The 144179-nt window shown below is 39.3% G+C and overlaps 1 long non-coding RNA gene across 1 annotated transcript; it reads left to right on the plus strand.

Annotated features, from left to right (window-relative positions):
* Nucleotides 1–25421: 25421 nt before the first annotated feature.
* LOC132598161 (uncharacterized) lies at nucleotides 25422–87608 on the plus strand. Its single transcript, XR_009565933.1, has 7 exons — nucleotides 25422–25822; nucleotides 75081–75185; nucleotides 81003–81129; nucleotides 83169–83264; nucleotides 84673–84712; nucleotides 86366–86675; nucleotides 87152–87608. It is a non-coding gene; the product is annotated as an uncharacterized lncRNA (long non-coding RNA).
* Nucleotides 87609–144179: the final 56571 nt, after the last annotated feature.

A 144179-nucleotide genomic window follows, 5' to 3' on the forward strand; every position in this document is an offset into this window, starting at 1 on the left:
ACGGGTTTGCGCCCCGATCCGGGAAGATCCCACATGCCGCAGAGCGTCTGGGCCCGTGAGCCATGGCCGCCGAGCCTGCGCGTCCAGAGCCTGTGCTGCACAACCGGAGAGACCACAACAGTGAGAGGCCCGTGTACCAAAAAAAAAAAAAAAAAAATTTAACTTCAGGAATTCTCCAAGTATTTAATAACATTATGTAGATTGTGGGATACAATATGCAGTGTTTACCAAACTTATTAATAGTCAAATTCTTTTTTGAAAGGAACAAGTGCTGTTTGGAACACATAGCATGTTGCTAGATTTATCGACCTAAAATATTTACCTTCATAAACTTATGAATTAAAAAATTTAGTAAATTCAAAATAGTATAAAACGTCCTTAGCCCAATAAAGGGTTTCTATTTAACAGCAGCAATAAGAAATAACATCCTAAATAAGGAAGTGTCTGAAGCACTTCCCTTAAAATCAGGACTGAAAAACTCATTCACACCATTCAGTTCAACACTGTACAGGATGTCTGAGCCAGCGAAGTAAGACAGAAAGAGGACATTTAGGTCATAAGGATAAGAAAGGAGGAAATAACATTTTATCATTTACAGATGATACACTAATCATGGAAAACCAAAAGAATCTCCATATAAATCATTAAGAGGCATTTTACAGAAAAACAAATACATGAGTAGGTGTTCAGCTAAAAGTAATCGAGAAATGCAAACCTAAAGTGCTTTAAGGGATCATTTTATGCAAATTTCATGGGTAAAAATTAAGAAAGCTGACAACATCAAATGTTTGAGAGACAAGATTTCTTGTATCTTATATCTTTCTGATGGGAGTCACCCCCCAGAGTCACCATCACCCCCCCCACACACATACATACATACTTCAGATGCCAGTGGCAAGCCTAGGATGTCACCTGTTCTAAATTTTAGACAAAGGAACAATCAGTTTGTGAGGAATTGACAGGACAAACAAACTTGGGTTTTGGGTGCCCTATTAGTCAAGAATCTAGACAGAGTTTTGGCTTGGGGTAGGAAATGAAAGAGGTAACAAGCTTTGTTTATACAGGCTTCTAAGCCTGAATTCCCTATCTCTGGCATTTTTCTACTTTCAATAGACAGAAGGGTCTTGCATTAGCCATTTCTTAAGAAACTTTAATTCAAAATAATTAATATGGTATTGAAGCACATTTTAGGGGGACATACCCTGGGCCCCCCAAATATGCACAAGAATATACAAAATCATAATGCCCAATGAGTATGAGTAAAGTGTGATTCTATATTTGGAATATTATGCAACAATCAATATTTTTTTAAAGCTATAGGTGTATGCAATAGTATGGAGAAATATTAGCATTGCAATATTGAGTAAAAAGTTAAGTCCCAGAAGATTACAAATAGCCTAACATTGTTTTTATAAACATTAAAATACCTAAACAGTATGCTTTTTGGGATACGTATATATGTGATAAAACATGAGAAGAAAAAGCAAAGAAAGGTTTAAAGATAGCAGTTACCTCAGACAGAAATGTGCGGAAAGATGGTATAGGGACAGCCACAAAGAATGTCATAAACAAAGGATTACCATTAATCCAATTCTATTCAGCTGTGTTTAAAATGAACAAACAAAAGTCAGGAATTGTAAATTAAATGGTAGAGGGTGGGAAGGGATTCTTGGGCTTCTGGCTTGAGCAACTGAGTGAATGATCATGCCATTTACTGAAATGGAAGAACAACATTTCATCTTGAGTTTTTCAGGGAAGAAAAGTAATTTTCCCTCAACCCTTCTGAGTTCTTAACTGAGGCCCCTGTAATAAAAGATGTATTAACAGGAGAAAGAGAAAACAAACAAGAGAAAAACAAACAGAAATTTCATAACATGTGTACCTCATGTATACATGGAAGATACCCAGGGAAAATTGTGTAACTCCCCAGGAGGGCTTAGAATGCAGGGTTAAATACCATCTTAATAAGGAAAGCAAAGAGGGGTTTTAGGCCTCTTAGGAGAGAGTCAGTGATTTTTAGGGCCTTTAGAAGAATAGATGGAAGGTGCAATAGTTTGTGACAAAGTTTGGCTGTGGTGTCAACTTCTAGTCTCCTCTTCTGTGACTGGTCAATCTTCACTGTTGATGAAACACATGCGGAGGGATTTAATACAGTTGAACTGCTTTTGGAGGTTCTGTCTTTAGACAGATAAGGGGGGTTCAGAGAAAGCCACTCCCTGAATTCCCTGTTTTCCAAGTACCTACAGCTCAAATAACCAATATACCCAAGTGGCATATTTTGGGATGGCATATTCCGTTGACTTTCAAGTTGAATGTAAAACATCAGTGTGTAGAGGTCAGAAACCACTGTGGGATCAGGGCTCACTTGAACACAGAGGACATGGGGGAGCAGCTGCTGCTGCCCAGACCCTTATTACTTTCTGTGGCTGACCCCACAGCTAGACTACATGTCCCAGCCAGCCTTGCGGCTGGATAATAATCACATGACTAAAGTTCTAGCCAGTGTAGTTTGAGAGGACATGATATGGCTCCTCTGCATCTTTTCCCTTCCTGAGGTCCCAGAGGTGGTATAACTGTAAAATGGAAAAAAAAAAATGTCTTGTAATCACTTTAAAGAGCAAAGCCACCGACAAATTGTGCCTGCCTTGAATAGTTATGTGATCAAAAAATAAACTTGTGTGTTTGAACTAGTTTATATTTTTAGATATATATTATATAAATCTCATACATAATTATATAATATAAATTTGTATATCAATATATTAGTACACATATTAGTATAAATATCTAAATATTTAACACATAATATCTATGTGTTAAAGCAGTTCAGTCTACACCACTGAATACAGGAATTAGCATTTTCAAGTCCAGTACTGCTTTACCAAAAACTGACAAAATATGTAGCAATGAAGAACTGATTGGGCCCACAACAGGTAGCTCAGAAGTAGGTTTCACAATCTTGAAAGATGGAGGCATGTCAGGTAGAACTGTCACCTACGATCACTTGGAAGGAAGATCAAGGGCATACTGAGCCTGTTGCTCTGGAAGCAGCAGATGGAATGTGTTAGAATGCCAGTACTTACTGGTTGTTTCTTGCTGCTTATAGCAAGTAATTACAAGCAAAAGTTTGCAAGCAGAAATTAAAGAATTTACAGGGCCGAAAAAGCCAATTTCTTGTAGATTGCAAAGAACAGGAGACAATTTAAAGAAGGCCTATTAAAACAGCTCAGTTTAAAAAAAAAAAAGGAACTCAGCCTTGTAGCAAAGATAAAGGTTGTTATATATCTACCCAAGACTTTTATTTCAGATAACCTCAAGGTAAGTGCCATTAATTTAAGAGAAAGAGGCTTGGGGACAAAGAAGAAAAGAAATATGGAGGATGCATCTAGGCAAAAGCTTAGGACATTGTTGCTGCCATCTAGAACTCCCTAGACGCAAATACATCAAAAGTTTTTAAAAGAATTGCATTGCCAGTGAAAGCACAAGCCTAGCCTAAAGATGCCTTTAACTGCTCAAGTCATAAAACATCCCAAGGGTTCAAAACTTGCACCAGCAGCAAGCAGGCTACACAAGCTCCATATAGGCACCTACGTGCACTTAAGATATGGCCAGGAGAGAAACAGGCAAGGAAGAGCATCCCAGAGGGTGTTCTTCCCAGAGAGCAGAAGGAGGATATGACGATTCTAGTCGCAGAGCTTCCTTCACTGCCAGGGGTCTTCAGTGCCTGTTCCCGAGATCCCATCATGGCAGTGGACCAGACTGATGACTGTTTTCTATCCTTCTCTTTTTAAATGGAAGTTTTTATTGTGATCATCCTAATGATCCACTAATGCACATTGGGTGTGTCTAGAGTTTCTCAACCATGGGTGACTTTATACCCCAGGATGTTCCTGAAATGAACCAGGGTCATTTGCCTGATGCACAGCAAGCCAAACGCTGAGATGCTGAGCTTTGCAGCAGAGAAAGAGTTTATTCACCAGGCAGCCAAACGAGGAGATGGGAGATCAAGACTCAGATCTACCTCCCTGAAGGCAAGGGGCTTGGGAATATTTATGGGATAAAGAAGCAGGATGGTCTTAAGTGTGGGGACAGGTGATTGGAGGTAGGGAAAAGGTAAGGAAATTGGTGTTCTGTGCAGGTGTACCTGAGTTACATGCTTCTTCATGGGATGCATGTTCAAAAATGGAGGTGTTTTGCATTATCTGAGGGTGGAGTTTTTGGCCCTGTGACATCAAAACGTCATTCATCAGACACCTGTGCAGGCTTAGTTTAGTGTCAGTGGTCCAAACCAGTCTTAGCTGGCTCAAACTAGACAAGAGCTGGCTCCAAGTCGCTGAAAAACAATTTAAGCCCTCATTACTATAGCTACCCATATGTTGAAGGCAATGTCTGTAGAGGTGCTTAAGGAGTCTTGTGATATATTACCTGAGATACCTGAGGCTTGGAGGGTTTGCAGTTAAAGAAAGAGAAAAAAGAAAAGAAACAAAATAACTAAGGTAAGTTTAATCAGTGAGGGCAGTTTACAAGCTAAGGAGTTTTAACAAGCTGTTCCCTTATCTACCTTTCTGTAAAACAGGGTCAAGAAATTCTGCTAGTAACCATCCTCTGTTAACCACATGGGGTAGAGTTTCAAGGGGACATTTGGCAACATCTGGAGACAAGTTTTGGAGTCACAACTGGTTGGGGGTGGTGTGTGACTGGCATCAGTGGGTAGAAGCCAAGTATGGTGCTAAACACCACACAGGGCATCCCCTATATAAAGAACAGCCAAACCTTTTGCCTCCTTGAATTTTTGTTTGTTTGTTTGTTTTTATGCCGTACACGGGCCTCTCACCGCTGCGGCCCCTCCCACTGCGGAGCACAGGCTCCGGACGCGCAGGCCCAGCGGCCAGTGGCTCACGGGCTCAGCCGCTCCGTGGCATGCGAGATCCTCCCAGACTGGGGCACGAACCCGCATCCCCTGCACTGGCCGGCGGACTCTCAACCACTGCACCACCAGGGAAGCCCCTCCTTGAATTTTACCTTTTGGATTTAGATGAGGTCGTATGGCTAATTTCTACCCCGTGAAGCAATAGTGATGTGTGCTGTTTATTGGCTGGTGATTTCAAAGCGAGGAGGTGGGTCTCCTGCTACCCTGGCTATATAGACATAACTCTAAATGATGATGGAGCCACAAAATGAAAAGGACCTGGGCATTTCATTCACACCCCCTGACCAGAAACACTACCTTAGAATGAGCAATGATATATTCAGTGTCTATTTACTGTAGTAGTCCTGCCTACCTTAAATAAGGTGGTACTTTAGAGACCGTATTTTAAATAAGATATCATGAGAAGGTCTAAGATATCATTGGCTCTCATTAGCCACTTTTTCGCTATTCATTTGAGTGTATCTTTTATTCAAATAAATGTTGCATGTACTCAGAACTGTAAAAAGTCTCTCTACATGCACAAGAAGAAAACAGCATTGCCCGACTTTAAGGGGCCCTCAGGCTGCTGGGGGAGTAAGATGCTTCAAAGAACAGCCAACAGCGTGGGATAGAGAGTTCAGGGAACACTTGCCTTTGAATGCCGTTGGTTTGTCCCCACAGCTTCTATACCCAACGATAATTATAAACTTAAATGCCAGCCATAACTTCTGCATACTAAACACAACCATTTCCTCCCTCATCCCACATCTGTGAAAGAAGGGGACATTCCATGAAATAATAAAGAAGAGAAAATCAGAGGAGACAATCTACTGCTTCCTTAGGGAGGACCTATCCAGAGGCAGTCTCTTTTGGAAGCTCTTCCTTCTGACCTAAAGCAATGGGCATAGGGAGCCAGGCTGGCTCCTCACAAAGGAACCGTCATGGGCTGAAGTTCCAAAGAAGACATGATTATTTCCGAACTCTCACATACTCCGAATGTGAGTCTCCCAGAGTAACTAGGATATAGTTAGGAGAATACACAAGGCACAGCCGCTCGGTTTAGCCAATAATCAGTGAAACAACAGCAACAGAGCAGAAGCAGAAAACCGGTATGGATGTTTTCCAGTTTTTAAGAAGTCCCATTTACTAGGCACTTAAAGTGAGCTAAGCCATCCGCTCAGTGCTTTTTATACATCGTATTTAAACCCCAACGCCATTATTATCTAGTAGTCACTTCATTTTACAAAACAGGAAAATTGAGGCTCAGAAAAGGAAAATGTTAGGTCCAAAGTCATACCCCCAGCATAAGGTGAAGCTGGGAGTCAAAGAGATCTCTGTGAGTCCAGAAATATTTTGACCATGTGGTCAGGCACTGGTGATTTGGAACTTGTCCTTGAATAGAGGTCATTAGGCAGAAAGCACAGCATCGTGGAGGGAAGACAGCGGCTGCTAAGACTTGATCAGAATCTTTCCCTGTGAGCTTTTACTGTGTAACAAACTACTTTGATACTTAGTGACTTAAAAATATTTTTATTAATTTTTAGTTTGCTCAGCTTCTTGTGGGAAAGAAAATCAGGAAGGGCTCAGGTGGTCAGTTTGAATCTGAACCATGTGGCATCAGCTGCTGGCTGGGGCTGGAGGACCCACACCCAAGGTCTCTTCATCTACACAGCTGGCATCTGCTCCTTGGCCTCTCTCTCTCACCACATTGCATTTCCACACTAGCTTAGGGCTCTCACGGCAGAGAACCTCAGGGTAGACACAAATCTTACAAGATTGCTGGCTTCCAACAGGGAGACATATGAGGCTGCCAGGACAGCTAAGGGCTATGCTCACAAAAAGCACAGCATCACTTCCACCATATCTATTATAAAAGCAGTACAGAAGCTGCCTGGATTCAAGGAGGTGGAGGAATAAATCCTACCTCTTGATGCAGGAGTGTCCAGGTCACACTGCAGGGGAGTATAAGAAATGGGAGATAATGTGGCCACCATCTTTGTCAAACACAACCACCCCACAGAGAGACACTCTTCAGAGGCAGTGCGGCAGGATGCATAGGAAACAGACAGCACAGGAAGATTATCAGACTAAAAATGAAGCTTTTCCCAGCCAAAGACACCTTCCATCCAACAGTACCAGCACAATGCCCAAATAACCAGACACGGAGGAAGAGATAGAATGAGGAACGTTTAAAACAAGTAGGAGTGGTTCTTAAAGTTAAGAAGATATGTACTTCACAAAGTGGGCTTGAGTGAAGTCATCTGAATGCACTGAATGGTTATATTAGCACCCACACGCCAAACCCTATTTTAGGTGCTGGGGTTACAAAGATTATACAACACGATTCCTGACTTCAAGAAGTTCAAAGTCCCAAGAATGCGTTATGACCCCTTTTAATCAACATTTTCTGTTTGTCACCTAGTCAAGGCTGAAATTGTGGCAATAGAGAAAGAGGAAGCAAAAAAGAGTGAGCTCAAAGAGCATTTTTGCCTCCATCTGGATTCGGAGGAGTATTGTGATTCTTTGCTGAATTGAGGTCACTTATTAAATATGAATCCCACCTGAACTAAACATAACTTAAGCATATATATTTGCAAACTCAGGGGTGAGCAACACCTGGTGTTTACTGACTCTTCCTGTCCCTCGTACATCAGGGCACCGTGTCCTCCTGAGGCCACATGTGGCTTTAATATCCTTATTGTATTAATACTGTATTCCAGGCAGCCACTACCAATCTATCCAGTTACCACACAAGAGGTGACCTGCTCACCATCATGTTGGAGGGAAGGATTTCTCAGTTAATGCTTTTGAGTCCAGCCTTCCGAGTGGACAACTGAACACATCTAAAGACAATTTGTCAATCAGTTAGCATATTAGTCCTCATGGTAAATCACCTAGGGATCTTTGAGAAATGCCACTGTTACCTGCACCACAGACCAGACCAAGTAAATACAAATCTCTAAGGGAAAGATATATATAGTTTGCTTGTTTAAGTTCTGGAGATGACAATATGCAGCTATGGTTGTGACCGCGTTGTGCCTAAACAAGAAAGGCATCTTTGGATGTGTGGTACAAAGACAGTAATTATATAGCAGGCTCCCAAAGAAGAACATTTACTGACTAAGACATTGTCAGACAGCTGGGTTTTATTCCCAGTAGGTTTAAACTTCCAACTGATATCCAGATGTAGTATATTTCATATTTGTTTCTATGTTTATATGCTGGTAAAATCTCAGAATTAATCAATACATTACAATCACAATTTTTGGTGTGTTCTTGATAATATTGATTTTTCATTTTACGTTAAGCAAACTAGGGCAGCAAGGAATTTTTAAAGTGTAAGAATAATGGAGAAAGGAGTATATGATTGTTTTGTTTCTCCTCTGGCTTACTTGAAATATTGACAGTATTAGAAAAAGTCGCTGAAACAAAAAAACACTAGTGGTAATAAAAATGCCCCCATTAGAAAGGAGTTTATCACATCAAAATTAATGATTTTCAGCCAGTCACAATGCCACTCTTTGTTTGTCAAGTTAACTCAATTTCAATTTAACTGAGCCAGTCTATCATCCGAATCAGAGTTACAGACAGAGATGAATTAAGGCGATTCAAAGGATGCGTATACTGTGTGCCCAGGATAAAAATTAATCCTGGGGAATGTTTTTATTTCTTCATATTCTCTCTCTCGTGCTTCTCTATTCTCTCTCTCTACCTCTCTGTCTCTGTCTCTGTCTCCTGCTTCTTTAATAATTATCTTCCTTGCAATGATGATGCTTCTTTAATAATTATCTTAATTGCAATGATGATGCTTCTTTAATAATTATCTTAATTGCAATGATGATGGTATCATCAAATTTATTTTATTCAATGGCTGCAATATTCATTTTTTTTGTCTCCCTTTGTAAAAGGGAGAGTGATACCATAGTTTCAAGGGAACTATTATGCGATCTCAATTCCACCTAATGTTACACGCCTTTCTTCTGCCTTGTGAAATCTGTGGCTATTATAACAGATATAGTGTCTGTAATTCTTTATGATATTACCAGTTTTAAGTCAGTATGCAAAAGTGGTTCCATATCTCCTTTTTGTGTGTGTGAGAAGAGTAAAACTAGGCTAAAGGATTCACACGAAGCTCAACTTGGCATTAATTGGGATATTGATTCAGCAATCACTTCCTGAAAGCATAGACATCAAGGTACCCTTTCAGGCCATACGGATGCAAAGATGAATAAGACATGATTCCTGTACTGAAGAGCAATTCCAGTGCAATGTGGTAAGTCTAACAACATTCACCCTGATAAGGGCTGTGGAAGTCAAAGAATAGCAAGACTGACTAGCTGTTGAAGACTCCTCTCTCCCCACTTCCCAGTAAGTTGCACCAAGATCTGGCTGTGAGGCCATTTCCTGTACCTCTGAGTACACTTGCACTCATGTCTTATCTCCTCAACCAGACAGTAAGCGTCTTGAGAACAGTGTAGTTTCTTCCTGTAACTTTAATAAATTTTGGAGCCTTCATGTGGGTCACTCTCCATATAGAACTGCCCTTGAGAAACTCTTAGTAGTCTAAGGGCAAAAAATAATTGAAAAGAAATTGCATTCTTTATTGAATCTTTCCAAGACCATCATAGGGGACCCATTCATCACCCACAGCAATAGCTTTTCACATCTCTCTTCCTTATCTCCCAGTGATATCACATCGCACCACTGTTTTAGTGCCAAAAATACTCTCCCTCCTAATTTATTCTCTCTGTGCTTTCTTTCTTGTCTTTCTCTCCTCCGTCTTTTCCTCTGTTTTTCATTATATAGATTTCCTTCGTTTTCTTCCTATTTCTTATCTTTCTCTGGTTTTCTTTGGGCTTTGAGCAGCAAAACTTCACTTTCTCTCCTGACTCTGATTTTGTCTCCCTCTTTCTCTGTCTAGTGTCCTTATTCTGTTTAATAAAATTTCAGGGAAGTGGGCAGGCAAGTGTAGAAGAGATTACAGAGAGAAAGCCTGTAAATGCTTACCCTTTGGTCAAACAAATGAATTTCCATTTCGTCTCTGACACCTAAAAGCTCAGGACAGTACTTCTCAAAATCAGATCACCTAAATCAGTATTACCAGAAGAGCTAGTTAAAATTATAGATTCCCCAGATCTGTTGGTTTGAAATCCCATCTAAGCCCTATTGATTCAATGTCTCTGGGGGAGGAGCCTAGCAATCAGCATTTTAATAAGCATACAGTGGGGATTTTAAACAATTTGAAAATCTCTGTGATAGGAATATGAAGGAGTAGGGAGATGATTTAGGGATGGAGTTTTCAGGGAAGTCTGCATAGAAGACGTGGATGGACCTAGAGACTGTCATACAGAGTGAGGTAAGTCAGAAGAGAAAAACAAATATCATATATTAACACACATATGTGGAATCTAGAAAATGGTACAGATGAACCATTTTGCGAGGCAGAAATAGAGACACAGATGTGGAGAACAAACGTATGGACACCAAGAGGGGAAAGGGGGAGGGGTGGGATGAATTGCGAGATTAGGATTGACATATATACACTAATATGTATTAAATGGATAACTATGAGCTTCCCTGGTAGTGCAGTGATTAAGAATCCGCCTGCCAATTCAGGGGACATGGGTTCGAGCCCTGGTCTGGGAAGATGCAACATGCCACAGAGCAGCTAAGCCCATGTGCCACAACTAATGAGCCTGCGCTCTAGACCCCATGAGCCGCAACTACTGAGCCCACGTGCCACAACTACTGAAGCCTGCTGGTGCTCCAGAACAAGAGAAGCCACCACAATAAGAAGCCTATGCACCGCAACGAAGAGTAGCCCCCGCTCGCTGCACTTGAGAAAGCCCAAGTGCAGCAACGAAGACCCAGCGCAGCCAAAAATAAATAAATAAATAATTTAAAAAAATAAAATAAAATAGATAACTGATGAGAACCTGCTGTATAGCACAGGGAACTCCACTTCACTGTACACAACATTGTAAAACAACTATACCCCAATAAACACAACATTGTAAAACAACTATACCCCAATAAAAATTTTAAAAAAAAGAGAAGATAATGCTTTTGAGACAAGTCTGCCTAGGATTTAGATAAGTGAAAGATACAATGGAGGTGCAAATGTATTCCAGCAAATTATACAAAGCGGAGAGGAATGTGATGTAGTTAGAAAACAATGTAAGATATGCAAGGAGTGAGTGTGGTGTGTGTGTGTGTGTGTGTGTGTGTGTGTGTGTGTGTTTCAGAGCCAAATAGACCAACAGATTCCCTGTGACTAGAGAAATCTTTATGGCATCCTAAGTGTCCAGTGTCTTTCACACCCTGAATGTTTATCTTCAACTTTCCCACACTAATATGTTAAAAATTCTTCTTATTGATTACATTAAAATGATTCTTGTTTCTGGTCTCTTTGTCTTGCTAATGGTCTCTAAAATCTTTGCTGATAGTTTCCCATATATAGTGAATGACTAAAATTCTAGTTTAATAATCACCATCAATATTTCCATTTATCCAGATTCTGTGATAAGCTTAGGTAAGAATGTGAACAACAGTTGACTCTAACTCATGTTCTGCCAATATAAAGACCATTTAGCTAAATGACCCTTCTTGCTGGAACCAGCTCTAAAAATATGAGGTATTTTAAAAGATATTATAGCAGTGTATGATTTTCTGAGACTCAAAAGCGTTTAAGAAGATGGCCTTGGTGTCATACAGACCATACTATCTTGAGCCCCAGCTGTGTGACCTTAGCTAAAACTCAATTTCTCTAAGCCTTAGATTCCTCTTCTGTCAAATTGGGATGAGAATAGTAACTACATCAAAATGTCATGAAGATTAAAGGTTATTAGGTGTAAAGCACTTGTCACAGTCTAGCATTCAACAAGTGACAGTTATCATGGTTTAGCCCATTGTCTGTGTGTTAATGTATTAATTTACATTACAATAATTAATGTATTGAAGTGTTAGGGTTCATGTGTTTGTAGGGGTTTAGGGTGGGTTTTAGTAGGGTAGTCTTTGGAATCAGGCTGTTTGATTTCAAAATCCTACAGTCTTCACCAGTACCAACTGAGTGGACTGAAGCAGGTCACTTACCTTCTTTCTTCCTCAATAGCTAAAGGAACTAGTAATAGCACCTTTTTCACAAGGTTGTTGTAAGGATTTAATTAGATAATCCATAGAGTACATTTAGGATAATGCCTTAATAATTGTTAGCTATGATTATTATCCTCATGTAAACAAATGTTTAGATGGTGTACCATCATCCCTTGGTATCCGTGGGGGACTGGTTCCAGGACCCGGCCTGATACCAAAATCCTATGGTGCTCAAGTCCCATAGTCATCCCTCAGTATCCACTGATCTGGAACCCAAAGATACGGAGGGCCGGTCGTACTTTATATTTTGCATTAAATCCTGATGAGGAAAGGGTCAAAGTATAAATTTAAAACTTGCAGAACATGACTTGTATACAAATACAGAATGATTATATGGCAAATATGTATTAATGCATTAATAAGGGAACTAGTAAGATGGTAAAGTTGGTCCCATGATCATGTAAGGAAATGAATATTTATTTCGAGGTATTAAAAAAATCATTGTTAGACTGGGATTGCTAGGAAAAGTGGTTAGTGACCTACAGGACAATAAAACTATAACCTTTGGAGTCATCGTGTTACCACAGAGAAATCTACAAGTAAGTTCATAGTGTTTGCATGTAATTAATTAGTAAATAGCAAAGTCAAACACAGGTATGTTTTCCTAAAGAATGAGATAGTTCTTGGGTGGAACTGTTAAACAACTGAAGTAACGTGACTATCAGTGGACATATTATATACACTTTTGCCTTATTTCTAAGTTTTTAATTTTTTTTCTTAACAAATTTAAAGTGTAGTTACAGTGGTAACTAGGCTATAAACAGGTTGAAGGAGAAAGCTTATCTTCTATATTTTGAGTATTCCTTGAGGTATATATCCAATAACATTAGTTAAATATCTATAATGGCTTTCCATGCTAGGTGCTGAGCATAGGGAGATAGTATAGAAAAAGTCTCTGCTCTTGAAAGGTTCATAGGTCAGTGGATATACTCAATACATTCTTGTTGATTGTTGAACAAGATGCATACAATATTTATCAAAGTATTTAAGCGATTAGATTCTGGCTGCCTGAATTGGAACACTGTATGGCTGTGTAGCCTTGGCAAGTGTCTTACCCCTTCTGAGCTTCAGTTGCTTCAATTGTAAAAGAAACATAGTAATAATAATATACTCACAAAATATGTAAGATTATTAAATGAGTTAACACTTAGAAAAGAGCCCGGCACAGAGTAAGTGTACAATAAGTGTTAGCTAACATTATTATTACTACAATACACTATTGCAAACTGCTTAACGGGATTTCAAAGATGAAACACGGACCTAGAGATTACCATACCGAGTGAAGTAAGTCAGACAGAGAAAGACAAACATTATATGATATCACTTATAAGTGGAATCTAAAAAATATTACAGATGAACTTATTTAAAAAACAGAAATGGACTCACAGACTTAGAAAACAAACTTATGGCTACCAAATTGGGAAGGGGGGGGAATTGGGAGTAGGGGGTTAACAGATGCACACTACCATATATAAACTAGGATTTACTGTATAGCATGGGGAACTGTATTCAATATCTTATAATAACCTATAATGGAACAGAATGTAAAAAAAGAATATAGCTATATACATATATATATAACCAAATCACTTTGCTGTAGTTGTACATCTGAAACTAACGCAATATTGTAAATCAACTACACTTCAATAAAAAAAATACGAAACTTGCCTAATCCTAGAATCTTAACAAACAATAACACAATGCCTAGCCAATGGAAAGTACTCAATATTTAGTGGATGGATGAATAGATGAATGAATGAATGAATATTGAAATTTTTGTAATGCCTACAAATAAAATGACCCATTTCTCCTTACTTTCATATGACAACAGTTTTCCAATATATGCAATAGTTGAAACTTCACCACAACCATTCTGTATTTCTTCAGCCATAACCAGTAGGTTAAACACAACTAGCTTACCCATAGACCTAGCATCTTATGACTTGCAAAAAATTATTGAAAATTGAGTTCCAAACAAATTACTGAGCTGAGGCTTAATTATAAGAAGTAGAGATACCGAGTAAAATTGTTCCTTAAATGTTGTTTACTTTTCAGCCCATTGTTTATAACCTTCTTATCCTTCTTCCAATTATCAGCAGAAACCACATTCCCTCAAACAATCCATTTGACTTTCAAACTACAGAAGCTTGAATCTGCAGAACTTATGTTGCTCTAAAAGGGAGTGTGTTCTATTATAAATGCATCCTAAAGAGTTGAAAACATTCTTTGAATCTGGGTCTTTTTTCTCCCTGCTAAGTTTGTTAAACTCCTGAATTGTCCCGCAAAGGCTGAATACACCAGATGAAAGAACCACTGCTTTTCAGTTAGAAGACACTAGAACTTGATCTGCAGGAGGAAGAGTTCACATCTTTGGCATTTAGGATTTTTCCCATGGTAGCCACACCAAAGTGCCTGAATCCAGGTTTCTGATCTGAACACTATAATGGGAAAGAGACTGTATTTATTTCTATCATCTCCTACCTAAATGATACCCTTTCTTATTGCCACTAGATCTTAAAACCTCCATTATTGTGTATAGTACACTAATTTTGTGATTACTGACTTACATGTTTAGTTCTTTTAGGGGACAGTGAGATTCTAGACTATTAAATCCTGCTTGCTTTCGTAACCCCAGTTGTTCAAGTGGTGCCCAGCACACATTAGGCATTTAATAAATGTTTACTATGCACACATAACTTCATTTTCCCCTACTGTCTAGTTCATATCATCTAACTTCCAGTATTAATCTCTGCTCTGCCTTATGAACTCAGGTCTGATCTACCCACCTCCAGATTGGTCCAAGGCTATTTTTCATGCCTGCATATCTCCTTCTTTCCCTTGTGACTTATTTGAAAGCTTTTTACCCTTTAAACGTTTGTTTAAGCCTCACTTCACCTGACACAATCCATCCTTCCTCTGATCTCCCTAAGTGTTTACAGTGATACCACACTTGAGTCCCACCATGAGCCGCCTTGTACTGCCCTTTAATTGTTCCACATGTGCTGATTATATGCCCAGTCATGATGTCTTCTTTTCTTTTGTGTGCTCCATGAGGCCCAGTGCTATGCACAGAATAAGAGCTCAAAAAAATATTTTTTTTCAAATTGAGCTTGCTCACATCTCATAAAGCAATCTCTTCCAGCAATTGCAGTTGAAAGTGCTTTCTGTAAAATTGAATTCTTAGGCATAAAGATGCCTGGAATATTTGATCATGACAATAAAGCCAGTAATAGATTCCTTTCACTTTCAAATCTTAAAAAACTAGTAACCAATTCAAAAAATTTAACTCATGGCTCAATTATAAAACAAAACTAAGAATACTGCTTTTTAAAAAATCTGTTCCCCTGCCCTTTTCCTCCTACCCAGGGTTATCTCATTGCTAAGGTTTACTTAATGCAAAAGTTAGTCTGTTTGTTTTCCTTTTCTTCAAATTTTTTAATTTAGAAGAATACTGTTTAGAATCTATTTGAAAGACATAAAATCACATTGCTATGCTTTTCAAAGAGAGAGAAAATTGACTGATAGATCCCTTGTCTCTTCTGAAAGCTTCCTTATTTCCCGTCTAATTCATTTATGTAATCACCACCTTCCTTTTCTTCCTGACTTTTTTCTCTCTCTATTCTGGCCCCGTCTCTCTCTGATGTTTGAGGAACATAGTTCTTTTCTAAAGTCTTACCTTCCTTGGAGCAAACCTAACCCCAGTGAGAGATTTTTGACCCACAAAGGCTGAATGTATATAAATAAATGAATAAGAATAAAAGAAAGTAAAAGGAGAGAAAAAAAGACTAACCTACTTGGAACAGCTGTTAACTGATGTCTTCCTGCAGGTTTTTTTAGACCCCCCCCAATTGATATGAAAGCCACTACACATCAGAAACTAAAGGAGAGCATATAACTTGATCCCATTAGCAGCGTATGAGGACTCCAAGCCACAGCTATAAAATAGCAGACGTCTTCCAGTAATATGCATGTCTGGATCACAGTGTATACCACCTGTGGCCCCCCTGCAATGTAAATAGAAATATAAAATCACCACCACTTTACTATTTTCAAATAAAGTAAAAAACGAGCCTTGTAGCATTTATTTATTTATTTATTTTTGGCTGTGTTGGGTCTTCATTGCTGCGCGCGGACTTTCTCTAGTTGTGGCGAGTGGGAGCTACTCTTTGTTGCAGGGCACGGGCTTCTCATTGCAGTGGCTTCTCTTGTTGTGGAGCACAGGCTCTAGGCACGCGGGCTTCAGTAACTGTGGCTCACAGGCTCAGTAGTTGTGGCTCGCGGGCTCTGGAGCACAGGCTCTGTAGTTGTGGTGCACGGGCTTAGTTGCTCCACGACATATGGGATCTTCCCAGACCAGGGCTCGAACTCATGTCCCCTGCATTAGCAGGCAGATTCTTAATCACTGCGCCACCAGGGAAGTCCAAGCATTGTAAGCATTTAAATATTAACTCACAAATGCATGGTCATGTCTAAATGAGAATAAACACTTCAAAGGCAGACCTCTGCTGGTTGCTGCTACTAAAGTTGTGATAATGTTAATACCTGATTTGATTTATACAGCATCTCTTTTTCAGAAAGCTCAAGGGCATGCACACTTTGATATATCTCACTGAACCTCACCATGTCTATGCTGAAAAATTTCACAGTTACCATAACAAAAATACCTCAGCTGTAAAACATTGATCTCTAATCTAGAGGTGAATATCTTCTCTTAGACACTAACAGGGTGGCAAAAAAATGGCCAGAACTACAGATTGGTAGAGGTGAAAAAAATAACTCATTATGTTATTAATGTCATGATTTACATTTTAATATTATAAATCTATTATCAAATTTTTGTGGATACAGTTTATTTTAATAATTTGTCTTTTAATTTTTACAGTAAAATTAAAAGTGATATACAAACCACCTTTACAGTATTACTGTTGTGGGGTTTTTTTTTGTATTTGTCCATATATTTACCTTTACCAATGAGTTTTATACTATCGTATGCTTTCATGTTGTTGTTTCATGCCATTTGTTTCAACTTGAAGGACTCACTTTATCTACATTTAAAAACAAGAAAGCTCTCAAATAAACAACCTATCTTTAAAACTCAAGGAACTAGAAAAAGAAGAACAAATTAAGTCCAAAGTTAGTGGAGGAAGGAAACAATAAAAATCACAGAAGAAAGAAATGAAATAGACTATAAAAGCAATATGAAAAAAAAATCACTGAAACAAAGAGTTGGCTTTTTGGAAAAATAAATAAAATTGACAAACCTTTAGTTATACTAACTAAAAAAAAGAAGACTCAAATAAAATTTAAAAATGAAAAAGGAAACATTACAACTGATGCCACAGAAATAAAAAGGTTCATAAGGGACTACTATGAACTACTGTATGCCAACAAATTAGGTAACCTAGAAAAATGGATAAATTCCTAGAAATACACAACTTACAAAGACTGAATCATGAAGAAATAGAAAACTGAACACACCAATAACAAATAGGAATATTGAATCAGTAATCAAAAGTCTCCTAACAACAACAGCAACAATCTGAGGACCAGATGGTTCCACTGGTGAATTCTGCCGAACATTTAAAGAAGAATTAACACCAATCCTTCTCAGACTCAAACTCATTTTACTAGGTCAGCATTACCCTCATACCAAAGCCAATAAGGACACTCTAAGAAAATAAAATTATAGACCATTACAGACAAATATCCTTGATGAACATAGATGCAACTGTTCTCAAACAAAATACTAGCAAACCAAATTCAACAGAACATTAAAAGAATATACACCATAATCAAGTGGGATTTATTTCTAGGATGCAGGGATTGTTCAACTTATGCAAATTGGTAAATGCCGTCTATTATATTAACATAATGAAGGATAAAAATTATATGATCATCTCAATGGATGCAGAAAAAAGCATTTGACTAATTCAACACACTTTTATAATAAAAACACTCAACAAACTAGACATAGATGGAATTTAACTTGACTTAATAAAGGCCATATAAAACAAGCCCACAACTAGCAACACTCTCAATGGTAAAATACTGAAGACTTTTCCTCTAAGATCTGGAGCAAATCATGGATACCCACCACTGCTACTTCTATTCAACATAGTGCACTGGAACTCCTAACCAGAGTAATTAGGCAAAAACAAGAAATAAAAGGCAGCCAAATCAGAAGGGAAGAAATAAATTTATCTCTATTTGCAGGTAACACAATTTTATACATGGAGAACCCTAAATTCTCCACACACACACACACACACACACACCTGTTAGAGCTAATAAACAAATTCAGTAAAGTTGCAGGATACAAAATTAACATACAAACATCAGTTTCATGTCTATGCAATAACACACTATCCAAAGAGGAAATGAAGAAAACAATTCTATTTATAATAGTCTCAAAAAGAATGAAATACATAGGAATAAATTTAACCAAGGAGGTAAAAGATCTGTATGCTGAAAACTATAAAACATTGATAAAAGAAATTAAAGAAAACATGAATAAATGAGAATACATCACACATTCATGGATTGGAATAATTAATATTATTAAAATGTCCATGCTACCCAAAGTGATTTAAAGATTCAATACTATCCAAACCAAAATCCTACTGGCATTATTCACAGGCATATAAACAATAATCCTAAAATTCATATAGTACCACAGAAGACCACAAAAGGACAAATTAAATCTTGAGAAGCAAAGGCAGAGCTGGGGCCATCACACTTCTTGATTTCAAAATATATTTCAAAGCTACAGTAATGAAAACAGTATGGTACAGGCATAAACACAGACATATAGTCCAATGGAACAGAATAGAGAGCCCAAAAATAAATCCACATATATATGGTGAATTGATCTTCCACAAGGGTGTCAAGAATACACAATGGGGAAGGGATAGTCTCTTTGATAAATGGTGTTGGGAAAACTAGATAATTGTATGCAAAGGAATGAAACTGGACCCCTATCTTACTCATAGACAAAATTAAAATCAAAATAGATTAGACTTAAATGTAAGACCTGATACTATAAAACTTATAGATGAAAACATAGGAAGAGAGTTTCTTGACATTGGTCTTACTAATGATTTCTTGCATATGACACCAAAAGCACAGGTAACAATAGCAAAACCAGAGAAGTGTTACTACATCAAACTTCAAAGCTTCTGCACAGCAAAGGAAACAATGAAAATTAAAAGGCAACCTACAAAATGGGAGAAAATAGTCACAAACCATGTATCTGTTAAGGGGCTAATATCCAAAATATACAAGAAATTCCTACAACTCAAAAGCAAAAAACCCCAAAAATCTCAATTAGAAAATGGGCAAAGGACTTGAATAGACATTTGTCCAAAGAAGACATGAAAATGGGCAACCAGTATATGAAAAGGTGCTCAATATCCCAGTCATCAGGGAAATGCAAATCAAAACCACAATGAGATATCACCTCACCTGTTAAGATGGTTATTACAAAAAAATAAATAAAACATATTGGTGAGGATGTGGAGAAATTGGAACCCTTGCAGTTTTGAAAGTAAAATGTTGCAGCCACTTTGGAAAACTGTATGGGGATTCCTCAAAAAATTAGAAATAGGACTACCAAATATGATCCAGCAATCCCATTTCTGGGTGTACATCCAAAATAATTGAAATCAAAACCTCAAAGAGATATCTGCACTACCATAGTTATTATACCATTTTTCACAAGAGCCAAGGTATGTATGCAATCCACATGTCCATTGACAGATGAATGGATAAGGAAAGTGTGGTATATTCATACAATGGAATATTATTCAAACTTAAAAAAGAAATATATCCTGCCACTTGTAACTGCATGGATAAACCAGGAGGACATTATATTAAGTGAAATAAGCCAGTCACAGAAGGACAAATATTACATGATTCCACTTAGGTATCTAAAGTAGGCAAACTCATAGAAGGAAAAATAGAATGGCAGTTGCCAGTAGCTGGGAGGAAGGGGAAAGGAGGTGTTGTTGTTCAATGGGTATAAAGTTTCAGTTATGCAAGATGAATAAGTTCTAGAAATCTGCTGTATGACATACTGCCTATAGTTAACAATACTGCATTGAGCACCTAAACATTTGTTAAGAGAGTAGATCTCATGCTAAGTCTTCTTAACATACACACACACACACACACACACACACACACACACACAACCAAAAACAAAGAGACACAAGGAAAATTTTGGAGGTGATGGATATATCTATTACCCTGATTGTGGTGATGATTTTGTGGGTGTATGCATATGTCCAAACACATCAAATTGTATACATTAAATATGTACATTTTTTGTATTAATTATAACCTCAATAGAGCAGTTTTAGAAATAATGAAAATATTTTTTTTTTCACAAAGGACCTCACAAGTTATGTGGCTGGTTGTGTTGGAATCGTATTCATTTTCTCACTCTCTCTAGCTGAATGGACAAAGTACTTCATATTTTTCAACTTCATCTCCTCATGTGTGAAGTGGTAATAGTGATAGCTCACTATATTTCTGGGAAGATTCAGTGAGATAATGTATGCAAAGCAGTTACCAATGCAAAGCACTTATTTGTGCCTGACACATGCTAAGCTTGCAATGAAGCCTGGCCTTTGTCATTATTATTTCTAGTTATGCAGGGTGCTGAGGCATGGGAGAATGCCACCAGCTATCTTGAATGTCAGGCAGGCAGATCCCATCTATACTTACAGCTGCATTATTCCCCAGTCAAGGAATTTTGGCAGCAGTATATAGAATATATGATCTAGGCCATAAGGCAAATCCCTCTTGCTCTATGAAATCTTTTCTCACAGCCCTCTGGATGCATAAAATATGTCGTAAGCCTTCCTCCTCTACTTCCCAGTAGCACCGGTACCCACACTCTGAACGAGGAGAGCCCTCAACCATCAGTGCTTCTCTGGTTTGTCACCCATCTCCGCCAGCTTTAAAAAGTATCACAGATGCATCTCTTATCTTTGAACTTAGAACTCGCTGTGCTCTGGTTTGGAGCTGGGGTAAGAAACTTCCTCTCCAAAGACTTACTTTTAGAAACTTATGTTTCTATTTTTAATTGGAAGACAAATTTGCACCATGTTCTCTGAAAAACTCTGGTTGCCTTTATTATGACCTGTCTTTGCCTTCACCTTGGGCTCATTTCCAAAGTCAAAGGCAGCATGGGCAATCCTAGCACTAGTCTTCACTTCCTTTCCCAAATCCCCCAAGGTATACGTTCTCCTTTTTCTTGTGTGGGCTGGAGCTCATGGGACTGTTGCCTAGCTGCAAGGGACCCTAGTAATACAGGGACACCTCTAAAATATTTGAAACATAATAAGAAAATTCAACTCTTTGACTTGAGAAAAGATTGCTCAGCAGGCAATATGAAAGGATGGTGGGAATATTGAAAAGAGACAGGCAGTAAGTTAGGGGAGAAATACCAAAATAAAAAGTAAAATGATGCAGGATATTATTATTTCAGCTTTGCCCTAGCTTCATATGACAACTCTCAAAAAAGAATACTAATGTAAGACAATGGAAGTAGGTGAAGAACTTCAAATTTTCTGTATTTCTTTGTGGAATGGTTGCAAAAGGAAAATTACTTTTGATTATATAGTTCTGTCAGAATCTACTTTCTTATCTGGGGGTTGATACTTACACCACATTCAAAGTCTGGCAGCACGAGGATTTATGAAACTGGCATAAAAGAATAAAGGTGTTTAGATATAATCTCCTAAGGCAACAGGGAATTTTGTCAGATACAGGCACCCTGACTACATAGTGGGCTCCATACTGGAATTTGGGGCTGGGAGGCCATTAGAAACAACAATATATTACAAGTCGAAGTAAAATTGAATTACTGTGCTATGAGCTAAACAAATCTTCCTCTTACCCATCATATCTCTTGGCTCTGTGACAATTTAAAGACGAAAGGTGATTTCTTTTGATGCGATAAGTTTATGTCAAAAGTTGTGTCAAACTAAGTATGCAGAAAATAGTTTAAATACTATCGTGACTTTACTTTCCTAACACTGGGGGTTGAAGAACACAATATAATTTAGAACACTTTCTACAATTTCACTTAACCTTTGAGTCTGTCTGCATATTAAGGTCTGATCATGTTCTACTTAGCTGGATGCCTTGGATTGGGATAGGAACTACACCACTGACTCTGATTCACAATAGTCTCCAGCTTACCCTGCAATCTTGGGACTCGCCCACCTTCATAATTATATGAACCAATTCCTTATAATAAATCTCTTGCTGTATATGCACATCCTAGTGGTTCTGTTTCTCTGACGAATCCTGACTAATTACCCCTTCCTTTGGATAATATAATGGAACAAGTTGTCTAAGCAAGAGGCACAATTCCTAACATCCTGACTTGGAACTGCTTGGGGCAAGAACTTGAACATTTCTTTGGTAAAAGAACTTATTAATCCTTTACTTCAGGTTGACATAATTTTTCTTTAGGAAAAAAAACAAAAAGAACAAAACTGTCAAAGCTCCATGCTCTGTAAGAAAAGGAGTCTCATATTGCCCTGTGGTCATCTGTTGAGAAGAAAACCAGCCCTTTGTAGATTATTAGAAGGACATGTGTAGCCATCAGCAGAATGTATCCCGGTTAGTAAGGGAATACAAAGACCATACAACTTTTTGTTTTCTGTTGCTTGCCTCCTATTTACAAAGGAAACTTAGAAATATCCTCTGTGAGACAATGTATAGTGTGTGTGTGTGTGTGTGTGTGTGTGTGGAGGGGGAGGGTGGGGGGTCTATGTATATTATATGCACATATTTGCCCAATCTCTTTCTTGCTTTTTCATGAACCTCAGTTTCTGACCCTATGCCTTAAATATCTTGATACCTGTATTTGTTAATCAATATTTTTTAGTTCTTCTCCAAAATCTGTGTTGAGGTCTCATAATCAGAAATTGCCCACCCCCGCCCAGAGTTTTATAAAATAGTGTTTCTTTATTTCCAGAGCAAGAATCTTAAAACCTACGTTCTAGTATATTTCCTCAAAAAGATGCACAATCAGACCCAAGAGGAGATCCCCCAAAGAGGAAGAAAGGACGGTGTAAGTTTCTCTGCTCTAACCCCGAAGCCTACTACAACGTTAACCATCCTCCCTCTAACTATCACTCACAGGACCTCGGCAAACACACACACAGTGGTAGTGCAACCTCTCAGCAGATTTCTGTGAATGAACAAGCTGAGTTCCTAAAGGTCAGCCTTTAAATGGAGAGTATCGTTAAGTTAGAAGACACAGAGGACCTGACCAAATTAACATACCCCTAAACCTGCCTTGTAACTGGAAAGCTAGAGAATTCTGAGCAAGCGCTCTTCCCCTCAACCGTCCTGGATCCTTGCTGGCACTGTGATGCAGGCAGAAGGAGCCCTGCAGTGGGAGACAGAGGCCTGGACTCCAGTCCCAATCCTCCTGTAATCTTAAACTAAAGAACAAACCAAAGTAGAGATTTTAAAAATTTGTAGCACGTTCCTTCTTTTAAATGAAGGCTCACACCAAAATTCAGAATATAAAATAGATAAAGGTGGCAGTCACTGAAGGATTACCCACAGGCCTCATGACAATTCCCCCAAATAATTAATGCACATTTTGTAAACCAACGTTCTTGATTTAGAAATGTCCCCGATCTAGCTGCAAAGCCTTTTCATATAATACAGACTCCTGGGCTCTATTCCAGATCATCTGACTCAGAGTCTCAGAGAACTATACTTTCCACAAGCCCCTGGGTAATTTTTAAGGTACCCAGCTGGCTGACGTGAATCAGTATTTGAAACTACGACAGTAGAATCTCTCAAATATTCTTTCAAGTGCTCAAAACAACAACAACCAAATAAATGACATACGATTCCCTCTCCACAGTACCAGAGTATTTTTATTAGCTTCACGTTACCATATTGAAAACAGATGGCTTGTAAATCGTGCCATCATTCCACCTGGGCCAGACGTGCTTCTGTGATAACAGGCAAATAATGAATTATTTGCAAGAATTTTCCATCCCTAACGTAAAAGCTTCTTGCTTCTACCATGAGAAATTTTTTGCTGATTCTTTCAAATGATGTTATCTCTCCTGAGAGAGTAAAATGCATCTCACAAATAAATACAGATGTACCTACTGAGTCCTAATCCAGGGATGGTTACCAGGGTACTGAGAGTTCATTCCGGGGAAACACTGAAACCAAAAAATTTCACAGTGCCAACATTCCAAAAAAGGAAATAACACATGTAAAGAAAGTGGTATGATTCCTTGTATGTAATAAGCATTCAATGAATTTTAGCTCCTATGAGTTTTACTGTTTATTGTCATTATATTAACAGAAATAGGTTAAGACACTTTCAGGTTGTCTAGGTCTGGCAAATTGTTTAGACAAGGAAGATTTGTGTGTATGTAATATACGTTTCATAAAATTATCACTCAAAATTTGCTTTAACTACCTCTGATAAAAGGAGAGGGACATGTTTGGACTCTACAGTAGTTCTCTATTTTTAGCATGTATCAGGATCACCTGGAAGGCTTGTTAAAAGGCAGATTGCTGGGCTCCCCCTAGACTTTCTGATTCAGTAAGTCCTAGAAATGGCCTGAGAATTTGCATTCCTAACTAGTTCCCCTGCGATGCCGTTGCTGCTGGTGCAGGAGTGCCCCTCGAGGAGCACTGCACTAATGTAGGCTTCATACTCCGTGATGCTTAGAGGAATGTCCTTTGTGCCCACGGCCAAAGGCTATGATTGGGGAGGAATTGGCCTTACAATCTTCAGTTATGTGTAACAGCTCCATTCTGAGCTGAAACTGGTTAATCAAAAACATATCCAAATGCCCCAGGTCTTTATGACATGCGGTGTAATGACCAGATTATTTTCTGTTACAAAATTGACAAGTACAACTCACACTTCTTGATGCAGTAATTTATTGGCTTAAGTAATTGGGAAATCCACGCACAGGTGGATGTAAGGCACGGCAGCACCGTGTGTTCCGAGTTTCCACTCTCTTCATCTCTTGGTTCTGTTTGTCGGCCCTCCTCTATGCGGGCTGACATCAGTGTCTCCTGCCACAGACAGCTCTTTCTTCAAGAGGCAGAAGAGAAGGAATCTCACAGCTCATGATCCACCAGGAAGAGAGATGCACTGTCTCCCCGTATCCTTCAATGAAATCACATAGAAGATCCATGTTGGCCATACTGGAAACACACACCCACATTTTGGACCAATCACTGAACAGAGGGAACAGGCACCAGGATTGGCCAGCCCTTGGTCACATGCCCATACAGTGGTTGGGAAAAGATAGAACGCTTTGAGTGGTGGTCGCAGCAGAAGCGAGTGTGTAGGGGCAGTTGGTACCACAACAGGAAAACAAAGTATTTAACAAAGACTTTGTGTTGAAAATGGAGACTAAATACCTGGAATGGAGACAAGAGAACAGTATAAATGCTGAAGACAAGGAGCTGAGACCAGAAGAGAAGTCAGCTCCAGTGCCAGTGATGTCAGAACTGTGTAAGATCCCTGCCCTGGCACCCTCTGACAAACTCTTCCCAGGAAACGTTCTTTCCGTTTGATGATTCCATGTTCCTGTTACCGTGGGGCCTCCTCTAGCCTGGAATTCTGCATCCTGCTGCTGTCATCCCAGAACTAATTAACTCGTAAGCTTTCATCACATACTGAATACTCAGTATATTTATTGAGGAAATCAATGAAGAGCGAAAAAAAAGAAGGAACCAACAACTTGAATTTGGGTAAGTCAAGTGAGGTTTCTGAGCTCTTTTTTTTTTTTTTTTCACCTTTAAAAAAAAGGAATATATTTTCTGGTTATTCTTAAGAGTAGTTTTGAGAATTAAACATAATATGTGCCTCTGAAAATTGACAGTAAAAACAGATGTAAGGTGTTGTTCTTAATGATGTTGTGCAAGATTTGTTGGTGGCCTGCATATCAAGACATCTCTTAATATTGCAAAGTAAAAAGCCAGCAATATTGCCTGATTTAGCTCTCCAAAACAACTCAAATGTTAGAATGGTCATTTATTTCTTCACCTAACCAGGGCTTCTGAGCTCTGGCAGTGTATACAAATGACATGGGGAGCTTTGTAACATTTTGCTACCTAGCTCAACCCAGAGGTTTTGCTTAAAATAATGCAGGTTGGAGGGCTAGGCATATGTATGGTTTTAATTTCCCCAGGTGATTCTTATGTGCAGCCAGGGTTAAGAAGCACAGACCGCAACACGTGATTGCCTCATTGGTACCTAAGTGCTTCTATCTGCTTGCTTCTTGAAAATAGGCCTCTCACTTGATTTCAGGTGAGGGTTTTTTGTTGGGTTTTTTTTTTTGCGGTACGCGGGCCTCTCACAGCCGTGGCCTCTCCCGCCGCGGAGCACAGGCTCCGGACGCGCAGGCCCAGTGGCCACGGCCCACGGGCCCGGCCGCTCCGCGGCACGCGGAATCCTCCCGGACCGGGGCACGAACCCGCGTCCCCCGCATCGTCAGGCGGACTCCCAACCACTGCGCCACCAGGGAAGCCCTTCAGGTGAGTTTTTAAACCTCAGGTGCGGTACACGAAATTGTCATTTCCCTTCAGTCAGCATCCTCCCCTTCAAGAGTATGACAGGCCAGTTTTGCAACAGCCTCTGAAGCAGAAATTCTCTTCCAAATGTGCCTTTCTTGCAGGGATCTGACCAATATAAAAATAAAACAATTTAACCCTGTAGCTAAATTGATGACATTCACGAGAGATGAAATTTTTGTCTATGAGCTTTGCAGTTATTAAAATTTACTCCTGTTTCTAAATACTTAAGAGATTAAAAGAATGAGGCACAGAGGCCAATTTAACTTAATCCTGAAACCTTGTAATCCGAGTACCAATTACAGATGTAGTCTCAATTTATCATATATTCTTTGCGGAAGGTTACTGGGTTGGGGTAGGGATAGACAAACCATTCCTTTTGCTGCATCCGATTAAAATATTATTTACTGCCTACTGTGTTCCTGGCAAAGTGTTGTTGTTTGTTTTAGTGGGAAAGAGGGAAGGTAAACAAATATGGAAACAAAGAAAAGTACTCCAGCTTTGTGCTCTCACGGGAACGTTGCAAGGTCTGCTTTTCTAGGATAGGGTTTCTCAGCTGCAACAATTTTGTAGACAATTAATGTTAATAACCACCATAACAGTAATGAATAATATTAATTTGAGGTATGCTATCGCTGTGTACCAAGCACTGCTTCAGGATTGGGAATATACGATTCTATTTAATTCTCACAACTCAGAGTCGAGATGATTCACTCATGGTCGTACTGGTAGTAACTGACAGCCCGGATTCAATTCCAGGTCTTCCTTCCTCTGGAATAATGGGCTGTAGAGTGTGCCCTTTCTTAACGTGTTTTGAGAAAGTTGGAGTTCTGAGAGGTAGGGTGTGCCTGAGGCATAGAGGTAACTGTGGATTTCAGTGTGTTTTAACATTGAGGCACGAGGGTCCTGATCTTACATAACAACCCTGGGATGAAAGCCCATGTGTTCCAGCTCCCAGCCCAGTGCTGCCGCCTCAGCTCCCCAAGAGCATTCTAGTATCAAAGTCCCAGTATGTCAGGGCTGGGCTTGGCACTGTCCATAAAGTGGGCACCACTGTTCCAGAGGAGTATAGCCCAATAAATGAATCCCAGAAAGTCTTCCCCACTAGGAATTTATGTTTTACCAAATTAGCAGTTTTTAATTGGTAGGCAGATTTCTGGGGGTCCTTACAGAACAAAAGGAACAGCAATTGTGAATGGGCCTTGGGAATGTTTTAAAATTCCACATGAAGTTTTGCTTATGAAAGAAGATTTCACTGAGAAGCAATTTGGACACAGGTCACCTCCTATACCACCAGCACTCTTGGCACACAAGCCCTTTGTTTGTTCCTCTAGTGCACCAAGGTTCCTCCTACCCCTGGGTCTTGGCATATGCCATCACTCTTGCCAGAAGTGTTCAACTCCCCAACTTCCTGCTCCCCTACAACCCTCAGAAAGAAAACTACATCATGCCAACAAAGTCATCAAATCTCTTTTCAAATGTCACTTACTCAGGAAACCCTCCTGACTTCTCTGAGGAGGCCAAATCCCCCTACTGTTAATTCATAGTCTCCATTAATTCATTTGGGGGAACATACGTATATTTTTTAATTAACTTATTTATTTATTTATTTTTGGTTGCATTGGGTCTTCATTGCTGTGCACGGGCTTTCTTTTTAGTTGCGGCGAGCGGGGGGGCCCCTCTTCGTTGTGGTGTGCGGGCTTCTCATTGCAGTGGCTTCTCTTGTTGCGGAGCGCGGGCTCCAGGTGCCCGGGCTTCAGTAGTTGTGGCACGTGGGCTCAGTAGTTGTGGCTCACGGGCTCTAGAGCACAGCCTCAGTAGTTGTAGCGCACGGGCTTAGTTGCTCTGCGGCATGTGGGATCTTCTGGGACCAGGGCTCGAACCCATGTCCCCTGCATTGGCAGGCGGATTCTTAACCACTGCGCCACCTGGGAAGCCCCGGAACATGTATTTTTCAGTTCCTTCTTTAGGAAGGAATTAGGCACAGTTCTTTGCATCAGGAACACACGAAATGTTACAAACAAGGTCTCTGCTCTTAACAAAGGATAATTTTTTCGATTGTGCTGTTACCGAAAGTGGGGTCCAGCTGCTCGCTGCTCTGAAGCCAATAAAGAGGCAAGGTTGGTGGGAAGGAAAGTAAGTTTGCTTTATTTCGGAGGCTGGCAACCTGAGCGGGGTGGGGGCAGACTCCTGTCCAAAGCTGACTCCCCTCCCGCCCCACACCCCTCACCCCCAACAATCAGGGGGCTAGAGTTTTATAGACGGAGGGAAGGGGCTATATGCGGAAACAGCACAGTCAGCTCTGACAGTCGTCTTGAAATTGGTCATGCCATGGTCTTATCCGTGTCATCCTGATTGTTTTGAGTACAGTTAATCTTTAGTTCCAGGGTCACTTTGTTCCCACTTCTTTGAGGCCAGTTCTCAGAATGGTGGCAGTTTATGGCATGGCTACAGTCTGGTCATCATGTAGTTAACTTCTTCCACATGGTGGTGGTTTCAGCATCTACAAGACAGCTCACAGGATATGGCTCAGCATATTATCTATAGCCCTTGAGGAGGAACTAGAGGTCCTTGACTTTGCTTAATGGCTAAACTATTATTGTTTGTCCTGTTTGACTGCTTTCCTTTGCTTCTGCATTTTCTCACTTCTCTGATTAAACTTATGCTTTGGCTGAAGTTTTTCTACAAACAAAAGACAAGCAAGGGAGATTGGGATTTACATATACACACTACTATATATAAAATAGATAATAAGAACCTACTACATAGCACAGGGAACGCAATACTCTGTAATGACCTATATGGGGAAAATATCTAAAAAAAAGAGTGGATGTATATATATAACTGTTTCACTTTGCTGTACAGCAGAGACTAACACAACATTTTAAATCAACTACACTCCAATGAGCATTAGGAAATAAAAAGGCAGGCGGAGGACATGGGTGGGGGGAAGGACCGTAGGGTCCTGCTCCGGTTCAGTGCTAGGCTGAATAATGTGTAATTAGTCATTCTAAACACAAAAGAACTCATCACTTCTTGTGGTTACACTAATATTAAATGAGACTAATAAAATAAAATAAATTAGGGTAACATGTTGGAGCACTGTTTTCTTCATTTAGGTGGAGTCATAGGAAAAGCTTCTCTGAGGAAGTAATGGCTGATTGGAAGTAATGGCTGATTGAGAGCCAAAACATGAGAAGTCAGCAATGGGAAGAACTGGAGTGAGAGCATCCCAGGAAGGGAAGAGCAGGTGCAAAGGCCCTGACATGGGAGTAAAGGTGCTACAACTGAGGCAGAGAAAGAAGGTGCAGCCACTAGAAATAGAGCATGGAAATATGGGAGGCTGTGTGTGAAGGTTGAGCCAGATGACTTGTTTACTGGAAATGGAAGAAATCATGGTCTTATTCTGGGAGTGGTAGAAAGTCATTGGAAAGTCTTAAATAAGGGGATGATTTGACATTATGAATATTTTAAGAAGTCATTGGCGGCTGAGAGCATTGTTTCAAGGGCAACAGACAGTAAGAGCAGTTAGGAAGTAGTTTCATTCTAGTTTTTAATCAAGTTAAGAGATAATGACGCCAGTTGGAATGGTAACAGTATACATGAAGGGAAGCACTGGGAATTGGGATATAATTTGGAAGCTGAATCAGTAGAACTTCCTAATGGCTTAAAATGATGTGAAAGTGTAGAAGAAAAGAATCGAAATTCTTTGGTTTTTGGCTTGAGCATAGGCAGTGCCAATCATCTAAGATGGGGAATTCTGGAGAAGAAGTAGATGGGGAAGTAGGCATCTTGGGAATCAGTAGTTCTATTTTATGTTTTAGGTGCATGTTAGATAGTCAGGTGGCATTGTCAAGTGGACAGTTGAGCCCTGAGATAGACAGCAGTCATGATGAGTGAAATTAACTTGGATGTCAGCCTACTGATGACATTATGGCCCTGAGGTCTGATGAGTTCACTTAGGAAGAGAACAATGAATCCTGAGTTCTAAGACTGAACCCTAGAGCACTCCAAAGTTAAAAGTTGAGCAGAGAACCAGCAAATGAGACAGAAAATAACCAGTGAGGTAGGAAGAGAAAGAAAGAAACAAACCAAAACCAGAAAGTATAGTGTCCTTGAAGCTATATCAATGAAAATACCTTAAAGATTAAGAGAAACATCTGTAACTTTTATTGCAGACGCCTTAAATGAGGATTCGCTGTTTTGCAGATGAGAAAAATGTCCTTTGACAATGAATCAAATGTTTGAGCCTCAGGGAGGGAGTCTACCTAAGGGCCCTAAAAGGGGATGAGTAATACGACAATAAGTTTTTTTGAGTTTGAAGGATAAATAAATGCTTGAATGATAAATGATTATTTTCCTTAGAGATTGGTCAGCCCGGAGTAATGGACCCTGCATGCAGGAAAAAGATCTCTGGGCAGAGATTCTGCACATCACAGAGAGATGAAGCTGAAAGGGCTCATACGTACAGACCCAAAGAGCAAACATTCCATGGTAGTTGGTCCAGACCTTTTCATCTTTGCTTAAAACCTCTGCCACCTACTACTAACTACTCCAGCTTTGACTGCCCTCTGCCTTACGCTATGAATCATATCCATGTGACTCTTACCTGGGAATTATAATGTCTGTCTGTGTGTGTGTGTGTGTATAAAATATATATGTATATCTAATATGTGTGTATTACATGTATATGTATAATATATATACAAACATATTTTATACATATATCTTACTTGGAAATTATATACATGTATATATAATATATAATATCCTATCTATATACAATATATATAACATGTGTACACATTTTATATATATCTTACTAGAAAATTATATATGTGTATACATATAATATATCCTATTTATATATAATATATGCTATATATAAGTGTGTGTGTTTGTGTGGGATATAGCTGTTTTTCCTCACCTGATCAACCTATCTATAATAGTAATGATAATAATGATCTAAGTCCTCAATTATTAAGCCTACACTGTATCAGGCTTTGTTGGAAAATTCACAGACCATGAGGTCTTTCTGGCAAATAGTAGAGAAATTACTGAGTTATACAGATAATTGAATAAGTTTGCATAACTAGTATAATTCTCTCCAGAATTAATATTCCTCTTCCATAATAAGTTTCTTTCAGAATCAGTCATCCGAATAACTCTCAGTACTCTGCTTTGTTTTATCCCCACAGACTTAGCTCATCTCTTATTACTTCTAGATACCTACATAAAAATAAGTTATAAAGCTTTTCTTTCTTTTTTTCCAGAAATTTACTATACGTCAAGAGACTGGCAAAGATAATTTATAAACCATTCTCAGTGTTGGTTGCTCTTTTTCCTTTTCACACTGTCAATTTTCACTATCCAGATAAGCATTATACATGAAGATGAGAGTGTTAAAAATGAGGCTGCTGGGGCTTCCCTGGTGGCGCAGTGGTTGAGAATCCGCCTGCCGATGCAGGGGACACGGGTTTGTGCCCCGGTCGGGGAAGATCCCACATGCCGCAGAGAGGTTGGGCCTGTGAGCCATGGCCGCTGGGCCTGCGCGTCCGGAGCCTGTGCTCCGCAGCGGAAGAGACCACAGCAGTGAGAGGCCCGCGTACCACAAAAAAAAAAAAAAAAGTACCACCAAAAAAAAAAAAAAAAAAAATGAGGCTGCTTCAGAATTGTTACCCAATATTTGCATGAGTAATCGTACTGCTCCCATCAGTATAATTTGATCTTGGGGCACTAAAACCATTCCCAGTAATGAGTAGATGTAAAATACCACCCCTAAATGTTGGCTGATTTTAAAGGAAATAATTACATGATACTTTTTTAAGAATATGGTAAGGATTTTTTAATATATCTAAGTGTCTTGAAAATTACTTAACTGGTCTTTAGTTTACTCCATACTTGGTAAGTAAAACCATATCAGAAAAGAAGATACCTTGTCAGTTGTTTTCTATTTGAAAATAATGTTCTCTCCAAGTATAACTAGATTAAACTTTTCTGAGCAGAAAAATAAATTCACAAGGGCTTTTTCTGAGGTTCTCTTCATTTTGACAGTTATATGAAATGCTATGGAAATCAGACCTTTTGGGGGGCAAAATTAAAAACTCAAAGTGGATTAACCCAAAAGGGGAACTGAAATACTCAAGGTTGGTTTGTTTTGGGCCTGGATGAAACTTGGGGCCTTCTTCACATCTCTGAGCTTCTCTTCTATGTAATCTTCCATCTCAAGTACCCTTTTCCCATACAGTGGCATTTCTACTAAATTCCATAATCCCAGTGGAAACAATGCCCCTCTTTTCTCAAACTTGCAACAAATTCCTGGCATTGCTTTTGTTCCAACAGATTTGGGCCATTTCATGGTGGTCAGGAAGTTGAAACTTTCTGATGGACCAAGCTATTACAATGTACAAACCACCTAATATAAATTAATAATAGAGAAGGATAGTTTCCCAAAAGAAAAGGGGAACTTTATTTTAAAAAATCAGGGATTGTTGGTTTGGGGTAGGACCTTTTTTTTTGCGTGGTTGAGCAAATATTTGTAGTGTATAAATATATTCATTTCATTTTTCTTTGGGAAACACAGGAAAGTATATCAGCTTGATCCTCATGTCTGCCTTGACAGGCTCTGGAATTGGGGTGCTTGGTGTTACTCTGAATACAGTCATTGAAGGCAGCAAGGCAGAGTAGTTAAGATCCCTGCTGCAGTCAGACAGGCTCTGGCTAGCTGTGTGACCTTGGACAAATCACTTAACTTCTCTGAACCTCAGGATTCTTGCCTGTACAGGAAGATAAGGGCAGTATCTACCACAAAGTGCTGCTCTGAGGTTTACAGGACCTAGCAGATGTATTTACACCAGTGCCTGGCATAGACTCATGCTGAGAAAAATGCTGAGTGTATTATTATCATGAAGACCCTTTGAATTAAACTGTAGTAAAAAATTAAATCACAAACCTGACCTAACATGTAGCCACCGAAGGGAGACCCAATCTGCAGGGCAAGGCCTCTGAGATGAGCTCCACCCAACCTGGGGAGTAGGACTGTTTTTTTAAATGACAGATTTCTACCAGAAAACCAAGAAAAAAATCTCTCTCATTACCTGTCTTTGTGGACAAATTATGTCGGACATCCAGGATATAGTGCACATTCAGTGATTATGTTGTATTTGCTTCATTGAAGTGACTTCAATTCTAAATGCTTCTCTCTATAGGTCATACACTCTCCTTCTGAAATTTTCATTTCCTGATTTAAACACAGCTTTACAAAGAAAAAACATAGATGCCATGCTTTTATTTACAAACCAAGATTCTACTTGTTTTCTGAGATCTGACTTTCCTCAAGTTTTATCTTTTTTTTTAAGCTTATAGTTGATTACCAAAAAGGTATATTACATAGAACTTCAATTTTAAATAATAAGAAATTCAATTTTAAATAATAAGAACTTTCAATTTTAAATAATAACAAAGGTATTGATTCCATATATGAAAACTAGAATTTAGAATTGGTGAGGAAATCCCACAGTAGTTGTGTGGTAAGCATTTTCTAAGGACTCATGGAAACTTGCTAAAATGAACATATGGTTAAGCATCTTAAAAAAAAACTATAAAATGCTAAAAGTAAATTTTTATTATTGTCTTCTTTTAAGTAAATTTATTTATTTATTTTTGGCTGTGTTGGGTCTTCATTGCTGCGTGCCAGCTTTCTCTAGTTGGGGCGAGCATGGGCTACTCTTCGTTATGGTGCATGGGGTTCGCACTGCGGAGGCTTCTTTTGCTGCGGAGCATGAGTTCTAGGCGTGTGGGCTTCAGTAGTTGTGGCACGTGGGCTCTAGAGTGCAGGCTCAGTAGTTGTGGCGCACGGGCTTAGTTGCTGCGGGGCATGTGGGATCTTCCGGGACCAGGGTTCGAACCCGTGTCCCCTGCATTGGCAGGTGGATTCTTAACCACTGTGCCACCAGGGAATTCCCTTTATTATTGTCTTAAAAGCCAAGAATATCAAGTGAATGTTAGGAATTATTCTGTGAGGCTGGATTTTTTTCTCCAGCTTTATTGAGATATAATTGATATGTAGCACTATATAAGTTTAATGTATATCATAATGATTTGACTTACATATACTGTGAAGTAAATTTACCACAGTAACTCCTGTTAATATTTATTATCTCATCTAGATACAAAAAAAAATTTTTTTTTCCTTGTGATGAGAACTCTTAGGCTCTGCTCTCAACTACTTTCAATTATACCGTACTGTAGTATTAACTATAGCCATCATGTTGTACGTTACATCCCTAGTATTTATTTGTCTTATAACTAGAAGTTTGTACCTTCTGACCACCTCCATCCAGTTCCTCTTTACCTGCACCCCACCTCTAGTAACCACAAATCTGATATCTTTTATTATGAGTTTAGCAACGTCCACGTTTATCTCAAATGGCAAGATTTCATCTTTTTATAGCTGAGTAGTATTTCACTGTGTGTGTGTGTGTGTGTATATATATATATATATATATACCACAACTCGTTTATCCATTTGTGTGGTGATAGATACTTTGTTTCTATGTCTTCACCATTGTAAATAATGCTGCTACAAACATGGGGGTACAGATACTTTCAACATAGTATTTTGTTTTCTTCAGATATATTCCCAGAAGTGGAATTGCTGGATCTATTTTTAATTTTTTGAGGGACATTCATACTGTTTTCCATAGTGGCTGCACCAGTACACAGTCACACCAACAGTGCACAGGGGTTTCCTTTTCTACACATCCTCGCCACAATTTATGTCTTGTCTTTTTGATGATAGCCATTCCAACAGGCATGAAGTGATTATTCATTGTGGTTTTGATTTACATTTCTCTAATGAGAGTGGTTTGAGCATTTTTTCATGTACTTGTTGGTCATTTGTGTATCTTCTTTGGAATTATGTCTTTTCAGGGCTTTTGTCCATTTTAAAAACTGGATTATTTCTTGGTTTGCTCTTGAGTGGTAAAAGTTCCATGTATGTTCTGGATATTAACCCCTTATCAGACATATGGTTTGCAAATATGTTTTCCCATTCCATAGCTTGGCTTTTCATTTTGTTGATCGTATATTTTGCTGTGCGGAGCATTTTAGTTTGTTGTAGCCCCACTTGTTTATTTCTGATTTTGTTGCTTATGGTTTAGGTGTTATATCCAAAAAATCATTGCCAAGACCCATATCAGTAAATTTTTCTTAGGTTTTCTTCTAGGAGTTTTATGGTTTCTGGTGTTACATTTAATTCTTTAATCCATTTTGAATTATTTTTTGTGAGTAGTATAAGAGTCCAGTTTCATTGTTTTACATGTGAATATCCAGTTTTCCCAGCACATGAAGAGACTGTCTTTTCCTTAATGAATATTCTTGGCTCCCTTGTCAAATATTAGTTGACTTGATATGTATGGATTTACTTCTCAGCTCTTGATTCTTTTCCATTGGCCTATGTGTCTCTTTTTATGCCAATATTGGTTTGATTACTATAGCTTTATAGTAGAGTTTGAAATCAGGAAGTGTGATGTCTCCTACTTTGGTTTTCTTTCTCCAGATTGTTTTGGTTATTTGGGAGTCTTTGACGATTCCATATAAATTTTAGATTTATTTTTCCTACTTCCATGAAAACAAAAATGCCGTTGGAATCTTGATAGGGTTGCACTGATATATAGATGGCTTTGAGCAGTATGAACATATTAACAACATTAATTTTTCCAATCCATAAACATGGATATATTTCCATTTATTTGTATTTTCTTCAGTTCCTTTCATCAGTGTTTTATAGTTTTCAGTGTAGCTATTTCACCTCCTTGGTTAAATTTATTCCTAAGTATTTTATTATTTTTGATGCTATTGTAAATGAGATTGTTTTCCTTATTTATTTTTCAGATAATTTGTTGTTTGTGTATAGAAATGCTACTGACTTGTATGTTAATTTTGTATCCTGCAACTTTACTGAATTTGTTGATTATTTCCTATATATAAAATTATGTCATCTGCAAATTGGGAGAGTTTTTTTACTTCTTCCTTTCCAATTCTAATGCCTTTTGTTTCTTATTACTATCTGATTGTTCTAGCTAGGACTTCTAGTACTATGTTGAATAGCCCTGGTGAGAGTGGACATCTTGTCTTATTCCCAGTCTTAGAGGAAAACTTTCAACCCTTTCACCATTGAGTGTGATGTTAGTTTTGTGCTTGTCACATATGTCCTTTGTTGTGTTGAAGTATGTTCCATCTGTACCTAGTTTGTTAAGAGTTTTTATCATGAACAGATGTTGAATTTTCTCAAATGTATGTTATTCATCTATTAAGATTATATGAAGTTCCCTTTCTTTTCATTTGATCAGAGTCTTAAGGGAGTACATTCACAATTCAAAAATGTTAATCCACACAGTATCCTCTGGGATGCCAAGACTTATGGGATGAGAGAGCCCACGCTCACCAATCTGCTTGTTTGGATTTGGTGGGTAAGATTCAGAGGACTTTAGCTTCCTGTCATCCCTGGAGTTTCCAATTCTCATGGGGCATTTTTTACGTTTAGATCTCCTGCAATTTTCTTTTGATGAAAGGCAATTGCATATCCATGTTCAAAGGGGTGACGAGGTGAAACAATTTCTGGGTGAAGAATTAAACGCTTGAAATCATTGAGTGATTTCATTTAGACACAGGACTTTCCCTGTCTTGCAGGGAGGGAGGGCAGGCACTAGGAAAGAGGGCTCTAATTGAGTTGATGAAAGCTACCAAGTTCTGAATTTCTCTTTAAAAAATAAATATTATTATGACAAACTTTCCAAGATGGAAATGATTCGGAGAGGCATGTTTCCCCTTTGATGAAATGTATTCATTCAAGGTTGTTTTGCTAAATAAACTAATCAATAAAATTTGTGGCAATCTATTTTAAAAAGACAACAGTTCCTAAAGTTTTACATGGCCATTCTGCATTTTCATATATCCCTAGAGGCTTAGTTATTGTAATAATGTGTATGACATTCTGCATTTGCCTTTTTTTGCTTAACATATTTTTCATGTTTCAACCCAGTCTTTCTAATTAACATTTTTAAATCTTCCTGGCTGTTATAGACATTTCAGTGAGTATCTTTCTACCTATATATTTTTGTTTTGAAATCATGCTTAAAGTTCCTGGGAGTAGGTTGTCTGTACCAATGAGACCAAATACGATTAGGGTTGTGACTCTGTAAAATTATATTGTCTTCCAAAAGTGCCAGGTGATTCACTCTCCTGGTCACAGAGCAGGAATGCAAGGATTTCAACGCAAGGTTGAACCACAGGGTGTTAAGGATAGCATGTAGCCTGGCAGATGGGTTTCAACCCTTCAAGGATAGCTAGTATGTATGGAGGTTCCTCAGCTTGAAGCGAAACAAAGGAATAGCAACTCTCATCTCGCTATATAGTAGGGATCAAACTTCAAATGCCCTCACAGTTCTTGGAGGGAGTGCAAATTAATCAAGCAAGGTGCCCAGGGAGCCTGTAGGAAACGATAGGAACCGTACATAAATGGAGTGTGCATGCCCCATCAACCCCGTCCATCCCCATCTAAAGAGTCATCTCCACTCAGCTCCAGCTGAAATGTCCCAATTTCAAAATGCTGGCCACTAGTTCAGATTTACTATGTATAAAGCAAACTGACACTTAGCGGACAAAATGGAGGAAGGGAGGGAGGGAGGGAGGAAGGAAGGAAGGAAATGAAATGAACAGTTGATTTGAAACCTCCGCATACAGACTTTACTGCCATCATCTTTTCTCTGTGGAAGCGAGGCAAGTCACAATGAGAAGATGCCTTGTAAAACTGTTGACTGGAATTGGTACTGATATTAAAAAAATACAAAATGAAAGCACTAAGCAACCAGCAACATCTAAAAGAAATGTCTTTCGCAATGATACACAGTACGCGTACATGAAAAGCAGAATTAGGTGCTGGGCTTTAGCAGGTGTAATTATATAGCATGATAAAGCAAGGCACAAAAGGATTTGAACCACTCTTTCCAAATTACAAAGCTATAAAGCATTCAGCAAACAGTAAAAAAAAAAAAAAAAAAAAAAATATGCTTTACTTTAATTTGCGTACCCTTTTTTCCCCCAGAACAAAATGCTTAGGGTGTGCAGTGCTTTTAGGAGTTGCACAATGACTGCTGTTCCGCACCACTCATTTTCCAACTGATTTAATTTCTTCAATAAGATCAGCTACACAGGGTAGTGAGACGCCCTAGCTAGTGTGTCTTTTCTTCAGATTTGCCTTTGTGACATGAGAAAATGTAAGTGACAGCAAGGAGGGAGAAAAACCTCTAAATCAGGGTAAGATATTGACAAGAATAAGAGAATTCAACCCTCCAAGAGTGAATCTCTCCTCCTCATTTCTCAGTGTCCTATAGAGTTTATTCTGACATGTTTTAGGGGAAGGCAGGGGTTATCCCATAGGCATGACCACTTGAAGTTGTCTGCAGTCATCTGCTATCAAACAAGGTAAGTAGAGTGAGAGGAAAATTAAAGAATATCTGGAGGAATAAGAGACAGGAGGGTTATAAAGGCCATAAAAGAAGGCCTTCTGCCATCAAGACAAAAACCCAGAGGTATTCGTTATTGGGAAATATTTTCAAGCGAAGAATGTAAGCAAAAAGGACAACTAAAGTTGTGTAAATTGCCTTTTACTAGGATAATGAAAGCCCAGGGACTGGCAGGAATGACTAAATCCACAAATTTAAGTTCATTATTCCTTGTCTTCAGTGCCAGTATTTCACCAGATTCAACCAGTTCACAGGGCTCTCATTAAGAATGTGGGGATTTTAAGTGAGATACAAGGGCAAACATCCAGGTAATTCAAGCTAAGTTACTCTTGAACTTAAAATAGCCTTATAGATGTATTGATCCTTAGGTGTGTTCTTCCAAAAAGTTACTGTAATTAAATTCCTCCATCACTAATGTTTTCTAAGCCTGGCTGAGTTGTAATAAATAATCCTTTACAAGGCCCTTTTACTCAGATCAAACGGTCCCCCTCCTCTTCTTCCCTTGTTTGCTTGATCTGAAAATCTGGTCCCATGACATAAAATGCTACGTCAAATTGCATATCCCGTCTATATCTCTTCTTCAGTGCCTAGCCCTGTGAATTCACAGATAAGCCATATAATAGAGATGACTAGTCTGCTCTGGAGATATTTATCATCTGGTAGAGGGATGGTATGATCATCATCACATACATTGATTAGACAGTTACTCTTGGCCAGGCATTGCAAAAAGTCTTGATTGGCATGCATCACCTCAGTTAATAATTATAGCAACTGAATGCATTAAGGGCTAATTCCTAATTTGAAGATGGACACACTAAGGGTAAGAGATATGAAGTCTTGTTTTTAAGGTTGTTTAACAATCAAGTGACAGATCCAGGACAAGATCTCAGGCCTGACTCCAAAGTCGAGACTCTTAGTCACTGCTTAAGAATATAAACGGTGAGGAGGGGGGAGACAATAGTGATGATAGCCAATGTTTATTTAGCATTATTTATGTTTCAGGCAAAGTGCAAGGAACTTGACATAGATTATAATCTTGTTCCATTAGAATAACCACCCTGTGAGGTCAGTACTGTTCTCAGCCCAAATTATTAGATGATGAACACCAAGACATAAAGAAATTATGTCTTATGAAAGGTCATTCAATATGTTCTCCTTGAGCACAGTATGTCCCTCTACTACCTCAGAACTGGTGTTTCTAAGTTTCACCTGGAAGGTAGCATATCCATCTTTGGCTTCTGAGGAATGAAGGGAATATTAAGAAATTATATAGCAAAACACAAAGGATAGCCCTGCTTGCTTGGACAAATAGGAGGAAATAACCAAATAAAAATAAACAAATTAGGGGAAAAAAGTACTGACTACTTCCACTAACACCTTTGCAGAATTCCTTGGGGTCTGTCATAGCCATTTAATTGTTCAGTCAAAGAGCTAGACCTATTTTGGATCCCCTGAGAGCATCAGGCCAAAAGTGTGCTTGAGAGCGTTTAATATCAAGGGGCCAGGTCCCAAGTACATTCAGGTAATGTCTTAGGAGTTTTAGGATCCCCACAGCAAGGAGAATACCTTGCAAATACCGTACTTAGTAAATACTTGTTTATTTCAGTTTTTGATGCTTAGGAATCAAGTGGTTAACAATTGGTTTCCAGTTATTAAAAGTATTCTCTCATATACACTGAGGCATATTTTGTATTAGAGAAAAATAATAGCAAGCCCATGCTCACATTTGATTCGTAAGAACAATGGTCCTAGTATTACTCTTTTACCATCACATTACTGTGAAACTTATTTGAGAGCTATTAAAGAATGGGGACATGTTTTTTTTTTTAATGTGATTTAAAAGGAAGGGTAAGTTTATCATTATTGTTTATTTATTTGGCAAACATTACTGAGAGCCAATTATATGTTAGGACTTGGCTAAAATTGCTGAGGGAGACAAAGATGTATAAAGATATGTAAGTCATTCCATCAGTACAATGTTAGTTGCAAAATTCACCATGTGGAGGATAAGTATCTTGTATCATCTACAATTTGTTATCTACTTCATGCTCTTCATTTGCAAAAACAATTAATGATTCTGTTAGCAAGTGTGTAAACCATGGCTATTAAATATGTAAAAATCCATTTCACTACTTTCCTTTTGCTAATAAAATAAATCTTCTCTATTAATAAACTTCTATACCCAAATGTAGTTTATAGATGAATTGCACTTAGACATGAAAAACATGCCCTGAGTGTGCAGTGCTAGAAATGATATAGGTATCTAGAAATGAGACACTAGAAAAATTAGTCACAGTCCTTTGGATCTAATTGCCTGTGGTCTTCATGGAAGCGTTTATTAAAGAATTAAAAGTACGTTTTTTTCAGGACTTCTGTTACAAAAATGGTAGCTTTACTATACCCTTAGAAATTATATCTGCAATTATATTACTTAATATTTCCTTTCAATACATTTTCTCTATGAGATGTTTGCACTCATTCAGATACTGACTATAAAAGCAAAATGAAATGTGGAGTTTAAGTTATGACAAAAAAAAATTTTAAACCTTATTGCCAGACAGGAAGAAGTGGCAGTTTTATATTCTCATTGCCTTCTCTAAATAACTGCCCAATCTTCTACTTCACACTGGCAATATAGGTAATGAGTATAAATCCCTTATATACTTGTAAAGCACTTGGATTTTTATTTGCAGTAGTAAGGCAGGTGAGGTACCCTGGACAAACCAACTGAAATTGGAGGATAATTTTTCTTTTACTTTATTGAGGTATAACATACAATCATTAAAGCACATAAAATGCACTAATCCTAAGTGTACAGATAGGTGAGTTTTTAATCCCTGTGTAACCACCACCCAGATCAAGATATGGAACGTTTCCAGAACCCCACAAAGTTCCTTCATGGCCCTCCTTAGTCGATAACCAACCCCATAGCCCCTCCGAAATCAGAATAACTACTACTATGGCTTCTCTTAACACCGATTGTTTTTGCCTGCTCTTGGATGTCATACAAGTGCAATTATGCAATATGTACCCTTTGTGACCAGTGTTTTTTTCCACTGAACAAATGTGAAATTACTCTTTGTTGCTGTGTGTATTTGGGTGTTGTGTATAGTTAATTCCTTTTCATTGTTATAGTGTGTTATATTGTATGGATATAACACAGTGTATTTCTCCACTCCTCTGGTGATAGATATTTGGGTTGTTTCCAGTTCTGGAGTAGTACGTGGATCAAATATTTTAATAAAACCTTTAAAAGGTATCAACAAACTGAAACAAAGTAAAGAATATTCGAAAGATCAAAAACTAAGTAAAAAGAGAGACTGAAGTTGGCTTTAAACTTGAGGGTCTTTACTGAACTTGGTAAACCTGAGGTTCAGGTGTCACAGCCTCTCAGGTTACACAGGACAGAACAAGCCCCATGTTAGTAGCTAGAGAAAAGGAGGGTCCAAAAGGAATCTTCTTTATTAAGCTAGAATCCTCATTTGGGGGTAAAGGAGAAGTCAACTTAGCTCTGCAGGGGGCTGCAAAGAAAACTGCCCATCTTAAAATGAACTACAAAGTATAGGAGATAAAGAAATTCACTCTGAAATTTTATATACCCAACTTAGACCAATGTGAATTTGAAGCCCAGTTTTTCCTTCTTGCTTGTTGCTAGAAACCTCAAGCCTAAAACTTTAACATTCTCCTAGGCTATTGGTGATACCCAGGTACTTGGATGAAACAAATTCAAATTCTTTCTGAGAGAATTCACTTTCAACTGAGGCTTCAAAAATTCTCCTAAAGTTTAGAAAAAAATCATATAACAGGAAATATGTCACTAGAGGAAGAACCAGGAGAAATAGACCAATATATTAAAATTATAAAATAGAGATGAAAATACAGAAAATGATGAATATGCTGAATGAAATAAGAAATTGAAAATAAGAGTCAGTATAAGAGACCTCAAAAAGTTTAAGAAATTTTTGAGAAAAAAAGAACCTAACAGAATTTACAGTAATAGAAAATGTCATAATTAAAAAGAGGACAAAATACTTGAAATATATAAATTACATTTCATCAGAGTTACAAAAGGAGAGGAGATAAAGAATGATGAAAAGACAATATTAGAGGAGATTGTAGAAATAATTTTTCAGAATAAACAAAAGACAATTTATTGATTCTATAATGCCAACAAAAGGAAAGAAAAAAATACTACACAGAATCATATCTGTATACATCGTATTGAATAGGCAGAACACAGAGACAAAGAGCAACACCTCATTCAGTTAGATTTCAATGAGTGACAGTTGAACTGGCAGCTGATATCTCTAAAGCAACAGAGGAAGCCAGGAGTGTAATAATGTCTTCAGAATGTTTAGAGTACTTAGCCTAACGTAGAATGGTATGTTCATCAAAATATATCTTTTATTTATTTAGATATAATTGGCATGTAATATTATTTTCAGGTATACAACATAATGATTTGATATTTGTTTATATTGTGGAATGATCACCACAATAAATCTAGTTAACATCTATCAACATCTATAGTTACAATTTTTTTTTTTTTTTTGGCGGTACGTGGGCCTCTCACTGTTGTGGCCTCTCCCGTTGCGGAGCACAGGCTCCGGACGCGCAGGCTCAGCAGCCATGACTCATGGGCCCAGCCGCTCCGCGGCATGTGGGATCTTCCCGGACTGGGGCACGAACCGGTGTCCCCTGCATCGGCAGGCGGACTCTCAACCACTGCGCCACCAGGGAGGCCCAACATTTTTTATTTTTAATAGATGTTTATTTTACTCCTCTTCACTCTTGTTGCTTTTGAAGACCTGCAAAAATTGCACCCAAAGAAATTAGTCTTAAAGGGGATACAATAGGAGCAAGAAGAAAACATGTACTGATATTCTTTAGATTCCAGTTAGTTAAAATACCTTATTAACTCAAGCTTAATACATTAACCTGTATTTCAATGATTTTTCAAGAATAGATGGTGCAGTGAAACTGACTGTTTTTTTAATTTTATTTATTTTGTTTCACAGCAGGTTCTTATTAGTCATCGGTTTTTTACATATTAGTGTATATATGTCAATCCCAGTGTCCCAATTCATCCCACCATCACCACCTCCGCCCCGCACCTTCACTTTGTAAAAGTTTAAGCGCAGGCCTAAACAGTTGTTGCCAGTGTTACTAGGTTTTAAACCCATCTCTTATGCTTGTTAAAATGTTTGGATTCTTATGCATTGCACCCCACCTTGAGAGTTTATTTGGGAGGTCTAGGATAAATAGGTATCAGCATTTTTAACAAGTACCTCAGGTGATGATCCTGGTATAGGGAATTTATGGACCACAGTTTGATCAACTGATTAAACTATGTGTAAGCCATTTATGGACCAGAATCAGGAGAGAAGTAACACTGATCTTCAGTAACTCTTATATAATATCACAAAACATCTAGTAGCCGAATACGAAGGCTACTGGAAATTTAAGAATATTTGGATTTAAGGTTGTAACAAGCTGATGTTTCTCCCCAGATCTCATGAAAATCACAGTTGTTTTATCCGAAAGTAAGTGACTCATTTCTCAGTACTTGTTAAATCTTCGCGATATATTTACTTTTCTAGTCACTAGGAGATCAAAAAAAAAAAAAAAAAAAAAAGAAACCAAAGCTCTTTGATGGGTTTCTAAGACTGTGCTTTATAGAGCTTTATCTGCTGCTGGGAAAGATGTGATCACTTATCTATTCCACAGATATTCTCATGCATACAACCAATGATTTTTCAAGGAACTTGTAGTCAATTTAGAGTAGGTTTTACTTTGACTTTTGCTTCTGTGATTCCCGACTATTTTCTTACTGTTCAATTTCCTACTGAGTCTTCCCACAGGGTTGTTGAATGATACTCCATGGTGACCCCTACAGCTTCAAAGTAGTCCTAGTAGAAACCCCACAATTGGGTGAGATAAATACATACCCAATAAGCCTGCATAAAGATGATGGGCATGCATGCTTCCAGACAGAATGGCCACAGAGCAGGTGTGGAAAATAGGTTTCACTTCCGAGTTAATTCCCGTTGATCAGTATCGGCTCCCTTCAGCATTGTATCATGACAGATCATGGCGGGTAGTTTCCAGGGAAGATTTCCACCTGAAGAATGGAAACTAAGTGAGAAACAAGATACTACTTACTGTTAGTTATATTGTTACTAAAGCTCAGGTCACATGCAGGCATCACAAAAAGCTGGATTGGGATTACCCAGTTTAGTACAAGTGGTAAATAGCTTCTGTTTCTTCCTCTATTTCCTATCTTGATATCCGGAAATATTACAACTTCCTGAGTGGCCAAAAATACAGGAATCAAAATCAGTGTCTGATAGGCATGTAGGTTTGGGTATGTAGGTTGCTATTCTACTGCCTGGATGGGAAAATAGGAGTACTTGCTTTTGCCTTGTACAGTAGGACCCTGTTCGCTAATACAGGTAGTTATATCTAACTATTATTTTCTCCTCCTCAAGTGGAGTGAGAGAAGGGAAGTACAGTGAGAGAAGTCAATGAAGGGACAGAAACATTCTCAGATGAGGAAGACAGGATTGAGGAATCTTCTGATGTAAACATGTATCTTTTTAATCGATAGAAAAACATATTTTATTTTTTCAATGTATCCATCCTTCAAGACATAACTTAAATATTTTCCCCCTATGGAACGCTTACTGATTCTTTTATTTAGGCATGATCTTGTGATTTTCACTTCAGTAAAACATTAATGCACTGTGTATATCTCTCTTAACAGGTGATTATTACTCTGCACTCTGGATGTTGATTTTAATCAATTTCTTTCCCATCATGTGTTCATAGATGTATATTTATAGCAAGTACTACGTGATTATCACACTAAGTATAGGACCCCATAAGCAAATAAGTAAATGACATATCCGCCTGCCACCCCTACCGTAAACTCACATTCCATTGGGGAATAAGGACTACAAATTGATAGCCACAGTGAGAAGCTGAATGTCACAGCTAATTCACAACTAGATTCGGAGTTTGAGTTTTGCTGTCAGGGGAGGCTTGATTGTTTGATGTTTGGGTCTTGGCTATAAGGAGATGACACATTTTTTGTGAGGTTTGTGGTGTTGTATTTTGCTTTTTAATTAAGTTACAATGTCAGCATCCTCCTTTGGTAATTACGGTCTCTATTATTTTGAATTTGTCTTTAACACTGAAGCTCTTATTAAACTATTTTTCTCTTTATTTGCTCTCTCTTCTAGAAAATGGGTCAGCAAACTACACAATGGGCTGGTAGCCTATTTTTCCATTGGAAAAATTCTATTGGCATATACCACACCCATCATTTTATACATTGTCTTTGGCTGCTTTTGCATTGTAATGGCAGTGTTGAGAAGTTGTGACAGAGGTCATATGACCAACCCACAAGCCTAACATTTTTAATATCTTGCCGTTTAAGAAAAAGTTTGCTGACCCCTGCTCTAGAACAAGGGGTCTGTGAGGGCAGGGACTACATCTTGGTCAATTTTTGTAATCTTAGTACCAGGCACAGAGATCAGGGAATCTTGACCTGAGATCTACCATATGTTCATTTTCCAGAGATGCAGTAACTTCCAAGAACTGCCTGCTAAGTTGCCTATGCACATTTATGTTTATTAGGAAAAGATTTCTAACTTCTTCATATTCTCAAAGGGGAATCCCAGTATGGCCAAATAAGTGCCTATCAGACCAACCCTCCCATAGACAACAACTGTAAACTATGGCCACAATACAAAAAATGAGTTCCTAAAGGCACTAAGAGTGAACAAAAAGAAACAGATTCTAGAAAGGAATCAAAACTTGCAAGAAGGGAGTAGCACTCAATAAGTTTTCTCTTACTCTCTTTTAAACTAAGGGCAGTTCACATTTAGGGTCACGGAGGATGCCTAAAACTGTGATTGAAAACCCATGACATTTCTTGCCTAAAAAACTAGAGGACAGAGTTTGGGACATTCACAATCTCCGGAAAGATTTTTTGGGTAGACGTTATGAAAAGGAGAGAGACAGAGGAATCAGCAAATTCTCTATCCAAATCTCTGGCTGTCCCCCCAACCATACATGTGTGGAAGAGACACCAAACAACCCAGATTAGGGTAGAAGAACTAAGATTAGTTTTCAGTTGTCCAAGAGACAGAGTTTGTACTTTGAGTCCAGCCAAGTTAATTACTTGCTAAAGTAACTCCTCTTCTGAGGAGTATAGCAGAGTCCAGAAACTCCAACACATAACACACAGAATATCCATGATATAATTCAAAATTACTCAACATACAAAAAAACAGGAATGTATGACAAATACTCAACATAAGACAAGCAACAGGAAAAAAACCCATATTATCTAAACATTAAAGTCTGAAGACAATGACTTTAAAGTCACTATTATTACTGCTCAGTGAGTCAAAGGAAAATATGCCCATAATGAATCAAAAGCTGGGAAATCATAGTGGAGAAAGATGATTAAAAAGAACAAAATGGGAATTCTAGAACTGAGAAATACAGTATTGCCAATGAATATATGGTTCTTTCCTCAAAATTAAATTACATTGCCTACTGGTTCACTGTGTATTTGACTTGAGAAACTTGAGTTTGTTGTTCTCTGAAAAAGGAATGTGTCTTAATAGAAGGAAACAGGAGTGAAATTTTTTACCTATAAGAAAGCAACCAGTTGTTGCCTAAATAACTTGACTTGGAACAAATTACCTCTCTATACCTTATTTTCTTTAGCTGAAAATGGGGATAATAATGCTATTTCAATGTAATATAATGTTCTAAGCACAATTGTAATTGTTCAAAAACTTTGGCTGTGGTAATGATTTTTAATTGGATTCTTAATGTACCTGTCTTTAAAACAGGAGCATCAAGGGAGGATGACATATTCTGGCTGGGTTTGGGGAGCTCACTGAGAGAAAAAGAGGCCAGCACCAGATAAAGTAACCTAAAGAGAGATTTCCAAAAGCAAAGAGTCTAAGACTTAGCTCATAATCCTTTGTAGATTTTGTCCACTGCTAATTAGCTTTTGACACCTGTGTTTCTCCACTCAATTTAATGTGAATAGTCTTTGTCAAATGATTCTACTAAAGTATCTTGTTAACCTTAAAATAATGGTGAAATGATTAATTTCCAGGTGCTGACTTGAATAACATTAATCTTAATGAAATCATTTGGTATGAATGTGACTGTCCTATGTATTTTAAAAGGCTGAGAGCAACTGACTGTTTCTGCTCTGTCTTGTCACTGCCGTTGATGTCTGAAGGAGCTGAGGGGTCTGCCCTCTTAAGAGGCGTTATCTCACATGTTTGCCACTCACTGATAGCTGCTTTAATTGTAGTACATAGAGCAAATAGAACTTTGAACTGCCTGTCAGTCACTTCTCCCCCAGTTCTCCCCCAGAGGTATTGAGATGCATATTTAGAACATAAATTCCAAACATTTCCTGCCATTAACCTCAGGCAATTCCTGGGAGGTACAATTTCAATAATGGGAATATTTAGCTTACGGTACTGAATGTGAAGCAAGATTGTCTTTCTGCCCTCATCCTTACAGCTCCATTGGAAAAGCAACTTCTGAAAGCTGAAGGATGAGGGATTCCTCATGGAACGTGTACTAGGTTATTCGTTTGTGTCAGTGCTTAGAATAGGTAGCAGGAGCATACAGAGGAGGGGGGCCTGTTATCAAGTTCTTCCTAACTAGTGGGGAAATGGCATTAAGTTTTTTTTATGAGCCAGATTACTGCTATATCATACGCTCATATTTGAATTGGTCTTCATAAGCATCCAGGTAAGTCAGGTATTATCTTTTTCACTTCAAATTGGGGCAACTGAGTCTCAGTGAGAGTGATATAAGTTACAAAGTCATTGATGTAGCCCAGGAGAGAGATGACAGGGATCTGAATTTAGAGCATGGCAGTGGAGCCCCAGTATATTCTTAATAACTGATAATATGCCATCGTTGTCCAGAGTAATCAAGAAAGAATAGTTTGGGCTTCCCTGGTGGCGCAGTGGCTGAGGGTCTGCCTGCCGATGCAGGGGACGCGGGTTCGTACCCCGGTCCGGGAGGATCCCATATGCCGCGGAGCGGCTGCGCCCGTGGGTCATGGCCGCTGGGCCTGCGCGTCCGGAGCCTGTGCTCCGCAACGGGAGAGGCCACGGCAGTGAGGGGCCCGCGTACCGCAAAAAAAAAAAAAAAAAAAACGGAGGAAAAAAAAAATAGTTTGAAAAATATTAAACTCAGAAAGTAGGTTATATATAAATACGAGTAGAAGCATGTAGATGCATCAGGAATCTTGTTTTATGTCTCTTTATTAAAGCCTTGAGAATTGAAGGAATATATTATCAGCAGCATTGCGGGCTTGATGCGTGCTCTGGGATTGTGTTAATTCCTTAATAAAATGTATTTGACAATATATTCACCTAATTACTGAGAAATAATTGTTGAAATGTTTCAATTATTTTCATTAAAAAATAACAGCCCCCTTTTTTGTTACCTCTTAGTGTGAGACAGACACCGAGATTCGCATTTTAACTTAATTTCTAATTTAACCTGTACACCACCACCAAAAGGAAGGGATCGGAATCCGCGTTTTATAGATGAAGAAGCTGAAGCTCAGGGAGCTTACATAATTTTTCAAGGTGATAGATGTCATAAGTAGGAAAGTGAGAAGTAAATTCTATACATCTCTTTCACTACAAAAAGTACTGTTCTTAAATTCTGCCTCCTTTTGAATAGGAATTGGTTTTCCATGTAACCCAAAGAGCCGAGATTGACTGAGGCAGGTGAGAGGATAATACCCCCCTTTCCCCCACCGAAAGGAAAAAAAAATTAAGCATACTGAAATTAAATCCCCCTGGAATAACTGTGCCAAAATCAGGCAGGAAACATAACTAGCCCTGAATGACAAACAGAAACCTTAATTCGCCAGTCTTACCATCCCTGTTTTATACTGATCCCATAACACCTATGGTATTATGTGTAGTTTAGAGCATCATAAAGGAAAATATTTTTGTTAACCTATAACACACACCCAGATAAAGGTCCTCATATTAATAGAGGTGCTCAAACCCAGTGATGGCATATGGAATAATCTGGGAATGCTTTAAGAGGAGAATACTTTAATTGGAGTAGGATAGGAGGAAGGTTATGAAAGCATGAGAATTGTCTTTCGTTGGGATATGTGGATACACAGAAGAGAAAGATTTATTCTGTTTACATACAAAGGGCAGAACATGGAGCTCTGGGAAGAAATTTCAAACTGGCCGGTCTCGACTCAATATAACATCTCTCTGTAATTACAACTTCCCATCATGGAGCCTGCCTCTTGGGATCTTGCTTCCTCCGTCCTGTGAGATATTCACTGAGGCTGTAAGAAGTCACTTGCTTAATGTACCATAGTAAGATGCTTACCTACACAAACTTAGGCTCCTGACTTCTAAATTTAGAGAATTATATGAACCTCTAAGGTAGTTGGAAGTATAATGAAGCAGTTAAAATCTGGCTTTTCTCATCAGAAGACTCAGGTTTTACAGTTTCTGGATAAGCGAAATTGGGCAAGTCATTTAATTTCTCTGAGCCTGTTTCTTCATCACATAAAATTAGTAGCATAGTCCTCACAGGACTGTTGTGAAGGATAAAGTAGACATCCATGGGAAGCGCTTAGCACATGTTAGTTATTACATCTATTAATGCTTTCTCTACATAAGCTGCTTACCTGGTGTGTCTAGAATCTTTAATGTATTGCAGCTAGGAATGTAAATGTGAAGGGTTACGAAAGTGTTTCTGTAAGAATTCATGCCTATGGCAAGGTCTAGGCTGTCTTTGAACTTTGGAGGACTAGAAATGCCCCAGAAACATACTTACCTTCTTCAGCAATTTGGGTGCTAGGGAGTGGTAAGAATCATGTGGTAGCTATAAAATTATGCCACAAGACTCTGAAGGGTCCATTTCTAATGTGGTTTGAAAAGTACCTTACACGGCATTCTTTAGACTTGCCGGCTGCCTTAAAATGTCCCTCAGGGCTTCCCTGGTGACGCAGTGGTTGAGAATCCGCCTGCCGATGCAGGAGACACGGGTTCGAGCCCTGGTTTGGGAAGATCCCGCATGCCGCAGAGAAACTAGGCCCGTGAGCCACAACTACTGAGCCTCCGCGTCCGGAGCCTGTACTCCGCAACAAGAGAGGCCGCGACAGTGAGAGGCCCGCGATGAAGAGTGGCCCCCGCTTGCCGCAACTGGAGAAAGCCCTCGCACAGAAACGAAGTAAATAAATAAACCAATGAACCGACATTTAAAAAAAAAAGTCCCTCAAATTCTAGTTGGATTTGAAGAGCTTGAATATATGTCTTGGGTACCACCAGTTAAAACCTAGCTTAATACGCGAGGGACAGGTATCATGGATCCCGATACTGATGTAACCTTTACTTTATGAATTAGTAAGCAACGAATAGGGGCACATGTATGGTCCAGTAGGCTGTTCCCTGTATATGTTCGCTTAACTAAGCAGGTAGATGGGGGCTGAAAAGCAGACTGTACTTGGATCATAAGTGTGTACACCCTGGCAAAGAGATGTATCTACCCAGACGAAAAAGCTTATTTTTATAATTCACATATAGGTATCATTGAACTAAATTAGATGTAGGTGTGACCGCATTTGCCCTTACTTTGCTTTACTTATTTTATTTGCTACATACAACATGTAACTGTGGCTTTCAGGGTCTCCGTGTATTTTGAAAGATACTGAGGCTCAGAGTGGGTTATACCCATTAGATGAAAAGATTTTTAGGATAAGAGCATATCTGTATACAGAGTGCTTTTCACTCAATGAACACAAGACTGTTTGATCCTGCATCAAAATATTGCTCATTAACACCCAGGGTACCATAAGTTTAGGTCTGAGGGCCATACAACAGCTCAGGCCAGTTCTGTCCCCAAGGAATTTACTGTCCAGTGAACGTGATAAAGTAGAGTAATAGCTATACTAGAAAGTAGAACATACCCAAAGTAGTAAACAGGGTACAGACAAATGCTACTGAACATTCTAAGGAGCGTATCTATGCCTTATGGGCAAATGGCAGGCTTCAGCCCAAATCGTGAATTAATATTCCAAAGAATCCCCAAGTCTTTTCATTTCAACCTCCTTTAGCTGGCAGATGCTGTAGATGCCCTTCCTCGTGTTGGCTCTACACATGTATTCAGTATAGCAAAATTAGGAAACAACTGGATAATACAAGACAATCTCTGGGTTATATCCCCCAGTAAGAGGAACCTCCTTCTTAAACTTACTATGCGAAGATCCTGAACTTTTGGAGGAGTAAAATCCTCAATGGTTTTTGTTTTTAACATTACGTAAATCATAAGTAACCATTATTGCTAATTCTAGATGACACTGCTTGCTCTTTATTTATGTTGTATCTTTATTATTCGGCAAATGTAAAAAATACCTGCATATATAAGAGATTTTAATCATAGGTTTGTTTCCAAATATGGTTCCTCAAATTATACATAAGAGCCAGTATGTTTTTTAATTATTCACCCCTAAATTTTCATACAAAGCTTGTTTTTAGAAAACTAGTCCAGAGAAATATGTGGAGAAATATCCATCCTTGCAAATTAATAAGAAAATCTGCTGATGTATGCTCCTGTGAGCAACTCTAATCATGGTTTGATCAAAAGGTGAGGGCCTGTGGAAGCCAAGGTCCTGTTTTAAGTGAAATACTACTTTTTTGAGAGCTTTTAGTATTTAGTCTCTTAGCAACTTTCAAGTGTGCGATACAGTATTTCTAACCATCGTCACCAGGCTGTATATTACATCTCATGACTTACTTATTTGATAACTGGAAGTTGGTATGTTTTGACCTTTATCACCCATTTTGATCATGCCGCCCCCTGCTTCTGGCAACCACCAGTCTGTTCTCTACATCTATGAGCTTGGTTGTTTTTTTTTGTTTTGTTTTGTTTTTCAGATTCCACATATAAATGAGATCATATGGTATTTGCCTTTCTCTGTCTGACTTATTTCACTTAGCAAAATACTCATGAGGTCCTTCTGTGTTATCAGAAATGGCAATATTTTATTATTTTCTCTAGCTGAATGATATTCTATTGTACATATATATCACATTTTCTCTCTCATCCATCAGTGAACACTTAGGTTGTTTCTGTGTCTTGGCTATTGTAAGTAATGCAGTAAATATGTATCTTTTCAAATTAGAGTTTTTGTTTTCTTTGGATAAATAGCCGGAAGGGAAATTTCTGGATCATATAGTAGTTCCGTTTTTAACTTTTTGAGAAACCTCCATAAGTTTTCTGTAGTGGCTCTATCAATTTCCATTCCCACCAGTAGTGCATGAGAATTTCTTTTTCTCACATCCTCAGAAACACTTGTTATTTTTTTTCTTTTTGTTAATAGCCTTTCTAACAGGTGTGAGGTGATAATTCATTGCGTTTTTTTAAAGTGAGGTACAGTTGATTTACAGTATTATTTTAGTTTCAGATGTACAGCATAGTGATTTAGTATTTTTACCGATTATAGTCCATTAAATGATATTACAAGATAATGGCTATAATTCCCTGTGCTATATAATATACCCTTGTTGCTTATGTATTTTATACATAATAGTATCTCTTAATCCCCTACCCCTAACTTGCCCCTTCCCCACTTCCCTCTCACCTCTGGTAACCATTAGTTCTCTATATCTGTGAGTCTGTCTCTGTTTTGTTATATACATTGATTTGTATTTTTTTGTTATTTTTTTAATTTTTATTTTATATTGGAGTATAGTTGATTTACAGTGTTAGTTTCAGGTGTACAGCAAAGTGATTTAGTTGTACATAGACATATAACTATTCTTTTTCAGATTCTTTTCCCATATAGGTTATTACAGAGTATTGAGTAGAGTTCCCTGTGCTATACAGGTCCTTGTTGATTATCTATTTTATATTTAGTAATGTGTACATGTTAATCCCAACCTCCTAATTTACCCCTCCCCCCAATGTTTCCCCTTCAGGAACCATAAGTTTGTTTTCTAAGTCTGTGAGTTTGTTTGTGTTTTGTAAATAAGTTCATTTGTATCATTTTCTTTTAGATTTCACATGTAAGTTATATGATATTTGTCTTTCTCTTTCTGTCTCATTTCACTAAGCATAATATTCTATAGGTCCATCCTTGTTGCTACAAATGGCAGAATTTCCTTCCTTTTTATGGCTGAGTAATAATCCATGGTGTGTATATACCACATCTTTATATTTTCATCTCTTGATGGACACTTGGGTTGCTTCCATATCTTAGCTATTGTAAATAACTCTGTTATGAACACTGGGGCACATGTATGCTTTTGGATTTGTGTTTTTGTTTTTTTCTGAACATGTACCCAGGACTGGAATTGTTGGATCATATGGCAGTTCTATTTTTAGTTTTTTGAGGCACCTCTGTACTGTTTTCCATAGTGGCTGCACCAATGTACACTCCCATAAACAGAGTACAAGGATTCCCTTTTCTCCACATTCTCTCCAACATTTGTTATTTGTAGACTTTTTGATGATAGCCATTCTGACATGTGAGGTGACTGTTTTGATTTGCATTTTTCTAATAAATAGTGATATTGAGCATATTTACATGTACTTGTTGGCTATCTGTATGTCTTCTCTGAAAAGTATTCAGATCTCTGCCTATTTAAAAAACAGATTGTTTGTTTTTATGCTATTGATCGTATGAGTTCTTTCTGTATTCTGGATATTAAACCCTTATGACATGTGATTTGCAAGTATTTTCTCCCATTCAATTTGTTGCCTTTTCATTTTGTTGATGGTTTCTTTTGCTGTGCAGAAGCATTTAGTGATGTAGTCCCACTTGTTTATTTTTCCTCCACTTTTGGTATCAGATCCAAAAATTTATCACAAAGACTGATGCCAAGGAGCTTACCACCTATGTTTTCTTCTAAGAGTTTTATGGTTCTAGATGTTACTTTAAAGTCTTTAATCCATTTTGAGTTAATTTTTCTGTGTGGTGTAAAATAGTGATCCAGTTTTATTCTTTTGCATTTGGCTGTCCAGCTTTCCCAAAACCATTTATTGAAGAGACTATTCTTTCCCTATTGTATATTTTTGGCAAGTTTGTAATTAATTGACCATATATGTGTAGGTTTATTTTGGGGCTCTCTGTTGTACTGATCTTTGTGTCTGTTTTATGTCAATACCATACTGTTTTTATTACTGTAGCTTTGTAATATAGTTTGAAATCAGGGAGTATGATGCCTCCAGCTTTGTTCTTTTCTCCCAACATTGCTTTGGCTATTTAGGGGCTTTTGTGGTTCTATACAAATTTTAGGATTATTTGTTCAGTGAAATGCTGTTTTGAGTATCTAGAATATACTCTAAAACAACTCTGCTATCCACTATTGTACTAATTTTTCTTTTCTATACGCCAGAGAAATATTCTAGAGGAAGTCATCAATTTTATCAAGACCTAGGTTGGTCTTATAGGTTCACTCTGAAGAATGTGTAGGTTCACAGCAAATTGATTTTATTGGCACAACTGCAAGTATGGAACTTTCTAGCTCATCTATAAGAGATGGCAACAGAATTAAGAAGCCAGATCTAAGAGGGTAAGGGGTGATAAAAGAAGGAGGGAAAGGAGCCAAGCAAGAATTACATGTGGGTGCCCCCAGAGTGACAGGCAGGGCAGGGATAAAAAGGCAGACTTGAAAAGAAGAGTAAGGGAATACTTAAATTATCTTCTGGATTTTGACTATCCCCAAGGGTACTCACATAGGTGAAATATAGAGTTATTTTCAGTAATGGATTGAGCAAAATAGCTTTCTAGCTGTTGCAGGGGCATGATGGCAGAGAATCCCTTCATAAGGCGGAATTGAATACAGAAGGAAAATCAGACCAAATTTATTCAGCATTGATGACTGCTTCTACAGGCTTTGTTCCAGCCTTATGCAATACACTCTATGTCCCACTGGGACCTCGGGCTGCTGGAGCAATGTTAGATGGGCCTGTGGAAAAGCCTTCATCATGGAATCTAGCAATTCTGTCTAGAATTTCCTCTTGACTGTTACAAATGTGGAAATAGCTTTTGGAGTCAGAAAGTGCAGAAATGATGATGTAGCCTGCCCTAAACAGGCAAAAACAGAGATAGGTAGCCTTCTAGGAGAGTCTAGGATGCAGATGCTTTGAGTAGTTCTACTACAATGCACTCTACTGGAAGAAAAATTACAAAGTCTAAGCCTGACGTAAGTGACAGAAAGAAGTCAATGAAATTTAGACTGGTGTGTTAAATATTTAATAGCTCTTGAATTGTTTTGGTCTCTCAGTCACATTGGCTAGTTAACTGTTTGCCACCATCTTTTTAGCTTTTCTTTCTAGATTTTGTTAACATCTCTTTTTTTTTCCTGATAAAAATGTGTCACATACTCACAATAAAAATAAGCAAAATATTGATAAGCATAATATAAAACACAAACCATCTATAATCCTATCTCTTTGAGGTAAGCAGTGTTAAACTTTGTGCAATATTAAGGTGGTAGTTACCTTTCTCACTGATTGATATTTGCACTAATTAGAGCAAAAACAGTGGTGGGTAAAACTGCTGGCAGCTTAGCATGAACCAAAACAGTGGAACCAAACTGTGCTAGTACAATTATTCATTGCATTTTTCATCAAAATGCACTTGCAATTTAAAAAAACTGCCAGTTTCACTTAAGACTGTCCTTGATGAAGCAGTAAAAATTGTTAAATCTTGGCCATTGAGCACACATCTTTTTTTTTTTTAATTTGTATTTTTATTGAAGGATAGTTGAGGTACAATATTATATAAGTTACAGGTATGCAATAGTGATTCACAATTTTAAAGGTTATATTTCATTTATAGTTATTATGATATATTGGCTATATTCCCCATGTTGTATGATGTATCCTTGTAGCTTATTTTTTAAATACTAGTTTCAACCTCTTACTCCCCTACCCCTATATTGCCCCTCCCTCATTCCCTCTTGCCACTGGTAACCACTAGTTTGTTCTCTATATCTGTGAATCTGCTGCTTCTTTGTTATATTCACTAGTTGTATTTTTTTAGATTCCACATATAAGTGACATCATACAGTATTTGTCTTTCTCTCTTTCACTTGTTTCACTTAGTAAAATACCCTCCAAGTCCATCCATGTTGCTGCAAATGGCAAAATTTCATGTTTATGGCTGAGTAGTATTCCATTGTGTGTCTGTGTGTGTGTGTGTGTGTGTATACACATCTTTATCCATATTCTTCATTCATTCATCTTTTTCCATTCATCTGTTGATGGATACTTAGGTTGCTTCCAAATCTTGGCAATTATAAATAATGCTGCTATGAACATTGGGGTGTATGTATCTTTTCAAGTTAGTGTTTTGCTTTTTTGTTTTTTACATACCCAGGAGTGGAATTGCTGGCTCATTTGGTAGTTGTGTCTTTAGTCTTTTGAGAAACCTCTATACCATTTGCCACAGTTCCACAGGTTGCACCAATTTACATTCCCAGCAACAGTGCACAAGGGTTCCCTTTCCTCCACATCCTCGCCAACATTTGTTATTTGTGTTCTTTTTGACGATAGCCATTCTGACCATGTGAGGTGGTATCTCACTGTGGTTTTGATTTGCATTTTCCTGATGCTTAGTGATGTTGAGCATCTTTTCAGGAGTGTAGATCTTTTTAACATTTATATGACACCCCTGAAAGTATACATAAAGCACTCTGCCTATTGAGGTGTGATGGTCTTATCAAGAGAAAGAGCTCTTGTACAGTTGTTCTGGTTGCCAGCTGAACTAGCCACTTCTCTTATGGAATGGCATTTTTACTTGAAAGAACAGCAGGCAGACAAACTATGATTATTCACCAGTGGGTATTTGACAGACATTTTCTTAAAAAAAAAAAAAAAAACAAAGTGAGCCTGTCATCTCAAGGAAGAAATTAACATGACTTGTTGCCAGGTATAGAGTTTGAACTTTAAAGTAAACATTAGAATATTGGAAAACTCCCAGTCAGCCTGACAACTTTCCAGTACTTACAGACTTTTCTGATGAGTTTAGTTTCGATATCAACAATTGTGAATTTCTGAAATTGTATAATGAAATGTGTCAGTATTTGGAAGATGCTGACAAAGACGTTCTCAACAAACACTAGTGAGGTCCCTCTTAGCCCTCTTCTCAGCTAGGCTTGACCTTGGCCCCCATCCTTGCTGGACCTGCGTGGCTCAGTTTGGCAAGGACGCTGATGAGTCAGTTTGTCAAGAATTCCCCCACCCTTGATATCTGATCACCCTCAATATCTGATCAAGCTCCTTCTCCCCCACCTTCGATGCATAAGTCCTTAACCTGCCTTCACCAAAAGTCCTGTTAGATTGGTTAAGCAAGACTCCCCCTACCTTTGCTGTCTTTTCTTACTAAGTTTTCCTCTACTGACCCGCCTCCCTCTGTTCATTGGCTATAAATCCCCAGCTGTCTTGGTTGTATTTGGACTTGAGCCTGATCTCTCTCCCCTATTGCTACAGTCTTGACACCTATTGCAATAGTCCTGATTAAAGTCTTCCTTTCCATTTTAACAAATGTCAGAATAATTTTTCCTTTAACAATACACATAACAGAATGAATCAGTATCTTCCAAATGACCAAAGCAGGATGTTAAAAAAAAAAAAAATCATGTATGGGTAAAAGAACCATTCAAAATAGAAGAGAAATCAAAGGATATTAATGAAACAGAGCCCAAAAAGTTTATTGATAGGATTTCAGATTCCACATTGTGGAACTAACTTTTTAAGAAACTACCTTTAAGAAACCACCATTTAAGAAACTAACCTTTAAGAAACTACCATTTGTTAAGTTCTGTTGTAATATCAAAGAGGATTATCCACAATTATGGAGTCTAAAAGCATTTTGTGAACAGAACACTTGGGAACAGCTTATTTCAGTGTGTCAGGGGTTCAACATTCTCTAATAGTGATGTAAGTAAGAGATGTTTGAAAGTAGCAAACCAACGAATCAGGTCATTGATATTACAATATGTTGAAGTTGGTGGCACTAAGCAAACATGTTCATGAGTGTTAGGTTCCTAGAAGCAAAGAAGAATACCAAGCTATCAAAAGGAGGAGTCAAGGGGGTAAAATGTGCCAAGAAAACTAAACCTGGCCTTGGGAATCTAATCACCAAATCAAATTGGATTCACTTGATCTTTTTATACTACCCCCAAGACATAAAAGTGTTATTGTTTTTAAAATGGAAGATAATGAAGTTAATCTGAATTTGAGTTAATACTGAAATGAATTTATGATGCCCAGTAAATATACTAATTACCAGAATTGTATTACAAGAGACCGCTTTCATTGTGTTAATAAATTGTAATATTAACATTTCTAGAACTTTTTAAGAAACTTCAAACAATAGCAAACTCATGTCTCTTTCTCTCACTGAACATAGAAATTTACCCTGTGCTTTTTCCAAAAATGATATACTATGTGAACTCTAACAGGTTTCCATGATTTCATTTGCACAGTAAGCCACCTAGAACCCTGAAGTTCTCCATCTCTGAGGAAAAAATAATCATCTCTCTGAATTCAGGTTTCAGAAAGACCTGAAGATTCCAAAGGATAAAAACATAATTCTGAAGCATAAAGAAGACATGGCCATAGATCTGTGTGGATGATTACAAGATTACTTTTGTTTGGGATCATTGTTTCCTGAACTATATCTTAGTGCAACCTCTTCATGAGCCTTACTTTCTTGGCTTCTGTAGTTCTGTAGTTGGATTCCACGGTACAAAGCTAGCTTCAAGAGTATACACAGAGTTGGTACAACTAAAGAGCATCACCTGAACTACTCTCTGTGTTGGTCTATCTTAGTATAAAAATTACAAAATTAGAGATTATTTCCAATATGTATTAGGACATTTCAGCATTTAACACTTGTCTATTGAAGTGTATATATCATTGTGAATTGTAAAAGCATCTTCAAATATTTGTCTATATTATGGATAGTCAGACCCCAAATAAATGGAACATGTAGTTGGTAGCTTACTGGGGCACACTGAAGGGGGATCTGAGAAAGTGAGTGATGTTTAGCATGTTTAAACATCTCTGTTTAACATGACGCTTTTTAACTTGCCACTGTTTAGCATGAGGCTCAGTTGTACTCACTTTGGCCTACTTTGGTCTGTGTTTAAAACAGAAGATTTATGGTTGGCTAGGTTGATGCAGTGCTGAAATTAGTCATCAGATACCCCTATACTTTATTTATAATAGCAAAACTGGTAACATCTGAAATGTCTGACATAGGGAAATAAGTAAACTGATAGGACTCTATGGTAGAATACTATGTAGCTGATAAAAATGTTGCTTGTAAAATATTTTAATACTGTTAGAATAAATTTATGTCATAACATTAAACGAAAGAGTAGGAAGAAAACTGCGCAGATGAAAATCTAAAATTTATAAAAACCTATACGATTAGTGTTTGGGGGTTTTTTTTGGATATATACCCAGGAGTGGAATTGCTGGGTCCTATTGTAGTTCTATTTTTAGTTTCTTGAGAAACCTCCGTATTGTTTTCCATAGTGGCTGCACCGATTTACATTTCCTCCGACAGTGTACAGAGTTCCCTTCTCTCTACATCCTCACCAACATTTGTTATTCGTGTTCTTTTTGATGATAATCATTCTGACTGGTGTGAGGTGATATCTCACTGTGGTTTTAATTTGCATTTCCCTGATGATTAGTGACTAGTGACGTTGAGTATCTTTTCATGTGCCTGTTGGCCACCTGCATTTCCTCTTTGGAAAAACATCTACTCAGTTCTGCCCATTTTTTAATTGGGTTGTTTGTTTTATTGATATTGAGATGTACAAATTGTTTATATATGTTGGACATTAACCCCTTATTGGTCATATCATTTGCAAATATCTTCCCCCCTTCAGTAGGTTTTTTCCTTTTGTCGATGGTTTACTTTGCTGTGCAAAAGCTTTTAAGCTTAATTAGGTCCCATTTGTTTCTTTTTGCTTTTGTTTCCTTTGCTGTAGGAGGCAGATCCAAAAAAATATATTGCTGTGATTTATGTCAAAGTGTGTCCTGCCTATGTTTTCCTCTAGGAGGTTTATAGTATCTGGTCTTACATTGAGGTCTTTAACAGAGAGTACAGAGTCAACTGATACACAAAGAAACATTAATATTGATATGTCATTGAGGATCCTTTGGTTATAAGCATTAGAAACCAGTTCTCTCAAAAATGCAAATGAATGTGTTAAAGAAAACTGGGTAGCTCATCAAACCTAAGAAAGGATAGAAATATAGCCATTATCAAGGAATGGGGTAAGAGAAATTATTGACAAGTCCTTCAAGGACTATCTTAAAATGGTTCTTTTCCAAACATTTTCTATTCTTAAAGATTCAGTTACTGGCAGGGAGACTATGAGTAAATTTGTGTGGGTCAAGCATCCACTTCTTAGCCAGAGAAGAAGAGGTAACATGCTTGACAGCTCTACATGGAACGAGGGAAGGAGTAGTGCATTAACAGAATTCTCATGTTGTCCACTACCATAAAGAAATTATTGAGGTTAAAACTGTATGTCCTGCATGTACATATATGACGATCCTAATAACAGTAGCTACCCTTAAAGCTGAACACTTACTATATGCTTAATACTAATCTGGTTTCTCTACTTTACATGGATGCTCTCAGTTGAACCTCTCAACATTGAAAGATGGGTTTTCATACCCAATTTACATAGCTGGAAACTGATGCTCAGAAAGGTTAAATTGCCTAATGTCATACAATGAGAATATGGTGGATATGGAATTTGATCTGTGGCTGACTAGCTACGAAGCCTATGAATTTGTCTGCCAGAATACATTGTAGATAAAAATATACTTTGATCATTACTGCTGTTTTAATTTCTCTCAGTGCCGCTAGTCTAAAACAAACGATGGACAACGTATTAGGGCCTAATGTCTGTTTCACTAAAGCAACACTTTTGTACTCCCTCATTCCCCAGCCACCTGCCAAATGGGTTTTTCTCTAAATATAGTTAGTTCTAAAATCTCCTTGTTGGATTATTTCTGTCTACTCTAGAATAGTTAGATTTTAGCTTTAAAACTGTGTATTGGGCTTCCCTGGTGGCGCAGTGGTTGAGAGTCAGCCTGCTGATGCAGGGGACACGGGTTCGTGCCCCCGTCCGGGAGAATCCCACATGCCGCAGAGCAGCTGGGCCCGTGAGCCATGGCCGCTGAGCCTGCGCGTCCGGAGCCTGTGCTCCGCAACGGGAGGGGCTGCAACAGTGAGAGGTCCGTGTACCGCAAAAACAAACAAACAAACAAAAAACTGTGTATCAAGCACATTTCAATTGTTTTATTGGGATAAAAGAATAGAGTTACATGCCGTACCACATCTCAATTAGTCATGAAGAATAACCACAGAATGCTAGTGATAAATGAGTGTTCCATTCCCCCTGAAAAGTTAATATCCTCAAGCCAATGGCATTGTCAGAGCTCTAAGTAGAATAAGAAGTAATGCACCCTTTTCACTCCAGTAGTCTGAGGCAGGTACCATGCCCTGGACATTTTATTCCTTATCTCCCAGATTGATCTCTAGGTCTTCAGTACCAGCTTTGTTTCATTGAGGTTAAGCTCCTGGAGATCTCAGAATTCCTCCAAGTTCAAACATTAAAACTCATTTCAGATATCTCTAATATTTATTACTGAAATCTGAAACAGTAACTTGCATAAGAATTATCTTGTGAGCTTCGTTATTTTTCTTATTGAGGTATAATTGCTATACAGCATTACATTAGTTTCAGGTATACAACATAATGATTTGTTATTTGTATATATTGCCCATGTTCAGCATGATAAGTCTAGTTAACATCTGTCGCCGTACACAGTTACCAAATTATTTTTTCTCGAAATGAGAACTGGTAAGATCTTCTCTGTTAGCAACTTTTGAATATGCAATACAGTGTTATTAACTATAGTCACCATGCCGTACATTACGTTCCCATGACTTATTTATTTGATAACTGGAAGTTTGTACATTTTGATCCCCTTTACCTGCTTTACTTCATCCACCATACACCCTCTGCCTTTGGCAACTACCAATCTGTTCTCTGTATCTATGAGCTTGTTGGGGGCTTTATTTGTTTTTTTAAATTCCACATTAAGTAAGAACATACAGTATTTGTCTCTCTCTGCCTGACTTACTTCACTTAGCATAATGCCCACCAGGTTGATCCATGCTGTGGCAAATGGCAAGATGTTTTTTCTTTTTTATGGTTAAATTATGTGTATGCATTAATAATAACTTATTAATAACAAGTAATAATAATTTAATATAATATATATACACATATATGTTTATATGTCTGTGTGTGGGTGTGTGTATATATATACACCCACACACTTAGGCTGTTTCCATATCTTGGCTCTTGTAAATAATGTAGCGATGAATGTGGTAGTACATAGATTTTTTGATTTACATTCTTATCAACAGGGCACAAAGGATTGCCTCTTCTCTACATCCTTGCCAACACTTGTTATCTCTTGTCTTTTTGATAATAGACATTTTAACAGATATAAAATAATTATCTCACTGTGGTTTTGATTTGCACTTCCCTAATGATTAGTGATATTGAGTATTTTTTCACAAACCTGTTGTCTATCTGTATGTCTTCTTTGGAAACAAATGTCTATTCAGATCCCCTGCCCATTTTTTAATCACATCGTTTGTTTCTTTGCTGTTGAGTTTTATGAGTTCTTTATATATTTTGCATATATATCAGAGATATGATTCGTAAATATTTTCTCCCATTCAGTAGGTTGCCTTTTCTTTTTGTTGATGGTTTTTCTTTCCTATGCAGAAGTTCTTTAGTATGATGTGTTCCCACTTGTTTATTTTTGCTTTTGTTACCTTTGTCTTTGGTGTCAAATCCAAAATATAGTCTCTAAGAGCACTGTCAAGGGGCTTACTGCCTGTTTTTTCTTCTAGGAGTTTTATGGTTTCAGGTCTTATATTTGTCCCAGATGCATTTTGAGTTCATTTTTGTGTATGGTATAAGATAGTAGTCCAGCTGCTTTCTTTTGCATGTGGCTATCCAGTTTTCTTAACTCCATTGATTGAAGAGACTGACCTTTCCCTATTGTATGTCCTTGGCTCCTTTGTAATTAATTAATTGACCATATACTTACGAGTTTATTTCTGGGTTCTCTATTCTGTTACATTGATCTATGTTTTTGTTTTTATGCTAATATCATACTTTTAAAATTATTATAGCTTTGTAATATAGTTTGAAATCAGGGCATGTAACACCTCCAGCTTTGTTGTTTTTTCTCAAGACTGCTTTGGCTATTCAGATATTTTGTGGCTTTATACAAATTTTAGGATTCTTTGCTCTCTTTATGTGAAAAATGCCATAAGGATTTTGATAGGGATTGCGTTGAATCTGTAGATTGCTTTGGGTAGTATGGACGTTTTAACAATATTAATTTTTTCAACCCGTGAGTATGGAATATCTTCCATTTATTTGTTTCTTCTTCAGTTTGTTTCATCAGTATCTTGTAGTTTACAGTGTATAGATGTTTCACCTTCCTGGTTAAATTTATTCCTAGGTACTTTACTCTTTTCAAGGCAATTATTAATGGGTTTGTTTTCTTAAAATCTCTTTCTGCTAGTTTGGTATTAATTTATAGAAACACAACAGATTTTAGTATAACGATTTTGTATCCTGCCACTTAATTGAATTTGTTTACTAGTACTAACGGTTTTTTGGTGGAGTCTTTAGTATTTTCTACATATGTCAACTACAAATTGTGACAGTTTTACTTCTTCTTTTCTTATTTGGATGCCTTTTATCTCTTTTCTTTTTCTTTTTTTCTTTTTTTCCTGCCTAATTGCTCTGGCTAAGACTTCCAATACTATGTTGAATAGGAGTGGTGAGAGTGGGCATCCTTGTCTTGCTCCTGATCTTAGAGAGAAAGCTTTTCACCACTAAGTATGATGTTAGCTGTGGGCCTGTCATAAATGGGCTTTATTATGGTGAAGTATGTTTGTTCTATACCCACACTGTTGAGATTTTTATCGTAGATGGATTGAAATATTCTCAAATATTTTTTCTGAATCTATTGCAATGATTGTATGATTTTTATTCATTTTCTTCGTGTGGTGTATCACACTGATTGATTTGCAGGTGTTGAACCATTCTTGCATCCCTGGGGTAAATCCCACGTGATCATGGTATATGAGCCTTTTACTGTATTGTTGAATTTGGTTTACTAATATTTTGTTGAGGATTTTTGCATCTGTGTTCATCAGGAATACTGGCCAGTAATTTTCTTTCTTGTGTCATTCTTCGCTGGTTTTGGTATCAAAGTAATGCTAGCCTTATGAGATGAGTTTGGAATTGTTGCCTCTTGTTCTATTATTGGAAAAGTTTGGGAAGGATTGGTATTAATTCTTTCTTAAATGTTTGGTAGAATTCACCAGTGAAGCTGTCTGGTCATGAACTGTTTTGTTGAGAGGGATTTTTTAAATTACCAATTCAATCTCTATACTAATAATTGGTCTATTCAACTTTTACATTTCTTCATGATTCAGTCTCAGTGTAGACTGCATGTTTCTAGGAATGTATTCATTTCTTCTAAATTTTCCAATTTATTGGTGCATTATTGTTTATATTAGTCCCCTGTGATCCTTGGTATTTCTGTGGTTTCAGGTGTAACATCTCCTCTTTTGTTTCTGATTTTATTTGAGTCCTCTCTCTTTTCCTTGGTGAGGCTAGCTAAAGGTTTGACAATTGGTTTATCTTTTCAGAGATATAGCTCTTAGTTTTATTGATCTTATATATCATCTTTTTAGTGTCTAATTCATTTACTTTTGCTCTGATCATTGTTTTCTCCTTTTTTCTGCTAACTCAGGGCTTTATGTGTTCTTATTCTAGTTCCTTGAGAGTAAAGTTAGGGCATTTGAGATTTTTCATCTCTTGATGTAGGTATTTATCACTATGAACTTCCCTCTTAGACTGCTTTTTCTGCATTCCATAAATTTTGGTATTTTCTATTTCCATTTTCGTGTGCCTCAGTATTTTTTTACTTCTTCATTGACCCATTAGTACTTCCATATATTTGTGAATTTTCCAGTTTTATGTTTATAATTAACTTCTAGTTTTAAACTACTGTGATTAGAAGAGATGCTTGATATGATCTGTGTCTTCTCAAATTACTAAAATTTATTTTGTAGCCTAACATATGGTCTATCCTGGAGAATGTTCACTGTGCACTTGAGAAGAATGTATATTCTGTTGCTTTTGGATGGAATGTTCTATATGTATCTGTTAAGTTAGTCTGGTCTGACATGTTGTTTAAGGCCATTGTCTCCTTATTGATTTTCTGGATGATCTATCCATTGATGTAAGCAGGGTATTAAAGACCCCTATCATTATTTTATTGCTGTCTATTTCTCCCTTTAGGTCTGTTAATACTTGCTTTATATATTTAGGTGCTCCTATGTTGGGTGCATAAATATTTACAAATTTTATGTCCTCTTGTGGGACTGATCCCTTTTCATCATGTAATATCCTTTCTTGTCCCTTATTAGTCATTGTTTTAAAGTCATTTTGTCTAGTATAATTATTGCTACCCCAGCTTTCTTTGGTTTCCATTTTCAGGGAGTATCTTCTTCTAGCCCTTCACTTCCAGTCTGTATGTGTCCTTACATCTGAAGTATCCTGTAGGCAGCATATCAATGGATCTTTTTTTTACTCCATTCAGCCACTCTGTCTTTTGATTGAATCATTTAGACTATAAACATTTAAAGTAGTTATTGATAGGTATATACTTATTGCTATTTTATTCATTATTTATTTTATTTTTTGGGGGGCTATTTAGTAGTTCTCTGTTCCTTCTTCTTTTATTCTATTCATTTGTGCTTTAATAAATTTGTTTAGTGATATGTGTATATTCCTTTCTCTTTATTTTTTGTATATCTACTATAGTTTTTTGCATAGTCGTTACCGTGAAGCTTACATATAACTTATAACAGTCTACTTTAAATTCATAACAACATAAATTTGAACACATTTTAAAGCTTTACATTTTTACTTCCCCCCATGTTTTATATTTTTGATGTCACATCTCTGATCTTTTTATCTTGTATATCCCTTAACTAATTATTATCTTTAGATTTATTTTTAATACTTTTGTCTTTTAAACTCCATATTAGCTTTAGAAGTGATTAACCCACTACCTTTACTATGTATTTACCTTTACCAGTGAAATTTATACTTTTATATGTTTTTTGTTAGTAATTAGTGGTCTTTTAGTTTAAAGAAGTCCCTTTAATATTTTTTTGTGAGAGTAATTTAGTGGTGATAAACTCCTTCAGCTTTAGCTTGTCTGAAAAACTCTTTGTCTCTCTTTAAACTCTGAATGATTACTTTGCCAGATAGTGTATTCTTCATTGGAAATTTTTTTGTTCTTTCAGCACTTTAAATATATTGTGCCACTCCCTTCTGGCTTGCAAAGTTTCTGCTGGAAAGTCTTCTCATAATCTTATAAGGGTTCCCTTGTACATAACAAGTTATTTTTCTCTTGCTGCATGTAAGATTCTTTCCTTATCTTTAACTTTTGACATTTTAATTATAATGTGTCTTGGTGTGGACATCTTTGGGTTCATCCTACTTGGAATTTTCTGAGTTTCCTTGATCTGGATGTCTGTTTCCTCACACAATTTAGGGAGGTTTTCAGGCATTATTTATTTAAATAAGTTTTCTGCTCCTTTCACTCTCTCTTCTCCTTCTGGGACCCCTGTAACGCAAATATTGGTCTGCTTGATTTGGGCACCTGTATTTTAAGCTATCATCACTTTTTCTCCTTCCTTTTTCTTTTTGCTGCTCTAACTGGGTGAGTTCACTGATTCCATCTTCTACTTCAGCTAGTGTGCTGTTGAACCACTCTAGTACATTTTTCAGTTCAGTAATATTATTCTTCAGCTCATGACTTCTAGTTGGTGCTTTCCCATATTTTCTGCTTCTTTGTGGAAGTTATCACTATGTTCATCCATTCTTTTCCTGAGTTCTTTGATCATCTGTATGACCATTACTTTTAACTCTAGGTATGCCCCCCCCACTGAGATTTTATCTTGTTCTTTCACTTGAAACATATTTCTCCATTTATTCACTTTGCTAGACTCACTTTGTTGATTTCTATGCATGAAATAAAACCACCAGCTCTCTCAGTCTTGAGGGAGTAGCCTTGTGTAGGAGATGAACCATCTTGTTCCACCCTGCCATAGCTCTTGATTGTCTCTCAAACCTTTATGATTGTCCAAGCAGCCTATTTTATTTTTAATAGCTCCTTGTATTTGAGGGTGTGCCAAGACCTGTCAGTGTCCCAAAGAGGGGGGGATCTCAGGGAAGAACTCATCACTCCCACCACAGTGCTCATCACAACACCAAAATCTGCACAGATTTTCTTCACGGGCCCTCTATTGCTTCACTGTATTTATTTGTTGTAGTATCTATTTCAGAACATGGCTTTTATTTGCAGGAAGTATAAAAACCTGCTTTTATTATCAAATAATAGGTAGAGACAGTTCCCTATCCCAGGTCTTCTCCTATCACTAAATCTCATCCTATCCTGAAGTCCTAGTCGAAACTCTGGTCTTTGCGATTATTTGTAATTTTCTTAATTGTTACGTTATGTTAAAACGAGGTACGTTCTGCTGGGTCCTCCCACTAGACTAGGCAGAGCTGTGTCTCATGCATTTTTTATCCCCAGTGCCTTGCACACCAAAGGAACTTTGTGAGAGGAAGAGAGGGCTAGGGGAGAAGGTGAGACTGCTCTTCTCTTGGCCTTGATCAAGGCCCCTGACACCCCAGTGGGACTGATGGGAAGAAAGAGTCTGTCAATCCCTGGTGAAACACCAGCCTTACAGTTACATAGAACTTAAATGGTCAAATAAGCACAGGCTCCTGCAAAATGCATCCAAGGTTACAGGATGTTATAGTCACATGTCATGCCTGCTGTGTGTTAAGACCACAAAAGCTTTCCTGTGGAGACAATGACATTATCAAGTGTTAAACCAAAGTAGAACTTATCAACTTCGACCTTGATCCTGCACATGCTCTTGGGGAAAAGAAGCCTTTGTGAAACATTCCTTTTCTGATTTGAAAAGGATTCCGTTGCTGTGGATCAATTCTCAGGGTGTAGAGCAGAGAAAATGCAAAGGGATGGAATCAACTGCATGTAAGATGCCAGCAGATTGTATTGCAAACACAAGCCGCTGCCTGGGAACGCCCAGTCCCAGGCCTTTTTTATACCAGTGCCACCATTCCTCTTGGCAATTGCCAAGTTCCCCAGAGAACTGTTTATATATCTTGAATGATTTTGGAAGTCTTGCCTTGGGGCGATGATGCAGTAGATAGAGGTGACAGGAATCCTGGGGGACCCTCACGTCTACAGCTGTTATCACTAGACTATAGTGCCATCCTGGCAAGTACCACCTTAAAAAAAGGCTGTTTTTGTTCACCGCCACATTCCCAGAACCTAGCCCCCCACCAAAAAATCACTCAGTGCATTTTGATTGAAAGATAAAATGAACGGATGAATGATCAGCCAGCAAAAGCTTCATAAAATCATTTTCTGTACATTCCTGGGTTAGTAGAAAATCCTTGCTGAGTGAAGAAAAGGGACACAAAATCAATACCCAATAGGTAAAGAAATTTGGCTAATGTTTCGAAAATGTTTGGTTTGTGAGTGGGTGTGATTAGAGAAGGAATGAGTAGCGAATAGCAGTAGCGGGCGGCACAAGGAGGGCTGCCAGAATCTAAGATGAATGAACTTCAAACCAGAGAAATCCAAGCACATAATCTTTTACTGCTAGACAGTTTTAAACGTAATTGATGAACTGCCAGAAGAAACACACACAGGATTATGGCTGTTGCTTCAGCTGCAGTTGAGCCAAATTGATATTTAGCCTTGTGCGTAAATAGGCATTTTGTTGCACATAACTGGACACAGTCTTTTGCAGTAGACAGGCAAGGTCTCGGTGAAGGCATCAAATATCCATGTCCCACCCTTGGAAGGATACATTAGCAGCTGTGCTGGCAGGAAAGATGAAGCCAGGAGTCAGCATTAACTCTTTCGGGTAGAGAGAGTATGCTCGTGTGATGTATAATGAGAAATATATATTTAGTCCTCATTTCTGGCACAGAGCTCCTAAAAGCTGTAGAATGTCCTAAATGATGAGAGTCGTACATGTCTTTTGTTATGCTAATGAGGCGACTTCTGGAAAGCGCCTAAGGATGGGGGCTGGTCGCCAGAGGAGCCAACCCCATGATTAGAGGGTTGTCATTTTTAAGCCCATCCCTTGATTTCTAAGGACAGAGGCTGGAGATTGAATCAATCACCAGTTGACAATGATTTAATCAATCAGGTTTATGTAATGTAACCTCCTCAAAAAAAAACTCATAAGAGCGAGACTGGGGAGCTTCCAGGTTGGTGAACCAGAACCCTTCCACATGCCACTGTGCCAGGCTCCGAGCTCCTTGAGGACAGAAGGTCCTTTGTTGGAAACGTCTCCCTATTTCTCTCTTCATCTGGCTATTGACGTGAATCCTTTAACATCCTTTGTAATAAACTGGTAGTCTAGTGAGTAAACTGGTTCCCTGAGTTCTGTGAGCTGCTCTAGCAAATTAACTGACCCCAAGGAGGGGGTGGTCGGAACCTCTGATTCATAGCCAGTCATTCAGAAGCACAGGTGACAACTTGGACTTGTGATTGGCATCTGAAGTGGAGGTAATGTTGTGGGACTGAGGCCTTAATCTTTGGAATCTGATGCTGTCTCCAGGTGGACACTTGTAGGATGTTCAACTGATGTTCGAGAATAGCTTGGTGGTGTGGGAAAACCCTCTGCATCAGAATTGGGTGCAGAATCTTAAAGAACATTAACTGAGGTCAGACACTCCTGTTGGAGAAGGTGGTGTTGGCATGAATTAATAAATGCATGTCCCCACCTGCTTCAGAGCTTCACTCTATTTAAAATACCAGAGTTCCTTAGGCCTCTTCAGACGTCCCACCCAGTAAATCTGAGATCACACAGTTCCTAGATGGTCCGTCCCTTACAGTTCAAAAAGTTCAGAGTAAAGCACAATTAGAGTCAAAGGGTAAAATCCAAGTCCCTTCACTGATAGTAAGAAATAGATTGTTATCAGCAAACCAAAACACAAAAAAACTTCCTTCTCCCTTAAACTCCACCCTGGTTGTGTTTGCACGGTGCTTATGTGAGACGTTTGCTAACATCAGGCTTTGACAAGCTGCCTCCCGAAAGCAAGCCCGGCATTAACGAGCGGCTGCAACCTAGGTGACAAAAATCCAGAACTGCAGTCGGCCCATCCTCCCCTCATTAACTTCCCTTTGGCTTTTCTTGCCACACGCAGCCCACCTTGCCTTGCCACAAACTCCTCCAGTCCCCCTGTTCCCAGACCCTGCCCAGTCAGCCCACCCCTCAGGTCTGCCCTGGTCTGCCGAGTCCAGCCCTGTTCACTGCACTCACCAGCCAGCCACCTCACTCACGACTGCCCTGGCCTCCACCGCTCTCTGCTCCCCAAACCCCAACAGCTGTCTCTTGCTCTGCCCTCAGATTCCAGCATAATTATCCTTGCCACTTGCCATCACTCACTTAGCAACATTTGCATCCTCTCTGGCTTTGCAGCCATCTGAACACTCCTCCCTCCTGCCTGGAATAAATGCCACCCCAATGCCAATTCTAATCTACTTTTCTGAGGACCACTGTAGTTAGAGTTTAGCTAGTTAAAACTCTGCATCAGGGCATAATCATTTTTAAAGACTTAGGCCAGAGTAGCAAAGCTGTCAACATATAATGAATGTCTGAAATGCACGGGACATGACTTATATGACCGACCAAAACAAAAGAAGGATGGAGATGACACTTCATTTCCCTGAGTTCATCATCATGGCAATTAAGGAGATCATTAACATAAAGAGCTTAATTTAGCATGAAGCCTGAACATAGAAAGTATTCAATATTAGCTACTGTTATTATTGGTTTTTAATTATTTCAACACCATTGGAATAGTAAGTTGAGAAAATGCCCACTATAAAGACTGGGCTGGACGAAGGAAAATAGAGGAAAACCGACCTGGAAATGAAACATAGTAAAAGCTTAAAAAGAAAAGTCTTAACAAGACTATTTTAAGTGCTAGTGAAGGTGTGGGACTGGCTAGGGAGAAAGGAGTTTTGACTAAGAAATCTTCTGCAGTGTTGGTTGGGGTATTAGTTTGATAGGGCTGCGGTAACAAAGTTCCATGAACTGAGTGGATTAAACTGCTATAGTTTATTGTCTCACAGTTCTGGAGGCCACAAGTACAAAAGCAAGGTGTCAGTAGGGCTGGTTCCTTCTGAGGCTGGGAGGAAAGATCTGTTCCAGGCCTCTCTCCTCATCTCCTTGTAGATGCCGTGTTCTTGCGTCTCTTCACCTTGTCTCTCCTCCATGCGTGTCTGTGTCCAGATTTCCCCTTTTAATAAGGTTCCAGTCATACAGGCATGAAGACCTATCCTACTCCAGTATGACCTCATCTTAACATAAAACATCAGCAATGACACTGTTTCTCAATAAGGACTCGTCCCAAGATACTGGGGGTTAGAGTTTCAACGTGTGAATTTGAGGGCGACAGAATTCAACCCATAACAGAGATATAACAAGATGCTTAAAAATAGACACAGCCGCAGATAGTAATTCCAAGTGCAAGGTACACAAAATACGTGGGTAATAGTTAGCAATTATATTTCTTACCTGAGAAATATGGAAATATTCTCAATAGCCAGTAATGGCTATATGATTATCATTCTCAGTACACCTTCTAGTGAAATCTTACACAACCCTTAAAAAGAATGTGTTGGGCTTCCCTGGCGGAGCAGTGGTTGAGAGTCCGCCTGCCGATGCAGGGGACACGGGTTTGTGCCCCAGTCCGGGAAGATCCCACATGCCGCGGAGCAGCTGGGCCCGTGAGCCATGGCCGCTGAGCCTGCGCGTCCAGAGCCTGGCTCCCCAACGGGAGAGGCCGCAACAGTGAGAGGCCCGTGTACCGCAAAAAAAAAAAAGAAAAAGAAAAAAAGAATGTGTTTATTTAAGACATTTACAGTGTATTGTTAAAGAATCAGATATATTTATTGGATTAGGTGAAATAATTGTAACAATTTCTACATAAAATGAACCAATAAATTAACTCTATTATATCTAGGAAATGCAATTAGGAGAATTACAAGAATTAAATAATACCTGTTTTTATATTTTCCAAGTATTCTACAATTATGTGTTACGTTAAATTGTTTTTATAAAATGATATTTTAAAGTATATTTTTAAAAACACAGTGCATCGAACAGTTTTCTAGTTTCAATCTCACCTGGATTTCTGCTTACCAAAACATCTGTGTACCTTACAAAATTCTATAAAACAGATTCTTATTTTCATCAACATCAATTTATTTTGCTCAATTTTTAGACTCAAAGAAATGACAGAGGTACTTGTTTTTCCTTGTTTCACTACGTATGAGTCACATTGCTGTGTAATTATAATGTTACCACCTTATCTGATACAAAAAGAATTAGCTGTTATTGACCCATTTATTCAAATAACATTTTTTGTCTCATGCTTTCTCAGTGCCAGGCCCAGTGCTAGACACTTCGGGGTGCAGAAATAAAAGAGCCACATTGTCAAGTCAAAAGAGCATAAAAAGTGATGGAAAAAGTGTCTTTAATGAAAACTTAAATGTGCATTCCTTTTGGTGAGGGCTTGTGCACGTAGATTTTGGTTCACCCTAGCCTGGCCAGCTGTATTTCTTTTATTGATGGAAGCTGTCTATAATGTGTTTAGGTTTCCATTTATGATATACTAGAAGTGTAATAAGGCCTAGCTGTAAATTATTGGCATTTTCACTCTGTTTCAGTTTGACAACTTGAGTGGAATAAATAGTTAGAGGTCCATTGCTTTTCTGTGTATGGAGGTAATAATTTCACACAGACTGAAGGTAGTGGTGATACTGAGAAAAATTATCTTTTTTTGTGACTGTTCTATTGGGATAGATGGGTGGTGTTCAAGCCGTAATAGAACTCATGTAATTTATCTCTACTGTCTGCGCAGATGAAGATGATATCATCAGTAGATGAACTATGGGTCAACACAAGACTTGTTTTCCCGCAGAACACTTAAGATTGCTGTATTTCAAAAGCCCAGGATAGGGATAGCTCCTGCGTGTACGAACATTTTCCTGGTGATTAATGCCACACCATTCAGGAAAATAGATTCAATTTGCCTCTAAAAAATGAACCGAAAACTTTTAGCAACCTATGAATTTCTTTTGTCAAATACCTCATTTGGCTCTCCCTGGAAAGGAGAGAAAACATGACTGCGGTAGGTGATTTTATCATGGCCCATTGCCTTTGGTTTTCAAACTGTATGAAGATTTTCCTTTTCTTTCAAAAAAGAACTTGAGTAGGGTCAGAACTGATCATCATAAGTACATGCCATGTCACTCTGAATAACTGGGTCCCAGGGCTTTGCCAACACAGCCACCCAAGGCGCACATGAGCAGCGCATACTTGGTTGGCAGTCTAGACAGCAGTTCTCAACTGGGGGTGATTTTGCCCCCCAGGGGCCATTTGGCAATGTCTGGAGACATTTTAGGTGTCATCCTGGGGGCTGCTACTGACATCGAGTGGGTAGAAACCAAGAATGTTGCTAAACATCCTGCCGTGCATAAGAGAGCCCTCTACAAGAAAGAGTTATCCTGTCCGTAATGTCAGTAGTGCTGAGCTTAGGAAACCCTGATGTGGTATTTCATTTACACCATGCCCGTGTTTCTTTTCTCCTTCTAAATAGTCGAATGTCACATTAACTAATTGAACAGCCAGACAGTTGGATGAGCACTCAGCATGTTACCTGAAGAGGTAAACGTCTTGGATCGCACTCGTAGGAGTTGAAAAGGTAAGTTCTATTTGAACAATTCTTAATAGTTGTGTAATGACTCAGCACAGGGAGCCACTGTGGGCCACATTCAATTTTGAATGAATACGTGTTAAAAGGTCAAGGTAAAAAAAAATTAATGACGTTTTAAACATGAAATAGGGAGAAGTCAAGGTTCATGATGCCTCTCAAAGTCCCTTGCAGGATGCTTTCTTGGTGATAGAGATGGTGTTTAGATAAGACACCTGTAACCACGCATGGCCCCGACCACTGCCGTGGGAATGTCAGCTTGAGTACGTCAATAGTCACATGGGTTGAGAGCTGCCAGTCTATAACATACAGGGAAACATCTGGAAAACTCTTTATTCTGCTGTTTTTATTCAGATGCCTGTGATGGATGCCCTTAGAAACTCCTTCCTTTAACAATTTATGTTGCCAAAACAATTAGGGCTCCCAACACCAGGAGGCTTTAGAGGTGTTTTTGATTATTAATCTTTCTTAGAGGTTTTCTGCTTATGCCAGATGAGATAATATGGTAAATGGATCTGAAACAAATTAGTCCAGAACACATTTGCATTAACGCTTTCTATTTCCTAGAAATGTTCCCCTGGTTAATTGTTAGATAGCCCATCGTAAGCAAGTTATCAATTAATTGCTGGAAAATGTAGTGTTTGTATTACTTTGGTCTTTAATTGGCTACAACTTTTCTTTCTCATTAAATGCTAATTGAATTGTTTAAGTAAACAAGGCCATTAGAACAGTAGTCAATTCTTTGGAAAAGCTGTTTAATGAAACACAGATTTCACTTATAGTTATGAATCAATTTTTCTATAATAAATAGACCTCAGAGTTGGATTTCTTTTTAATTATGGAAGTTGAATAGTCTGTTTCCAAGGAGCTAATGTACCTAAACCTCTTAACTTTCCTGAGGATGGTAAATTTCTCATTGTACTAGTGTGTATATCTTTATATAATGTGTAATGTCATTTATTTAGAAAATGAGTGAACTTTAAAAATAGTTTGTCTTTAAGCTCTAACTTTAAAAGTGAACTGTTTGATAGAAACTTTAAAAGTATGCCAGTCCCTACTTTTGAAAGTAGAGAATCCCAAGTAAAATTTAATATTCTTTATTACTTTTACCCATCATAATGAGAAGTTCTTTCTTTTGGAGTATCCTTTGGATGTTTCTCCAAGTCACAATGATTTAGAAGGGACAGGATTATTTTCTGAAGCCATATGTCTATTTTAAAAATACTTTTACTTAAATTCTTTGTGCCTAACATGACCCCTTATTACTGAGTAGTACTTCCTCCATCATGGATTCTTAATGTTAAAAAACCAAAACTGAGTAAGTTTTTAAATCTTACTGGCTTTAATGATTCATGATCAAACAGCATCCAGTCTAACAGATGAAAAGGAGCTCTGAGGAGCTGTGCTAAATGAAAAATTTTTACAGGCAGGGGAAACAGGAAGGAGGCAGTTATACTAGGCAGAATATCAGGTTGGTTATTGCAAGGTTACCGTCCTTTAGGAGATGGCAGGGGGTCTATCCAGCAGATTACCTACTAGTGCCAATCAGGAGATTTTTGAGGCACTGGTTTAAGATTTATTTCTGAGAAAGCCAGAGCTGTGATTGTCTCAGTGTGGTGACATGGGGCTTAGCGTCAGTGACTCCATTTTGGTTCTGCTGTTTGTAACAATCCTCCCCCTCAACCCCCACCCTGCTGCGCACTGTTGACCAGACTCTCAGATTAACTGAGAGATGTGATCAAAATTTAAGGCCTCAGCACCATGACCAGCTGCTGCTCTGGAGTTCTCACAGCTTTTTGCTGAGTCTCTGAGTGGCATTCACAGGTCACAGGGTCAGGTTCACAGTCTTTAAGTTAGTCATTCTCATTCCTTTTCTGAAGTTCTGGTCTTATGGTGATTATTTATTTGGTGATTATCAGCTGTGAGCATGCATTTAAAGCTTTTGAGAGAATACAGTGCATCAGGGAGACTGCTTTGATCATTCTAAGCAGGATAATTCCCAATGTTTGGGCTGTACTTCAGGTATGGGTCCCCAAGACCCAAACCACTCAGAATCAAATATGTCAAAGAAAGACCCGAATGAAGGAGTCACTTTTTCAAGCCAACTGGCTTATTCAGTGATCGTATTGTAGCTGAGCGTAATCTTCCCTAGAGGTGTCAATCCAAGTGCAGCAAGTGGTGGATGGCCATGGCACAGACACCTCCTGACTCAGCTGAAAAAGATGATCAAAGGTTATCTTATTATTAAGAACAACTTTGGCCAGAGATTTTGCTGTGGGATTTTACTAGGGATTTTGCTTTAGCAGTAGATTCTGCAGTATCCCCAAGAGTTAAGGAGAGATTCCTGATCACAGCCTTATTTTCTCTTACTCCTAGCCAGGGGAATAGGGATCTGCCAAAGGAAGCAAAGTTTGAATTATGAATGCTTCCTGGTACTTTGCATTCGAGTCTGTGGCTCAGGACTGGAAAGATGACAGCCATGGAGGCCAGTACAGTTTGAGGTTCTATAGACCACACGGGAGGTTTGTAGAAAGCCTAGACACAAGGTTCCCAGGGTTTGGGGCTGCTAAGCAGAGACAGGGAAATGGATGTCCAGAGTCAGGGAGTCTGATACAAAAGAGAGGAGGCTGTTTATTTCAGGGAAACTGAGGCACTGGCAATCAAGGAGAACTTTGTGACGGGCAAGACTACCGTCACCGGCATTGTGGCAAATCCAGCAGTCGTCTGGAGGTTGGTTTACCCACCTTCGCAATGGCCTGAGATATATGAACAATGAAATTATCTTTCCAGATCAGAGCAAGGCAAAAGGTAAACAAAATAATCATGAAACCTTCCTAGTGTAAGCATTAGGAAAAGAACGGTCAGAGAAAGGAGGAGGAATGAAAAGAAATATTCGTGAGCCACAGTCTTGGGAGGAAGCAGTCTTCCTCTGTGTTAGCTATTTCTCTTCCTTGTCAGTTATTTGATTTTGAGGTCTCCAGACTTTGCCCAGAATCAGATGTCAGGTGGAGCCTTCATCAGTTGTTCAATATGCAGCTAAGGTTTAACACCTTGTAATGTGACAGTGGTGTCAGTGGTCAGGAGTACTTAGTAGGGTCCGTTCCATGAATTTCAGTTCTGCAAAAGCATCAAAGTAAAACAGTAACTGCATGTCAATAACAAAAGACTTAAAATGCTCATGGTTACAGAAATGACAAGAAACTTTGCTTATTTCTGTGGTATACATTTTAAGATAACTTCAGTTATGACTGACAGTATTATATCAGGATATATCAGATTTCTAGGAATCTTGTACAATTTCTAGAACACTTTTATTAATAATATGCATCTATACAAATAAAACCTAAGAAGGTTTAGCATCATTTTATTTGATAATGCTTCCCATATAATTTAATAAATAAACTTAATTATTTTAATATTTTACCAGAGACAAACCCTTTGAGATTTTCCAGGGGTGCACTGGGAAATCTCAAAATTAGTTTGAAGTCACAAATTTAGAATTTGCTTTACCGCAAATACTAGTGAAAAATTTAAGCCATCTGAGCAGGTAATCTTAACTTATTCCATCTCTCAGAAACATAATTTAGATCCAACTGTTCTTTTATAAACTAGTAAGTTTTGTATTATCATACCTATCTCATGTTTAAAATTTTGGGAATGTCAAAAGGTTTGAATATTTGATTAGACAGGATTACAGATCATTATGAAATAATACTTCATTATATGGGCTTCCCTGGTGGCGCAGTGGTTGAGAGTCCGCCTGCCGAAGCAGGGGACACGGGTTCGTGCCCCGGTCCGGGAAGATCCCACATGCTGCGGAGCGGCTGGGCCCGTGAGCCATGGCTGCTGAGCCTGTGCGTCTGGAGCCTGTGCTCCACAACGGGAGGGGCCACGGCAGTGAGAGGCCCGCGTACCGCAAAAAAAACAAAAACAACTTCATTATATATTTAACCAGAGTGACAATAGAAGTTGTGAACACAGTTGTGAATTAAACTTCACCTGTTGTAATATTGAGAAGATCCAGTTTTCTTAAGTAATCACAGACCTGAGAAAGACAACACAAAGCACAGTAAATCTGGGTGAGATACAAAGTCCAGGTAGATTCCTTAAAGGTAAGGAAAGTTTTACAATCTGTTATCGAAAGCAGGTCAGAAGTCTCAGAAAGCTTTTTCTTTTTAACAGAAAACCAAATTCTAATTTGGTATTGATGTGCTTTTGATATTAAAACTCATTTTTAAAAAATAAATCGATCCCAATCTTAGCCAGCTTGAGCACACATAAAATTCCTTTCCCAGGCTGGCTTTTGCACAAACTTTCTACACTGTTTTGTCTCCATTCAGACTTTGTCCCGTGCTTTTTGTTATCTTCTCATTTTGCAGCCACCACTTATTTTACTTCCCTTGCCCACTTAACATACACAGTTGTTTCCTTTCACCCTTATTATTTCTAAGTAGTTTTTTTCCACAGTAAACTATAATTTGATTTTTGAGGTCTTTTTATTTTTAAATTTACTTTTTATTTTATATTGGAGTATAGTTGATTTTACAATATTGTGTTAGTTTCAGGTGTACAGCAAAGTGATTTAGTGGTACACATAGATCCATTCTTTTTCAGACTCTTTTCCCATAGGTTATTACCCAGTATTGTGTGGAGTTCCCTGTGCTATACAGTAGGTCCTTGTTGATTATTTTATATAGAGTAGTGTATATATGTTAATCCCAAACTCCTAATTTATCCCTCCCCTCGCCACCTTTTCCCCTGTGGTAAGCAAAGTTGATTTTCTACCTTTGTGAGTCTGAGTCTGTTTCTGTTTTGTAAATTGGTCCATTTGTATCGTTTTTCTTACATTCCAAATATGTCTTTCGTTGTGAGTGTATAGAAATGCAAGAGGTTTCTGTGTATTAATTTTGTATCCTAACTAACTTTACCAGATTCATTGATGAGCTCTAGTAGTTTTCTGGTGGCATCTTTAGGATTCTCTATGTATAGTATCATGTCATCTGCAAACAGTGACAGTTTTGCTTCTGCTTTTCCGATTTGGATTCCTTCTAGTTCTTCTTCTTCTCTGATTGCTGTGGCTAAAACTTCCAAAACTATGTTGAATAATAGTGGTGAGAGTGGGCAACCTTGTCTTGTCCCTGGTTTTAGAGGAAACGCTTTCAGTTTTTCACCATTGAGAATGATGTTTGCTGTGGGTCTGTCGTATATGGCCTTTATTATGTTGAGGTAGCTTCCCTCTATGGCCACTTGCTAGAGAGTTTTTATCATAAATGGGTGTTGAATTTTCTCAAAAGCTTTTTCTGCACCTATCGAGATGACCATGTGGTTTTTATTCTTCAATTTGTTGATGTGGCATTATCACACTGATTGATTTGCAGATATTGAAAAATCCTTGCATCCCTGGATAAATCCCGCTTGATCATGGTGTATGATCCTTTTAATGTGTTGTTGGATTCCGTTTGCTAGTATTTTGTTGCGGATTTTTGCATCTATGTTCATTAGTGATACTGACCTGTAGTGTTCTTTTTTTGCAGTATCTTTGTCTGGTTTTGGTATCAGGGTCATGGTGGCCTCGTAGAATGAGCTTGGGAGTGTTCCTTCCTCTGCAGTTTTTTGGACTAATTTCAGAAGGATAGGTGTTAACTCTTCTGTAAATGTTTGATAGAATTTGCCTGTGAAGCCACCTGATCCTGTACTTTTCGTTCGCTGTAAGTTTTAAATCGTGATTGATCTGTTCATATTTTCTATTTCTTCCTGGTTCAGTCTTGGAAGGTTGTACCTTTCTAAGAATTTGTTTGTTTCTTCTAGGTCTCTGTGCCAAAATGGCAACTTCCGGGAGAGCTCAATCCGTGGCGCCTGTGCCACCAGTGTCTTTGCCTCCACAGTGAGCCACAGCCGACCCCTGCCTCCCCAGGAGATCCTCCAAGACCCACAGGTAGGTCTGGCCCGGCTCTCATGTAGTCACTGCTTTGCACTGGGTCCCAGCGCACGTGAAAACCTGTGTGCGCCCTCCAAGAGTGGAGTCTCTATTTCCCCCAGTCCTGTGGCGTTCCTGCACTCAAGCCCCTCTGGCCTTCAAAGCCAAATACTCTGGGGGCTCCTCCTCTCGATGCCAGACCCTCAGGCTGGGGAGCCCGACGTGGGACTCAGAACTCTCACTCCTGTGAGAGAACCACTGTGATATAATTGTTTTCCAGTTTGTGGGTCACCCACCTGGCGGGTATGGAATTTGATTATATAGTGGAACTGCACCTCCTACCTTCTTGTTGTGGCTTCTTCTTTGTCTTTGGATGTAGGGGATCTTTTTTGGTAGGTTTTAGTCTTTTTTGTTGAGGGTTGTTCAGCAGTTAGTTGTGATTCTGGTGTTTTCATGAGGGAAGGTGAGCTCAAGTCCTTCCACTCTGCCATCTTGTCTCCTCCCTCTTGATTAGAATTCTTAACCCTTAGAATCCTTAATCCCTAGTGAAAACTGAAAAGCAATTGTGAACTGTTATACTAGCATTCTGGATCAGAAAATTTATTGATATCATAATTTCTAGAAGTATATTCTTTCTCATAGTAAATTTTTCAATGTAACAGAAAAAAAAACCAGTTTACTAAAAGACCCAAATATCTTTAGTTCCACTAAAATGAATCCAAAAGTAAATAAACTTATGCTTAGTTTATCTTATTTGTAAATGATCAAGATATTCAGTAAATATCTATCATTTAATTTATCTCAGTGTAACTGTAATGCTTCAAGTTACCAAAAAGATTTTGGAAATTATTTTTAAGTAGATATATCATAAAGCATAATTATTGTTGAAAAGTTATTTATAAACTTTTATCTTTCTTACATCTATTTAATTTACTTGTTAACAATTATGTTTAGATTACTCCTGAAAATTTCTATGAGACACTAAGCCACTAACTATCATCTTAAGTTACCTCTCTTGCTGACAAGTTCTATAATGAGATGACATGAGTTTATCTGACTTTTAGTAAACCTAGGTAGAATGAAAGTCTTCATTTAATATTTAATGCTGATAACTGTAAAAAATACCTGCTTTTTTTTTTTTTTTTTGCGGTACGCGGGCCCCTCGCTGCTGTGGCCTCTCCCGTTGCAGAGCACAGGCTCCAGACGCGCAGGCTCAGTGGCCATGGCTCCCGGGCCCAGCCGCTCCGCGGCACGTGGTATCTTCCCGGACCGGGGCATGAACCCGTGTCCCCTGCATCGGCAGGTGGACTCTCAACCACTGTGCCACCAGGGAAGCCCAATACCTGCTTTTTTTAAACAACAAACAAACTAGCTTTTGTTTACTTTGCTTACTGAAGATTATCCTAGGTCATGTGAACTTGAAAAACACTTGATTAGTTTTTATTTCTGAAAGTATATTTAATTTATGCAGTCTTTGTCTTTAAGTCAGTTAAATAAAGCTCTTTACAAATTAATTTTGGTAATACTATCTAGAAGTAGATAAAAATCGCACATCTGTAACTATACATATAGACCTATAGCCAGGCACAGAGATCTTATAGCTTTCGTTTTAAAATTTTAGACAGGAGATGAGTATGACAATGCTTATAAAAGAACTAGTTTATAAAAGAACAGTTGGATCTAAATTGTGTTTTTGACATACGTAATAAGGTTACCTGCTCAGATGGCTGAAACCTCTCACTAGTATTTGTGGTGGAGATTTTTCAGGGGCCTAGTTTTAAAATCACTAGGTTTTTTGCTTTTAATAAGAATTACCTTGGTTCCTATAGAAGTCTAGGTAAAATAGTTACATCCCAAAAGGCACAGAGAAAGACTGCAAGGACTTTTGTTCCCTACGTCCACATCTTTTACATCTATAAGCCTCTTGAGATGAATAGGGGAGGTTTGTGGATTGGTTAAAAAAGGTTAGCTGGGTTTTGAATTGCTTCTAGAGATGCATGGAGTCTTGTTAAGACTCATTTTATAAAACCAACACAGTTGTTTTTAATTCCTCATAGACTCGGGTTGCAACCTGAATGACCTCAAAGGCTCACCCAGCCATCCAACTGCGTTATCTCCAACCTGCTGCTTTATGTCAGGGATAAGATCTTCAGGTAAGATGGAAATTTGGGATGTTTTTCTTTCCCTCTGGATACATAGGTTCATTTTAGTTTAGGGGAGAAGGCCTAAAAAAAAATTCCTATCATGCTTTTAACCATAGAGCTACTTAAAAAAAAAAAATCATTTCAGATGTCTTGTCAGGTTTCAGCTGGGACAAATAGTAAATATTCCTGGCAGTACTGAACAACTCCATGGATGCAAGAGGTGTCCCCATAGAGGGTGCAGAAGATACTACCCTCCCAAGATCCAGAGCTACTCCCAAAGACAGCCAAAGAAAGACAGACAGACTTAGACCAATTCCCCTCAGGACACAAAATGAGACAAATCAGATGGCAGTAGTTGTCCCTGGGAGAGAAAGTGTCAATAACAAATAGGGCTGGGTTTGTTAAAGGGGAGATGACATGAAAATTTACCTTCATCTCATGACTGCATACTACCGAGATTCATAAGCGCCGACTCTGGTAAGGATTCTCACCCGTCACGGGCTTCTGCCAGTTTTCCCAGGATCCCGTCTGCAGGCTCCAGAGCGAGTGGGCTTTGAACTATGGAGTGGAACACAGATATCTACCAGAATTTCCCAAGGTTTTCATTAATTTTCATTTTAGTTTCCTCTTAGCTGTTTACAAGAATAATTGCTAGCAGTTTACCAGAGAACTTCTCAGACTCCCATCAACCCTAGGAGGAGTCCATATGGAGGTCCTCGTTCAAGGGTAGATATGAGGGTTTTGGTAAGGCTACCGACGTGGCCATCGGGAAAGGCAATTCAGGCACAGGATCAGTAGACTGAGTTCTCAGGCAACGGAGGCTAGATTTTGGGTACCAACAGCTGTGTTTCTTTTTGTCACCAAAGCTGTCAGAAGTCTTCTTTGGATCCCATCAGCACCTTCAAACTGTTAACCAAAAAAATCCAACCAAGTAAAATTTAAAGACATTATGGGCTGTATTAAATGATTCATATATTGGGCAGCATCCAATCTAGCAGCTCGAGAAAAGCTCTGGGGAACTGTACAAAATGAAAGAATTAGAGAGAAGGGAGCAGGAACAAGGAAGTTATACTAGGCAAAAAACAATAGTTGGTTATTGCAAAGTTTCTTTCCTTTATGGGATGGCAGGCCCCTATCATACAGATTACCCTGATTGCCTTAAGAGTATATTTCTGAGAAAGCTGAAACTATAATTTTAAGCCAAATCCCACATGGGTGATGTGGGGCTTTTAGCATAAGTGACTCCAGTTTGGGCTGTTGTTTTGTTTTTAACATTAATCGAGTTAAATAGACAGTTAAATGAAAGACCTCATGGTGCTTGCTATGAACATTATAATAATGATAAAGCTTCAAAAATATATGCTTCTTTCTTTGTCCCATAAGCAAGAGAACTAACCTTAAAAATGATTTCTTTCAGGGCAACTTATATCAAGCTCAAATAACATCTGAAGTTTTGGGTAAAGTATCCAAATTTACATATTCTCCAAAAGGGCTGGATAATCCAGTAGTTTAGGCCAGACAATTTTGCATGATGTGTGACAACTAAGAAAATAATTTTTGAAATTCTGTACAAGTTTCGCTATATCTACTTCCCCTTCACTCCAGGAAAGTCCATAAAGTTCACATCATCCATTGCACCCAGTACAGCCGCTCAGTTCCCTTTGGAGCAATCCAATCTTAAGAAACTCTAGAATGGAAAGGAAAAGAACTGCCTCAAAAATCTGTTGGGAAGATGGGGGGAAAAAATGTCAGATCCCAGAAATAGAGATACCTTGGGATATAGGGCAATAGTAGTTCATTTTGAAAATATTTTCTGAAAACTTAGGTTAGAAAGATGAATATTACTCCCTCTCAGATTTTCTCATGCATGACAGAAAATGTAAAAAGATGAATATAGCAAAAAAATAATGACAATGATGAGGATGATGATGAAAGATTAACAAACATGATGTTAAGTGTAGACAGAAGAATTGAAAGCCCCTAGGAGAAACTGATCAAAAAGTTCCTAAAACTGGGAATGATGATGGCAGGGACACTAAAAATAGGTTGGTTGTGGCATTGCAGTAATGGAGATCTTTAAGTGTCTAACCATATAGTCTTAGAAAGAACACAATGAGATCCTAAAAATAAATCTAGCACAAAAATGCAAGACCTATAAGAATATATAAACTTACTGACTACACATAAGAAGACAAACTAATGGCTAGGATTACTAGACTACTCACAAATATAAAGAAGTTGATTCTTTTGTTCAATGCAGTTCCCATCACCGTATTACTGTATATCTTTTGTAACTTCAAAGTTATGCTAAATTTTATGTGGAAAAATAAGTAGATGAGAATAATCAGGACAATTAGGGGAAAGGAAAATGAAGAAAGAGCACTTTTGAAAGCAGGTGGGTGTCAAAGTCTTATTTTAAAGCTATGGTAATGAGAGCTGTCTGTCTGGTTCTAGCAGAGAAATACCCAAAGGCTAGGGGGAACATCAGAGGTTATTTAAAATACTGAGTATACATTGGAATTTATCAAATGAAAAGAGTGCAGAAGGATGACATTCAGTATGATGTTCAGACATACACGTTGAAGTGGCTGTGGGGAGAAAAGCGATATCCCTATATTAATATGTCTAAGCACTAAAAATATAAATATGAGATAATGTTTAAGCAGAAAGAAAAAACACATGAGAATAGTAGAAAGAGGAGATTATCTAGGGACTAAACTGACAAATTTAACTCCATAAAAACCATAAAACTCCCATAACTAAAAACACAATAAACAGTAGCCAAATGATAAACTGAGAAAAGCTGCTTATTCCATACAGCAGCTTTTCCTCAAGTGTGTTAGTCTCAGAAACCCTCAAGTACTTTAATAATTCTTGAGGATTCCCCAAAATCATTTTCCTTTTGGGGATTAAATATTTACTATTTTGGAAGTTAAAGCTGAAACATTTATCATTTTTATTTTTCACTTATTTAAAAAGAGCGATAAAGTCATTAACAGAAATAATGTTTGCATTAAGAATGTCTTTCCAAAGCAAAAATATATAAATATAGAATGGCACTATTTTGTATTTCACTAACTGTGATAATTCATATCTGCTTCTGCATTCAGTCTGATGTAATAGCCCGTTGCACGTGGCCTCTGCAACCACAGATGAAAAAGCTAGGACAGGGAAACTCCAGAAATTATGGACTCAGCATCATTAAGGACTGGAACCAATGCCAGCAAATACCTACCTTAAAAAATAAATAAATAAAAGTAGGCAGGAAGAAAGATGTACTCTTACCACGTTAAGCCACTGTTGCTCGCGAGCTGGTTGACCAATGCCGAATGCAGTCTTCACAGATCAGACTCTCCGTATCTGAGCAGTTCCATCTCGGCAGCAACAGGCCCACACTCTTCTGAAGAAGCTGAAAGCGAGGTAAACCCCACGTTCCAGAGCCCTGCTGGTGACAGGGCTCTGGCTCAGATGATGTTAGTGTAAGCAGCCTGCCCCGTAACTGTTTCCTCCTGTATTTGCCTAGATTAACATTAACAAGAATCTGGGCTTTATAGCCAAAGAAGGAAGACACTTTAGCTTAGGAATGTGAATTCTAGGGACAGAATGGAAGAGGATTAGGAAAAGAACATGCTATCAAACTCCTACAATCAGTTTGAGCTTCTAGAGTACAAGATGTAAGAACCAGAAATAGTAAGCGAAACAGCAGTGAGACTCTGAGCTCCAGCTGAGCTGTTTCATGATCTGGGTAGGGACACAGTATGGCCAGCATCATGGGGATGGGAGGCCTGGGATCTGTATTCGTCCATCTTCTGCCTAAAACTCAGCAATGTACTGGTTCCCTGTGGTAGACCCTGTGTTGCATATTTACCTAATCATGTTTCATGTTTCTCCTCCAGGACACACAGAAAGACTGCATTTCTACAGCGTCCCTTGCAGGTAGATTGGAACAAATGTAACTGGGTTCTGAGTCAAGGAATCTGGGAGGACACAATGTAGACCACATCAACGCCTGGCCATACAGCTTCCCTTTCCTTCCGTAGTAACCTCTGAGGCCACTCGGTTCGGATGGCAGCCTCACTCTATGGAAGACTCCTGGATCCCTGAGTCACCGTTCAGAGGAAAACTGCCCAGGAAAGCCACTTAGCACAAATCAGACTGTTGTGAAAGAGAAACATTTGTTGTGTTTAACTTTGGAGACTTAGAGGTGTATTTGTTGCTATTGGAACTAATACACAACTCAAGAATAAATGTCTTAAATACTATATGATACCACTTATATGTGGAATCTAAAATACAACACAAACATACAGTATCTGCAAAACAGAAACAGACTCAGACATAGAGAACAGACTTGTGGTTGCCAAGGGGGAGGGGGGAGTGGAGGAGAGAAGTATTGGGAGTTTGGGATTAGCAGAGGCCAACTAGTATATATACAGGATGGATAAAAACAAGGTCCTATACTGTAGAGCAGAGGGAACTGTATCCAACATCCTGTGACACCCCATTATGGAAAAGAATATAAAACAAGAATATATGTATAAGTGAATCACTTTGCTGTACAGCAGAAATTAACGCAACATTGTAAATCAGCTATACTTCAATACAATTTTTAATTTTAAAAAGTGAATGTCTTGAGGTCTGTAGACATGACCCTTGACTTTGATAGTAGAAGTCTGATTATAAGCACTGACACCTGTCATATTAAATCTAGGGCAAAACATCAGCTATGTGGGCACTAGACCAAAAGCGGAAGAGCAAAGCGGACATAGCTAAGTGCTCTGCCAGCAACTTGGTTTGTGATCATAAATGGAATACCCCTTCGGGGCCTCCCAGAAATATTTGGGGTGGGGGGCAGTCTAAGAAGTGTTCATGGCCAACAATCACGTGAATGGAATCATTATTTTGTTACCACTGTTTTTAAAACATAGGACATGTAATCTTTTTTGATGTCACAGGCCAGTAAATTGGAATTATACTTGTGTCATGCTAAAAAAAAAAGATAATAATAATCAAAAGCTGATCTCAGCTCCCAAGTCCAAAAACAATAATCACACTTAGCCCCTTGCAAAGGTCTGCTTCAGTGTGTCTCCAGGGCCTTGTGATCTCAGTGCAACTATCCAGCTCAAAACAAACAACAAAGCTTACTTACGTTTCCGGCAAGTTAAAGAGAAGCCGTCCTGGAGCAAAGACTCCCTCTGCCAAATCGGAAGCTACTTCCAACCTACGCCTTGAGGAAGGACTCCGACACTTGTTTCGCAAGTCAAACCTGTATTTACTCATGTGGTAACCAGCCGACCGACCCCTGGGTACAGTCCCAATAAACGACTGCAAGAAAAATAAAAGAACGAATGATGACCTATGGAAATTTCATCACCATGTGTGACAAAGGCCATAAACTACTGTTCACAGCAGAGCAATTATTCGGACTCCCCTCCAGATGAGTGAACTGTCAATCATTTTGTTTGCGGATAAGGAAAGCTTTCATCTTTAATTACAACCACCACATTTTGTTTTTTAAATTATTTCCTAATTTTAAAAACAAAATGATAGTAGCAGCATTATTGCATATTCCAAGCAGACTTACTTGTGTGTGATTTATCCAAAACATGAAGCACAACCTCTTCATCTTTCTCCGTTTGAACTGATAAAAGCCTTAGAACGAACCCAATGGCCCACATTTGGCTCCAGTCCATTAGTCCGCCTACTTTCAAGATAAAGCACACTAAATTTTTTATTGTGTAGTGCGAAGGGAAATAATCCCCCCACTATAGGACCCACACCTTTGAATTATTCACAGAGTTCTCATTTCAAAGTCTTTATAACTCGGGGTGCCTCTGGGACTTCGACGCTTCATTTACAACTTCGAGAGGCCTTCGGCACCTCAGCTGTGGGAAAAATGTGGACTTAAATAAAGATGATTGGTATTAATGCCAAACCGAGTTTATATTTTCTGTAAAAGAAAAGGAAGTATCTCGGTAAAGTCAACACAAATATTACGATCAACTATCTTATAAGACAATACTTTAGGAACTCAGTTTGTTTTAGTTTTATCCTATGTTCTTGGGTAAATGCGAAATCTTGAAATACTTTACAAAATGGTATTTAGGAGGTGAGAAGGAGAATATAAGAAATATTTCCCAATAGTTTTTGATATTGAAAGTAGCATTTCCTAAATTCTCATTTTCAGAAGTGACCTAGAATCAGCAAGGTTCTAGGTGAAAGTCATTCATGATGCAAGTCAGTTTTACAAAAGTCATCTACCTTTAACATAAATGTGTTCATGTTTTCTGCTCTTGACATTCTTCCTTGCTTGGAAGTGATGAAATAAAATTTTTACTTTACGGCAGGACAAGAAAATTTAAACGTAAAATTCTCTTTCTGTGTCCATTTCGGTCACCTCCCTCCCTCCCTAGTGTGCAGTGTACATCTGCATCACACATTAACCAGACCTTCTCAAAGATGGGATTGCCTGCTGGACCGTAAAGATAGATTTCTTTTTTTCCTTTCTTCTGAGGCAAGCAATGGAACTTGTTAAAAGAACAGCATTCTTTCGCAACTCTGTAAGGGATCATGGTGAGTTGCTACTCACTTTGTACCTGCTTACCTGGATTATACGTATCCTTGGTGGACTTTATGTAAAATATCCGTGTGTCATTTTGATGTACAATCCTTTGTCTCAGAAATGTTTATGACCGTGCCTTTGACTTGAAACACGTGGAACAGTTCTCAGAACTTTCTGAGAGTCTGTCTCCTGGATCATAATCCTCAGTTTGGCTCGAATAAAATTCCCTTTTTCCTTAACTTGTTAGTTGAACCTTCTTCCACAGAGGTGATTTTGCATTGAGTGTATATTATGTTATTGACCACAGATGAGTAATTCACATTTAAATTGGTATACGTTGCCTAAAAATTTTCCATCCACAGTCACTTTGGTTTAGTTGCTGGGTCCTCAGAGCTGAGGCAATCAAGCAACACTTGTTTATGGCCAGAGCACTGCTGAATTCTGATTAATGAACCACTTAAGATCTGATTGTTCTCAACATCAAGTATGTGTTGACAACAGTACAGACCACACTGAGCTCTCTTACCGTGAAGTAACATTGACTGTGTTCGATATGTTACATGATACACAATAATTGTCCTGTTGTAAACAGTGGATTCTCCTTATGAAATGTCCAAAACACAATACCAGTCTCTAAGAAGAGCCAAAAAAAAATATGTGCCCATGGATGCTGTAGTGTTTAGGCAAAGGGCCCAGGTGTGAATTTTGCCTTCGCTTGAAATAATCCCTTTAATGTTCAACCGTACAACCAGGAAGGAGTCCAGTTGCGATCTAACCTGAGTTCTGGACACAGGGGATGACCTCACTCTAGTTTACCTTATGGCAGAAATATTCCCTCAATATTCTCCTGTATGCTAAGTATGAGAGGGCAGAAACGGAGGCTATATATATAGCTATTTGAACATGGATTCTATTCAGAGAAGACAAGGATGCTTAGATTTTTCAGTGGTCTTCATCAAAGAAAACCTTTTGTCCCTAAGAATTCATATTATCATGTAAATTACCAAGTCACTGATATTATGACACTGACAATAATGAGAATTAACTTTGAGCGCTTTGCTTACTACGTACCAAGCGCTATCTGTCTCATTTAATCCTCATAACTTTCGATGATGTAGCTAGGACTGTTCTCTCCCATCTTGCCAACAAGGAAACCAAGCTTCAGCAGGAAGTAATTCATCTAAGGTCACGTGGCCTAAAAGACCTGAGCCAGCTTTGAATCCAGAAGTCTTGTTTTGGCTCCTGTGGTAAACTTGTACGTGGTCCCCCAGGAATCTGCACCCCTGGTAGTCACAGCCTTCCGTGCTTCTCTTCTGAAAGTTTGTCCTGTCTGATGAGAAAGATGCTCTCCATCATCAATCTCACGCAGGGCTCCTCTGAGCCCCTTCTCGAGTGGGCCTCAACCCTGACCCAGTAAAGCCTTGAACAGAACGCTGACACGGTTTCTAACAGCTCCAGGCCACATCCTAGGCTGATTCTCATCCCCCTTCAAGTTCCTGCCTGAGAAAACTCAAGGTTGACAAAAAAATGGACTGTTCCAGCCAGCGCCTGAAGACAGGGTCTCTGAATCCCAGCCTCTCTAAAAGGGGAGGAGTCTAATTTCCATAAGCTTTAGTTAGCAAACCCAGATGGGTGTCACATGGACCAAGCGCTGCTTTCCGCTTTAAATAATGTTTCACTTCCCTGAGTCTATTTAGACCCTGCTCATCTCCCTCTTTATTCCTTTGCTCTCCCTTTACAACAACCAGTCACCTCTGTACGAATTGAAGTTGAGTTCAGTTCACACTGGGCTCGTTTCCCTACTGAAATAGTTACTGCTGTTTGAAATCTATCCTTACCACGTTAATTAGTGGCTGTGACAGAAGCCTGTTGGATTCAGCAGAAGAGATGCAGAGTGGCATCCTGGGCTGGGTCATGGAAGGCCCTGCAGCTTCTACCTTCTCTCCAGAGCACTCACCTTTGGAGACCTGAGCCACCAGGCTGAGACGCCACACAGAGAGGTGATGCAGAGAAGGCCTGAAACAACATGGAGAGAGAGATACTTCTAGCAACTCAAGTCATCCCATCTGAGCAGAAGTAAGTTGTCCTCTCTGAGCCCTGTCCAAACTGCAGATTTGTCAGCAAACTAATTGACTGTTGTATGTTTTAGCCACTCAGCTTTGAAGGGATTTGTTACCTAGCAACAGATACCTGGAACAGCCACTGCAAAGCACGGCTCTTTTCACTCTCCCAGGATCCCTCTTTTTCTTCATAATTCTCAACTCTGAAGGCCATCTTCAGCCCACCCCAACTCACTCACTCACAAATACGCTCACCAGGCTGAGTGAGGAGGAAAATTAAGCCCCAAGACCAACTCCAGTCACAAAGAAGGTAAAACTAACAAAAGAGAAAAATACCTACTGTTTCAAATGAAATGTTGGTGCATATATGAAAGTCTTTTCTTTCCTCCTTCTTAAAGAATGTGTACTTCCAACATGTTGGCTAATTTCTGTTTGCTGATGAGAATTTTCTTTGAAAAACAATTTTGGATTTTGAGTAAAATGATACCAAAGTATAGAAATCTGAACTGATTTTTCATTTACATGTACATGTATTCCAATATGTCAAAAATCAGCTTGCTTGTACCATCAGTAATCTATCTACACAGGTAATGTGGTTCAATATAGAAAAGATTTTCTTCATCTGGGTCAGGTTTCTAATATTGTAAATTTGAATTTACTGGGGAAACATATCACATTCATGCCACAAACAGCACTGGACTGTTAGTTGCAAAATGAAACAAATTGAAATTTAATTCTCATCACGGCTTCTGAGGGTCATTATCCTAGAGGGAGGAGGCGGCTTTGCTCCTATAAACCATGACTCCTGAACGGGCTTCACATGGCACTTGGAGTCATCAGACCCCTGAGTATTTACTAGTTTGCACTCACTTCACTGGAAAGTCACTGATGCCTTTGGTGACAGATTTGGCGCTTTGCTTTACACTGTGCTTGACAGGGAGCTTGGCTGTTCAGCCACAAAATTTTATTCCTTGTGAATCTCATCACCTCCCAGTCTCCTGAGCTGCAGAATGCGTGATGGGCCTCCAGGATCTGCCTCAACTTGCCTTCTGTGTAAAGCTAGTTCGTCCTCTGCTAGTTAGGAACCCTGTTATTGGTACCATCATACAACTTACCTTAACATGTAGTCGGGGACAAGTAGAATGTGGAAGGGCTGCTCTGTGACTAGATCAGAGTTTGCAAAGCCCCTCAGCAACTTTCAGTCTTTAAAGACCCCCTTGTAAGCTTCAAGGGTTTTCATTCCAACAAATAGAAAAGGTAACAACTTTTCTCCCAATGCACAATTTAACCACTGGAGGAAAAAAAAAAAAGAAGAAGAAAGAAATCATCCTTTATCCCTGAAACTTAAACTGAGACTAACAAAACATTCACATACATAATTGGCAGGGCTCAAAAGTCCTGAATACTTCAGAATGATTTCAAATATTCGTTCACTGGATCCCATATCTACCAATATATTCTGAGCAGTCACAAAGTGCATACCAAGTTTTGTTTCAAAAAGTATAGCCACACGCACATATACTTACTGTTATCATGACATTTTTGTTTTTTGCAGCACGCGGGCCTCTCACTGCTGTGGCCTCTCCCGTTGCGGAGCACAAGCTCCGGACACGCAGGCTCAGTGGCCATGGCTCACGGGCCCAGCCACTCCGCAGCATGTGGGATCCTCCCGGACCAGGGCACGAACCCACGTCCCCTGCATCAGCAGGCGGACACTCAACCACTGCGCCACCAGGGAAGCCCCTATCATGACATTTTAATTATAAAAATGACAGGCTTTTAGTAATTCATAAACAAAGCACATAAGCATTAAGTAATAAATATCTCCCCTGCAAATATATATGTACAGTTACTATATGAATTTTGTATGTATGTATAGCTTACACGTTTTAATAAAACTTCATTACATTTTTCATCAACTCTGAAAAAGTGCTGGCAATCCTGTCAACAGCTCTGAACTTGTATGAGATCTAACCCTGAAACCACAGAAAGGTACAGCCTAAGCAAGGCCAGCTCGCCTTGTGAAACTTTATGACAGAAAGACTTAGCAAGGGGTCCACATCAGCATCTGTGCCAACAATATCCCCGCAAAAGGCCCCTGAGTGAGACGTTCTACTTCTTCAGAAATACACAGGTCTTCTGATAAGGTGGCTTCATTTCACAGTATGATTTCTTCGCTAAGGGAGAGGTCCTTTTCTTCCTCCAGCTTACAAAAGAAAGTAGAAGGAGATAGAGCTAGGGTGGTCCAGGGTTGAAAACAGTGTAATTGTAGCCTATTATCCCAAAATCCCTGTGATAACTATATCTCGGCCTGAAGGAGGTAAAAACTCCTGTAGCTGGTCTTCTCTCTCAGAGACACGAATGGGTTCCTAGTCTTACACGGTAGAGTTTCTCCAGTACTTGTCATTCCCTCCCCCTACCCCAGGCCGAGGGACTGATTTGAAAACAGAGCAAGTGAAGCCAAGAGCATGACTCTGGACTCGCAGTTGGCTCAGTGACCAAATGCAGAGCAAAAAGTTTGAAAATTTATATTCCTGGTTATAGAGGACCCAAGCAAACATACATTCATACTTGTGAACAAGCGTAACCCTTCTCCTACAGAAAAACTATAATTCATAAAATGCTAACTTTATTTCCGTGTTTTTCCAAAGAAGAAAGAAGAAATAAAGAAATGTAAGATGGCCTATGACCTCAACCTCATTAAATAAAAATACAGCTCCTTTATGGTATGACAATTTCATGACAGCTAAGTCAGCACATTATTGCTGATAGCTTCTAGGGAGGAGAAAAGACAGAAGACCTGTCTGCACTCTAGGCAACTCCTAGAATACTCTAATAGTCTCCAAAAATCCAAGATTTTTATTGCAGCGTTACCCTTATTCCCATACCAAATTTACAAAGGAAAGCTGAAGCCTCCTTAGTGGTAGAACATTTGGCCTTTTTTAACATTATCATATCTACTCATATATTCAACGAATATTTACCAAATGCTTTCTAAGCATGAGACAATGAATTAAGATACAAAGACATATATGACAATTACCTCACCCTTTAAACAAGAGATTTTACAAAATGGCTACAACTCCCTGCCACCTTAAGACAGACAGGCAGAAACAAAGGTAATGCTGCAGACCTCATAAACGTGTTTTTCCCCCAAAAGACATTCTGGAATTTTCCTTTAAGTTCAAAGTCATCTATCACATTGAAATATGCAGTAACAAAGCAAAACTTATGGTCTGCGTGTGGTCACAGAAAACCTTGGAACTTAAGGATCCTTCAGAGTACAGATTCTTTTTCTAAAGGGATTAGATTTCCCCTATAGCCATTTACATGTCTATCACAGGCTCCTAATAACTATGGTAAATTCATATAAGCCATTAGGCTTGCTTACAGGAAAGCCAAGGCCCAGAAGAGCAGCTTAGGCTGCCAGTCGGTTACCCAGTTATTGCGTGATTCAGCCGAGACTCAAATGCATATTTATACATGTCATACTCAGGGGTCTTTCGACCATGATACATGGCTCTTGGCTGTACATCTGACCCTCCTCATGTATCCACTGGCATCTACTAACTGCATTCAGCAGGTCTCCACCCTGTAGCCAGAGTAATCTTTTCAAACAACCAGTCTGACTGCTGTGGAGACCAACTTTTCCTCAAAAAGCTCATCATAGAACTGCCATGTGGTCCAGCAATCCCACTCCTAGGTATATACCCTAAAAAACCGAGAGCAGGGACTCAAACAAATCTTCAGAGGCTGCAGCCCTGACCAACAGCTTGACCACAACCTCATAAGAGGCTCTGAGCCAGAACCACCAGGCTAAATTTCCTGCTACTCCCAATCCCATGATCCTTAGGAACTGACCAAGAAAATACACGTTTGTTGTTTTAAACTGGTGGATTTGGGGATCATTTTTATACAGAAATAGATGACTAATACAGGATTATTTGACTAATATTATCCCATCAAGTTCAAGGAGGGCAAACACTGTTCCTTACTGCGCTCACCAATTATATACCCAATATCTATAACAGTATTTGACATCCAGTAGACATGTAACAGATCTTTGTTGAATGAATGAATGAATGGGTAAACCTCAATGACTTCACACGTCTACTACAAGGAGATAGAAATTCTACACGCCTTACATGGCATTGGATAGCGTGGGTCATTCAGCACCAAGATCTGTGGGCACAGCTTTGAATGCAAGCCAGACTTCATGCCCAGGCACCCAGGGAAGACAAATCGGTACTCGCATGTTTAGTTAATAGACCATGCAACTTGACAACTTGAAAAAAAAAGTAAATATAGATGTTTTCACGTGCGGTGGAGAATGTTATAAAGGTACCATTGCGAACAATGCAGAGACATTCCTTTACAGAAACTGAAGGCCCTGCCAGGCATGAGAGGGTTGAAGAAAATGAAAAGAACAAGGTGAAAGTGAGGCAGAAACTGATTTAAGAGAAATACACTTTCTGTCCATCATTACGAATGACAGTTTTCTTATGAAAACACCTCAAATTCAACTAATGCATTTTACTCCCTTAACGTAAAGATAACTTTTTAAATGATTTTCCAGATCCAGGAATGAAAGTTAAATGGGAAAAGAGGGGGTGAAAAGGTGATCAAATTACATAAAATAAAACCTGGAAAGCGACTGCTTTAGCGTGAATCTTGACATCGAGCCATTATAAAAAGGAGCCAAAGTTAGACACCAAAATTTCCAAGCATCTATTTTCCTTGAAGACTGATATTACCCGCTCAACAGCACATGCCAGAAACACTTAAACCGGCTTTTCATCCAAGCAAACAATGGATCTCTCCTGGCCTCCTCCATCAGACCAACTCACTCCCTGAACATGTCTTGGATCAACGGAATGTGAAGGCGTAGACTACATAGATAAAGAAAAAAGAGAGAAAGGAGCGTAAAACTTGAGATTTGAAACAGCCAAGCAAAATCCCTGAGATATAATGAAAGTAGGACTGGGACAAGAAGCTTGAGGATACCAAAGAATTGTCAAATGGCAGAATTAATGGGGCTCACGGTTAATATATTTGTATCCCCTTTATTTACACACTAATTTTCATGGTGTACTTTTTCATAGGTATGTAGTACACATAAAGCTTAGATTTTCATAGAGAAACATCTTTATTGTGGGGAGGCCCAAAAACTGGTATGAGAAAAATCAAGTTGGGACAAGATTTGAAGCATAGAAGGTTAGAGAAGAAAAGGACTTTACATCTTATTGTTTTTACATTCATGTAAATCACCAGTTCTCCTGTGTTATTTCTCTAGTCCCTATTCTGATTACTTCCCTTATCATTTGACTCTTTGAGCATGTCTTCCTTTGAAGGAAGGTGTAGACAGTGTATGGAAAATGTTAAAAGCCAGGCTGAGGGATTAAGACACAGACCAGTGAAGACATAGAAGCACTGAGGGTGTGAGCAGGGATCTATCCCCTGTGGGGTAGGGAGATTATTCTGAAAGCAACATGCAAGGCAGAGACTTTAAAAAAATAGAAAAAAAGAGGGCTTCCCTGGTGGCACAGTGGTTGAGAGTCCGCCTGCCATTGCGGGGGACACGGGTTCGTGCCCCGGCCCGGGAGGATCCCACGTGCCACGGAGCAGCTGGGCCCGTGAGCCATGGCCGCTGAGCCTGCACATCTGGAGAGGCCACAGAGGCGGGAGGCCCAAGTACCGCAAAAAAAAAAAGAAAAGAAAAAAGGAAGATTAGAACAGCTAGAGTTGGAGGGGGATGGTAAGCAACAAAAATTGACTTGCAGAAACTTTAAAAAAAGGAGGGAGGTAACACATCAGAAGGATGTTTGGTAGGTCAAAGAACCCAGGAGAAAGTCGAGGGACCAAATTTTGGAAAGGCCCCGGTCCAGAGCAGCTCTGGAAATTCAGCTGAGTGGGAATTCATAGGTATTTTCTTTCTAGCCAGGCCAGAAGAATCAGGATCAATTATATTCTTTTTTCTTGATTCACTTTTCAGGGATCCAGCTCCCATGAGAGCTTGGTTTGTGTGTTGACACCTTGCCCAGGAGACAGAAAGCGTCCTGACATGCAGTCTCTTCAAGACTTGAAGTGTTTTCCCCTCACTTTATAAAGAAGATTGAATACTCCTTTTTAAATTAAAAAGGATATTGGGCAGACAAACACAATGGAGGTCCAGCAAGGCAGCTACTGTCCTAACTCAGCCCTAAGGGAATGAGAAATGACTAGGGTACAGATCAGATCAAGCCCAGGGTTACTGTCCAATACACTTCCTATTGTCTAAAGTCAAGAGCAGCTTTGATGCACATTTGGATGAGAAAGACTGTCCTCAGCACTGGTGGAAGGAAAGTAACCTATGTGCTCCTTAATCCCCACTTCGTATGCTTAGATTATACTCACATGAACGGTCAAGAGAAATACATCCAGGTCCACCTCTCAGGTGCAATCAGGCAGGACGTTGAGTGCTCTCAGTTGCCACTTGGGCTTCTTCCTTATCTCCTCCAAGTGGTGGATGTGACACAATTGTATGTTCCGTCCTGTTAGGAATGAGCCTGCCTGATAATAAGAAAGCAGAGACTGCAGAGTTGTCGCTTGATCCTGTTTTCTCCAAGAACTAGTTGCTTTGTGGTAGAGACCAGGGAAAATGCCAAAAGCAGCCTTGCCCTCATTCATGGAAGAGTGGATGAGAGAAGAGACACAAGTTCTCAAACGCAGGCCCCCCAACATTTCCATAGTCTTAGTATGACAGATCCCCAAAGCCCCCAAACACATTCACCAACATGTCCCATCACTGTGTCTGTGCAGCCCTTTTTTGGAAAGTGATCTCAAGAGATCAGGAGAGGAAGCTGAAACTTTGCCTCGGACAGACTATTATAAAAGAGAATTTCGCAACAAAGCTTCCTTAGTACCTACAAAGATGTTTATTATTAAAAAAATGAATAAATAAAAAGTGTTTGTGTGAAAAGAGAATAAAGGAGAAAGAAAAAGGTTTAGGTAAACCTTTTGTTTTTTTTTTTTTCTTCCAGAGAAAGAGAGACACCGTGTGGATTTCACAGAGAGCCCAGCATAGCTCAGTTTGCTTTAATATGCTATAAGGAAAAAATATTACTGCTTAGGTATCCGGTAGCAATGTATAGCACAAAGATAGATAAAAAAGAAGTTAAAGTGACCAGCACAGATGAACAAAAATCTAGAGTTTTGTAGTGTAGAGCAGAAATTCCTCAGGGACTGGTTTCTCTTACTGTGTGGAAAAATGGGAATCCTACAGGTTTATACAATTTGAAAACAAAAGGTTGGCAAAGGTCAGAGCTCTGGATGTGTCCCACGTTCCCCCTCTTAATGTCTGAGATGTTCCTAGAGACCAACTGGAAACAGAGGCAAAGGGGAAAGATTCCTCCCGGAAAGCAATTCTGGTGCATCAGCTCTCTTGTATTCCTGCCTCAGGGACGGGGTGGCAGGTCCATGAAGGGACGCAGTAAATACACTTCCAATCTTGTTCCGTGTAACAGTTATTGTGATGTGATTTGAGTTGGCTCTGCAGAGAAGAGAACCTGGTTTGAATCTGATCTCATCAGACGCGTGAAAAGATGCAAGAGGAGAAAGCAGTTTAGTCTGCAGCTCCCTCTAGCTATGCCTGGGAAATAACTGCAGAGGGAAGGAGGGGAGCACAGAGCCTGGGCGTGGGGGAGTTGGGGGGGGCAGGGAAGGGAAACAGATTTTCTTCATCACTGAGCATGACTGACATGGACCAAGGGCTTCCAGGGGAACCCGTTTTGGTATCTCATCTGCAGCTACCAGAGGCACCGAATGCTATGTGATTTAAACACTGCCCCCAAAGACTTGCAAAAAAGGGAATGTGCGTATGTGCCATGCTCTCCCCGCCACTATTTTCCAAGAGCATTCATAGCACGTGATGCCATGCTAGGCTGGTCAGCTTTTCCTTTTCTCCCTGCATGAGTGACTTGCTATCCACACCTAGAAATCAGTTTGTAAATATAAAGCAAAGCCAAATAACATGCAAACATGTGAACAGGGATATTTTTTGCACTTAGAGGCAAGTGCGGTATCACAGAAACTGTATAGCTGATATAGACAGCCCAATGACTCCTATCACTGATTTAAAAAAAAAAAAAAGAAACCGAAGTGGATCAGAGAGTTCATCTGGCTGTGCTGAAGTCAGGCAGCAAGAAATGAAACTCAGGTCTCTGTCCTCAGTCTAATATGGTTTCCATTACACAGTAAGGCATGCCAGTCCATACTCAGACACAGAAAGGCATAACTCTAAATCAAAAATCATACGAGACCCCTAGATGTTCTTTAACCGTGCTTGCTGTATGTGAAAAACTGTGCCAAAGTTTTTTTTTTTAAAAAAAAAGTTTTATCAGATGTACAAGAATTTACATATCTTATGTACCCAAAGAGGCTCACTGTTTAAGTGGCCCTTCTAGAAAGCCAGTAGAGTGGCTATAAGTCACCACATTTCGGAAGTTTCACTCTAGATCGAGTATGATCCAGAAAAGAATTCAAGCCAGATGGCTCAAACGAAAAGATTTTAAGGATGAGATAACTTATGTGAGGGCAGGGTTCAGGACCATGAGGTTCCCGGGAACTAGAGAAGTTCCCAGTGCTGAGACGGGGAAGCCACCAGGTGACAGCACAGGGGAGGAAAGCATGTTCCTAAAGTTCAGGGGGGAGAGACCACCAGGGAGACTTGTAACTCAGGGAATCTCTAGTCTTGGAAGGTCTTGTCTCCTGACAGAGGTGTCCTGCTAAAGCAGCATCCCCCAGCCTCACTCTCTTCCTACCCTCTACCCGGTCTTCTGCCAGCACCTCCCACTGGAAGCCAGCTGGCAAGGAAGCCCAGGGATCCCATCCACAGGGGCCCTCCTCAAGGCAGAGATATTGGCCTCAGCAGTGTAACTGGGATGTTCACCATTTCTGAGTCAAAATGAGTTGATTATCCACCTTTTCTACCATCTTAAATGACTGCTGCTTCCAAAAACCATACTCACTTCAGTTTGCAGAGATCCAATGTCCATGAGTTTAACTGTTCTGTTTTTATTTCCTCACCTACAGTAAGCCATATCGTGTATGAACTGAAAATATTCTGTTGACTGGTGGCTGCAGTTCCAAATAAATGATCCATTTCTCTAGGTCTGGATGTATTAACCGTAAGTACTGTATGTAAGGTGCGTATACGGTAGCTGGCATATATTATAGTAAGTTCTTAAGTGCTTTTGTACTTTGGCTTTTACTGCAAGCCATTGTTCTTGAAGTAAATCATTTCAATCAAAATGAATTAACACAGTCTGGTCTGTAGGGCCCTTTTCAACCCATCCAGGCATCATCTCTGGGAGGTCATCAGTGCTGGTCTGCTGTCTTGGAATTAAACTGCAGTGCCAGTTTCTGCAGTGCTGGAGAAGTCTGCCATGTTGGACGAAGTCCGTCCAAGTGTTTGTCATCACAAACAAAGCGTGCTCTCTGCACATCCATTTGTGATGGAACAAGTGGCAATGGAATGCCACGAGGGGAACCAAGGACTCAGGGACTTAGATCTCATTCTAGCTCGGTTTGATCTTAGGCAAGCCACTTCAATTCTTAAGGCCTCAGAGGCCTCATCTCAAAAGCAAGGAAATTGAAAAAGCCTTCTGAATTCCAAACTTTGTTCTTTCAATAGAATCACGTTGTTATATAAAATATTATAGGGACAACCTACTTACGAAAGACATAAAGGTAGCATTGCTCTGGTTGAAGAAGGCTGAAAGGGGCCTGGAATACTCTTCACCTTCCCCTACACCCCTCACTCAAAATCCCCAAGCAGCACAGTAAAAAAAAAAAAAAAAACCCTGAAGTGGATGACCACTGAAGGCCCATTTCTAGTCCAATTTCTTCAAATATTAGTCTCCCCAAATTTTATGGTGCATAAGAGGGGAAACGCTTCATTTTGTTCTCATAAACATATAAAATCAACCAGCAAACTTTTACAGACTACAGTGCAAATGGTACAATAAGTTCATTGTCCCAGAGTGTCTGCCGCGTAATTGTGTTCATTCCCTTTGTGTATTTTAGTAACGAGAGTATAATTGTCAGTGCTCATAATACATATAATCTCATTACTGTCACTCCCATTAGTATGCCTTCACCTCAGCCTATCCGCAGCGTGTTCCACTTTCCCTCTCATTGAAATACATAAATAATTCTCCCTTCCTGCGTCCAGATTGCAGTTTAATTCCTCACAGTTACCATGGCTAATCACTGAGACAATGCTGTCGCCATTGCTTTTTTAATACGTTTAATCTACCATTTTGATACAAAGGCAAGAAGTCAGCATCGCACTGGCGTGGAACTGCCATGACCACATCCTTGCCTTCCTACTAGAATGGTTGAGACTTTTATTTGGAGTACAAACTAATTTAGACATACCAAGACTGCATTCCTGACAGTGTCTGTGTTTGGAGAACTGCAAGATTAGACACAAGTATCTTAGGCCTCAATTTTCTCATCCGTCAATGGACAGATTTGGCCTCTGTTATCCTCCTGAATGCCTTCCACTTTTAATAGTTCTTTTTATCTTTAAAAGATTCAAATCAGGAAAACTTATCATAATTATTTATGAAAATAATATAGGTTTGAATTTTAAGTCAGACAGTATAAATAGACATAAAAGATATCCCTCCCCAGATGCAATGACTTTAGATTTTCTTAGCTCTTCTGAAACTTATAGATCTTTTTCTTTCCATATAAATTAATATCTTTAAAATATATTTGAGGCATCATCTCTTGATGTGCTGTTTGGTAGTTGAGACTGTAGCTCTCTTCCTTCACCCTTCTGCTTCTCCTCCTCCAAATTCTAATTATAGCGATATTTCAATTTTCATTAAATAGGGATTCTGCTATGCATGTCATAGTGTTCTCAGGTCTTCCTTCGTGATCTTAGAATCTTACTTTCTCAAGTCCATTTAGTCAATGACCTCCTTCCAGTCTATCTGCCTTCCAGTTTCCAAAATATTATGAATTTACAATCTATTTTTAAAATATCTTTATGATACCTTTTAACGTATTTCGGGGAGAAAGTGGAATTAGATATATATGTTCAATATGCCATCTGAACGTGGAAATTCTCGAATTTTCCTTGTTTGTCCATACTACCATAACACGCCTCGGTCATTACTTACTGTTGAGTGTACCTTTTAAATGCCTCTCAAATCCATCCTCTCTTCCCCACACCTCTGCTATCTTCATAGTTCAATTTTTCCCCTAGAAAGTTACAATAAAATTCTTCAGTGGTATGGGAACATGGGGAATGTTTACCACCCTCTAAGCTTAGAGATTTGGACCTTGTGTTATTTAGTGTCACCCAAATACAAGTAAAACAAGGCACCATCCTCTGTCTGGGGTAGGTGGGGGCCAGGAGCATCCTGGGTGTCATTCACATGGAGTAAACCACTTCAAAGTTTAACTAGATCTCACATTTACTCCTACCAGACAATCAATAAACTGCACACTGACTACAGTCACAGGTGTCCTCTAAAAATACCAATAAAACGACACTTCCTCACCCAAAGCCTGACAGCCTCAAGAGAATGCCATTAAGAAAATAAACCTTTGGAGTGAGAATAAAAGGAAATAAGGATTGAGAAAAATATTGAAAGGTGGGCATGGCTACTGCCACATTTAAATGACTGGAAGCAGAAGCATAAGAAACCTAAAAGGCTTTAGAAAAGATGTATTAGCCAAACAATATGTTCCTGGTCTAAACTTATGACTTTTCAAGAATTAAAGCCACCATGGGCCCTCACCATTCCACATAGGCAGGAAATAAAATGAATAAGATTTGCAGTCTTCAAGAAGGGTGTGCTTCTCTTGTTTTAAATTCTTAGGTAACAAAAGGACCCATGATTGGCTATGAGAAGGAGGATACGATGCCACATCACCCAGAGATTCTGGACGCTGAACTCAGTGCAGTGACTGGATGGAATTTTATGTAGCCTCCATGAGGATGGAGCAACTGTGCTGGGTGGTTAAAGGGAACAAAGAGATATTTGGTGATCAGAGAGTCCAGCTGCGGTGAGAATATTTACTGCTCTCTGAATATCCATGTGCTCTCTCCATTTCCCAGCTGCCTTGTAATTAAGTAGAACTACATAAATAGTTCTGGGAGTAGATATGAGCTGTGTCACTTGTTGTTGAAGCATTTAACAACTGGTATAGAATGCCTCTGCTCTTCCTTCCCCTAGCAAGTCTGTTGTGCAGGAAGGGATGCAGAATGAATTCCTGAGTCACTACACGGAGGAGGGTTGCCCTAAAACATCACCCAGATGTGCAGCTTTTGAATAAGCAAGAAAGGAACTTTCATGTGTTGTGCCACGGAGATTTGGGGGCTCCTCATTATCTCAGTATGGCTTAGCTTGTCCTTACTGATAATGAGGTATATTTTAGCTTGATATGGAATAGGTCTCTAAAACAGTCAGAGATTATAAAAACTGGCACAGGGAGTAGTGAATTTCCCATCCCTGGAGACATTTAATTGGGAAATATAAATAACAGTCTTTGAGATGGGCATCTCCTTATCATATGGAGGGCTGAATTAAAGAGTTTTTAATTTTCTATGATTTTAAGATCTCTTGCAACCCTATGCTTGTACTAGAATAACCATTCAAAAGTTAGCTTCTTCTAACCTTTTGTCATCTTAATTTGATTATATTAATTCTGAAAGAAGAAAGCATTTCCAAAGATAGATATAGACTTCCTAAGAGTCTTTCATTTGCAAGATGAGAAGAGTTAAGGCAGAGCTCCTGAAATAGGTATTTAAAGAGAAATGTTTGATGGTAGAAAGGAGAGAAAAGAAGTGATACGAAGGAGGACACAGCTGGAGTAACGATCAAGGAAGTCCAATGGATTAAAGTAGGTAATGGGAGAGAACGTGATGAGGTGGGCATGATGTCAGCTTCGAAACTTGGGTAGATTTATTTATTCAAAGACATTAAGAAAAAGAGAGAAGATGGAATTGAATTAACAAATAGGAGAACATCATCACAGACTGTTTAATGCAACAACAACTAAGCCAATATTGTGCTTAAGAAATGTCAATCTAAATTACCTGAAAATTCTGTGGAACATGTGACAAACAAACAAAAAAAGAGTTCAACTTGAATTCTGTGCATTAATATGTTTGCATCTTAATGATGGACTATTTGAGAGGCATGGTAAGGTGGAAATCCAGAATCCTGACGGGAAATCTAGACACCATCCTCCTACCTCAACCTGCAAATATGTTCTCTCACTCTTTTACTTGCTAAATGTCTCTCCTGAATTAATTCATTTCCTTCAAAACCCGCCACCAGTACCGTGGTCCAGGTGAAAAATCGTTTCTATCCTGAATGAACCAAATAGACCCCTAACAGGTCTTCCTGAAATTATCTTCATAATTTATTTGAGATTGTTTAATGTCCCTCTACCATGAAAACTCCTTGAGAACAGAAACTCTGTTTTTCCTCATGTCTGTCATCCTCCCATCACCCAGAGCCAGTCCCTGGGACATGGTGAGTGTGCAATAATTATTTGTTGACTGATACTGATTTAAATGTTCTCCCTTCCCCTTATTCACCTAACCCTTCTATTTTTCTATCAAAGCATCACATTTGTCTCATTCTCAGAATGTAACTGCATTTGTGATTTTTATTCATTTGTGTAGACTTTTATATGTTAAAGCTTTCCACATCTCTTATAATTTTCTCTCTATGCATACATGCATGTTATTTTTTCTTTTTATAACACATTTAACTTGCAAACATGATGCCACTTTACTCCTAAATACTTGTGTGCTTCCTGAGACCCTTCCTTACATACCACAGTTAAAAGTTAGTTATGAAATTGACATGAACATAATACCATTATCTATAGACTTTATTCATACCTCACCAATCCAATTTCCTGATAATTTCCTTTTTATAGGAAAAAAAATTCTGATTTGAAGTCCAACCCAGGATCACATATCACACTTAGTTGTCAAATGTTTTTGTCTCCTTTGATCTGGAATAATTCCTCAGTTTGTCTTTGTCTATTGTGACCTTGATTTTTTTAAGAATACAAACCAGTTATTTTGTAAAATAACCTTCAGTTTGAGTTTCTCTAATGTCCGTTATGGTCACATTTCAGTTATTTAATTTTTGCCAAAATAGCAAAGAACCAATGTTTTCCCTTCTCAGTATACTGTATCAGGAGACACATGAAATTGATTTGTCCAATTATTGGTGATATTAACTTTGTTTGGTTAAGATGGTACAGTTGCAATTTTTAATTTATTTGTGTGATTAATCTGCTAAAATATGTGTCCCTCACTAGACTGTGCTCCATAAGTCAGGTACAATAGATACTTGGGCTTACCACTGTATGCCAGAAGTAAGACCACTACCCTCTCATAATACAACACTCAGTCAATAAAAAGGAAAATTAGCAAGCTTTGGCAGAAGGTGGATATTGGATATATGAAAGAAAAGCAAGTGATGCTATTTGCGCAAATGATGTGAAAAATTAAGTCCACAAAGATCCTGCACACAATCATTTATAAAGACCTTATTCACAATCACCACAAACTGTGAACAAGCAAGATGTCCTTAAACAGGTAAATGGATAAGCAAACTCAGGTATATTGATACAATGTAATATTATTCTGCAATAAAAAGGAATTAGCTCTCAAGCCATGAAAAGAAGATGAATCTCAAATGCATATTGCTAAGTGAAAGAAAGCAGTCTGGAAGGGCTGTATGATTTCCATTATATGATATTCTGGAGAAGGCAAAACCATAGAGATAATATAGAGATCAATGGTTGCCAAGACATTGGATGGAGGAAAGGAAGGATGAGATAGGTGAAGCACACTTAATCTTTTAGAGCAGTGAAGATTTTTTGATACTCTAATTGTGTACACGTAACATCATGCATTTGTCAAAAACCCATAGATCTGTACGACACAAAGTATGACCCTTAATATATGCAAATGTTTAGAAGTCATTTAGGAGACTGGGGGGGATCCTAAGGTGGAACACTGAATATAACAAAACAAACTGATTGTATTCTAAAAATGTAAAACAAGTTTGATGAAGGAAGTGGAAGAAAAAATGATGGCCTAATTAACTTTGGAAATGAGTAAACTCTGTAAGGTTAAATGCAAAAGAAACTGTTCAGAAGCACTATACTCTAGTTGATAAAGTGATAGCACACGTGGGTATGGTTTTACAGTTCTGAAACTGCCATATATGTCAACTGGAATTGAACAATTAAGTAAATGTATGGCAGAAGGTGAGAGCCAGGTTTCTCACTATTGGGGTTGGGATTTAAAGATAAGTAGGGGAGTGACCTTCAAGATGGCAGAGGAGTAAGACATGGAGATCACCTTCCTCCCAAAAAACACATCAAAAATACATCTACATGTGGAACAGCTCCTACAGAACACCTACTGAACGCTGGCAAAAAACCACAGACTTCCCAAAAGACAAGAAACTCCCCACGTACCTGGGTAGGGCAAAAGAAAAAAGAAAAAACAGAGACAAAGAATAGGGACGGAACCTGCACCAGTGGGAGGGAGCTGTGAAGGAGGAAAGCTTTCCACACACTAGGAAGCCCCTTCGCGGGCAGACACTGCAGGTGGTGGAGGGGGGAAGCTTCGGAGCCGCGGAGGAGAGCACAGCAACAGGGGTGCAGAGGGCAAAGCGGAGAGTTTCCCGCACAGAGGATCGGTGCCGACCAGCACTCACCTGCCGGGGCAGGTGGAGGTTGGGAGCTGAGGCTCGGGCTTCAGAGGTCAGATCCCAAGGAGAGGACTGGGGTTGGTTGTGCGAGCACAGCCTGCAGGGGACTAGTGTACCACAGCTAGCCAGGAGGGAGTCTGGGGAAAAGTCCAAACTTGCCAGAGAGGCAAGAGAACATTGTTTCGGGATGCGCGCGGAGAGGGGATTCAGAACACTGCCTAAACGAGCTCCAGAGACGGGCGTGAGCTGCAGCTATCAGCTCGGACCCCAGAGACAGGCATGAACCACTAATGCTGCTGCCACTGCCACCAAGAGGCCTGTGTGCAAGCACAGGTCACTATCCACACCTCTGCCCCAGAGCCTGTGCAGAATGCTGCTGCCAGAGTCCCATGATCCAGGGACAACTTCTGAAGGAGGACACACGGCGCTCCTCAGGGCGTTGCAACATCATGCCAGCCTCTGCCGCCACAGGCTCGCTCATTCCAATTATGTCTACAGTATCCCTCCCTCTGCCCAGCCTGAGTGAGCTCTAATCAGCTGCTGCTTTAACCCGCTCCTGTCTCGATGGGGAACAGACACCTGAGGGCAGCCTACATGCAGAGGTAGGGCCAAAACCAAAACTGAACCTCAGGAGCTGTGCGAACAAAGAAGAGAAAGGGAAACTTCTCCATGCAGCCTCAGGAGCAACAGATTAAATCCCCACAATCAACTTGATAAACCCTGCATCTGTGAAATACCTGAATAGACCAGAATATTCCCAAATTTGAGGTGGTGGACATCGGGAGCAACTGGAGACCTGGGGTTTGCTCTCTGAGTCTGATTTGTTTTTGGTTTTATGTTTATCTTAGTTTAACTTTTAGTGCTTGTTATCATTGGTGGATTTATTTATTGGTTTGGCTGCTCTCTTCCTTTTTTTAAAAACAATTATTTATTTATTCCTTTTTTCTCTTTTTGTGAGTGTGTGTGTGTATGTTCCTTTGTGTCATTTTATCTGTTTCATTCTGCTTTAACCATTTGGATTGGGGTTCTATCTGTTCCTTTTTTTTTCCCTTCCTTTTCTTCTGAGCTGTGTGGCTAGCAGGGTCTTGGTGTTCTGTCTGGGTGTTGGGCCTGAGACTCTGAGGTGGAAAAGCCAAGTCCAGGACATTGGACCACCAGAGACCTCCCAGCCCCACATAATATCAATCAGCAAGAGGTCTCTCAGAGATCTCCACCTCAACACGAAGACCCAACTCCAGCCAACAGCCAGCAAGCTACAGTGCTGGATGCCTCATGCCAAACAACTAGCAAGACAGGAACACAACCCCACCCATTAGCAGAGAGGCTGCCTAAAGTCATACTAAGTTCACAGACACTCCAAAACACACCACCGGACGCGGCTCTGCCCACCAGAAGGACAAGATTCTGCCCAACACACTAGAACACAGACACCAATCCCCTCCACCAGGAAGCCTACACAACCCACTGAACCAACCTTAGCCACTGCAGGCAGACACAAGAAACAATGGGAACTACGAACATGCAGTCTGTGAAAAGGAGACTCCAAACACAGAAAGTTAAACAAAATGAGAAGACAGAGAAATATGTATCAGATGAAAGAGCAAGGTCCAACCAGACCAAACAAATGAAGAGGAGATAGGCAGTCTACCTGAAAAGGAATTCAGAGTAATGATAGTAAAGATGATCCAAAATCTTGGAAGTAGAATAGAGAAAATACAAGAAACGTTTAACAAGGAACTAGAAGAGCTAAAGAGCAAACAAACAGTGATGAACACCATAATAAATGAAATTAAAAATACTCTAGAAGGAATCAATAGCAGAATAACTGAGGCAGAAGAAGGGATAAGTGACCTGGAAGATGAAATAGTGGAAATAACTGGTGCAGAGAAGAATAAAGAAAAAAGAATGAAAATTGAGGACAGTCTCAGAGACTGCTGAGACAATATTAAATGAACCAACATTCAAATTATAGGGGTCCCAGAAGAAGAAGAGAAAAAGGAAGGGTCTGAGAAAATATTTGAAGCGATTACAGTCGAAAACTTCCCTAACATGGGAAAGGAAAGAGTCAGTCAATTCCAGGAAGCACAGAGAGTTCCATACAGGATAAATCCAAGGAGAAACACACCAAGATGCATATAAATCAAACTATCAAAAACTAAATACAAAGAAAAAATATTAAAAGCAGCAAGGGAAAAATAACATACAAGGGAATCCCCATAAGGTTAACAGCTGATCTTTCAGCAGAAACTCTGAAAACCAGAAGGGAGTGGCAGAACATATTTAAAGTGATGAAAGGGAAAAACCTACAACAAAGATTACTCTACCCAGCAATGATTTCACTCAGATTCAATGGAGAAATTAAAACCTTTATAGACGTGCAAAAGTTAAGGGAATTCAGTACCACCAAACCAGCTTTACAACAAATGCTAAAGGAACTACTCTAGGCAGGAAACACAAGAGAAGGAAAAGACCTACAGAAACAAACCCAAATCAATTAAGGAAATGGGAATAGGAACATACACTTCAATAACTGCCTTAAATGTAAATGGATTAAATGCTCCAACCAAAAGACACAGACTGGCTGAATGGATACAAAAACAAGACCCATATATATGCTGTCTACAAGAGATCCACTTCAGACCTAGGGACATATACAGACTGAAAGTGAGGGGATGGAAAAAGATATTCCATGCAAATGGAAATCAAAAGAAAGCTGGAGTAGCAGCTCTCATATCAGACAAAATAGACTTTAAAATAAAGACTGTTACAAGAGACAAAGAAGGACACTACATAATGATCAAGGGATCAATCCAAGAAGAAGATATAACAATTGTAAATATTTATGCAACCAACATAGGAGCACCTCAATACATAAGGCAAATACTAACAGCCATAAAAGGGGAAATTGACAGTAACACAATCATAGTAGGGGACTTTAATACCCCACTTTCACCAAAAGACAGGTCATCTAAAATGAAAATAAATAAGGAAACACAAGCTTTAAATGACACATTAGACCAGATGGACTTAACTGATATTTATAGGACATTCCATCCAAAAACAACAGAATACACTATCTTCTCAAGTGCTCATGGAACATTCTCCAGGATAGATCATGTCTTGGGTCACAAATGAAGCCTTGGTAAATTTAATAAAATTGAATTCATATCAACTATCTTTTCTGACCACAATGCTATGAGACTAGACGTCAATTACAGGAAAAAATCTGTAAAAAATACAAACACATGGAGGCTAAACAATACACTACTAAATAACTAAGAGATCACTGAAGAAATCAAAGAGAAAATCAAAAAATACCTAGAAACAAATGACAATGAAAACACGATGACCCAAAACTTATGGGATGCAGCAAAAGCAGTTCTAAGAGGGAAGTTTAGAGCAATACAATCCTACCTCAAGAAACAAGAAACGGCTCAAATAAACAACCTAACATTACACCTAAAGCAAGGAGACAAAGAACCAAAAAAACCCAAAGTTAGCAGAAGGAAAGAAATCATAAAGATCAGATCAGAAATAAATGAAAAAGAAATGAAGAAACGATAGCAAAGATCAATAAAGCTAAAAGCTGGCTCTTTGAGAAGATAAACAAAATTGATAAACCATTAGCCAGATTCATCAAGAAAAAAAAAGGAGAAGACTCAAATCAGTAGAATTAGAAATGAAAAAGGAGAAGTAACAACTGACACTGCAGAAATACAAAGGATCATGAGAGAATACTACAAGCAACTATATGCCAATAAAATGGACAACCTGGAAGAAATGGACAAATTCTTAGAAAAGCACAACCTTCCGAGACTGAACCAGGAAGAAATAGAAGCTATAAACAGACCAATCACAAGCAATGAAATTCAGACTGTGATTAAAAATCTTCCAACAAACAAAAGCTTAGGACCAGATGACTCCACAGGCGAATTCTATTAAACATTCAGAGAAGAGATAACACCTGTCCTTCTCAAACTCATATAAAATATAGAAGAGGGAGGAACACTCCCAAACTCATTCTACGAGGCCACCATCACCCTGATACCAAAACCGGACAAAGATGTCACAAAGAAAGAAAACTACAGGCCAATATCACTGATGAACATAGATGCAAAAATCCTCAACAAAATAGTAGCAAACAGAATCCAACAACACATTAAAAGGATCATACACCATGATCAAGTGGGGTTTATCCCAGGAAAACAAGGATCCTTCAATATATGTGATACACCATGTTAACAAATCGAAGGATAAAACCGTATGACCATCTCAACAGAAGCAGAAAAAGCTTTCGAGAAAATTCAACACCTATTTATGATAAAAGCTCTCCAGAAAGTGGCCATAGAGGGAACCCACCACAACATAATAAAGGCCATATATGACAAGCCCACAGCAAACATCATTCTCAATGGTGAAAAACTGAAAGCATTTCCTCTAAAATCATGAACAAGACAAGGTTGCCCGCACTCACCACTATTATTCAACATAGTTTTGGAAGTTTTAGCCACAGCAATCAGAGAAGAAAAGGAAATAAAAGGAATCCAAATCAGAAAAGAAGAAGTAAAGCTATCACTGTTTGCAGATGACATGATACTATACATAGAGAATCCTAAAGATGCTACCAGAATACTACTAGAGCTAATCTATGAATTTGGTAAAGTAGCAGGATACAAAATTAATGCACAGAAATCTCTTTCATTCCTATACACTAATGACGAAAAATCTAGAGGAGAAATTAAGGAAGCACTCCCATTTACCAATACAACAACAAAAAAATAAAATACCTAGGAATAAAGCTACCTAAGGAGACAAAAGACCTATATGCAGAAAACTATAAGACACTAGTGAAGGAAATTAAAGACAATACCAACAGATTCAATGCAATCCCTAACAAGCTACCAATGGCATTTTTTACAGAACCAGAACAAAAAAATTTACAATTTGTATGGAAACACAAAAGGCCCCGAATAGCCAAAGCAGTCTTGAGAAAGAAAAACAGAGCTGGAGAAATCAGGATCCCTGACTTCAGACTATACCACAAAGTTACAGTAATGAAGACAATATGGTACTAGCACCAAAACAGAAATATAGATCAATGGAATAGGATAGAAAGCCCAGAGATAAACCCATGCACATATTGTCAGCTTATCTCTGATAAAGAAGGCAAGAATATACAACGGAGACAAGACAGCCTCTTCAATAAGTGGTGCTGGGAAACCTGGACAGCTACATGTAAAACAATGAAATCAGAACACTCCCTAATACCATACAGAAAAATAAACTCAAAATGAATTAAAGACATAAAGGTAAGGCCAGACAGTATAAAACTCTTAGAGGAAAATATAAGCAGAACACTCCATGACATAAATCACAGCAAGATCCTTTTTGACCCACCTCCAAGAGAAATGGAAATAAAAATAAACAAATGAGACTTAAAATGAAACTTAAAAGCTTTTGCACAGCAAAGGAAAGCATAAACAAGGCGAAAAGACAACCCTCAGAATGGGAGAAAATATTTGCAAAAGAAGCAACTGACAAAGGAGTAATTTCCAAAATATACAAACAGCTCATGCAGCTCAATATCAAAAAAACAAACAACCCAATCCAAAAATGGGCAGAAGACCTAAATAGACATTTCTCCAAAGAAGATATACAGATTGCCAACAAACACATGAAAGGTGCTCAACATCACTAATCATTAGAGAAATGCAAATCAAAACTACAATGAGATATCATCTCACACCAGTCAGAATGGCCATCGTAAAAAAGTCTAGAAACAATAAATGCTGGAGAGGGTGTGGAGAAAAGGGAACCCTCTTGCACTGTTGATGGGAACTGAAATTAATACAGCCACTATGGAGAACAGTATGGAGGTTCCTTAAAACACTAAAAATAGAATTACCATACGACCCAGCAATACCACCACTGGGCATATACCCAGAGAAAACCATAATTCCAAAAGAGTCATGTACCACAATGTTCATTGCAGCTCTATTTACAATAGCCAGGACATGGAAGCAACCTAAGTGTCCAACAACAGATGAATGGATAAAGAAGATGTGGCACATATATACAATGGAATATTATTCAGCCATAAAAAGAAATAAAACTGAGTTATTTGTAGTGAGGTGGATGGACCTAGAATCTGTCATACAGAGTGAAGTAAGTCAGAAAGAGAAAAACAAATACTGTATGCCAACAAAATATATATGGAATCTAAAAAAAAATTGGTTCTGAAGAACCTAGGAGCAGCACAGGAATAAAGACACAGACGTAGAGAATGGACTTGAGGACACGGGGAGGGGGAAGGGTAAGCTGGGACAACGTGAGAGAGTGGCATGGACATATATACACTACCAAATGTAAAATAGATAGCTAGTGGGAAGCAGCCACATAGCATAGGAAGATCAGCTCAGTGCTTTGTGACCACCTAGAGGGGTGGGGTAGGGAGGGTGGGAGGGACACACAAGAGGGAGGGGATATGGAGATATATGTATACATATAGCTGATTCACTTTGTTATAAAGCAGAAACTAACACACCACTGTAAAGCAGTTATACTGCAATAAATATGTTAAAAAAAATAAAAGCAAAGAACTCATGGGAAAACTTTAACAAACAAACAAACAAAATCTACAAACAACAAATGCTGGAGAGGGTGTGGAGAAAAGGGAACCCTCTTGCACTGTTGTTGGGAATGTCAATTGATACAGCCACTATGGAGAACAGTGTGGAGGTTCCTTAATAATCTAAAAATAGAACTACCGTATGACCCCGCAATCCCACTACTGCCCCCACATGCCACAAGTAGAGAAAGCCTGCGTGCAGCAATGAAGCCCCAACGCAGCCAATAAATAAACAAATAAATACATTAAAAAATAAATAAAAATTAAAATACGCCACTCTTACCATTGGACCCATCAATCACACTCCTAGAGAAATGAAAAGTGTTCTCACAAACACCTGTACATGTTTAAAGTAGCTTTATTTGTAACTCCCCGAAACTGGAAACAACACAAATGTCCTTGAAATGAATAAACAAACTGTGGTACATCCATTCACTGAAATGCTACTGAGCAATACGAAGGAACAAACTACTTCATACAGGCAACAACATGGATGAATCTCAAATACATCATCCTAAGTGAAAGAAGCCAGACTCCAATGAAAAAATACTCTATGATTCCATTTATATGACATTTTGGGAATGGCAAAACTACAAGGACATAAAATAAGTAAATAGTTTCAGAGTCTGGGGATGAGACAAGGGATTGACTACAGAGGTAGGAGGGGACTTCTTGGGACGATGAAAATCTTCTATATCCTGATTATGATGGTATTTATTCTACTGCATGCATTTGTCAAAACTCAAAGGGTTCACTAAAAGAGCGAATTTTACTGAATGTAAATTTTATGTCAATAAGGCTGACTTTATATCACTGCAGAAGAAAAAAAATAGATAAGTAGAGGAGGAGACAAGAATGATCCATGTGGTAATAGATTAGAATTGGAGACATCAGTATGGATTCATGTTTAGCTTAATAGAGACAGAGATGGTTACATGTAGAAATATTTATATATGTGTGTAGGTATAGGTAGGTAGATAAGTAGATAGACAGATAAACAGACAGACAGACAGAGTGAATTAGGATATACCATATATTCCTTGCTCTGTCATCTGTGAGGACCGAGAAGCAACAACACTGCAGGATGTATGCATCCAACATGGGCTTTAATTAATATATCAATATCATCCATTAATTATAAAAACAACATACCTAACTAATGTAAAGTGTTAATAACAGGGGAAGCTGGGTGTGGGATTTACAGGAACACTCTGAACTATTTTCACATTTTTTTCTATAAATCTATAACTTTTCTAAATACTAAAGTTTATTAAAAAAATAAAATAACCAAACACAAAACAAGTGATACTTGTATAAAATCTCACATTGGGGAAAAAAATCAATAATCTAGAATTGAAAACGAAGCACAAATATGACCAGGTTCCATATATCTATTTGAACAACCACTATACATGCAAATGATCTACCAGTGCTACCTGGTTGTCTGGCCTAATCCTGAAATGAGCCCATTTTAAATTACTCAATCTTGGGCGCAAAAATGTCTATAATAACACTTTTCTGGAAAATAACAGAAGATAAATTAACCCCTCTAGAGAGACTTAAGAAGTTTATAAATATTCCAAGTAGCCCAGCTAAAATTAAAATGTATATGGCCCATGTCCAGTCATCACTGTGAGCCCTTTATGCAGCTTGAAAGAGAGCAGATTTAAGGGCAGGCTTCAGAATTGACCCTCCAACAAAACCCCTGTTTGTCTATCCAAGCAACTGTACATTATCACCTATACAGGCAGACTATCACCTCACACATGTTTACAAAAACTACCACCAAGCCTCAACTCAACTCAGCTCCTGATAGAACTAGTGTCTTCTACTCTATCTGAACAGTATAGATAATTGTTTTCTGAAAGAACTTTTCATCTGGAGCCTCTACAATTGTTTTTGATAAAATGAAAAGCATTTAATCAAAAATTACTATGCATGCCAGAATATTTTAAAAAATAAAACTGTGGCAAATTAAATAAAGTGATAGAAAATTAAACCAGGAGAATGGAATTTAAGAAAATAAAAGTCTAGAATTAAATACAATTCTGAAATTAAAAAATATATTGAGGGCTTCCCTGGTGGCGCAGTGGTTGAGAGTCCGCCTGCCGATGCAGGGGACATGGGTTCGTGCTCTGGTCCGGGAAGATCCCACATGCTGCGGAGCGGCTGGGCCCGTGAGCCATGGCCGCTGAGCCTGCGCGTCCGGAGCCTGTGCTCCGCAATGGGAGAGGCCACGACAGTGAGAGGCCCGCGTACCACAAAAAAAAAATATATATATATATATATATTGAAAATTAATATTTCAATAGATAGCTGTAACCGCACATTTAGCTATTGCAGAGGAAATGATCTATAGACTGTAGTAATGCCAATAGAAAACGTCTAAACAAAAGAACAGAGAAACACACCAACATTGTGTGACCCCTGACATGATGCAGGGAAACATGTATAACATCACCAATTTCAACTGTTGCCAAAATGTTTGATCTGAATCTAAAAATGATAAAACAATTCCGGGTTGTGGGAGATTCGACTACAAAGCTAGCTTGGATTCTTTAAAATATCGAAGTCATGAAAATATTTCCTTTAAGTGAGTGGAATGTTCTACATCAGGGTCAAAAACTTCTTCTGTAGAAGCCGAAATAGTAAATATTTTAGGCTTTGCCAGATGACCTCTGTTACAGCTGCTCAATTTTGCTCTTGTAGCCCTAAAAGCATTCGTGGACAATACGTAAACATATGAATGTGGCCATATCATTACAACTTTATTTATAGACCCTGAAATTTGATTTTAAATAATTCACAGGGTATTATTTTTTTTTTCGATTTTTTTTCTACCATGTAAAAATGTAAAATCCATTCTTACCTTGCAGGTCATAGACAACCAAGTAGTAAACCAGATTTGGACTCTGAGCTATAGTTGGCCAACCTGTATTCTTGACTAATGGAGACTAAAGAGTCGTGAAACTCAAATGCAGTGTGGAATCCTTAACTGAAACCTGATTTTTATAAAAGCAATGAAGTATATTTTTGAAACAATTGGGGAAGTTTGTATGTGAACAATATATAATACACAAAATAAGTATGTTATTTCATCAATATTAGATATCTTGGGTGTAATAATGATATTGTGGTTATGGAGGAGAATGTTTTTTCCAGGTCAGCACATGTTGCAGATTTAAGAGTAAAGTGTCATCATGTTTATCGCTTACTTCCAAATGGACTAGGAAAATAAAAGAGGTAAATAAGTGTGTATGTGTACGCATACCAAAGACAAGATGATGGAAGGGAATGAGGAATGGAGATTAATAGGGCAAAATATTAATAACTGATAGCTTTAGTTGAAGGGAAGGGTGTTTATCGTGCTATTATTTCAAAATGACTGTGGGTTTCAAATTTCCAAAGTAAAATATTAGGGAAAAATAAGATTAAAATATCATATGCAGACCCCACCCCAGAATTCCAGGCCAACTGGCCTGTTACGAGACCGCAGGCAATGGTATTTTCAACGGCTTCTAATATGCAGCATGGGTTGAGAACCACTAATATAGGACAAAGAGAGGGTCTATTAACGTCAGAGAGATTCAAGTTTTCTCTGTCATCCACCTTCTGCGACACATTTCGAGTTATTTATTTCACTAAGCCTTAGTTTCCAGGTCTATAAACTATGAATAATGCTACCAATAGCATAGAGTTGTTATTATTATGAAATTAGACAGTTGAAGAGCACAAGACATTGCTTTTTCTAACACTGCCCTGACTTAATTGAGTAGGTTGCTCAACTAACACTGCCCTGACTTAATTGAGTAGGTTGCTTTCATTTCATGGGAAATGAAACGGGAGTGAGCAATGGACCACGAGCAATGCAACGACCAAGGATGCTACAACTTGAGCTGCAACAAAGAGGGATGACCTGGCAACACCAGATAGCAGCAACCTCTGTTGTCAGCGTGTTGCGGCAGCCAGGAACAAAATGGACATTTCCAAAACTATAGGACCACTGCATTTTTTTTTTTTTACCTTGTCCACATAGCGTATGTACTATTAATTTCCTATTACTTTTCTTTAATTTGTATTTTTAAAACTTTACTCTTTCTGATATGTGCTATAGTTTTATCCTTATACAAATTAAAAGGTACAACGCTTAAAACTAAAAACATTCAATGTATCTAAACACATCTCACAAACTCTAGCAATGTATGTGTAATCCTTTGGGAAACTTGATTATTTGTGTCCTGGTAAGAAACTAAAAAATAAATAAATAAACAAACCAAACCAAATCTGTTAATGGTGAGAGTAAAAGGAAAGCAGTTTTGGAAATGACAGATGTCACATTCCTCCAAAATTGCCGATAGCAGAATTAAAGGGTGCAGAGCGAGGAACAGCATGCAGACCTGGCCAGGATTTATTAAGTGACTACATTGTGTCGGCTCTATGTTAATTTTATAGACATTTAACTTTAACTTTACAAACATTATTTCATTTCATGCTCACAGCATTCCTAGGAAGTAATTATTTTCATATCACGGGCATGAAATCTGAGGCTTAGAAAAGGTAGGTGAGGTCCCTGAAGCCACATAGATGGTACGCAGAAGTAGGATTTAATCTGTTTGTTCATTTAACTTCAGTGCTCAAGATATTAGTCACCCTGATGCATTCCTTCCCATAGTATGAAACCTCAAGTCCTTTCGATTCTGTTCACTCACAGTGAGTCAGAGATCTGGGTAGCAGCTAGTCTCTAAAACTACATTCTTGAATTGTCATCATTCAGATCATAGATTACTCTTCTATAAGCGATAGACCTGTGCTCCATAGGAGATCAGGAGACAGCCAGCCCACATGCATGGTAATTAATCGATAGGAAAACATCTCACTACCGCAGTGCTGGAAGAGTCAATCAGCTTAAACCGGAAATTAGATGCTCCACCTTCAGGTTTATACAAATAGAGAAACAACATGAGGTTTTATAATAACATATATTCATTCATTCATTCATTCACCTACCCACCCATCCACTCATTTATTGATCTACTTTTACATATCCATGTATTTTTTCATTCATCATCTATTCATACATTTACCTATTTATTCATTCATCTATTAATTTCTCTAATCACTGATTCAACATTTCGGTCAAAAAATATTTACTGAATCCTTACTATGTGCCAGGTACATTTCTAGAAGTTGGGATACAGAATTAAACAAAAGAGAATATTATCTCTGCTTTTATGGAGCATACCTCTACAGGGAAAGACAATAAAAAACAGTAACAACAAAAATATGTAGGGCTTCCCTGGTGGCGCGGTGGTTGAGAGTCCACCTGCCGATGCAGGGAACACGGGTTCGTGTCCCGGTCCGGGAGGATCCCACATGCCGCGGAGCGGCTGGGCCCGTGAGCCATGGCCGCTGAGCCCGCGTGTCCGGAGCCTGCGCTCCACAACGGGAGAGGCCACAGCAGTGAGAGGCCCGCGTACCACAAAAAAAAAAAAAAAAAAATGTAAAATATATAGCAAATAATTACTAATTAGTGCTAAGGAGAAAAAAAAGAAACAAGGATGTGGAATAGCAAACGGGGGGTAGGCTGAAGGTGGTAAAAGTTCAGGTAGATGACCAGAGAATCCTCAGTTGAAAAGGTGATTTCTGAGGTGAGTTAAAATCAAAGACTAAAGGGAGTGAAAGAGACAAGTGAAAACGATTCAGACACGTGTGTGTATGTATACACACGTATATGCATACACATACATATATGTATACACATATGTAAGTATGTATATATGTACCGTGTATATACCTATATATGTCAATACATCCCCTCCTTCATTGAGAATATGTTGCTACTAAATATTACATATATGCATACACATATAAACATAAATATCCATGTCAGCTGAATTAAACAGTGTTTAGTGACATTGCTGATTTTATTCTGGGGCAGGTACAGGACCAGCAAGAGTTTATGAACTGACACTGACCACCCTTTAAATAGCACTGACTTCTGGCACTGGAGACCCAAGTAAACTTTATGGGCTTTACAAAGTTATTGCAGGGTTTGGGTCAGAGAGTGACATGACCTAACTTATCTCTTAAAAATTTCATTTTACTTCAAGGATGTGGGTTTCCTGAGATGCAAAGAAAAGGGGTCTCCATGCCATCACCATAGCTTCCTAGAATCTCACATTAACTGGAGACACTGCCTCTCTACTCCTGGGGCACAGTACCCTGAGCAAGGTGTCATATTTCAAAGCCTTGCTTGCCGGTGCATAGACAAGTCTTGTTAAAAACTGGAAAATAATTGAACCAGCTCAAATCCCTAGCATCCAAATGTCACCTGGACTGAATTCTCTGCCTTTCCCAATAACACTAGTCCTGCATGTCATTTCTATTTGCTCTGTTAGCAACGAACTGCATTTGAAACCAACAGTGGGCATCTCTGGCTTTGAAAACTAGCCTGCCATCTAGAAAAGTGGAGTTAATTACTTATATGAAGTGACTGAATAACCAAGGGAATGTACTTTTGACGGTGCTAATACATCAGCTTTATTGTAACAGGGTTTTGTTGGTTCCTTCATGAGATACTGTACAATACACAAAAGGCAAATTGTGAGCTTAGAAATGTCAAGATATCAGCCCATCAAAGAAGTTATGACATCTTAATGAGCTGTTTCAGGAAGCTCATTGCTCCAGCAGTATGATGGACTGCATTTTTATTCAATGTTTAGTTCTTTGAGCTCCAAAAAGAAGAGATCTGACTAGTCTGCCGTTCTTTTTGTACCTGAAAACACAACAAAGACTGAGCATTTCTTCACGTGGCTTGCCTCTATTTTTCCTCTTATCCCCTCCCTAAGCAACAATAATAATGCTTCCCATGGAACTGTATCACAGCTGCTCACCAGCCAGGAAAGCAGTGAAATTATCCATTATCTCTGATAAGTATGGTCACTGAGGGACACAGAGCCATTTCCAGGCCCTCCTTCTCCTGGTCACCATCTCCTGGAATTAGCTATCCATAAAAATCCTTCCTTGGAGAAGCTGAAGGTATGGCTTCCCTGGATTTTAGGAGAAAACAGAAAGACCAGCTCCTTTCAGGTGGTCCACGGTAGACAGAATAATACCCATCTTCTACCTCTCCATCCCACCCCCAAGATTTCCACATCCCAATCCCTAGAACCTGAGAATATGTTATAGTGCAAAGCAAAAGGGCCTCTGTAGATGGAACTAAGGTTATGGACTTTGGATTAAGGAGATTATGCTAATTATCCAGATGGATCCAATGTAATCACATAGGCCCTTTAAAGTAAAAGACAAAGACAGGAAAGTCAGTGAGAGAAATGATAGAAAAGGCAAGAGAGACTGGAAACATAAGAGGCACTCAGCCTGCACTGCTGGGGCCTTGAGGATGGAGGAAGGGGTACAGCAGCCAATGCATCAGGCAGCCTCTAAAAGTTGGGATTAGGGACTTCCCTGGCGGTCCAGTGGGCAAGACTCCACACTTCCAATGCAGGGGGCCTGGGTTTGATCCCTGGTCGGGGAACTAGTTCCCACATGTATGGCGCAACTAAGAGTCTGCATGCCGCAACTAAGACCCGGCACAGCCATAGATAGATAGATAGATAGATAAATAAATACTATTAAAAAGTAAAAATAAGTTGGGATCAACTCACAGCTGACTGACAGCAAAGAAACACAGACCTCAGTTCCATAACCACAAGGAACCAAATTCTGCCAACAAGTTGAATGAGTAGAACACAACTTCTGCCCTAGAGTCTCCAGACACAAAGATTCCTGGGAGACAACTTAATTTTAACCCAGTGAGACCTGTGTTGAACTTCTAACCTACAGAACTGTAATATAAGAAACGTGTGCTGCTTTAAGCCACTAACTTTGTAGTAATTTGTCATGGAAGAAGGAGGAAACTAACCCCTGGTATATAAGAGGCAGATTCTTGGATAGAAGGCAGTCTGTGAAGTTTAGAAAAGTATCACAATGAAAAGGTAAGCATGCTCAGTGGGGTTATATCCTCTGCCCATTTCCTTTTGCCAATTTAATTATGTCATTATACAAGTATGGGGGTTGGGGGGAGGGGGGAGAGAGGAGAGAAGAGAGATTGAGAGAGAAAGATGAGACAGAGCCAGAAAGAAAGAACAACTTCTGCAAGTGTCGTGATTTTGGGACACCACCAGTCCACTCAGTGAGCGCAAATCCCAGGGGGAGCCCGAATCTGATGCTCTCCAGTTAGTCTCAAGTCCTATGTAGAGTATGAGCGTGTGGTTACATTGAATACCAAGCGTGATCCTAGCATTTAATGAAACATTTTTCAAGGAAAAAATTGACCCTCGGGTACAAGCCAACTCCACCAGCTACAGCCGGTTAAGGAAAATATGGTTCATCCCAATACCTATAGAAAAGGTGGCTGTTCTACGCTATGATTGCTTACATTGTTCTCTGACGGGGCACCTTGCTAAAGAACATTAATGGGTAATTGTTAAACAAATTTTTGCCTTACAACCTAACCTCAAGTAAAAGTGATTCTCATCTCAACATAAAGGATGAGGTAGAACGATATCTCATATTCGCAGAAATCCTCAACAATGAACTTGAGTTTGAAAAAGTCAATTATTCCTGCTAGTCACAGTTAAATAGAGATACAGCTGAGAGTTTCCCCAGCTTCCCAGAGTGAATCTTGACCTGGAGGTATCCTTTCAAATGGACTCACAGCAACCTCTGACCGTCCAGGCCTGGAGGCCGCCTGTCAGCTGCTCTTCCCCTGGGCTCTGCAACACCTTCTACACTTGCTCCATCCTCTGCTACTCCATCTCAGAGACACTTTCCTAACGCCTGACCACACAACTGCCATAAATGGTCTCAGTAAGGTGTGAACTAATAAAACTTAACATGACTATTTAATAGAAAAATTTCAAGGAACACAAAGGCTGTAAAATGCAAAGGAGTGTTCCTTTCCAGCTGTGAAACCTCAGCCACTCTGACATACAGGAGGAGAAATTTTAGAACACTCTACAAATCGTATCATGTAATCATGATGCTTTAAGTTACCAAATCATATTGGCCATGGAAAAGATCTCAAAGACACTGAAGAGGTATTCTGATCCAACTCCTTTAATTTTGCTGCTGGGAAAACATAGGCTAGAAGATGTTCAGATGAATCAGCCACAAGGGAGCTAGTGGTTTTACCTACAGCTCCGATCATTCCCACGCTTTCATTCATTCATCATTCATTCACGCAACAAATATTGAATGAGCGTTTGCCAAGCACAGGTTTAGCCATGGGGGATCTAGTCATAACAAAGTATGGTGTTGTAAAATTATTTTGAACTGGAAATCAGTCTTCTGGTTTCCCAATGTTCTTTTCAACATGCCTTTAATTACCTATTTCTCCATTGATTTGTTTATATATCTAACTATACTTCTTCAAATATTCCCTTCCTAGGGGCGTCACAGTTAAGATTCTCCCACCTAGAACTTTGTGTTTTTGTAATTTTCATAATTTTCATAACCTGATATAAACAGCCAAATAATGCACATTAATGTCTAAGCATCAAACAAAATCAACAAAAATATTACTGTAAGCAGCTCTTTGCAGGAAACCGCCCTCCACAGGAAACCCCTTTTGTTTTGTCAATTTAGCAAAGCTACATTGTAACTAACTTTTAAATCAGGCGCCCCCATTCTCTATTCATCTCTGGCCCAGCACACCTTTCAAATCTTTTGATCACACAATACCTTGCTGTGGGTTCTTTCTGTAGATCAAAGAAGTAGAAACGAAGAATAAGTAATTAACAAATGACCAGATCTCTTACCCTTCAGTAATCTCATGAACAAACTGTGTGAACAAGATAGCAACTAAAGAAAGGTCACAGGAAGTTGACAAACCTGCACACAGTAGGGAATGGCAAAGACTCTGACCCCCTATCTCAAAGATTAACTGAGATTACTTCCCCTTTTCCCTTTAAAAACTTTCACGGACAAGCAGAATCTTTGGAGTTGGTTTCTGCGGACACTGAGTCCACCATCTCTCCAGGTTGCCGGCATTACGATTAAAGCAATTTTCCTTTTACCAACATCTGCCCCTCTCTTAGTTATTGATTTTCTAGTGGAAAGCAGCCCTGGACTTCAGTTCGGTAGCATTACGGCATACTTACCACATAGGAGCATCAATTTAAGAGCTCTTGGTCAGACAATAAAGTATAAGACGGAGTCTCATTTTTCAGGGAGTTAGAGTCTACTTTGGAGCATAAGATGAGCATCCTCAAAATGGAACACAGGAAGACAGAGCGACAATCACATCCAAGCGAGAAAATGCAGGTCCTGTGCAAAATAAATGCTACTTCAGAGAAGGTTTCCCAGAGAGGGTGGCATATGACCTTGATCTTCATAATGGTTAGAACAGGGCTAGCCAGGAATGGATATGTAAGGAATTTTTTCCCCTTAAATCTTTTAATTTTTTTTTTTGGCCACACCATGCTGCTTGTGGGATCTTAATTCCCCAACCAGGAATTGAACCCAGGTCCTCAGCAGTCAGAACGTAGAGTTCTAACCACTGGACAACCAGGGAATTCCCAATATGTCAGGAACTTCTGGGGAGAAGAATAGTATGAGAAAAATAAGTGGGGAAGTAGAAAAGCCTAAGATACTATCTGGGAATAATAAATGGATGGATTTGGCTGTGAAAGGGACAGAGCTATGTTCTGGGGGTGGGGGTTAGTGGATAAAATTATTCAAACCTGAGTAGGGAAATCTTTCCTAACTTAGAAATGTTGGCTAGAAAGCAAACTCTTGAATCTTGCCCCCTTCCCTTGGATGCCTGCTGTCCTCGTCACACCCTATCCACAGGTGAACTCTTCCCCGTGAACAAATTTTCCTCCCTCAACTTGAAGGCCTTTGCTTTAACCATAAGGGCTACTTCAAGACATATGGACATCACAAACTTCCTGTAGATCTAATGAATACTTCCACACACATTATTTCAGATGTGTGCAAATACTTTATGTTTAACCCATGGAATTCGTAGGATCCTTTGTCATTATTATTTTTTCTCAGCCAACTGATGCCAAGGGAACTCTTACTAGAATGGCAAGGTTGGGATGTTGAGGGACCCTCCTAAATTGGGAGGGTGTTAATTGCTCATCACCACAACTGATAGCGTTGGTTTCATGATCTACAGAGGAGTCATTGCAGTCTCTCTGGATTTAGAAACAGTTACATTTGCCTTCCCTCTTGGGAAAAACGCCACACTCAATTTATTAAAAAATCATTGAACAAACTTCCTCAGATCCCGAGGGTCAATGGTCCTCAAGTAAAAATGCCAACCCATGGGCAGCCCATACCTTTGAATATATGTACTTAAACCTGACAAACATTAAAGTCTAGAATGATATTGAGCCTTGCATTGCTTTTTTTGCCTTCTTTAAGCTTACCTACGTGAATAATCTTATTGCTTTATCCCTCTAGCAGAAGATGCTTTGGCTGAAAGTCTGGTATAAGCACTAAAAGTTTACTGTAAGAAAAGCCTCTTACCATCTCCATCGATAGCTGGTCACCTCTAATGATATGCATAAAGTTAATCTTTTAGATTCCACTTTTCACACTTTATTAGTAGAAGAATGGTAGGTCTTTATGAGACAAAAACATATAAGTTGCTTAGGTTTCCATGACACTGAACACAATAGATTTCAACCATGAGGCTGAACATAGTAGGTTTTAAGATAGTTTATGTTTGCTCCATCTGGTCAACCTAGGAACATGACTGGTTCTGAAAGAAGGATCATAAAATTTTAAGAAATTGGGAACAGCTCTTTTAGTAACTTCTCATTTGGCTCAATTTCTCCATGTAAGCCTAGTTCAGAAATCATCCTGACCAAGAGGGAATAACAAATCCTAATCTCCACGGAAAGAGTTTTCCTGCAAATTTAGATTTCCCCCCTGGGTTAGCTGGGAAGCATCCTATCCAAGGTCTTCACAGGTAAGGCAGCTTCCTGGACATGCACATGGCTCTGTGCTCAGGAGGATCCCTCACTTAGTTTAATATTCTACTGTCACTGTCTTGAAATTGTTAATAACTTTTTAATAAGAAGTCCTGATTTCATTTGCACTGAGCCCCACAAATTACGTAGTCAATTCTGCTCATAGAAACCTTCTATCAGAATGCTTTTGGCTGCAAATAAACCCAATCAAAATTGGCTTAGCCCATGAGAAAAACGGATCGCAAATAATGAGAAATCACAAATTCGTTTAGCCCGGGACTGCCATAACTCAACGATATCACCAACCAGGCACAAAAACAGTTATAAAAATTTTTATGGCCCTATGTTCTGTTTTCAGACATCTAATAAGAACTTTATGTGAATATTTCTCTCCAAGGTGTTAGATGCTATAATATTTTGAAGGCATGAGCAACGAACCATGTAGTCAAATCAGATGATAGTTTTCTGTGATGTTGGTGATGGAATATAGAACAAACCAAGATCCAGATCTTGAGTGCAATTACAAGGTTATTAGACATCTGGACTAACTAGATTCCTTGCCTTATTCATACAATAGTGAAGGAAACTGTATAACATTTCTAGTGAACTACATGCACCAATCACCAATGAAAGTTATGTCCAACATTTCTTCAGTTAAGTAGCAAACCTTCTTGTATACATTTCAGTAAGAATATTTGAAATAATTTCATACCTCCCTCCATAGCATTGATTTCTTTTACGGGATGTCAAGGTATAGTTTAAAGTTATCTTACACATGTAACAAACCCACTAACACTGTTTTTATATTGGTGCATTTTAAAGTAACTTATCCATACACTATAACAAATTTCTTTTAAGAGTAAGGGAAAACCACCCAGCTAGCTTCATATCTCATTATCCAGTATTTGAACACCTTCCCCTTACCTAACCAGTTACTGACAAGATTCACACCAGAAGCTAGAACAGAGGTCAGATTCTCTGAAGCACTTATCCAATGAGAGACAGGTAAACAAAATGAAAGTTCCAGTAGAAAAGAGGTGGGGTATCAATGGTTATAGGGATCATATCCATAGCAACCACCACGTCCTGAACTCTTCCTTTACTGAGAAATTATCTTACTAAAGTTAATTCAATTCCAGATACTCTTGTTCTACGCTAACATGCCTGCATCAGAGTAAGCCCATACGCGTCCAAAGGTCAGCTATCTCACAAATTACAGCAGGAATAGTGTGTAAGGATGCTTTGAGAGGTAAGGTAGGGAAGGTGGGTTAGAGACAGACTATCAAGGAACTTGGCTGCCAGTCTTCACACTTTAGGTAATTAAACTGAAGCCAAATGGCAGTGGGTGCGAGAGCACAGGATTCCTAGCTCTGCTTCTCATCAGTTGTCTAGCCCTGAACCAGTCCCGTGAGTTCTCAGATCATCAGTTTTCTCACCTGCAAAGCAGATGTCACAGGATTAGCTGCCAGCACAAGATACATGTGACCATTGAATGAACACAGCACGCTAAGTACGGCACCTGACACCCTGGCAAACATTCAGTTAATGTGCCTCTAACTACGTAAATGTCAATCGTTCTGACAACAGCCATTAGCCTGGGTGGAGGAAACCTCAGTGCAAAGATATGCCTGTGAGAGCCTGTAATGGAAAATCTGGAGCTAGAACTATCACCTCAGAGGAAATGCTCAAGTGGGGACCATGCTGAAGCAATTCTGGAAAGAGGGAGGGAGGGAGGGAGGGAGGGAGGGAGGGAGAGAGAGAGAGTGTGTGTGAGTGTGTGAGTGTGTGTGTGTGTGTGTGTGTGTGTGTGTGTGTTGTGTGCTCACATGTGTGGATATATGGGTGGTGGGGGGAGTGACGGGTGGGTGGTGACCAGCCTTTCTTGTTAATCCTTGAGAACAACACAGTGAGGTGCAAACTAAACTAACAGTCAGTCAGTTTCTTTTTTTTTTTTTTTATGTATTTTATTTTTGGCTGCATTGCATCTTCATTGCTGCGTGTGGGCTTCCTCTAGCTGCGGTGAGCGGGGGCTACTCTTTGTTGAGGTGTGCAGGCTTCTCATTGCAGTGGCTTCTCTTGTTGCAAAGCACGGGCTCTAGGAACAAGGGCTCAGGAGTTGTGGCTCACGAGCTCTAGAGCGCAGGCTCAGTAGTTGTGGCGCACAGGCTTACTTGCTCTGTGGCATGTGGGATCATCTCGGACCAGGGCTCAAACCCGTGTCCGCTGCGTTGGCAGGCAGATTTCTTCACCGCTGTGCCACGAGGGAAGCCCATTTTCAATTCATTCCCAACAGGGCATTACAGATTAATGGGCTGAAAAATGCCCAATGCAAATATTTGACTTACATGCAGAAAATACTAGCTTAGTATCTGAAACTGGCATTTCTCCATACACTGAGTGCTAAAAAAAAAAGTTCAACAAACTATGTATTACTTTTTTTTTTCATCATCTTGGCATTTCTCCCTCTAATGCCTCACACTTAAAAGTCTGTGAAGGCAGAATTTATTTTCCATTCAAAAATCTAGTAAATAGGGGTCTACCCCTGAAACAACAAAGCAATCTTAATTATAATTTTTCAAACAAGGCTATGATAATTCTCTATCGCAACAAGAAAAATGCTCAGAAGAAAATCAATAAACATGTTTTCCTCTTAGCAAATCCTAGACAATTCACTAATGTTTTCCAATACACTATCTGGAAGGCAGTTTCTGGTTCAGGCTAATGAGACAATCTTCCAATAACATTTCAGACAAGACTGAACTCCAAATTCCATACTTAGAAAACATTTGGGGTCAATGAAGTTGAATACTGGTAGACCAGTACAAAAATAAGTCCTGTGGGAAAAAGCAGCTAGCTCTACAAAAGTTCAGCAAGCCGCACAAAACTGAAATTAAACAGTTTATGACTTTGTTGCATCACTTCTGTCTTTTATTCTCTGTCCAGTATAAGCAGAACCAATAATCTACAACCAACAATTGTAGATACACACCCATATATAAATATAAACATATTTCTAACCCCATAAATGTGGGATTTTTTCTCTGAAATATTAACAGGTGTAGTTTTTATCTTGTGTTATCTTGTACACAGGAGCCCTTCCCCCATTTAGCCAGATCAGCAAATCTCTCTTGCTAGCTTTGCTTTCCAAGAGTTTAGGTCTTGCAGGGAAAGAGAAAAGTCCTGGTGGAGAGTATGGATTTGAGAACACATGTAATGAGTCAGAGCAAGGCTCTCAGCCTCCCACAGGTAAATGATGATTCTCTGGGTGGAGGGGCTCGGAGAGATGGTATAAGGAAGAGAAGAAAGCTGATAACCAAAGGGGATCTGTGTCGTCCAGGCTGACCCACAGGGACGGTGGCGGGGAGATACTCCCAACATGTACAAGGGAATAGTTTATATACACTGTAACAAAACATTTAGCGTGTTTATGGAAACCTACACCTAAGCATAAACAGAACATCTTGGAGAATATGTGATGTCAGAGGCAATTTTTTGTAGCCCTCACACTAGATAGAGTGTCTCCAGATATGAAGAAGTAGGAGAGAGAGAGAGATAAAAGAAAAAGGTGACTCAGACATCAAAGGGTCCCCAAGATAGTTCCTGCCCTTTATCTCCCAAGAAGGAGTCTCATCTGTCTTTGACTAGCCCAGTCTAAAGATCACAACAACTCAGTGAATGCGTGTTTCCTTGGTTGGACAGTTGCACTGATAGATGAATAAATCAACGTGTTAGTTCTTTTCGGTATTCCCTTCTGTTTCTTATACTTGGAAGACTCTATAGTACAGTGGTTCTAAGTCTAAAATTCTGGGTTAGTCCGGAGTTTAAACTGATTATATGATCTTAGGTAAGTCACTTAATTATTCAGACTCTTTCCTACTCTATAAAATGGTGACACAACTTTTGCTGTGAGGATTACATGAGAGAATATATTAAATGCACTGTGCCAGGCACATAAGTGCTTATGAATAAATGGTAGCTACCCACTCTGATAACTGTAGTTATTATTCTTATCAAAAGACATTGGAATCAACAAAATTGCAAATTAGTTAAGCCGGAACAGAAGACACAGCTAAAAAAAAGTGGAAGTTGAGTAGCTCAAATCACCAGTCCCTTCCCTAAAAGTTAAACTCAGCCCCAAATTCAACTTCTGCAGCCTCATTTGTTCTGGGCAATGGGGCAAAAACAGAACATAAATAAACCCTGAGGTCTGTCCTCAGGAGTTCATACTGCAGTGGGAAGCTGAGATGCCCACAGAGAACTGAAATAACTTTGTGTGTGTCGGCACCAAAGGGAGCGCTATTAAAGTAATAATAATAAGTGAGCAAGGAGCTGAGAGGAAGACTGCATCAGTGTGAGCATGACAGCGTGGAGAAGACTTAGGGAAGATAGCAGACGTGAATTTAGCCAAAAATATACTGCACACATTCTCAGCGTGCAGAAGAGGGCTAAGACTGACTGTGGCAAATTTCTGGGACACTAGCTGAAAAATTGGGTGAAGAGGGGCATCCCACCCACGTCCTCATAGCACTTTCCATTTCCATGTCAGCAGGCTGACTTTCACCTGCCAGCCCCTGTGATTCTGAGCCTGGGAATTTCTCTGGTCATTAGTGCAGCCACAAGCGTTGGAAGATTAATTCTCACCTGCCAGTAGCTCTCAACCTATCAGAGCTGATGAATCAATAACCCGGCTCCCTTGTGCCTCTTCCTCCCAAGACGGCCCCAGGAGGATTGAGTTCTAGTTGCCCACAGTGGTCAGTGTGCTGTAGAATAAAACACCCTTTACTGGCTTCCTTCCCTGCTCTGCCTCACTTCTCCACTTCCTTACCATTGTCACTTGGAATCATTTCCGAAGTAAGCTACTTACACTTGAACCCTTGCATCAAGTCATACCCAGACTGGGAGAATTATGGCATTCAGTTCAGTTCAGCACAGATCTCTTAAGCGCTTTCTTTGTGCCTGCACTAGGCTACCCACTGCGGATTCAAAGATGAATCAAAGGCATTCCCTGACTACATGGAGTTGACAGTCTGGTTGGAAATAGGAAGCACAAGGAAAATGAGTTGTGTTTTGGTCAACGAGGTCATAAGCTCCTTGGGGACGAGAATCCATGCTCAATTTACCATTATAGCTCCCTCAGTAACTGGTACAATTCCCAGCACATGGTAATTACTCAACTATTTATTGAATAAATAAGTGTAATAATAACAATACAATGTCTTTAAAATGTTCTATAAGCCTTCACAAGTACTTTACAGAAATAATATCATTTAATCGTCATTGGAACCCTACTAGATAGGAATCATGGTGGCTACTGAACAGATAAAGAAACTGAGGTTCAGAGAAGTTGTAGCATTAGCAGTTAGGTCGCCAAGCTGGGGTTTGACACAATGCTATCTGATTCCATACTGACTACCCTCAAGAGCTATACCATCCTGGCCCTTTCTCCCCTGTGGTCAGGTAGGTAGGCTGTAATTAGGGAGAAATACAAGGAGAGACATCTGCCTTTATGTTACCCGGAGCTGGGCCTGTGATGCAACAAAAATGTGGCTACTAAGTTTCTTCAAACATTTCCTGGACTTTACAGTCGGAATATGGGCTTCATTGCTCACAATCCTAACTTTCCTGGGAGAGACGCAGCTCCAAGGAAAGGAGGGACTCATTCCTTCAAATGATGATAGAAAATTAGAACCCAAGACCCTGTGTTGAATATCTGGTTTCATTATCTCAACTCAAAGAAGACAAGGAGGTTCCGGAGAGGTCACACCCCATGGCCAAGCTCGTGATTATTCTCTCTGTACGGTCACCTCTAACAAGACAAGACAGGTAGCTCCTTCAGCCGAGAAAGGCAGAGGCCAGCCCCGTGGCCTTCGGTGGCTAAAGGGAGGCAAGGAGATGGAGAATTCAGCCTCGTGCATCATCCCAGGTAGAGCTTCTCAAACTACCTACAGGAAGGGATCAGTGCTTTTTCTTTCATTTCTAATCCACTGCAGACCAATACTCCTATAAAATACAATAAATATGAACCACTAGATGACACAGCAACATCAAACTGCTCTAAACGTTTCTAAATGTACTCTCAGTTTCTACACTGACCTTGCCATGGGCCAGTAACAGTTTGTGGTTCGGGGTCTGACCACACACACTTTGAGCAGCACATCACCGGGCTTAGAAAAGACAGAAGGGGTGCACATAACAGCATACAGTTCTGACCCAGGTTCAGTTTTCCAAGAAGTGGCTTGATGTCCCCCCTTTGTCCTTCAATTACAATTCCTCTGTCAGAAAGGCTTCCTTGACACCTTGACCACCTCACCTGGGCCTGTAAACTTTGTTGCACACCCAGAACTTCTTCCTCAAAGTCCGTTACGCCTGGATCTCCCCTTACAATCTCTGAACAAAATTGTTCCTGTTGCCCGTCTAAGCTAGGCCCTACTCTCTGCTAGAATAGGACACAGGGCAATCCTGGAGATACATTTAACGTTCTGCAAACTATAAAACAAAGTTTCCCAAGTAGAGTACTTACATCCTGCAGGATGTGCAGAACAATGCCCTGTGAAATACGGCAAGCAAATACACCTTCTGTTTCTACTGATCTTTTATCCTTTTAAAATGTCTACTTTTGGGCTTCCCTGGTGGCGCAGCGGTTGAGAGTCCGCCTGCCGATGCAGGGGACACAGGTTTGTGCCCCGGTCCAGGAAGATGCCACATGCCGCGGAGCGGCTGGGCCGTGAGCCATGGCCGCTGAGCCTGCACGTCCGGAGCCTGTGCTCCGCAACGGGAGAGGCCACAACAGTGAGAGGCCCGCGTACCGCAAAAAAAAAAAAAAAAAAAAAAAGTCTACTTTTAAGGTATCATTTATAATGCACTTATATCATTATAGTACGTATAATAAACAAACAAACAAACATACATACATATGTAAGATGTGTCAGCTCTTTTTTCCCAGATAGCAGGGCTTAATGAAAAAAAAATTGTCTTTTTAACTTTAACATATCTAAGATTCATTGGAATACCTTGTTTACAACGTAGATCTCAAGGTCTGGTTCACTGGGTCTGCAGTGGGGCCCCGGAATATGGATTTTTAAGAATCACCTCCCCCAACCCTAGTGATTTTGATGCCATTGCCCCAGGATCAGCCTGAAACATCCACCACACAGAAAAAGGAGGACATTTTGTTAGAAGAAACTGATATAATTCTTGTGAGATTTTAGTTAATGGTAATTCGTGAATAAGAGCAGAGTGCTGATATCCTTTTAACAATGACATTTTAAAGGAATTAATTCCCACACTTGAAAACAAGGTCACTGTCTCTAAAACTCGATGCTTGTTAAGATTCCAAAAGTAGAAATTAAAGGAGAGAAAGTCATTTACTCTGGAAAATACAAACATCAAAGAGAACATGCCGTTCTTTTCAGATGAGTCCAAATGGGTCTAATGTTGACCTGCAGAGAAACTGTTCAAACGTGATTCAAGTAAAGAACGTGAAGCATGTGTTGACAGACATGGAGCTCAGTTGACAGAAAACCAGGCCATTCCTGACAGTCCCAGGACCCAGAGAAGAGATTTATTTTCCAGACTCGGCATGTGTTTGGAAGCCTTAGCTTTGGCAACGAAAAGTAGAGGAAAGCTAGCTAATGGGACTGGTAGGCTATCCTGAGAGAGTGGCAGGGGAGAATTCCTGCTGGGGTTAGTGAGAAGGAGGTCTAGCAAGGGGTAACAGACAGGCTGGTCAAAGAAAAGACTTTCCTACCACAGAGAGCAAGGATTCCATCACTGGGCTGAGGTGTCAGGACTCCTGATTGCACAGGTGGGGATACGGCAGCTTCTCCAGGCTGAGTATATGAGATCCAGGGGAAGTTATCAAAGCAGGGACTCTAGGACAGCAAAGAAAGGTTACAGATGGAAACTAATTACAAACCAGGCGTAATCTCACTTGCCTGAATTGGAAAATCCAATCAGGACAAAGAGAAAGTTGACTTGACCCACATGAACTATTATCCCTTGAAATGCTTTTTAGGACAAGCTGAGTCCTACCTCCCACGATGGCCTAGGTTTCTCCATGGGGGTAAAGGCCATTGCTTTGCCAAATATGTATGTGCCAGGCCCAGTGCTATATGCTTTTCTCTGTTAGAATGCCAGAGAAGTCTCTGTCCCTGCTCTCTTGGAGCACTTATTACAGTGAGCAGAGAGATTTAATTAAATAATCCCACAAATGTAAAATTTCAAGAACATGTATCCTATAAAGTGCTCGTGTAGGACAGTGGATAAATGTATGTATGTGGGTGGGAGGGAGGATTCTAATCAGGCAATTGTTGGCTAAGATCTAAAGGTAAGTAGGAGTAAACTAGGTAAAGATGGGAGGAAAGAGCATTCTAGGCAAGAGGAACAACATGTGCAAAGGCCCAGAGGTAGGAGAGAAGCTCGTATGGCTAAAACATGGACTGTGAGAAGCCCAGTGACTGATGTGGCTGAAGAAAATTATTCTGGAACTTTAGGCTAAGTGATGTGGGAAGACTTGACAATATTTTAAGCAAAGGAAACAACAAGAGATATTCTGAATGTTCAAAGCGTCCCTCTGGATTTAGTGCTGAGAACAGCTTCAAGGCACAGACGGATGAGAGCAATCGGGTGGTTGTTAGAACAGTCCTGGTGAGGAACGACGGTGGTTTGGACTAAGGAGGTGGCAACGAACGTAAAATTGTAAAATAGAATGAATGACGGACACGCCTTCTCACCAGAAAGGAAGAATGTCAGAGGAGAAAACCAAGCATGATGTTACATGTTTTTCTCAATAACTCATTATTAAAGCCAAAAAATATCCTTTCGAATACTGTCTGGACACATACATGTAATAAGTTAATGGATGGATAGATGGACAGACATGACAGATACACAGATATTCAGATATTACTATGGGGCAGATTGTATTCCTGGCTCAAGTGAAGTGCAAATGGTTGCATTATCCAAATATTTCAGGGCAATCCCAAAACTGCTTTGTCAGAAAAAATAAATCAATTTTTGAAAACTCTTTGCCGAATGAATTGAAATTCTTAATGAAAAATTATCAGAAGCCTGGGGAGTCTGCATTAAAGGCGTTCTTTCCTGCATTTACTAAGTGAACAAGGTACAGAGCTAAGAGTAGAAAGATTTACATGGACCTCACATTAAACAGGGAAGGGATGGGCTTCCCTGGTGGCGCAGTGGTAGAGAGTCTGTCTGCCGATGCAGGGGACATGGGTTCGTGCCCCAGTCCGGGAAGATCCCCCATGCCGCGGAGCGGCTGCGCCCGTGAGCCATGGCCGCTGAGCCTGCGCGTCCGGAGCCTGTGCTCCGCAACGGGAGAGACCACAACAGTGAGAGGCCCGCGTACCGCCAAAAAAAAAAAGGAGGGGACAACATGTAACAGGTAAACAGTCATAGTGATAGACATGTACATAGGCGTAGTGTGGTGATTTCTACTTGTCCTGAATCTTCTCCTCCATGAAGCCAGTAGCAACACATTGTCACCCTGCCCTGGTGTTTCACCCCCAGGTGATGGTCCTAGAGGCCATCTGGTTGGGTACCAACTGAGGTTGGGTACAAGCCCCTGAAGCAAAATCCCCTCACTAACTCTTTGCCTCGAGAAGACATCAAAGTAAAGGAATGATTCATTATTTGGTCAAACCTAAAACTTTCAAATTTCTCCAAAGATAGCCCAACCAGTAAATGATGTATGAATTTTGAGAAGAAAGCTTCTGGCTCCTTTTCTTGAACATTCATCCAAAAAATGGTCAGATGAGATGGACAATGTGCCCAGACAAGCGTGACGAGGCGGGGCCCACGGGGACACAAAGCGAAGCGAGGTATTTGAACCATGGCAAAATGAGGAATGCAGCCACAGATGTAAATCCCTTGTGGATAAATCTGTGGGACTTTTCCCGAAGGTCAAATCTGGCACCTTATGATTTGGTGTAATTGATCAACCCTCCCCCTTACAGGGGAGGCCCCATGTTTAAGTCAACAGAAAAGTTATGATGACACACAGATAATACGAAGGTACATTGATCAACATCTCCTGAGTCACCCACTTGTTCATTTATTTCCTGAAAACTTATTAATAATACCTATAACATGCCAACCACTAGGTAACGCACCAGGGTGGGTTTAGGACAGAACAGTCATCGTGGGGGGACAAAAAAGGTCAAACATTTAAATAAACCGTCCCTTAAATAACTATATGGCTACAACGGTGTTGAGCCCCATGAGGGAACATTGCAGGGGGCTCTAACAGGATGCAGGAGTCGGCCGGATGGGAAGGGCAGGCAAACAGGATGAGTCGGAAAAGGAGGATGGAGAAGAACAGAAGACACAGCACAAACAGAGACCCTGACAAGAGGAAGAGTTTGAAGAGGGAGAAGATCCAGAAGGTGAAGTACAGTCATTGAGATGAGGACAGTCATTAGGCAAAGCTACAGAGAAATGTAGGAGCTAGAGTATAAGCCTTGCAGAGAAGGCTAAAGATTTAAAACTTCTGTGAGGAGAGCAAAGGAAAGCTAAGCAAAAGCTTACGTAATTTCAAAATACTACTTCAATATTTCTAGCTGGTCTCCAGTAAAAGTTCACTAAAAACAAAAAGTAAAAGGGAACATTTGAGACATTCTAATTGGAGTAAATTAAACCTATACTATTAGAGCAATTACATTTTATAATGTGCTTATGGAAAAATAAATTGGAAATTAAATTAGATGCTATTGGTTCTTTTCTTTCTGTCGTCCTGCCCCATTGCCTCCTACAAATGCAGGGCTGGAAATCAACTCAAAAGTTTGAACAGCCCTGTTTGCAGGCAAAGACCACAAGCTCATCTATACCATGTTTGTGCTTTTGAAAGACTAGGACCAGAGCGTTCCTGAAAATGAATAGATAGCTTGCTAAAGAACAGCTATGTCTTCTTCTAGGTTTAAAAAAAAACGTTGAGAAGTGCTTCCCTTCAAATTCTACTAGACAAAGTGAAAATGATTCTATTTATATGCATACAATTTTCATCCTAACAATTAGGTTTTTCTAATGGAGAATAGATTTTGGAAGAGTAAACACTGCAAGCTAGCAAGCAATTTTTCCCCTTCAGTTGGATATATTTTTTAGTCCTTCCAAAAATACTTTAAAAGTTTGAAGTTGTCAGTATTAGGAACGAACTTCCTTTATCTATATTAATGGGACAAAATTTGGACTAATTGTTGACAGAGAACATTAAAACATTTTAAGTTGGTCAGAGAGGAAATAATTTTATTTTCCATTAAGCTTGTTAGTGAGAAAATAGCAAACTCCTGGCCTCAAAACTGCTTTTCATTTCCACCAACAAATGTTAATTTTGCCAAATAGTTTTACAATAATTGCACCTTTTCAAATAGTTTTTCAACAACACTCAAAGATCCATTTTCCTATGAGCATTCATACTGCAAGAGTTGGAAAACAATGTTAGTCTGGATGGCTCTAAACACAAACAAACCTGTGGAGTAGAAACAGCATTAATTTTCTCTAATCCCCAAAAGGCAGACAACCATCTTCATGAAATTCTCATATGCACAAGTTTCCTAGTCTTCTGGATTGGGACCATCATCCTCTCATAAACGTGTCCTCCATGTCTACTGTTATATAATTGTAAAGCACCTTCTCCCAGCCACTCTACCCCCATGAAACACTTAGCTGAAATTGTTGGTATCTAGCTCCCATCCCCTTCGGTCTTACCCTTCCCCAACTTGTGGACAGCTTCTAAATGCGTGTGGCCATAACTCTAAGCCTGAGGACTTTCCTTGACCGTAGAAGGATGCTCATCCCTTACATGGGACCAACAGAAGATCTGGGAAGTCCATGACCCCAGGAAAGACCTTCAACCACTGACACATGGGAGTTGATGGTGTCCTTGCCCTTTACATGGGACAACTCTGAGACATGACCTTCACAGCAATAACTAGCTCATTAACCTTGAACTGGTTTCTTTCCCATCCCTCCGCCACTTCCTCAATCCCCTACTGGTGTTACCTGGGTTACCTCACAATTAAACTGTTTACTTTTATATTACTGTTTCCAATCCTTAGATTCTGGGAAATCCGCCTGAGGCAAAGATGTGTTCTAAATAAGTTCCAAGGTGTGACTTTTACTCCCAAACTATGCTCAGTGCCCCTGCGAAAAAGCAGGGCCTTTAAATTTTCACAAATGATGACATCGCAGCCAATAAACGGCAAAATCTTGGAGGCCCACAATGCATGCCAAGTCCTGGGAGTAAAATGGTCCACAGGGTACCGAGCCGCTGCCTTCATTGAGATTACAGTCTCAGCTCCACGAGAATGAATCTCAGATTTCTACTCTGAGGGTAACAGAAATGGGGAAAGGTCCTGCATGTTTGCTGCTAAAATTCCACTTTAAAATTCCATGAGAGACTCTAAACCTTGTTTGCTATCACAAACCGATCAAAATCGAATGATATTCTTTCAGAAAAACCCACATATGCAGCTGCATATAACACGGTGCATGAAATTTCAGGCATCTCCCAGTCTCTGAAAACCCTATGTAAGAATTCCTTTAGAGCCTCTAGAACCAGGTAAAAATCCATGTCCTAGACTAGGGTTATCCAATGGAAATATAATGCAAGACACACATGTAATCTTTTTTTCAATAGATCTTTATTGGAGTATAATTGCTTCACAAAACTGTGTTAGTTTCTGTTTGTCCACCAACGTGAATCAGCCATATGTATACATGTGTCCCCACACCCGTCCCTCTTGTGTCTCCCTCCCACCCTCCCTATCCCACCCCTCTAGGTCATCGCCAAGCACCGAGCTGACCTCCCTGTGCTATGCTGCCGCTTCCCACTAGCTATCTATTTTACATTCATATAATCTTAATTTTCTAGTAGTCACATTCTGAAGAAGCAAAAAAGAAACATGAAATTAAGTGTAATATTGTCTTTTATTGAGCCCAATCTATCCAAACTCTTATGATTTCAATACACAATCAACTAAAAATAAGCTATTTTTCCATTACTCTCTCATTCTGAGTCTTCAAGTTCTAGTGTGTATTTGACACTTGCAGCATATATCAATTCAGACCAGCCACATTTCAAGTGCTCGGTAACCACATACACTTGGTGTCTACAGTGTTCTCTAAATATCAGATATACTCTAAATATTCTCTAAATAATACCTCTCTAAAGCAAGAAGTAGTGGAAGTCTGTCTCCCTGACCTTCTTCTTTTCCTCTTACAATGCCCTTCTGCCCTTAGCGCATCATCTCATCGTGGCACCCTTTCTAACTCCACACCCCATGTCGAGTCAAAAATTATCTTGTCTTTCTCCCTCTTGCTGCAAAATCCTCCTAGTTAGCTCTCGTTGACAAGGATTCAACAACCCATTCATGCTTTCCTGCTAACTGCTGACAAGTTTAGAGTAGGAAGTGCAAGCAATCTTCTATTTGGATACCAACTCTGACTACTATCTTGTCGTTTCCAGTGTGGAGGAATGCTCTGAGGCTGCCTGTGGACTCAGGGGGAAGGAATGTTATGATGAATTAGCCATGTTGTCCTGTGGTGCACAAGTGTGGGCATAGCACACGAGCTACACATTCCCTGTTAAACAGGACTCATAGTTTATCGAATGTTTCTTAAATAACTCAAAGAATGTAGCCCTCACCAAATAAATTTCAGTCATATACACAGCAGTTAGTGTCTATGCATTGATTTCTATGTTCTATGTTTTAAGAATGCAAAGCATATGCAAATGTTAAGATATCCATATGGATGGAGATGTAGGTGTAGGTGTAGATTTAGATAAAGATAGATATATAGGTGTAGATATAGCGTCTCCAGAAGGAGGGTAAACTGATTTAGGACACAGAGGAGAACACAATCTGGGGAGAAAAAAGAAGCTCACGAAAGTTCTATGGCCAAGTTTTTATGCTAGCAAGGATCAGCATTACCACTGGAAACTAGCCTCTGGCCACTGTCTTTGGGCAATGATTAAATTCTTTCATTTGAATCTCATGACAACTTTATAAAGTAAGTCGGAGACTGGAGAGAAAAATCGGCTAGGTACATGGGCCAGAGAAAGACCCTGTGGTATGGGAAAGTGATTAGTAATCCTGATGGTCAGGGTGTTGATGGCCTCTCTCCACTAGATCCCACCAACACTCCTACTGCAGTCTCTCTACAGAGGAGCAGATACTGACTGCCTCTGTGAACTTATCCTTTTCACCTTGGTTTGTAAATGTTTGGAGTTAGAAACCCTACAAATGGCCTTGCGTTCTCAAGAGCATAATTAGCTACTTAATTGGCTCTAATCATGGTAATTAAATTCACTCATTTTTCTCCCCTTCATGTGAAAAAGAATATTTCCAGGCACACTCCTCCCCTGCTCTGTAAGGACTATCAATAAATGAATTTTCTTTTTCGCCCTATTTTTAGCCCCTTCCCAAGAGTGTACCAATGAAAAACAGGTGGAAAGAAAGACTTTGAGGTTAAAGGACTAGAAATATTTGCTTCGTGCAGAGCTAACTACCGACCATTCAATATAGCAGAGAGGCAAGCAGAGCCCAGATATCAGCTGGGTTCACCCAGTCCCTCTACAATTAAAACTGGTTAGTGCTCAGTCTAATAAATGACTCGACTGGCCGGAATCCTCTGGGAATTTGGGAGGTGGTGTGTTTATTTCTCCTACTCACCTCTGGTTGCACATTTCGGATTCTAATGAATTAGTCCAGTTTATAAATCTCGGTTTGCAGTATTTTGACTCCAGGACTGTCCGTAATGTATAGCACCCCCTATTTTCTTTACTGCCCCCAATTCCACTGGCACACAGCTCTGTTGTAACAGACAAAGGGGAGTGGCGTGGGTAAGGCAGCAGGAGGAATAAGAAAAGGTTCACGTCACAGCTAATAACTTAGAACTGAGAGACATCCCTGTGTGGAGTCATATGGGACAAAACTTGAGCAGGAATTTGGTTTGATCCTCAATGCTGTTTGGTTCCATCTCTATTTTCTCCACTGGACTGATTTCTTCTCTCTTGCTGTATGTCCCATCGTGCAAGCTCCCATAAATTTATTACGCAAGATAGTTGAATTTCTTCTTTGTTTCAAGACCTCCTTACAGAACATGTGCTAGACGTTCAAGGTCCCACTGAAAGAGCTCATCGGTGTATCTTTTCTCTCTCTCTAAACCACTGAAGTTCCCTCCTAGTGTCAACTGTTTAAATAGCAGAAAACTGTGTTTATTTTCACATGGTCTTTGATCAGGTTCCCCAGAAGCCAACCCTTAACAAACATTTGGGTGCAAGTCATTTATTAAGAAAGAGTTTCCAGGGGAAACTGGCAGCATGACAGGCAAACAGCAGGAGTAGTCAAGCGAAAGTGAGATCTCAACGCAAAACCTGTGACAGGCCAAGTTCAACCTAACCCCACAGGGGACTCTGGAGTGTAAGCTGCGCCTCGGAGCTGTGCTCAGCAGGGAGCACCCGTGAGTCGTTGGCGAAGAGCCCAGGCACCTCCTGGGCATTTGTGAGAGCAGAGCGGCTCAAGCAACCCGAGGGGAGCCTTCCAAACATAAGCTGTGGGCACTGGTTGTTAGAATCAAAACCATGCAGGAGAGCACTGCACAGAAGTGTCAAAAAGGAATCCAGTGGGATCTAAGTGGAACACCAACATTGCCCAAGGCACCCTGCTTCAGCAGAGACTTTTAAGCAGTTGAAATTTTGGGGAGCATCTTTTTCCTCCATGTTTTCAGCACACTACCATAACACGCTTGTATGGGGTTTGCAAAACCTGCCCTGTTTTGCACGCCAACACTTCCTCCTCTAGAAAAACGTACCCATCCGATGTCACAGGACCTCAGTATCTTGACGTGTCCTAATCTGATCTTCAACTCCATGCACCCTAACATCAGCATGTGATGCTACGCAGGTAATATTCATACTTCGATTGATGCCTATTCCAGAAATTGCGTTCTAAGGAAATGACACACCAAAACGGTGTCAAGTGACAGACAACGTACTGCAAAACAGGCAGACTTTTCTGATGGTTTCTTTGAAACAATCCAGTCCTTTCCACCCATAGCTAATACCTTAGTAGAGGCAGAAAAATTAGTAACAGCCATTGCTCACGGCTCACTAAATGTCAAGCAAGCATGATGCCAAGATCACTGTATCTCATTTCATCCTCACGACGACCCTACAAGCATTGCTGTCCCCATGTTCTCAATATTGAGGAAAACGGTGGCTTAGAAAGTTAAAAGAACTTGCCAAACAGTAAGAACTAAAAAGTTGCAGACTTTGTGTTGGAACCTCAACAAGTGTGAAAGCAGAGCTCTTACTTGCCACAGTGCCTCCGTGCCTCCCGTAGGTAACTTACACGACCCTCAAAACCGCAGAACGAATCAATAGCCTGATATAAGGGGTAATGAAAGAAGCAGAAGATTGGCACTGTAAGGTGTTCATGGAAACGCTAATGGACAACTCAAATTTCAGCTTTTTAATCCAATATAAATGTGCATCTGTGCTGTGCAAGGCCCAACCTCTCTCCTTCTCTCCCCCTTTCCCTCTCTCTCTCTCTCTCACACATACACACATGCACACACACCCCTACTCTTCACCCTCATCTCATAGAAATACCAGATGAACTAGAATAGGCGAGGTAGGTTCAAAAGAAGCTTCCTAAGACCATTTCTTAAGCCCCTAGTCCTCTAAGTTGGCTAAGAGAAACCGAAGAAAATGAGAAAATGATATTTAACTCCTCCCTATTTCATTAAAATCTGAATCAAAGAAGAATTTACTCTGTCTTTACAGCTCTAGAAAACTATGTGAGCGCTTCTGCATGTTATGTGTATTAGTCCACTGTGCAAATTTTCAGCACACAGGATTTCAGAAAAATAAGTTCATATATATTAAAAAGCACAGAAGAATTGAGATGGAATGTTTGTGGCTACTGGGCAATTGAGAGCTGCAAAAGGATACGTAAAAAATGAAAAATCATGTCCAGAGCCTTCTGAAATGACACCCCAATGATGAATGTTTAATAAAAATCACATCAGTGTTAAAGAAATTGACTATTACTGGCTGACCTTTTACCTCGAACTGTACTATTTTTAATAATGTTTAAAACATTTCAAAGGGAGCACTGCAATATATTTTATTTTATGGCCTTTAACTCTCTTCACGAAAACCTTTCATCTGGATGAATGGCAAAGGGAGAAAATATAGAACATGATTCTGGGTATTTTAATGACACCACTAACTGCATGAACACAACTGCCAGTGTTACGTGGTTGGAAACGGTTGCTCATCCACTTGAGAGTCGTATGGGGATTAAGAGACAAGGAATAAACATGAAATGAGACGCCACGGTTTGAGAGATCTGGAAACAATTGTTGAAACTCAACTTCTTCAACATGAACAAAACCTTTCGATATCTTAAGTCGAATCAGGACCTTGCTAACAGATACTTCCTTTCCAGAAGGAAAAGACAACCTGATTTCCAAAACACTAAGGGGGATACACGTGGTCATGTTCCTTAATCTTAGATATAATCCGAAAACTACAAAGGTCTAAAAGGGTGTGTGTGTTAGGGTATGAGGAACGGGGAGGAAGGAGGGGAGGTTTAGACCTTCTGGTATCTTAACGAACATAAGCTTGCACTTTTCCAGGAACTGTGTGTGTCCGTGTTCCAGGTAGTCTGATCACATGACGAAGTACTCTCCAACCCCACCATGTTACAGAGCAGGCACTTACTATACTCATGGGTTCTGCAGGTTAGGGATTCAGACAGGGCACAGGAGGGATGACGGACCCTGCTCCAGATGTGCAGGGCGTCCAACGGAAGACTTTGAGGCTAGGAGGCAGGATGAGCAAATTTTTCTGTAGCGAGCCAGCTACTATTTTCAGCTCTGGGAGCCATAAATACTGTCTCTGTCAGGACTCCTTCAGTCCTGCTGGCGT

The sequence above is a fragment of the Globicephala melas genome, chromosome 11 (genome assembly GCF_963455315.2).
Source record: "Globicephala melas chromosome 11, mGloMel1.2, whole genome shotgun sequence".
In the NCBI taxonomy this organism is placed as follows: Eukaryota; Metazoa; Chordata; class Mammalia; order Artiodactyla; family Delphinidae; genus Globicephala; species Globicephala melas.